At 39.5% G+C, this 126,852-nt stretch overlaps 2 long non-coding RNA genes across 5 annotated transcripts; one reads left to right on the top strand and one right to left on the bottom strand.

The window, feature by feature from the left end:
• Positions 1–11,426: 11,426 nt before the first annotated feature.
• LOC130835799 (uncharacterized) lies at positions 11,427–83,119 on the top strand. 4 transcript variants are annotated; one of them, XR_009049037.1, is made up of 5 exons: positions 11,427–11,715; positions 17,354–18,082; positions 18,554–18,614; positions 65,842–66,022; positions 82,955–83,119. It is a non-coding gene; the product is annotated as an uncharacterized LOC130835799 (long non-coding RNA). The 4 variants fall into 4 exon arrangements; XR_009049035.1 differs by lacking the exon at positions 82,955–83,119 and having other exon boundaries at positions 65,842–67,263; XR_009049036.1 differs by lacking the exon at positions 82,955–83,119 and having other exon boundaries at positions 11,427–11,725; positions 65,842–67,263.
• Positions 15,517–17,405, bottom strand: LOC130835803 (uncharacterized). The gene is made up of 4 exons (XR_009049041.1): positions 17,362–17,405; positions 16,778–16,871; positions 16,132–16,201; positions 15,517–15,812 (listed from the first exon to the last, which is right to left on the bottom strand). It is a non-coding gene; the product is annotated as an uncharacterized LOC130835803 (long non-coding RNA).
• Positions 83,120–126,852: the final 43,733 nt, after the last annotated feature.

Here is a 126,852-nt window from a genome sequence, read left to right as displayed (position 1 = left end):
ACTGGAAGAAATACTTTTTCAAGACTATTTTCCCTGTTGGGACAATTGGAAGAACAGTTGTTCATTTTGTAGTTTCTGCTTGTGAGGTACTTATTTTATCCAAAAAAGAAAGAAAGAAAATTCCTCGCTCCAGGAATCCATCTGTTGTTACATTTCACGAGAACAAAATGCACAGAAAAATATGGCCAAACACACTGCATTCACGTTTTCTCCACCTTTGGACTGTTACCAGTCATAAAACTCCATCTTGTATAGACAATCTGTTAAAATAAGTTACTAAGAAACCCAAACAGGTGTAAAGGTCATTCTTAGTATGAGTGGGCTTTCTTTTTGCTGTGGTTATAGCCAAACCAAAACTCACTTTGAGATGGTGTTTTACAGTTGATATTTTCAACTGTAAACCACATTATACGATTGTAGCACCGCACCCAGCAGAGTCAATTTTCCTGTTTCGGAACTCTTGTGCTCTTCAGCGCATAATTCATGTTCCTTCCTCATGTTCTTACTTTGTTCAGACCTCAGAGTTTATGAGCAGGTTGCTCTACTGCATTTGAAACGTGTTGTCTCTCCCAAGGTGTATTTTAAGAAATATATGGGCAGTGAAAAGGAAGCCAAATGTATTCTTCGCAGGAGAGACAGAAGATGTTTAACAAACTAGAAGGAATTCTATTTCTTGAGATTCCGAGAAAAATTTATCAAATGACGGGAAGGGCGTATAGGTTTGAGGGCAAAGGCAAGTGCATTTGAAGCGAAGAGACTCCTCTTCTCTGCCATGTTCTGAGCACCTCTGAGATACCAGGCATTTTGTTAAGGGCTTTACATACCTGATCTCACTAACTCGATAAGCTTCTGAGCAATATCAAAGATGTAGGTTAAGAGAAGTGAATGACTTGCTCAAGTTCAATTAGCTGGTGTACAATTAGCTGGAAGTATACACTTAGCTGGATGTCTAGGTCCAGCCTTGCATGGTTTAGCTCTCGTTCAGTCTGCTTCCCAAGGCCACCTCTTCAATGGAACCCTCCCTGTGGTGGTCTCTGATACCCCCTCTCCCATGAGTTTTAACCTGGCAAGGGCCAGAAGAATAGAAGTGTCTTTGTGGCTGTGGCCTGGCTTTTCAATGATAAGATAATGAATGGCTGAAAATTTAGATGTTCTTGATTGGCTCCGCCAAACTGAAGAGCTTCTATGTGCATCTGGATGAAGGAAATAAAGTATGACAAACAGACTTATCTTGCTTTTCGCTAAGCGTGAGCAATGGTGAGCCGTTACTTTTAGGGAAGTCAGAGCAGATTTTTCCCCACTCTGTGCAGAAAAATCTATTGTTTCCCACAACCCACTCCTACCTTAAATAAATCTGTTAAAATGTACATTTTAAATAAAACTTTTCAAACTCCTTTACCTACCAGCCTAGAAGCAGGAATGTTTCTTTTCTCCTTCAGTCTAGCCTAAGGAAAAAGGACTCTTTCAGAACCTGATATGTGAAGTTGCTTTGGCTGACCTTGGGGCTTTCTAGATCAATGTTCTTTTTTTCTCCAAAGATAACACATTTATGGCAATAATTTTTTTAAGAGCTTTTATTGAGATATAACTGACATACAATAAACTGCATATATTTCAAGTGTACAATTTAATACATATTTTTCTTATCAGCGATGTATATATGGCCATCCCAATTTCCCAATTCATCCCACCTCAACCTCCCCCACCCCCGCTTTCCCCACTTGGTGTCCATATGTTTGTTCTCTACATCTGTGTCTATATTTCTGGATGGCAACAATTACTTTGAAATGTAGTATCACTTTCCTCCTTTCAGCTATACCATAAGACTGTATAACTTTCAGTCAAATGAGATTTAAAAAACCCTCATATTCTTCCTAATTGGAAATTGGATCTCAAGGAACTTACAATTGAGTTGGGAAGTCACAAAAAACTGTAACGCTGTAACGCTTTGGTTACTATGAGATGGATGGAGTACCACAGGATGGATGGAATGTGCTGTTGTGAGAGTAGGCTGGAGGGGTGGTTGATCACTGCTGCCTGGAGTAGCTGAAAGAAATGAATGAATTAACTAAGGCTTGAGGGAGCAGTTGCATTTGGTTAAGTGAAGAGAGCAGGAAGAAAAAATTGCCATGCAGTAAGTGCAACATGAGAGAAAACTCAAAGACAGGGATGAATACTGAATATGGGGCGGGGGGAGGATGACAGAGAATATTGGGGAAGATGAAAGATATATGTTTGCCATACAATTATTGGACCGGATTCTTTGCTTTCTTTTGCAGGCGTTTTCTAGATCTAGTTAGAGAAGAAAATGAACACTGGCAAGACCTCTAGTTGGCTAAAGCAAGATATGGGAGGAAAATATATCCTTTCTTTTGTCCTATTTTCCACACCTTAATGACAGACACAAAACTTTCTTAGTGCTGTTGTCGCTAAGACAATAAATGGGCGAATAAAGGGAGATATATTATAAAACCCAAATGGCCCAAATGAAGACCATCTATAGTAGGTTTCTCAATCTCAACACTATTGACATTTTGAGCTGGATAATTTTTTGTTTTGGGGAATGGGCACTGTCCTAAGCAACGTAAAATGAACGTTTGGCATCCCTGATTCTACCCACTAGATACCAATAGCACCCCTGACTCATTGCCCCAGTTGGGAAAACCGAAAATGTCTCCCACCATTGCTGAATATCCTTTGGGGGTGGGGAGGGGAATGACAAAATCGTCTCCAATAGCGACTTATGCTTTATGGTAGATAGAATGACCCAGTAACAGGCATAGTTTCTTCACACCTGGAAACTTGCTGAGCCAGGGTGAAGATATACAACCTGAGAAAAGGCAACCACAGCAGGTGTGGAGCTTGAGAAAAGAGTAGTGTCTCTGCCCTGAAAGGAACTCCGGGTCAAGAATATGTCCTGTTCATCTTTGAATGCTCTTCCTAGGGCCTAGCACAGTTCCCTCCATCTAGAAAATGGTCAATAAATGTTGAGTAAATGGATGTTTGCTTAGATACTCAAAGAAGAAATCATAGGGACAAACAGATGTTTAGTTGAAGCTCTATCCACATTTTGCCCTCTTGTGTTCTATTTGAGCGTCTTTTGAATATTGCAGAAATAACCAAGGATACCAATATGATCGTGTGCATCAAAAATATGGGGAAAATGAAGAGACTGACAAATGTCACAAGGCCGGATTATCAGGTCTAGTGCCATAAAGTGTAGGGTTTGGAGAGAGAGTATGTAGAAGAAGCAGGGCGAGAGCCTCCCTTATATTGGAGATTATTTACACTTCTCACCATAGTAAGTCGTTAGTTTGATATCTCTTGCGTTCGAACTTTGCATCTTGTCTTAACCAGGGATTTATGTATCTTCCTCCCAAGAGAGCAGGTAAGAGTGTCTGAGTCCTCAGTTGTGGAACCTCAGCTTCTTCAATGAAAAGACTTGGCTGATAAGAAGTGAAGGGAGATGTGGTGAGAGTCCAGGGATGGGAGATGAGTTCCACGTGGCAAAGATGTGTGTGTCCATCCTCTTTCTGACCAAAGGATGACAACGTAAAGGATGAAAACAGCTGGCTCACTTTTCCTCCTCTCAGGACCATTCTTGCCCCCGTTTCACTCACTTCTTTGATTTCTGAGTCACACGTTATTTTGTATTTGACATATTCCCGATTACTAATGACTAGTCTCAACAATTCTAAGGTTAGGATTCGAGGGACTTTCTCTTTGGAAGTTCAGATTGGCTGGCCTCTATTTGCAAGATCTTTATGTGAAAATTTCAGATTAAGCATCCTCGAACGCAGTCAGCTTTTCATCTCTTCCTGGGTACTCCACCAATAGGGGCATCTTTTGAATTCCACACACATGTCCTCAAGTGTCTAGTTGCTATCTCCACTTGGATAGCTTGCAGACATCTCTGACATGACATGTCTCAGAATGAATGATTCCCTGCCTCCCTTCCCAACCTGCTCCTGCTTCCTTACCCATCTCCTGCGTTCTTTACCCATCATTCAAAGGCAATTCCATCTTTCCAGCAGCTTAGGTCAGAACCCTTGACGTCAGCCTCCACTCCCCACTTTGTCTCACACCCAGTCATCACATGCCAACAAATTTTGTTGGCTTTACCTTCAGAGTATATCTTAGATCTGAACATTTCTCACCACCTGCATTGCTGCCATTCTGATCTGAGCTACCCCAAAACTCAAGACAGTGGCCAGGATGACAGTTTAAAATTGTAAGTTAAATCTCATCACTCTTTTGCTCAAAACCTTTCAATGTCTCCCAATCTCAGAGTAGAAACCAAATTCTTTGTGTGGTCCTACAATCCCCCCCAACACTTTATCCCTCGCAACTCGTCTCCTGCTACTCTCTGCTCACTCACCGGCTCACCTTCCACTTTCTGTTTCTTGAGCGTAGAAGACATGCCCTGTGTGTTTGTTCAACCTGGAACCCCCTTCTCCCAGATATCCACGTGGCTACATTTGGCCCCTTCAAATCTTTGCGTAAGTATCACCTTGCAGTGAGACCTACCCTGACTCTGCTATTCAAAACATGAATTGTTTGGTACTCTCCCCAACACCTGGCCCTCTTATCCTTCAGTCCTTTTTTTCCCCTAGTATTTCTTTAAAAAAATTTTTTTTTATCGAAGTATGGTTGATTTACAATGTTGTACCTTCAGTCTTTTTTTTTTCCTAAAGCATTTATCAACTCCTAATATACTCTATATTTATTCACTATATTTATTTATTTTTTGTCTCCTGTATGAGAACAGAAGCCTCACAAGAGCAAGGATCTTTGTTTCACCCAAGGACCTAAAACAATGTCTCGCACAGAGCGGGTGCTCATAATTATTGGGGGTTGAATAAATATCTCTTTCAAAGCTTAGATTAGCTGTTTCAGTGCCAGGACGATGGATTCTTTTTCTTCTTCTTTTTTTTTTTTTGTATTTTATTTTATTATTATTATTTTTATTGAGATATAGTTGATTTACAGTATTATATATTTTAGGTGTACAACATAGTGATTCACAATTTTTAAAGGTTATACTCCATTTATAGTTATTATAAAATATTAGCTGTATCCTCTGTGCTGTACAGTATGTCCTTGTAACTTATTTATTTTATACATGCCAGTTGGTACCTCTTAATCCCCTACCCTACCCTGTCTCTCCACCCTCACCTCTCCCCACTGGTAACCACTAGTTTGTTTTCTATAGCTATGAGGCTGCTTCTTTTTTGTTATATTCACTAGTTTTACTCTTTAGATTCCACAGATAAGTGATACCATACAATATTTGTCTTTCTCTGTCTGACTTACACCCTACGCATCCTCCAAGTCTATCCATGTTGTTGCAAATGGCAACATTTCATTCTTTTTTGTGGCTGAGTAATATTCCATTGTGTGTGTGTGTGTGTGTGTGTGTGTGTGTGTGTGTGTAGCTTTACCACATCGTCTTTATCCAGTCATCTGTTGATGGACAATTAGGTTGCTCCCAGATCTTGGCTGTTGTAAATAATGTTGCTATGAATATTGGGATGCATGTATCTTTTTTAGTTAGTGTTTGCATTTTCTCCCAATATCAGACTGTGAACTCTTTTAGGGAAAATGATCTTATAGACCACACTAATAGCAGTGGTTGACAATATTCTTCTCCTTAAATTGTGTCCCTCAAATTGTGTAAGCTTCAGGGCCCATAAAACATGGCCTGCTCCTGACCAAGTTCATAGTGTTACTATGAGAATTAAAAAGATCATTCAGGGGGAATTCCTGGTGGTTCAGTGGTTAGGACTCCGCGATTTCACTGTCAAGGGCCTAGGTTCAATCCCTGGTCAGGGAACTAAGATCCCACAAGCTGCATGGTGGGGCCAAAAAAACCAAAACCAACCAAGCAACCAACAAACAAAAAACCAAAATTAAAAAACCAGCCAACGACAACAGCAATGAAAGGATAATACACGTTTGGAACTTAGAGGAGTACCTGGCACATGGAGGTTAAAAACTGTGTTATATTTTGAACCGCCTCCTGCCTGCACTGTGATTAGATCAGTTGATGGAACAGAGTAGGGGGTGAAAACAATAAACAAATCAATTGAATGGATGGATATATTTTGATATGATAGTTCAACCATCATTAGGCTTTTACTTCTAAGTGCTACCCACCTTCCTTTTATTATTTTTTAAGACTTTTTGGGGGGAGCGGTTTTAGGTTGGCAGTAAAGTTGAGAGGAAAGAACAAAGATTTCCCATAAACCTCCTGCCCTCATACATGCATAGACGCCCCCACTGTCAACATCCCCACCAGAGGGAAAATTTGTTACAGTTGATGGACCCACATTGACACATCATAATCACCCAGAGTCCATAGTTTACATTAGGGTTCACTCTTCGTTTTGTACGTGCTATGGATTTGGACGAATGTATAACCACATATACCCACCATCATCGTATCATCTGATGTACATTCACTGCCCTAAAAAACTCTGTGCTCTGTCCATTTATCCCTTCCTCCACTAACCCCTGGTGACCACTGTTCTTTTAATTTTCCCCATAGGCTTTTCCAGAGTGTCTTCCCACGGCTTGATAGATCATCTCTTCTCATTGCTGAATCACATTCCATTTCTGGATGCACCACAGTTTATTTTATCCAGTCCCCCTGTTCGTTTTTAAAGTTAGGCTTCTGTGCTCAGGGATTTGTCAAAAGATTCACATAAAAAGTTCATATGTAGATTTGCTTATATTGTATTATGTGCCTATCAAGACAGTGTCTGAATGACATGATCTTCCGCGATATTTCTGATCTGTGAATAAGGCTGAAGGTCAGAATCGTTTATTTTCTCAGCAGTCCTTAACATAATGTGGTTCTAAATCACATAGTGAGTGTAAACACATGATAAATGGCAATGAGGTGGAAGGAAACTTTTTTTTGAACGTCCCCCTTTTTATTTTACGTGCCTATGTTAATATTATTTCATTTTTTGTCTAAGGTTCCTACACTTAGCCTTGTCTTTTCCATCATGTTGATCTCTTGTACCTGACATATTTTTACCTAACCCACTAGCTAGATAAATATATTTTATTTATTTATTTATTTATTTATTTATTTATTTATTTATGCTTTTAAACTTCTTTTTTCTGGCTATGCTGTGCCGCTTGAGCGATGTTAGTTCCCCGACCAGGGACTGAACCCAAGTGCTGGCAGTGAAAGAGCTGAGTCCTAACCACTAGACTGTCAGGGAATTCCCTAGATAAATATATTTTATTTCAGTTTATTTTGTTTTATTCTTTTTATGAATTTATTTATTTACTTTGTTGTGGTCTTTGTTGCGGGCTTCTTATTGCGCTGGCTTCTCTTGTTGCAGAGCACGGGCTCTAGACGCGAGGGCTTCAGTAGCTGTGGCACACAGGCTCAGTAGTTGTGGCTCACAGGCTTAGTTGCTCCGCGATGTGGGATCTTCCCAGACCAGGGTTTGAAACCGTGTCCCCTGCATTGGCAGGCAGATTCTTAACCACTGTGCCACCAGGGAAGTCCTAAATATATTTTAAACATCAGCCTGTAATGACTTTCTATAGAGTAAGGCAAACTTTCCAACATAAATCTCATAGAAAAAAAACAATAAAAACCCAGCTGAGACAAGGGTTTAGACATGACTATTGAAATTTCTTTCCTCCCATTTACCTCTCAGTGCAGTATTATCTGGCTTTATTATACCACCTACTGAAGCTACTTTATCATCTGCTGAAATCGCTTTTTCAGTGGTCAACAGTGAGCTCCTAACTGCCAAAAAGCCTTCTGCTGAGCACTCCTTCTACCTGGTGTCTGCAGCATCCTGCGGTATTCAATCTCTTCTTGAAACAGCCTCCAACCTTGGATTCTGTGGCAAGTTTTTCTCTCTTCTTCCTTCTCTGGCTGTTCTTAGTATTCTGCCTGGGCTCCTCATGTTCCCCAAAGAGCTGTCTTTGGCCACCTTCTTGCTTAGTCAACTTTTGCCAGAGGTTAAGTTCATACTTAACCTGTATTTGGATGGTTCCAAGGTCTATATGCCCAGATTTATTGTGAACTTCAGACCCAAATTTGCATCAACTTTCTGGAAATGTGTGCAAGAATGTCTTTCAGGTGTCTCAAACCTAACCTGTCCCAAAGTATTGGGTTGGCCAAAAAGTTTGTTCGGGTTTTTTCCATGTCATTGTATGGAAAAACCCGAACGATCTTTTTGGCCAACCCAACATAACACACGGTTTTCTACTTTTAGCACTATTTCCCTCCCACTTTGTTCTCTGTCTCAGCTAATGGCAATACCGTGGACCAGGGTTCTGAAGCTAGAAACACGGGAATCATCTTCAAGTTACTTCTCTCCTGATGTTTCTCCTTTGCAACACCTCCCCTCCGCAGTTTACCTTTCTAAAACATTACCTCTAAAACACCGAAATGATCTCCCGCTAAAAAAAATTTTTTTTCACTCTCTTTCCATTCAAGAGGACATTTTATAAACACCTTGAAAGGGTTTGGCGGTGGGAAAGTTCTGTCAGAAAAATAACTGAATGGGAGGCACCACAGCACGACAAAACATTTCCAAAGGTAGCAAAGTAAGAGCTTCTGAATACGGAGCGATGAGAGAGAGAAAAATATCTCTAGCATCTTGTGTTGATTCTCTGAGAATAAATATAACTCTCTTTAGATTTTGACCTTATAGCTTAGAGTTTTTTTAATGTTCTTCCTCATATTTTCTCAATTATGTGCAGGAAGATTTGAAACAAAGAACGCTTCTTAAAAATGTGGGTGTGTGTGTGTGTGTGTGTGTGTGTGCGTGTGTGTTATTTTTACTTTAGTCCAAAATAGAAACACCTGTTGGTCTTCAATCGGCTATATGTAAATTAGTATTTGCCAAATAAGGTTGGTTTGCAGTTCAGTGACTATTACATTCTCCACGTCAGAGCTCAGGAGAGAGGAAGAGAAGAGGGGTTAGAGAGGGAGGAGCTGGGCAGGCATCGCCGCACTGAGGAAGGGAAAGTGGGAGGACAAGGGGAAGGATGGTATGAGGCAGCTGTGCTGGTCCACACCGTGTGTCAGGACCGCAGAGAAAAAGGTGAGAAATTCAGTCCATTACCGGAGTAATACTGAGTGTCCAGTTTCCTGGTAACTTCTAACATTGCGTGAAGCAAATCTCAGAATTTTCCTATGATACACATGCTGTGTAGAAATGACCTCATTCCTTTTAACACTGTTCTAGGTCACTTCGCATGGAGTGACTTAGCATAGACAGAATGCAATCTCTTCCAAAATTCATGCACCATTGAAGAAAGGATCTTCCACATCAGCCAGTTACTCAATGTGCTGTGGGTTTTCTCACTCACACCTTGACAAGTGCGAAACAAAAAAAAAATTAGGCGCCTGTCTTTTTCCACCTATGGGGTGAGCTTCTAAAGCCTCACTCTGTAGAAAGGCTGTTCTGTCAGTCAGGAATTTATGACTTGTTAATGTCATTCCTGATTCACGTTTTGGCAAATGGCACTAGGTATCCCACTCATTCTGTCCTTAAATATTAAATGTCCCCACCCTCTATTCTCCATAAACCTCAGCCCTATGAAAGAGAAAAACAACTGACACATACAAGTTTTAGATCTCCCTAAGAGGTAGGAAGGACTTCCCTGGGGGTCCAGTGGGTAACACTCTTCACTCCCAGTGCAAGGGGCCCAGGTTTGATCCCTGATTGGGGAATTAGATCCTGCACACGTGCTGCAACTGAGAGTCCTAATGCCACAACTAAAGATTCTGCATGTCTCCAGGAAGAGCTCAGGTGCCTCAACTCAGACTCGGCGCAGCCTAAATAAATAAATAAATAAATATTGGGGAAAAAAAGTAGGAGAATGTCTCTGTATCATTTAAGAGTGTGTATTGGAACTGAAAGTCTAATGCAGTTTGGCTGGCATATGTTTATGAAGTTGCCTGAAATCTTTTCTGGAGCATGGCAGTTATACATACATAAAGAGGCATCAGAGAAGGAAATGTGACACTCCCTGGCAGACAGTCTCGTTCATACATCATCTGTGGTGGATAATGATGTGTTAGGTTATGATCTTGTACCCAAGAGTTAGTGAAATAAATGTTTATAGTGAAAACCGTGTCACTTCTGTGATGTGGAAAGTTGAATATTTTATGTACTTAGGCTGCTAGAACATTATTGTCCAATGTTAAGTACTAGCAACTTTAATAAAGGTCAAATATCCATTAAGTTTCAAAAAACAAATTAAAGCATGCTTATTGTGTACAGAGCAATATTCTCCATGCTGGCTATAGAGCTGTGAACAAAACAGAAAAACTCTGCCTTTGCTGGGGATGGCTAACACGTAGAGTGATTACTATCTGTCAGGCACCGATATGAGCCTTTTACAGACACAAACTTTGAAAAGCTTCAATTAACCCTCTGCAGTACTGTTATCATCTCATTTCATAAATGAGGAATCTGAGGCTCAGAGATGTAAAGACCGTTACCCAGGGTCCACATGGGTAGTTAGTTTCATACCTAAGTGGTCTGTCCCAGAGATAAAGCCATGCAATGAAAATCTAGGTGATGGAAACAAAATCAATGACTCAATAATGACTTGGAGAAATAGTTTCCCTAGAATATCACCTCATGGGTGGTTTACGGCTGTAGCCTATATCCCAAGTTGCCATCGATTTTGAAGAAAACTTAAATCCCAGGAATTACAATAAGCACTGATATTAGTCTATGGCACTTGGTGATGAGCTCTGCTGCAAATATCAAAATAATGAATGGAGTCTATCAGATAGTCTTGATCTTAGAAACACCTCTTATTTGAGATTAGGATAATAGAATAAAGTCTCTAAAAAACATCTTCAGAACTTCCCTGGTGGCACAGTGGTTAAGAATCTGCCTGCTGACGCAGGGGACACCAATTCGAGCCCTCATCCAGGAAGATCCCATACGCCTCGGAACAACTAAGCCCATGTGCCATAACTACTGAGCTCTAGAGCCTGTGAGCCACAACTACTGAGCCTTCATGCTGCAACTACTGAAGCCCATGCGCCTAGAGCCCGTGCTCCACAATAAGAGAAGCCACCACAATGAGAAGCCTACACGCTACAAAATGAAGAGTAGCCCCCACTCGCCACAACTAGAGAAAAGCCCCTGTGCAGCAACAAAGACCCAATGCAGCCAAAAAATAAAATAATAAAAAAATTTATTGAAAAAAAAATCTTCAAGGAGAATGATAGTGTTTGCATCCAGCCTATAACAAAGATGCTATTTTGTCTCTGTATCATGCTTAATGCCCATGCTCTCTGGATAAGTTCTATCAAAGTAAAGCAAAACGTGTCATGGCTTGACTGAACTTGACGGCCCAACATGTAGAAACCTAGCGACCTGACTTACCACTAGGGAATGCTTCAAAAAACAACTCCATAATCGTGTTCGCGCTGATGTGCTTTGAAGGAAATATGTCACCTGTTCTTTACACTGAAAGTGCTTTCAAATGAAAATGAGTTTCACTTGTGACCTTAAGGAGAACCCAGCCTAATCCAGGCCTGAATAAATCAGGCGTTGAAAGCATGGAACAGATGAGGTCACCCGCAGGCCAGTCAGCTCCACGCTATTCCACGACCCGAGATCACACCCCTGAGTGGCCAACCAGGACGGCGCTCGGAGGATCCGTGGAAATCCAGCACACTGCTAGGAAACAGCTCAAATACAAGCCCCAGTGGTAAGTCGTGGTAAGTCACGCTTTATCTTTACACATGGAAGACTGTTCCAGAAAGCTCACAAGTCTTTAATGTTTATGTAGCTTGTAAAAAAAAAGAAAAGAGCCTTCTTGATGCATTTTCAAGTAGCTTCCTTGGCTTACTTAAGGTCAGGCAGGCAGACTTAACGGATTGTAACTATAGGCATAAAGAATTTCTGTAAAATGTCACAGATGCAATTCTTAAAATTCAGATTACTATACTAGCTACATGGTTATTAATATTGATGAACTATGGTTAAAATGTTTCTAAAATTAGCTCTTCCCTCATTCTAAGCCTAAGTGGTCAGTCTTTCAGGCTGAGGCCAAAATGTGTATGTGTGTGTATGTGTTTGTGTGGATGTGGATGTGGATGTATGTATATTGCGTGTACATGTGTGTATGTGTGTTTGTGTATGTTTGTGTATGTATGTGTGTGTATATGTGTGTATGTATATGTGTGTATATGTATGGGTGTATGTGTGTGTATGTGTGTATATGTATGTACGTGTACTGTGTGTGTATGTGTGGTTCCTACAGTATCTCATCAATAGTATTAGTAAACAGAAAATATGTGAATTGTATTCCATAAAGAATGTTAGGGTTTGCTGATGTATTGCACTATTCTTTTTTTGGGCTGCATTGGGTCTTCGTTGCAGTGTGCAGGCTTATCATTGCGGTGGCCTCTCTTGTTGGGGTGTGTGGGCTCTAGGGCGCGTGGGCTTCAGTAGTTGAGGCACATGGGCTCATAGTTGTGGCTCACGGCCTCTAGAGCGCAGGCTCAGTAGTTGTGACGCATGTTATGGCTTATTTGCTCCACGGAATGTGGGATCTTCCCAGACCAGGGATTGAACCCTTGTCCCCTGCATTGGCAGGCGGATTCTTAACTGCTGTGCCACCAGGGAAGTCCCTGTAGTATTCTTATGGGTTGAATTGTGTTTCCACAAAAGATATGTTCAAGTCTTAACCCCTGGTACCTGTGAATATGGTCTTATTTTGAAATAAGGTCTTTGAAGATGTAATCAAGTTAAGGTAAGATCATAATGGACTAGGGTAGGGTCTTAAATTCAATATGACTGGTGTTCTTATAAGAAGAGGGAAAGAGAGACACATAGAGAAGAGAATGCTGTATAAAGACACACACACACACACACACACACACACAAAGAAGGCCATGTGGTGATGGAGGCAGAGACTGGAGTGACGCAGCTCTAAGCCAAGGAACACCGAGGACAGCTGGCCATGATCAGAAGCTAAGAATATGCAAAGAAGACTCCTCCCCTAGAGCTTTCAGAGACAGCATGGCCCTGCAGACACCTTGATTTTGGACTTTCAGCCTGCAGAACAGTGAGAGAATAAATTCATTGTTTTAAGCCACCCAGACACTTTGTTATGGCAGCCCTAAGAAGCAAATGTAAATATTATGTTCCAGGTCAGTGTTATGGGTCAAAATAGGAAAATGAGAAGCTCTCTGGATGAATCCTGAAATGTCAGCTCGTGTTAATATTTTAAGCACTCTGAGATTGCTGGGATAGTATGGGTCTATTAAAGGGGGGCTTTCCAGCCCCTCCCCTATGGGGAACCAGTTTTGAATTTCTCTGTGTTTTCATGATGGGTGTGCCTAACACCCTCGTACACACCTTTTGAAGGGGAAGGCCAATCACACTGACCACCATGCTGGCCCATTGCTCTCCCAGTGGACCAGTTTTGCATACAATGCTATTGATGCTCTTAGGTTGGTGGTGGGGGTGAGAGTACTTGCAGGGCGGGGAATTGTTGCAAAGGTTTTGGCCACATAGGTGGAGTTGGGAGTGATAAAAATGCATATTATGCTGGGAATTGACTGAGGAGAGAAGGCTCACTGGTTGATGATCGCTGTAAGATGAAGAGATCCTTTCACTTTCAGCAGGGATAAGCTGTATGTATTAGAAAGAGAGCCAAATGGTCTCTTCCATTTAGACAAATGCTTTCTTTTTTTTTCCCTGGAGCCTAGACAATTGTCATGCTTGTCATGCATGATGATGTATTTTGATGAGGTGGTGTTGTGTCTTGGGGCTTCTGGAAACAGACTCTGAAGAGAAGGTGACAGCACAAGATGTTTATTAGGAATTAATACATGAGAAAGGGAAGTGGGGAAAGCAGGAATGGGCAGAGGGAGAGGTCAGGCTGTAATAGAGACCCAGTCAAGGCTGGGCAACCCAGCAGAGAGCTCTTGAGTAAATCAGAGTTGTCCCATGGTGGGCACAAATGACTGCATCTTTACATCCCTACCTTTCTTAGTCAGCACATGTGAGCTTCCCTGAGAAGGGCCTGACCTCAGTCAAAGGCATTCTCTGCAGGAGGAGTTTACAGCTGTAGTCTGTCTGCTGATCACGCCCTCTAGAGCCGGGCAGCAAGTCCTTCCTTGAAAGGAGATTGGGTGATGCAGCTCTGTGGCTACCACAGGTGGTAGTAGATCGACTTGATTGACCTGGGCTCCTAAGATCCTGGAAGAATGTTGAGGTGTCTGCGGTGTTAGGAGATGTGGGGAAGTTATAAGAGAGTATTTCAGGTGAAGGATACAGTCAGTTGGTAGGTAGACTGACTGTGCTATATCTAGGACATGTAAATACAGAGTTTTTCTTCTAGACTTCTTTGATGGCACCATCTGGTCATCTTGGAATGCAGAGAGTGGACAGATGGAGAAAGCACTGAACAGCCCCTTCAGCAGTCAGCATATAAATTGGGGCATCCAATTAGTAACCAGGTGACTAAACGTGTAGAGGCAGAAGGTATCTCTGCCAAACAAGGTAATAGAGAGGTGTGGATAGGTAAGACAATCTAGAGGAAGAAATGCCCACTGTGGGATGGTATTATGGTCCAAAGAGAAGAGGATGTCATTCATTCGTTTATTCAAAAGATGAGCCTTGAAGGGTGAGTGATGAATAGCTAGGTAAAGAGGAAAAAGAGGAAAATTCTATACAGAGGGCCCCTTGGCACAGGACTCTGCCTCCTTGTCATGGTCTCCTGTGATCCAGGTCTTCCCTTTTTTTCCCTTTGCTGAAGAGAGCAACAAAAATCTTCCTAGAGGATGAGAAGGCAAAGCTGAGTACAGAGACCACGATGAGATGGAAGGACTGAAAGAAGCTGGTGCACAGAGCCTGAGGGCACATGTGCTGTGAGGGGAGACCTAGGGCCCAGGCAGGGGCTAGGTGGTGGAGGGCCTCATATACCACTTCGAGGGATGTAGATGCCTCCTAAGGGTGAAGGGACATCTTTGAAGGGCTTCGCAGGAGAGTAACATGGGCAAATTCATGCTTTAGAAAGGTCTCTGATAGTAGAGGGAAGAATGAATTGGAAGGAGGCAAGCCTTGAAGTGGAGAGACCAACTAAGGGTATTTTGAAGTGGTTTAGCAGAGAAGCGTTACGTGGGCAGAACTGGGATTGAATAGGCAACAGTGGGTGACAGATTGGATTTAGAGGGTTAAGAACAGACGGGGGTCAAGGATGGACATGATTTCTGCTAGAGGAACCTGGATATAATAAGCTCACTGAGCGTTTGCAGACTTTACACTTGGTTCTTCATCCAGGACTATAGGGTTCTAAAAGGGAGGATGATAATCATAATTGTGGAGAAAAGACTTACATTCTTCTTTCTGAAGAGAAGCAAATGTAAAAGTCCGGATATGAAGTCAGTAGATCTGCATGGCATAAGCAAGTTAATTGCCTCTGAGTCTCAGTTTCCTCTTTGGTAAAATGGGGATAATACTACCTATCTCTCTGTACTGTTGTGAGGGTAAATGGAAATAATTATTAGTGTATTAATGTATACGAAAGCTTTCAGTCAGTGCCTAATATAGAGCCAACACTTAGCTCGCCATCCATTTGTTTAACATAGTGTTTTAAAAGATATTGTTAATATTTATTTATACATTTATTTATTTATTTGACTGCACTGGGTGTTCGTTGCGATGCGCGAGATCTTCTTTGCTGCGCACGGGATCTTCGTTGCGGCAGTCAGAATCTTTTTAGTTGTAGCATGCGGGCTCCTAGTTGTAGCGTGCCGGATCTAGCTCTCTGACCAGCCACCGAACCTGGGCCCCCTGCATTGGGAGCACAGAGTCTTGATCCCTGGACCACCAGGGAAGTCCCCAAAATGTATTGTTAACGTTAACATTAGATCACAAACTGAGATTTATTGAAAACCTACAATCTGCAAGGCACCAAGGAGGATAGATATATCTAACACATCGTTTCTATTCTTACAGATTTTGTAGTCTGTTTAGGAAAACAAAATTTATGTACGTGAGAAACATAAAACCAGTAAAATATTTAAATCTTTTTTAAGGTTCAGGCAACAATGAGGAAAATGAGGCAAGGTAACAATGACAATTGCCAGTTGGATTAATTAGACGTACTTACTTAGACGAAGAAGACGGCCCTTTAATCTGGGGTCCTTAAAGAAGGCTCTGAGGAAGAGGTTGGATTTAAGCTGGATTTTAAAGATAGATTGGAGGGGATAAATTAGGAGTTTGGGATTAACAGATACACACTACTATATATACAATAGATAACCAACAAGGACCTACTGTACAGCACAGGGAGCTATACTCAATATTTCGTAATAAGCTATAAGGGAAAAGAATATATATATATATATATATATATATATGCATGCCTATGTATATAAGTGAATCACTTTGCTGTACACCTGAGACTAACATGACATTGTAAATCAACTATTCTTCAATTAAAAAAAAAAGGCAAGTTGAATTTTGTAGTGTGGCTCAGTGGTTGGCAGTTGACTGCCCTACCCACTGCCTGTTTTAGTATGGACCTGTGACTAAGAAGGGTGTTTAAATGGTTGAAAAAAAAATGGAAAAAGGATAGCATGCTTTGACACATGAAAATTATATGAAATTTAAATTTTAATATTTATAAGTAAAGTTTTATTGCAACGCAGTCACACCCAATCTTTTACATGCTGTCTGCACTGCTTTTCAGATACAGTGGAGTGGAGCGCTACTGTGGCCGAGACCCTATGGCCCGCAAAGTCTAGAATACTTACCATCTGGCCCTTTACAGAAAGTTTGCTGAGCCCTGGTGTAGAGGATGGAGGGAGAGATATTCTGGGTGTGTGGAATGCCGAGAGTGAGAGTGATCTATTGAAAGAAACAGAAAACGAGTCATGAGGGGAGCGGGAATGCACAGGAGCCTCATGGAAGCCCAGGGAGGGAAGAGGGGCTGTCTCGAGAAGTAGCGGGTGTCAACACTGTTAAGTGGTACCAAGAGCAAACAGAAATGCAACCAAGCAGAGCACATGGGCTTTGCATGTTTTACATCACTTGTGAGTTTTGAATCCTGTGAAAGGTGAGGAGCAGAAGGAGAATAGGAGGTGAGGGAGTAGAGGCAGAGCCTAAGAAATTGGGTGGAAGCAGGAAGGTTTAGTAGAGTAATACCTGTGCAGTTTAGCATAGAATAGAGATCTGTGCTCATTTGTATGGGGTTGCGGGGGGAGGTGGGGAGGCTATATGAGAGAGACCTTTTGAAGAGGCTCCGTAGGAAAAGGCTATCTGAAGCAGTCAGATTGGGGAAACACCAAGCCAACATTTTTTAGACAAACTTTTATGTCATTTTGTTACAGAAAATTACCATTGGATAAGCCGCTCCAGAGTCTTTTCAGCTACACGTTCCTGAACTCTGAGTTAAGTGATGCACGAAGGACTGGGAGTCAACAGACTCGAATTTGCATCTGTCTCAACTTATTAGCTGGTGGCCTTGGGAACGTTGCTTAAGCTCTTTGCCCCATTTGCTTATCTGGGAACAGCGAATGATAATACATCCACCAGAGGATTTTTGTGAAAAATAATGAGATGATTCTGTTTGGAAAATATCAAAAGCATGAGGTCTGGCAATTAGTAGGTTCTCAATAACAAGTCAATATTAATACCATCTAAGTTAAACACTTACGGCTAATAAGGAAAGTGTCACTATGTTAGGAGACATTTGCTTTTCATCCCAGCATTTGTGTGTCACCACTCCCTATTCTTGTGACTGTGAGATTGTCAATTGATCACAGCACTCTATCACTGAAACCAGATGTGGCCTCAGAATTTTTTCAACACTGTGTTCTAGAAACATCTAACAATTAGAGTTGGCACAAAGCTTGAAACATTTTATATTCTGACCTAATGCCTATTTAGCTATGTATAACATATGCGTGGAATTCTTCCTGGAATTTTGCCATTGGGATCAATAGATCTGGGCTCGTAGTTTGGAAGTGAAAATGTCAATCTCCTATGAACACGTCTACTGGCCAGTAATATCCTTTATCTTACAAAATAAGGACCATGTTGTCATACTTGCCCTTGAGGTAAGTTGTTGTTTTGTTAGTTTGTTTTTTAATACTCTTTGAAAAGTGTTAGTAACTCTGAAATTTCAGAATGAAATTGGAATAAAAAGTAGCCTAAAATGATACTTTTCTATTTCCTCCAAACCCTAGGGAATGTTTATACACTATTGGTAAAGACTTAAATCTAAACCTCGGTTAGTTATTGAGCAAGTTTTCCTCTCCCTTGAATATATGTAACATTTATTGAAATCAAATAAATGCATATGACTGAGGAGAGACATTTATATTCTCTAAAGCTCTTGATAAAAGATTTACTCACAAAGCAGACTGCAATTCCTTTCTTTTCAAATTTTTGTGTCTGTTATGAAAGAATGTTTCTTGTGCTGTGTATGAGGAAAATATATGCTACGTTGGAGTGCAGTGATAAGATCATGTTTCTATGGTATCATTCTTTTCCTAGTATTTTGGTATTTTAAGATGTTATCTTTGCAGTTTTCACAGCATGCTAGGAAGAAGGAAGGACATGTTGTTCTCACCTCACAGTGAAATTGAGGTAAGCAGTTACTCACTCTCTTGCATAAGTCACTGATTGAGCTGGGGATGTGATAGGAAACAGCCCGTCTTCTATTCACTCGTCCGTGACCCTGCAGGGTTTCTGGTCAAGCCATTAATCCCATTTTCTTTTTCTTAATTAACGACTACGCAGTTGACCTGCTTATCAGCACTGAGGGAAAAGGGAAGAACAGGACATAATCTCAATGGTAGATGATACAAAAGTAATTTGGATTTGGCGATGAGATATGTTTTTGTACTTGCATTGGAACCTGGGCGTGTCTGGTGTTCTGGAAATTTATAGCCTTCCAATCCAAATGGAGAAACTGTGTGAGGAGACCCAGGGTAGGGATAGTCACAGGGCACCTAGTTGGTCTCTCTTGATTCCCAGCCTACCTGCTCTACCCACTTTGCACGGCTGAGGTCAGACAGCCTCACCTCTCTACGGAGGCACTGAATCAGCCTAAGTAAATCTGTCTTCTCTCTAAATCCCATTATAGACATTCGTCTCTTTCCTTTCCTGGACATGGAGAAGCTGGTATCTTGGATTAGAAACTGTCAATCATTTCTTAAATTTTTTTAATGCAAAGGTACTATAATGTACAAAGGAAATTTAAAGTAAGGTTTCTTGACTACGTAATAAGAAGAAGAACGTAAGCAAGAAAGGGAGAGCAGTCTGGGTGCCAGATGATGTGAGTGACAGACCTTATAGGAAAGTGAAAGTATCTTTTTACTCTAAGTTTTGTCAGTGATGAGAATAAGTTCTTTTATAACATTTACTCACATGTTCATTCAAAAAAACAAACATTGCTTAATATCTGCTCTATGCCAGGAATGATTAGTGACTGAATTGGTGATAGGAATTTGCACAGAAACAAATACAAGAAGTTGAAAGTTAAAAGACCTTGGTGGTATTTCTGTAACGTTCTTTTTTGATTCATTATTTATTTATCAATAAATTCAATCAATTTGTTTATTAATTGACTCTTGAATGAATTCTCTTATATTTAATATGAATATTTATCTTTGGTTGATTTATCCATAAAAATATCTAAGTACCTACTTAAATACCTACTGAGTGTTAATTTTTCTCTCAATTTATCCTTTCATTAACTAGCAGTGGTCTAAAATAACATTGCTCAGCCATCGAAAAGATTGAAATAATGCCATTTGCAGCAACATGGAAGGACCTAGAGATTATCATACTAAGTGAACTAAGCCAGACAGAGAAAGACAAATACCATACGATATCATTTATATGTGGAATCTAAGATACAACACAAATCAACATATCTATGAAACAAAAATAGATTCACAGATAGAGAGAAAAGACTTGTGATTGCCAAGGGGGAGAGGAGGTAGGGGAGGGGAAGATTAGGAGTTTGGGATTAACAGAGGCAAGCTATTAAATATAGGATGGATAAACAGCAAGGTCCTACTGTAGAGCACAGGGAACTATATTCAATATCCTGTGATAAACCATAATGGAAAAGAAAAAAAAAAGAACATTGCTCAAAATTATGTTTAATTTAATGTTTATGCTTAACGACATTATAGATGCACATAACTCAAAAGAGTCAAATTGTATTATAAGATTTGTTTGAAAATCTTCATTCTTCTTGTTTCATCCCCTCCCTCTGCACCTCCCCCACCTCCGTCCTCCTCCTCTAATTGTTTTTATTTCCCTTTCTACACAGACAACTACCCTTACCCCTACTACATGCTTTGTAGGGCATGATATTTACCTCCTTATCTCTCAATAACAGGTTTATATTCTTTTTCTTCTCTCTCTCTCTCTTTCTTCCCCCCAATGTTAGGGATCATCATTTGATTTTAACTCTAGAAGATGAGAATTTAGCTTTTCACCCACATTTTCCACCCCCTGCTATATTCACCCATATTTCCCATCTTTCTCTCTTTTAAATAGAGTTAAATCATTATTTTGGTCAGGTTAAAGTTCTTTCTTTACATAATACAATTAGATAATACATAATGTATTGTGTCATAAAATATATTCCATACAAGTTATATGGAATGAGCCGGGTAGTATATTATTAGTACTTTTCCTTTCCTATGTAAGTTTTGTTCCCCTTGCCATCCTTTGGGGATTTCTTATCTTTTTCTGCAGATACCAGTTTTTAATCTTACTTGTTTTTGTTTTTGTTTTTTTAGCAAGACATAGAAAAGTATTCATTTTTTGCTGTCAGTTAATATGGTGAGGGTGATTGATGGTGTGAAATACATAAGGAACAATATAATAATCTCCACCAAATATTTTAAACAGTTTTCTCAGTGCCACTTACGAAATAATCTTATTTTTGCTGCCCCCTTCACCCCCACTTAACCTGCTTGTAGTGGCAACTTTATTAGATTCTACATTATCACCTGTGCTAGGATGGGTTTCTAGATATTTTATTCCATTAATTCCTGTCTTGATGCTGGTGTCAAACCCTTTCAATAATTACAATTTCATAGTTTATTTTAATTTTGCATGTTGCAAGTCTCTCATCGATGGAAGGGGTGAAGTTTTTTTAATTCTTATTTTTTCTATGAAACATCACCTCTCATTAAATGAATCCCTTTTCATATGCTTTGAAGAAAAAGGTAAATGCAGATAACTCAAAGTAGAAGGTAAGGAATGATTACATTACAGTCTTCAGGACCTGGCTTGAATCTTTTTAGATAATCACAGGCTAGGATCTCTCCTATCTTAGTTTGGTAACATGCTAATCAAGCAATAACTGCGGATAATCTCACTCAGCTTGTTTCCCCATTTTGACAAAGCATTTCTTCCATTTGTGTTCTGTACATTGATGCAAGGTAGACAAATAGTCTGACACTTTGAATATCTGAAAATGTCTTTATCCTACCCCCAAATTTAGTTAATGGTTTTCTTGTGAATGGATTTCCATGATGGGAATCATTTTTTTTTTTTCCCTGCAGAACTTTGAATGTATCACTTTATTATTTTCCCCAAAGTTTTTGCTAGAAAGTCCAATGTCATTCTGATCCTTGGTCCTTGGGATCTGTTTTTTCATCTCTAGAAAATTGTAGTATCATCTTTTTTTTCCAGGCCCAGTGTTCTATAATTTCACCATGATATAGCTGCATGTACGGTTATTTTTGTCCATTGGACTGGGTACTCAGAGGGCCATTCAATCAGGAAACTCACGCTTTTTAGTTCTGGACAATTTCTTAAATTATTTTATTGCTGATTTCAACTCATCCATTTTCTTTATTCTTTCATTCTGGAACTTTTATTATTTGGAATGAAGTCTCTATTTTGGACCTAATCTCCCAAGTTTCCATCACTGTCTTTTCGTGTTTCTTTTGGGATATTTTCTCAACATGATCTTTCCATTTCCTATTTTTTTCCTTTCTGTTATATATATATATATTTTTTTTTTAATTTCCAAAGCACCTTTATTATCTGAATTTTTGTTGTTGTTGTTGTTACTTTGACTCTGAGGATGTTAAAGATACTCTTTGGTAAGGTTTCTCTGCGTTGTCTGTTTCCTTTGCACTGTTTTTTTCCCACACCGTCTTTTACATTAGATGCCTTCTTAACTGTCTGGTGATCCTTGGTTGTCTGTTCATACTTAAGAGTGGGGCCCTAAAAATTGTTTGGAGTTTCTTGGCATGAGGTTTGCCTTGCCAGCTGTCTGCTTCCCCGGAAGTTTTATTGGAGAATCCGTAGTGTTAGCAACTTCAATTTTTTTACCTAAGCCTGGTTACAGTCTTCCACAGAAGGTACCGCTGAGCTCTTTCCCAAGAAGCATGATTCTGGCTGTCAGCACCTTGGGAGCTGGGAAAAGAAGTCTCAAGGTCTCAACATTCATTCTGTACACTTTCCCGTAATCCCTTTATCTTCAGAATGGTCCCAATGCCCTTGACTTAGCTTGGTGTCCTTTGATCCATAGATCTTCTCTTTATCCTGTCCAGAGAGGAAGCCTTCGGTTTTCTCCTAGAGTAGGCTGGGATATGGGAATTTTAATTGCTTCTTAATCACACTTCTAACCAATCTTCTTGGTTTTTAGCTCTACTTTCATCCCGGTTTAAGATTACTCAATATTGTCAATTTCCAAGGTTTTGAGAGTTCTGTGGTACGATCTGATTAATTCTTGGCTTTTGCCACTGTTTGCTTTCTGAAATCTGCTAAGTCATTAACCACTAATCTTTCTGCTCTTCAGTTTCTAAAATTTAGTAGCTGTATTCGTATCTCCAGCGTTCTTTGTCTTTTTTTGGGTTTATGCCTTACCAAATCCCTTTACTCTGAAATTCCATTTTGATGGAGTTTGCAAGGTAGTGGAGGTTCCTCTCTACCTCTAAATGGATATTTAAAATTATTAACAGCTTTTATGAATTAAACACCCATCTGTATCATGTGGTCCTTCTTTAGGCACTCCATAATGAAAATTCTACATAGACAGTCCCAAAGGAATATACACTTATCCTAATAGTAAAAGAATCCAGAAAGAAGATGGGGCAGTGAAGTTATTAACTGAAGTTATCCATATTCAGGGTATCTGAGTCAAACTGGTCCCTGTGGGCTAGGTCTAGCAGGTATAGTCTGGCCTACATAACATTGAACATTTTTAAAAAAGAGCCTTATTTTATAAATATATTTTTATATTTATTTATTTTCTAAATCTACACTTCCAGCTTCTTTTCAGAGTCAGGTGATCTGTCAGTATTGGGTCATTTCCATATACAACAATAGGCTGGCACTGCCTTTTATATTTCAACAAGTCCTCTCCACTCCTTCTCTTTCCCCCTCAGCCTGCTTCTTATTTATATTACCTGCTTGGCCCTTGTAGGCAATCTAAACTTAGAGGTTAGGAACACTGGACATCATCTTCCTTGGGGCAGGCAGCCAAAGGAATGGGACAACATTAAAAACCTGCTGCAAAGGCAGCAGCAGAAGGTATCCCAGTCTCGTTAGCCTCCACTTAATCTCTCCTGGAGAAATTGTCTGATGGACCATATCAAGAGGCGCTTTGGTGAATACGGGTGGACTCAGAGCAAGGGAGTGGTTCATGTAAACCAGAAGAACAGAGCACTCCCTGAAAGTAGTTCAGATGTGTCTATCTTCCTAGAGGACTCCATATTTATGTTGTCTTGCCAGGGACCAGCCACAGTATAGCTCTCTGATTAACCCCCTGCTGATAAATATAGGATTTCTTTAGATATATGGATACCTCAGCTTATGTTGAAGTCTTATTATGGCCTGAAAGTAATTTTATTCTGTTAGATCATGACACTAATGATAACAATAATAAGAACTGCAACAGATCTTTACCGGACATTTATTTGTGCCATCAACTGGCACTTGCATTGTAACAAGGAATCCTCACAAAATATGCAAAATAAGTGTTACTTTTCATTTGCAACTTAAGGAAGCTGAGAGTTAAGCAATTTCTCCAAGGTCACATGATAATGAGTAAAAGAGAATTTAAATCCAGTCTGTCTGATTTTTTTTTTAATTTTATTTATTTATTTATTTGTTTTTTCAGATTCTTCTTTTATTTTATTTTTATTTTTTTTATTTTTTATTTATTTTTTATTATTTTTTTGGGGGCACACCAGGTTCAATCATCTGTTTTTATACACATATCCCTGTATTCCCTCCCTTCCTTGACTCCCCCCACCTCGAGTCCCCCCCACCCTCCCCGCCCCAGTCCTCTAAGGCATCTTCCATCCTCGAGTTGGACTCCCTTTGTTATACAACAACTTCCCACTGACTATCTATTTTACAGTTGGTAGTATATATATGTCTGTGCTACTCTCTCGCTTCGTCTCAGCTTCCCCTTCACCCCCCACCCCCTCCCAAACCTCAAGTTCTCCAGTCCATTCTCTGTATCTGCTTCCTTGTTCTTGTCACTGAGTTCATCAGCACCATTTTTAGATTCCATATATGTGAGCAGTCTGTCTGATTTTAAAGCCCTTGATTATTACCGGGATTCTGAATTGGTGTATCCTTGCTTTCATCCTGAATTGCCAAGACTTCTGGCTGCACTGGCAGAAGCCCACTTCAGCTTAAACAACAAAAGGAAATGTATGGAAAAATATAACCAAATGGAAAGGGCAAGGGTCTTACTGGCCTTAAGCAATGAGTAAGACTGGAGACTTGGATGGCCTCAGCGCTCACTAGTTATCTGCTTTGTCTCTCCTTCCCTCCAAAGCCAGCTCCATTCTCTTGCATGGGAGCCTGGCTTACTCTGTGCTGGAGGGACTTGGGGAGAGGTTGACTTGATTATAGGCAATCTTTGATGTAGTGATTTGAGAAACAAGTGATTCTTCAGTTGGCATCCCCAGCAAAGAAATCCTGTGAAGACTCTCAGTAGTCCTGTTTGGCTCATGTGCTCATTCCTTGACGATTGCTGTGTCCAGGAAGACTGCAAATTGAGTTCCATGAAACCCCTTTATAAAGTTGATAGAGTCTGTTCATACAAGGAGGAGGGGGAAAGAGTGATGGATAGACAAAAGCTACTGTGCCTCTATTTGTGTTGATTCTTAAATACAGAATTCAATTTTACAAGAAATGTATACTTTCTTCAGAAAAAAGTAAAAAAAAAAAAAAAGGCAAGACCAAAGTATGTAATATTCACAGGATACTCAATGCTCTTGTTCAAAATTCTTGGAGAGCACGTCACTGCTGCCTCCATGTACCATTTTAAGCCTATAAAGGGGCTAATGGACTGGGTGCACTAGGTCACAAATTACCAACATCAGTTACATGACTTGCACCTGAACAGGAAGTAGTCTTGATTTAGATATTTCCAAGTAAGCCAAATCTCACACAAAGTAAAGGATATGTGGATTTGGTGGATTGATGAGTGAAGAGGGAACTACTATGGAGGAACAATCACTGGGGAATCTCATCTTTTTTCTGGGTGGCAGGAACATTCCCAGCAGCTATAAGATTGATAGCGTTGTTGAAAATTTGAGAGAGAAAGAGTCTGTGAGATAGAACCAAACTCCAAGGAAGTTTGAGATACTTGAAAGAGATTTAAAAATAGAAGAAATGGATGTGCTCTCCATTGGCAAGTTTAAGTCCTTCCCACTCTGTTCTACTACTCTGTGGGATGAGGAACCATGAAGAAAATGAAAGTAAAGAAGCTACATTTTGTTTGCATGTGTGAGTGGGTTAAATTGCAATATTTCTACTATCAGATCAGATTTACTTCTAAAAAGATCATTCAAATTATGGTTTTAAGAATGTTTTGTAGGGGGTAGACTTCCCTGGTAGCACAGTGGTTAAGAATCCATCTGCCAATGCAGGGGACACTTGTTCAAGCCCTGGTCCAGGAAGATCCCACATGCCAGGGAGCAACTAAGCCTGTGTGCCGTAACTACTGAGCCCATGCACCACAATTACTGAAGCCCTTGTGCCTAGAGCCCATGTTCTGCAACAAGAAAAGCCACCGCAGTGAGAAGCCTGAACACTACAACAAAGAGTAGCCCCGCTTGCCGCAACGAGAGAAAGCCCACACGCAGCAACAAAGACCTACACAGTTAAAAATAAATGAATAGATAATAAATAAATCTTTAAAAAAAAGAATGTATTGGGGAGCAGTGTGACAAATGGCAGGAAGAAAGATTAGGAGTCCTGTGATGACCCAGACAAGAGCTGGTGGCCAGGACCAGGGTAAAATAGAAAGTAGGAGAGAAGTGGGTAGATATGAGAAATAATAGAGGAATATTGGGACTTGGTGATTGATTGGTGATGGGAGTGAGGAAAAAAAAGAGTGAAGAATTGGTACCAACCTCCATCTAGATTTCTTGTTTGGGCATCTGGATGGATGAAGATACCATTTACTGAGAAAAACAAAAACAAAAACACAAACACAGAAGGAAGATCAGGTTTGGTTGGTGGGAGATTCCAAGCTCAGTTTTGAACATGTTGGGATAGGAAGTATTCATAGTTATATTTATATATACACCCAAGTGCTGTCTGAAATTAGTCAACAAACAAATCCTGTGGATGTGTTGTTTGATTTTTTTTTCCATATCTGTTCTTTCTTTTTTATCTTTTTCTACTACCACCATAATTTAGATTCCCATCACCTCACATCTGGAAAGTTGAATTATCTTCTATCCTCTGCTTCTCCCAATACTCATTCTGTACAGGGTTGCAGTATTAATCTACTCAAAAGCTGGTTTTGCTGTGTCATCCTCTATCTCACAGCATTTTGATGCTTTCCTATGGCCAACATAATACTTCCAAAATTGCCTACAGATCGACTCCTGACTACTCCAACCTTATCCCACTCTTCCCTAACTGAGAGTTTGCCTCGCTTTGGTCAAACTAGAATTTCAAAATACAATATAGTCCTTTCTGTCTTTGCAACAGGGTTCATGCCATAGCCTTTTACATGGCCTGAGCTTGCTGCTTCTCCCTACCCATCTGACCGTTTAAACTCAGCCCTCAAGGCCCACATCTTCCCTTACTCCATTCCAGCTCCATCTGAGTCCTTCATTCTCCAAAATTCTACCAGTTGCTGTCTGGGCCCCTTCCATTGGCACTTATTCCAATATTGTTGTTTTGCAATCTCATGTTCACTTAATCTCTCTAGGAAGATTGAGACCAGAGATCAGATTTCATACTACTTTGGTGTTCTCCAGAGAAGCTAGCATAGTTCTATGTACAAAATAGGCACTCAATAAGTATTTGTCGACTTAAAATACTAAGGTCCATTTTTTTCCTTCCTGCTAGTCTTATCTCTGCCTGAGTAAATGAGGTTGATATGTGAAAGCAGTTGAGATTAAGTACGTAAAGTGGAAGAATAAACAGGAGACAGAGGAGGTTTTAATGAAACTTCATGATGTTAAAAAAAAAAAGATCATCATTAACTATTAAATCTGCTTTTTAAGCTTTTAAACTATTTAAATTCTCCCTCTCATCCTCATAGCAATTTGGTGTATATCTAAGTAGTGAAAGGCACCTGTGTGCCTTTCACTACTTAAATATATACCAGAACAAGAATTTTTTAAAAAGATTGATAGCAAAAATAAACTTGTTTTAATCAAAAAGTTTTTTGATTTTTTCATATGACTTCATAGCAAAAGTCAATAAATCTTAGTGTGAATTACTTATTTTGACTCCCAATTGGCTTTGAAAAAAAATCTCATTTCTTTAAAAAAAATCAATGAAAAATAAATGAAATATTTAGAGCAAGTTTATTGGTGTAGATAGTAATAGATTTAGTTCTGAATCTAAGTCTTCAATAAATACCTAAGTTTGGAGTTAGAAATTACCAAAATATGCACTAATAAAAAATTAAAAGCAGAAAACACTCAAACTATGGTTCAGTGCAAATAGTTTCTATGAAATAAGCTCTGCTATTTTTATTACAGAACTAGAGAAGTCAACTTAAAGCATATATAAGTCCACAGAAACTGTTCTAGGTAAATGAGTTTAATCTTCACGGTCACTGACACACAATATAATCTTGTTTCTCTCAGGATTTTAGTCTTTAAATAACTAAGTGACTCATAAGCTCAGAAAATATTTTCTGGTACAGGTAAGTCTGAGCTTAGCATGAAATATTCTGAATATTTCTTTTCCTCTTCAGATGAGTATTTCAAAAATAACAGCTCCTTCCTGGAAGGTGTAATTGGCTTTTGGTTAGGAATGTCTAAAAATGATTGTCCTTTTGTGGAATGCATTTTAGGACAAACTAGAATATACTTTTTCCTTTCTCCATCCATCAAAATCCTACCAATACCTTAGGGAGTAGTTCAAATGTCACCTCTTTCCCACAACTTTGCTTTATTTGGGGGCAGAATTAATCACCTGCTGCACCTTTTTTGGGAGGGCGGGGTAACATTTCTTACAGTATTTATTTCAATTTACAAAGAGGTCATTTGGTGTGTATATTTGGTTTCACCCCATGGAAACTATAAATTATTCAATTTTGCACCTCCCTTTATACCTTAACGTAGTAATTTACATGTGGTAAGTGATAGGTGAATATATTTTGTTTTTAAATATGAAAACAATTTAATCAAAATAATACATAATTATGGTTAAAACAATACTATAGAAAGGTTTATAAGCAGAAAATAATAGTTTCTTTTCCTCACTTTTCTCTACTACTACTTGATTACCAGATGGAAGTACATTTAATTTTTAACCTTTTTTGATTTAAGTGCTTCTAATGGTTACCTTCATTTCACTACATAATATACTTAGTTCCCTATTTCTTTTTTATTTTAGATTTTCTATTAATTTTCTGTTATGAGAAATGGCTATCACAGGAGACGAGAACTTTTTAAACTTATATCTTTATCCACCTTTCTCTCATGCTTAAGTAGCTTTTCTTTCTCGGAGATTGTTTCCAGTTCCTGGAATAAGGAGAATGTTCCTGGATGCCTTTTGGGAGTCTCTGTCCCCTCACTGCAATCTGCATGGTTTTTCCTCACGAGTCTGGTTCACAGCTGCCATTTTGGGCCTTCTTTCTTTTCCTTCTATTTGGTTGAATTTTCTGCTTTCTAAATCTCATATTGTCTTTCTTCTTGCTTTTCCATCTACATTTTGTGAGAGTGCATCCTTAGGAAACTCTTTAATGAGGGACCTATGGGAGGGAAATTTTCTTAGTCTCCTTGAGTTTTATTTGATTTATAGTTTGAGTATATAAAGGATCCTGTACTGAAAATCATTTTCCCTCCAAGCACTGAAAGCACTGTCTCCTAGTGTCCAGGGCTGCCACTGAGACGTCCAACACCAGAGTGAGTCTCATTCCTTTGTAGAGGAGAATCTATAAGATTTTAGAATCTTCCCTTCATCCTTGGATTTTGGAAATTTCCCAATAACATATTTAAGTGAGGGTGTTTTTCGGTTCTTCAGCTCAGGGGTATTCTCTTGATTATTTGCTTGATGATTTTATATCTATCTATATCTTTATCTCTATTGAGATAAAATTCACATACTACACTAGTCATCCATTAAAATGTACAATTCAATGGCTTTTAGTACATTCACAGAATGGTGCAACTATCACGACTACGGACTTTTAAAATTTAGAATATTTACATCACCACAAAAAGAAACCCTATACACATTGGCAGTCACTCCCCATTTCCCCATTTCCCCTTTTCCCCAGTTCCTGGCATATACTAATCTGCTTTTTCTCTATGGATTTGCTTATTCTGGGTATTTCATATAAATGGAATCATACAATATGAGGCCTTTTGCGTCTGGCTTCTTTCACTAGCATAATGTTTTCAAGGCTCAGCTCTGTTGTAACATATGTCAGTACTTCATTTCTATTTATGGTTGAATAATATTCTATCGTATGGACATAACACATTTTGTTTATCCATTCATCAGATGATGAACATTTGGGGGTTTTCCACTATTTTTTATAAAAGTAATACTGCTATGAACTTTCAATTGCAAATTTTAGTGTGAACCTATGTTTTCATTTTTCTTGGATATATATCTGTGAGTGGAATTACTGGGTCATATGTTTGATGATTATATTTTAATTGCTTAGATCTTTGTCATATTTTCTTAGTTTTCACTTTCCATAGGATTCTGTTCTTACTTTATGATTTTAATATATTCTTGAACCTTTCTGAGAAAACCAATTGACTTCATCAGTTTTCATTGCTACATCTGATATCTGTCTCCCAGAAATTTGTTTAATCTCCTATTCACTGATGTTCTCCTCATTCTCACCCCTCCCCAATGTCTTTATTATTTTGGGCTAAAATCTATACTTATGTTTAGCAATGTTTCACTGGAGTATTGTCAATCTACCATCTTGAATTCAAATCAATAAGTATTTGTTAAATGGTTATCCAATTGTCCCACTAAATGCCTGTAAAGTGGAAGTAAGTAGATTCTTTACATATTATCTATCTGCCTACCTTTGTGTGAAAACCATGCTGTACTTTACAAAAAGCTGAACTATGGAAAACTGACCTTACAGAGAAAGAACAATATGTTTGACCCTCATGTGTAAAAGATTATGACCATGCTTTGACTTTCTCTTATACTGAAAAGAGTAGAATGGAAAACTTACTCATACTTTATACATTTGCACAGAGTTTGCTATTGATTCACATTATGACCACAGACAAGTCACTTCTTTTTTTGTCCTCATCTACTAAGTAGAACTTATAATCTCTCCAGAGCATTATGGTATGAACTCCCTAACTACTGAGACATATTCAATAAGACAAGTTTCCTATGTTCAAACAAATTATCTAAAATAGTATCTGGTAGGGGCTTCCTAGGTGGCACAGTGGTTAAAATAGTATCTGGTAGACTTCATTTTCACATAGAGTAGGATGCCAGTCTGCCCCCGTTATGCTCCTTACACTTTCCTCTTCTGGAAGAACATGTAACTCTGGGAAACAGTGGTAATTCGTACCAGTCGCCATGAAAGGAAGGAGTTGCATTACTCTCAGGTTTTCGCATTAATTCTTTTACAAGGAGTTTTATGTGGGGCTACCAGTCAAGAGCCTTGATGATCTGTACTCGGTAAATCCCCAACTCTTCCATTGTTTGAGGGAGGTTTCCTTATGAGTGGGTAGGGTCAGGTTACTTAATGGCTGAATAACTAATACTTGGTGGGATGTAATCACTATTTTGCAATGAATGGGAAAATGAATCTGATGAATGCAAGGTGACTTCTTCCTTTCCAAGACGGAGCTCAGTTTCTGCAGGGAAACTACATGTTTCTATGTGTAGTCTTTTTCTGTGTATAGTCTTGAGAAAGCTTTCATTATTCATCTCGATTTCCTCATTGGCAAAGAGGGATACTTATAATAGCTTGATCAAATAGCCACTGTGGCCTGATCAAACAAGGAACCCCAGAAATGAAGGCTCCATATGGCCTCATTTGTCAATACTATTGTATGCATGGGTGGGACAAACACACACCACACCACACACACACACACACACACACACACACACACACACACACACACACAGAGTTACCAGTGTGCGGATTTGTTCCTTTGCCAGTGTTAGCATCTAACATTGCATTCCAGATCCTTTATGATTTAAATTGATAATGAGTTACAGGCTTAAAATGATATGTTCTGGGATGACTCATTATGCACAGGCATACGTCTATCCTCCAAATGTGCTTCTTTTAATTAAGGGACTGGGAAGCTTTTAGAGTGTGGGTCTGTTGGTCTAAATCATGCGAGAATAATCCTTTCCTTGGGGAGCCCTGAGCTGTGTTGCCTATAGTGTCACTTGTGGTTTTCTCCAGTAAATCTCATGTCCTTTTTTCTAGTTTCTAATTGGGATTGGTTTGATGTTTCTGGTATTTAAAACTTAAACAATCCTAAATTTTAAGCTACACTGACTTTCCAGGAGGGCATATCTGAGCCAGGATTTCCACAAGTGCAATTCCATCCAGGAGTTTGGAGAGAAATCAAACTTGGGTGTGCTATCTCAAGCCTCAAGTGTGTCCTAGAGACTGAATTCCTTGGCACTCCTCCTTCTTTGATTTTTTTTCTTCTTCTATTTCTTCCACGGTCCTCTTTCTTCTCTTTCAAACAGCTGCCATGGTGGCTTTTCAATGAATTTAAACTTCAAGAAATAAAGGCACTTTGTAGTTTCTAGGGCTAATGTCCTGTCAGTGAATTGAGACCAGGTCACCTCTGCTTTCAAACCTGTCTAGTTTTCCGTGGTAAAGGTATTCTGTGTTGAATAAAGTTTCCCACTGCAGGATATCTAAGAACCATTGGATCTTAGGAGTCCTGGGCTTGTGAAAAATGAAGCGATTGATCATAGGAACTGGCCAGGAAGAAAGATAGCAAAAGTCTTAAATTATGTATTTGTTCATGAAAAGGCTCAAGGGCTCTCAGCCATGTTCGGCCCTTTAATTCCACACATACGCCTTTCATTGAAGCTAACAGCTACCATGGTATCTTGACTGAAGTCTTTGGAGAACGCACAGAATGTGTTGATAGTTCATATTATATCACACTGTAACTTATGTGCTTGCCAGGGAAGCATACTTCTCTCTTTAGAAAAAAAAATTAATATTTGCTTGATTCCCTGATAAAAGGAATACTACAAAAGAATATTGCAAAACCTTGAAGGTTTGGCAGGGTTTCCCATGTGGGTGGAAAAATGTTGTTCTGAAGCCAAAGTAGAATTGCTCATGAAAATATAACATAAAAAATACGTTTAAAAAAAGAACCTCAATCATGGGAAAAAATACATGTATAAATGTACAAAACAACCAAGCTTATGGACTTTACTAGCACATAGTATATAAACATGATGATATAATCATGATGTTATGAAAATGGCAACTCTGGTATTAGAGATAATTGGAATCTCTTTCTTATGCCGATTTGAACTCTTATCAGATTCCCACTGTGCTTGGATCTATGTCTATTGGGTGTTGATATATATATATATCTTGCTCCTACTCCCAATCCACCTATACCTTTGTTCTAGAGTGTAGCGCTCTTGCATCTCAAAAAGGAAAGCTACTTAAAACTGGAAGACCTGTTTGGCTTGTCTTTATTCTTAGTTGAGCTTATAAAAAATTTAAGCATTGGGATGTCCCAAGTCTAGAGGTAAAATCTCTCCCCTTATTCCAGCTTCACTCTTTGAACTCTCACTGATTTCCTTACGTCCCCCTTTTACCCAACCATAACCTCTGATACAAGTTTCAGCATAGAAATGCTTTTCCCCTATGCCCCATGATAAATATGTGGAACAAGGTTGGGGGGGAACAGGGCTGTAAAAGACTAGTTGGCTGGACAAAAGACTTAGTGTTTTCAATTAATGATTTATTTCATTTTATTATTATTGTTTTTTTGTTGAGGGGAGCATATATTGAAGTATTTTTCCTAGGCATAGATACGATCAATCTTCTTCCCATAGAACACAGCAGAGGTAAGGGATGTGGCTTCAAAAATTCCCTATGAAGGAAAGATGGATAATGTAAATTGCCATTTTTATCCCATCTGATAGATCCTGGGCCTGTGTCTTAATGGTGTTTCTTTGTTAGATGGCAGATAGTCAATTTCCCCTAAATTAGAGAAGCTCTTTCTTGCTATATAAGGAATGGAAAGAGAAGACTTCACAGAGCAGGTTGGGGAAGGTTCCAAACAAAGGGCATACTATAGCTTAGCAGAAGGAGTGGGAGGAACAGGTGATTAACCTTCCTGAGAAGTAGTTAATGAGTAATCAATGAAGCATTTCTTCAGTCCTTCCTAGATTCCCCAAAGTAAAGTAGCCAGCCTGAGAATCAACAACATCTCTGACATGATATTTAGCCTTAAAGGAATTTAGGCTCTCATTAGGCAATATGTGTTTTACCTATGAAATGAACACACTACATTCTTTAGAACTCTGAATGCATAAAGTTCAGAGAAGAGAGATGTGAGTGATGCATAGAGAAGCTAGGATAAGATGAAGGAAGCTTAAAGACAGTTGTTGGAGCATCTAGGTGGACACTGAGACTACTGGCCTGAGAAATGAGTGGCTGCACTGGAGATTTGTTGAGGAGACATGCATGATGTGTAGTGCACATTAGTTTGGGGCCCTGATCATTGAAAGCAGATGAGTTTATCCTTGATGCAAAGGGAAACCATAGTGGATTCCTAATGAAAGTGGTGTTCCAGGAAGATGAAACTGTTAGCAGGGGATCAGAATAGAATGGAATAGGCAGATACTGGAGGCTGATGACTTGCAAGAAGTCCATTTTAAAAAAAATTAACTTATTGAGGTGAAATTCACATCGCATATTAACCATTTTAAAATCAACAATTCAGTGGCATTTAGTGCATTCACAATGTTGTACAACCATCACCTCTATCTAGCTCCAAAACATTTCTTTTTTTTCTGTTTTCTTTTTGGCCACTCCTTGTGGCTTGCGGGAATCTAGTTCCCCAATCAGAGATCAAACCCCCTCCCTCGGCAGTGAAAGCACAGAGTCCTAACCACTGGGCCGCCAGGAAATTCCTAAAATATTTCCCTTATTTGAAAGAGAAACTCCTTACCTATTAAAAGAAATTTCTCCCCCTTTTCCAGCCTCTGGCAACCACCAGTCTGCATTTTGTCTCTACAGATTTATTAATTCTGGGTATTTCATAAAATAGGGCCATGTAATTTGTAAAATTTTGTGCCTGGCTTCTTTCATTTAGCATAACGTTTTCAAGGGGCATCCACCTCGTTTCATGTGTCAGTACTTTATTCCTTTTCATGGCTAAGTAATATTCTGGAAGTGTATTTCTGACTCATGTGGAGGAAAGTGGCTGACAGGACTAATCTAAAATATGTTTTGAAGCAGGGAATGACTGTTAAACTCTATTTAATTCCATTTTGTTTACATTAAAGAAGAATCTAAGATGGTTATTCTGAGTGAATGGAGATATTACCTCACTGATAGAAATAGAATAGTTGAAGGAAGATTAATTTTAGGTAATAAGACCTGAAATTTAGAATGATTGAAATTAGTAAGTAGAGATATCCCACGGAGATCTGAAAATTCAGGAAAGAATCAAGAGTTGAAGTCTAGACTAAAACATTTGATAATTATTCCTTAAGTTTAAACTGATAGTAGTAAGTTAGAAAATAGCCCGGAGTAGGATGGAACACTCCACAGAATGTCAAAGGTAAATTTTACTTCAGCAAAGTGTTTTGCTCTGCCTATTAAGGGACAAAGTTGTAAGCTGCAGAAAGAGGTTTTACGGACACCAGGAGACATGGTGAAGAAGTATTGCCTGGGCTTATACCAGCTGGTGTGACAGTGGACATACCGGATGATGAGCAGCTCAACAGAGCTGCAGTGCTGTTAGCAGCCAAATCCAGAGATCAGAAAAATGGGGAAAGTGGTGGAAATTCCGTACGATCTTGCATCAGATAGACTAGGGTTCAAATTGGCAAATCATTTAACTTTTCTGAGCTGATTAAATGAGATAACATTTGTGAAGGTAAAAGGTACATACTACTCAGGCATGGAATTACATTTATATAATGTATGTAATATGTATATGTGTAATGTATGTATATGCATGTACACATATATGTAATGTATGTACACATGTGTAATGTACGGCCATACATGTACATACATGTAACACACACATATATGTACACATATGTATGTATTTAGAGGGGTGGGGCAGACAGAAAAGGATGCTGAAAACTGTATGTAGGGCTCATGCTTTGGGAAAGGTGAATTTTTTCTTTTTTTCGGTAGTGCCGCATGGCTTTTGGGATTTTAGTTCCCCAACCAGGGATTGAACCCAGACCCTCTGCAATGAAAGCACGGAGTCCTAACCGCTGGACCACTGGGGAATTTCCTGGAAAAGGTGAATTTTTGAAAAGAAAAGTGAACGTGAAGACAGATTTATTTGTTTATTCATTCTTACTCATTTATTTATTTTACTTTGTCTAGTTCCTAACAGAATGTATGAGGATGGTTTGCAAAGATGCATATCATAAAAGAGCACTTTCCAAGGATAGTTTATGAAGGCACCTATAGTATAAGGTCAAAGTAAGTAAAAATTAGGTTTAAGAAAAATGAGATGAAGGGGAAAATAAGACAATAGATCAGAGAAGCAGCCTCAGGTGGGTTTAGAACAGAAATCTATTGCCGTGAATTTTATACTTTTGCTCAAGACAGGCTATAAGTTCAGCTTGAAATTTTAGATATCGTTGTTTCATTTCATATAGAGGCATTTAAGAGGAACTATCCTGCCGGTCAAAGGCTGAGAGAGGGAAGCGGGTGAGGAGGCTGACATGGTAGTTAACTGCAGATATTAAATGGTTTTCTTCTGATGGCTATTCCACTTTATTGCTGCAAGCACATCCTGCTATCCATCTGTTAGCAGCTTGTGTAAAACTTGGCTTAATTTGTTTTTCAGGGGAGAGTTTAAATAGTACTGTAAAGATTTTGTGAACCTTTCATGGCCGTTCCTCTATTACTTTGCACCTCACCAAGTGACTTTTTTTGGAAACCCACATGTTGAAGCCATCTGAAGGGATATGGGGGAAAAGGTAAGCATCCTTGGTGGTGAAAGACAGCAGCAATTGGGTTGTTCGTTCCCAGGATGGACTGGTTTACAGAGAGAAGCTGAGCAGGGGTCAGAAAGAGGAGATTGGACATCTTAACACCTTCTGGATTGGATCTTCGGTTTGGCATCAGTATTTTGTTTGAACTAAATTGCCAGAATATTAGACACATCCATATTTAAACATAAACATGCTTCAATAATACATTTCTAAGCCAAGTGTACATAATGTTTTGATTATCTGATCTTGTCAGTCACCCACATGTTAGTTCTACTCCTGTTAGCAATAAATGAGAGTCGGCGTTAACTGGAAAAATCGAACGCTCTATGTCTGTGCAGCTTTAAACACTTTGAAGTATTTCAGGGTACCTGCTATGGTCTGAATGTGTCTGCCCCAAATTCACGTATTGAAATCTAGCCCCTAAGGTGATGGTACACGGAGGTGGGGCCTTTGGGAAATGATTAGGTCATGAGGACAGAGTCCTTACCAATGGGATTAGTATCCTTATAAAAGAGGCCTGAGAGAGCTCTCTTGCCCCTTCCTTCTCATGGGAGGGATACAACGAGAAGTCTGTGACCTGGAAGAAGGCCCTCACAGGACCGTGCTAGTACCCAGATCCTGGGCTTCCAGTCTCCCAAACTGTGAGAAAGAGATTTCTGTTGTTTTTCAGCCACTCAAGCTGGTATTTTGTTCTAGTAGCTCGAACAGACTAAATACCCATACTCCACATTTGTGATTCTCACAAAAACACTCTGAATAAGGCAGAGCTGATGTTACCATCGTTCTCATTTCATGAATGAAGAAATATCTTCAGAGTGTTTAATTTCATCCTAAGCTCATATTTCTGGGAAGTGGCAAAGGTAGAATGAAATCTTTGCACTCTGCTTTTTCCACGAGAAATAGGGAAAGCTACAGGATCCTGGAACAGGAAAAAAAAAATGATGTTAGTTTAAAAATTGGGGAAATCTGAATAAAGTCTGTAGTTTAGTTAATGGTGATATATCTATCTTGGTTCTTAGTTTTGACAATCTAGAATTGTTAAATGAATCTAGAAATAATGGTCACAAATCTAGAAACAGAGAGGGACAATCTGAACAATGACTATTGTAGGAATACCTGGGTTCTACAAGAGACATAAATGAGAACTTAAGGAAAAGATATCGAATAAGTGGTCCAAGACGTATGGGAAAAAAATAGAAAGACTGTCTTCTAAAAACATAGGGTCAGAAAGAAATGAAGAGAAGACAATAGCGTCAGATAGGACATCCCACTGCCTGCATGTCTACCACTGTAGTCATTCCTTATTCACCAGACCTGCTGTTCCTTTGGAGTTCCCTCGCTCTATGAATGGCATTACCACTACATGTTGCTAGGCCAGAAACTGGAGACTCTCCTCTCTTCCTGAGCCCCCTTTCCAAGCAGTCACCATGGCCTCTGGACTCCATTTACTGAGTATCTCTTCCATCTTTTCACTGCCAAGTTCAAGCCTCCAGCATCTCTCTCATCTAAACTATTTCTTGCAATAGTCTCTCTGTCTTTAAAAATAAATTTATTTATTTATTTATTTATTGGCTGCGTTAGGTCTTCGTTGACGCACGCGGGCTTTCTTTAGTTGCGGTGAGCAGGGGGCTACTCTTTATTGTAGTGCGCAAGCTTCTCATTGCAGCGGCTTCTCTTGTAGAGCACGGGTTCTAGGCACAAGGGCTTCAGTAGTTGTGGCACGTGGGCTCAGTAGTTATGGTGCAAGGGCTTAGTTGCTCTGCGGTATGTGGGATCTTCCTGTCCCAGGGCTCGAACCCGTGTCCCCTGCATTGGCAGGCGGATTCTTAACCACTGCACCACCTGGGAAGTCCCAATAGTCTCTTATCTAGTTCCCTTCTTCCCATCTTCTTCTCCTCCCTCCTATTTTCTAAGATCATTGTTTAAATTTTCCTTTTTTAATTTTGGCATTTTTAAAGATAGAGAAAAATCCAAGAGAAGAGGATGACCACCACCTATATTTGATCACTCAGAATTAATCACTGCTGACATATTATTTATTTGCTGCCAGTTTTTCTTTTGAAAGAAAAATCACTCTTTTGTTTTTCAAAAATAAAAAGACCTGCATGCTGTATAAAGGATTGAAACAAGATGAAAGAATTACAGAGATGAAAGTTCAGAAATCATCTCAAGTCTCATGTTGCAGAAAACATCATCACTAAATTAGAAACCAACATTCTAGTTCTCTCTCAATGCCCAGAATGAGCTTTCTAAATGAAAACGGAATCTGTCTCATTCCCAGTCTTAAAATCTTGTAACGTTCCAGTCTAATCATGAGAACAACTTTGGGCAAACCACATTGAAAGACAGTCTACAAAACATCAGACCAGTACTCCTCAAAACCGTCGAGGTCATGAAACACAAGAAAAGATTGGGAAAGTGCCTCTGCCGAGAGGTGCCTGAGGAGCTGGGATTATGAAGATATAATGTGCTCTCCTGGGTGGGATGGTGGAACAGGAAAAGGACATTAATGCAAAAACAGGTGAAACCTGAATAAAGTCTGCAGTTTAGTGGGTGGTCAAGTGTAAATTTCTTAGTTTTGACAAATGTACCATGATTGTGTAAGATGTTAACATTACGGGAAACTGGGTGAGCAGAATACAAGGACTCTCTATACTATTTTTGTAACTTTTCGGTAAGTCTAAAACTATTCCAAAATTTTTAAACATTGTATAAAAAAGCAAGTTACACAGAAAGGAAACCTTTAGTGGCATCTCTCAGCTTTCAGGAGGAACTTTACACTCTTTCGCTAAACAGATAGGGCTTTCGTGGATTGGAACCTGCTTTCTCTCTGTTCCCATCTCCTGTAATCCCGTTACACACCCTTCATAATCCTGCGTTTACACAGTCCTCTCATTACACAGCCGTCACTGGTGTCATATGGAACCATGTGATTGTGACATGCTGTCCTTAAAAACCTGCTTCTGTTCGTGTGTTTCCTTTTTCAGGGTCACCTCCTAATTTTTTTTGCTTCCTATATGTTGTTTCAAATTAATCTGCTCCCTTCCTATGCCATCATGCTGGTAGAAGCCACCATCTCATCTTATTGGAATTACTAAAATAGCTTTCCAGCTATAGTTGACCCTTGAACAGCATGCATTCGAACTGCATGGATCCATTTATATGCAGATGTTTTTCAAAATGGTAAAGCATTTACTATTTGTAGTAAATACGATAATAGTATTTACTATAGTAAATACTACAGTACTATAGGATCCAAGGTTGGTTAAATCTAAGGAGTCAGAACTGCAGATACAGAGTAACTGCGTTTGTGGAGGGCTGACTATAAGTTATACTCGAATTTTCAACTGTGCAGAGGGTCAGCACCCTTAAGCCCTGTGTTGTTGAAAAGTCACCTGTAGTTTTCTTGTACCCAGGATTGTCTCCATCCAAAGGCAACAGCTGTCTATTCAACAGCTATAATAATCTCTTAAAAGTACAAATTTAATTCTGTTTTTCTTTTTTTTTTTAATTTATTTATTTATTGGCTGCATTGGGTCTTCCTTGCTGTGCACGGGCTTTCTCTAGTTGCAGTGAGCAGGGGCTACTCTTCGTTGGGGTACATGGGCTTCTCACTGAGGTGGCTTCTCTTATGGTGGAGCATGGGCTCTAGGAGCAAGGGCTTCAGTAGTTGTGGCACGTGGGCTTAGCAGTTATGGCTCGTGGGCTCTAAAGTGCAGGCTCAATAGTTGTGGCACATGGGCTTAGTTGCTCCGCGGCATGTGGGATCTTTCTGTACCAGGGACTGAACGCATATCCGCTGCATTGGCAAGCGGACTCTTAACCACTGCACCACCAGGGAAGCCCAGTTCTGTTTCTCTTAAAACTTTTCTTTGGGCTTTCTTTGTTCTTAAGAGTTCAGTGTTGCACTTCTATAATAGACTCGGTGGTGGGCGCAGTGGTCAGAGAAGGAGTTAACCCCTGCAGAGCTGTACTTTCCTTGGCACACATTTGCCCCTTCTCCTTATCTGGCTAAACCCTACTAATTATTTAATAAAAACTTTCCCTGATCTATGCACCCCCTCCCTGTCACCTCGAGCACACACCCCTGGTTACTGTCTGGTATGAGAAGAGAGGCTACTATCTTGTCATGGTTAAGAGCTAGTCAGCCTGAATTGGAAGTGGCTCTATTCTTTGACAGGTATGTGGTCGCAAGCAAGCAACTTGGCCTCTCTGAGCCTGTTTCCTCATCTTTGTTCTGAGAATTAAGTAGTTATAATAAGTAAAGTGCTTAGAACATCACCTGGCACAGAAGGGGTTTCAGAAATAGCTGTTGCTATGCTACAATCTGTTCTTTGCCCTTGCAGTCCTGGACACCAGTATCATTAATGCATTATATTGGCACTACTGGGTTTCTAGCGTCTAACACAAATATTTGTTGAGTAACTGTTGTTTCCTTTGTTTGGAATGCACTCTCACTCTTTCTCCTCCCCCCAAGTCCATGGAGTCAATCAGTGCATGCCCCTCTTCCCACTCCAGCTTGGCTCCAGTGCCCCCCAGAGCCTCCCTGCTCGTGATACCTTTCCCTTAAATAGAGATTCCTCCTCTCTTTCCTAAAGCTCCTGTTGTTCCCACTTTGTTAGAACTGCCAGTCTCTCATGAGACTATCAGCCCTGTGAACACTATAAACTCAGAAGAAAAGTTCCCAAAGCTGTCAAATAGATGAATAAATAAATAATTGGATCAGTGTCCCTAGGATCACTGCACTGTTGTGAGGATTAAATGGCAGGATCTTAGTAATCTTCCTCCCTAAAAAGTCAACCTGAAGTGTCTCAAGAATAGTGAAAGAGTCAAGAGTCTCTGATATAATGCTGGTAGTTAGTAAAGTCTTGGAACTCAGTGATATCCGGGCTTTGGGGCAAAGGAAAACAGAAAGGTGTTTGACAACTTTTAGGTGAAACGTGGAGAGCTGATAAGGTGGGGGAAATTTAAGAGACTTGTACTCACATTGTGTGTATACATGTAAAATTGTCCCCCAAACAGGTAGAGTAAATTTCTCAAAGACCTTCTCTTTTTAAATATCTCAAGACATCTTGTATGTTGTTTGTACACAATAAATGCTTAGCAAAAGCCTAGTGGATGACACAAACTCACATCATAGAACATTAGAGAGAAGTAGAAGAGGCATCTGGTCCACCTTTATGATGAACAAAACAACAGTTCTTAGAAGCTTCAAAATGAAAGACAAAAATTTGCATGTTTTAGGGATATTATTAAAAAACTAATTAGGACTTCTCTAGACCATGAGTCTAGTTCATTTTCTAATCTCAGTCAGAACTTCAATGATAGAGAACAGCTCAGTTTTTGGGTTTTCTTTATAAATGGAGGATGGTATTTTTATATTCCAAGGACCTCATCCTTTGAATTTCTGAATTGCTCTGAAATAACCAGCTAGTCTTAGAGCACAACGGGAATTTCAGCTCACATCTTTCCCAGCTGTGGCAAAATCTCAGCATCCTATGGGGAAGTCTTTAAACACAGGATAGTTTTGGAATATTTGGGATTTCTCCAGAGTGATCCTTCCTGCCTACGAGGCAGTTTTGGGGTGACTTGTGATTTACTTCCACTTTTGTTTTCACTCAAGAGTAGAGAGTAAGATTCAAGGCATATGACCATGTGAGGGCTAACCAGTTTAGAACCTTTTTAATTTGGTGGCTACTTCTAGTGCAGAATTTAGAAAGAAACAAACCAACCAACCACATTTTTGACTCTGGTAGACCAAAGGAAGATGAAAAGAATAACTAGATTATTTATTTATTAGTAATATGAATTTGTGTTTTGTAGCTAAGTTACTTGTAAGTAAAACTTTTTTGAAGAAATTAGAAAAATTAAATATTAAAAAAATATTTAAAAAAGTACAGATATTCAGTACTGAAACTCTTCTTTAGAAAGGAGCAAACAGTTGGGGCTTCCTTGGTGGGCCAGTGGTAAAGAACTTGCCTTCCAATGCAGGGGACAAGGGTTTGATCCCTGGTCAGGGAACTAAGATCCCACATGCTACGGGGTAACTAAGCCCGCATGCCACAACTGCTGAGCTTGTGTGTCTCAACTAGAGAGCTGCATGATGCAAACTACAGAGCCCACGTCCTCTGGAACCTGCTCACCACAACTAGAGAGAAGCCTGAGCACCACAACGAAGATCCTGTGTGTCTCAACTAAGACCCGAGGCAGCCAATAAATAAACAAATAGATAAATAAATAAATAAATAAATAAATAATAATAATAAATATTAAAAAAAAAGGAAAGGAGCAAACAGTTGATTGGCGTTTGGGTTAACTTCAAATTTGCAGTGTGAACAACGTTTCTATCACAAATTCCAGCTCTAAATGGTGTTGCTCCTCCATTTGTGTTCTGAACACATGGTCCAAAGGAAATGCACTAGGGGAAGAAGAGCTAAGGTGGTGTGACTGTTGTTTTGGCCCCAGCAGGCAACCTCAGCCAAGTTATAGAGAACTTTCTTCCAAAGTGAGATCAAGCTAGTCACAAAAAGATTCTATTACTCTGAGATTTAAAAACACTGTTCATGAAAAGAGACGGAGAAACTGAAATCCAAGAGTGCCAGCTCTCCCAGCAGGGCAAGCAGGAGGCCATATTGAAGCTTAATTTTCTTCTGAATACTTTAAATGAGAATCCGGATTGACCTGAGAGGTTTAAACCTGATGGACAAGGCCGTTGAGGTGATCTCCTCAGCCGCAGAAACAAGAAGAGTTAATTGGGCAATATAATGGAGTCCATTTTGTTAATTCTTCAAGCAGTTCAGTTTCTTTTCTTTTTTAGTCAGTTTGGGGGGTAATTACAAAAGCAAGAAAAATCAGATTTACGGCTACAGGTCCTTCCAAGTGTACTGTTAAGTGTTGACTGGGCAGCTTAATGAAGCCTGAGATTTAGAGCTGCAGTAGACTTGAAAAATGCCTAAATTTTCTTACAGATTTCTCGTAAAAAAATGTTTACGAGTTAAGTTTTGCACAGGATTTAATAAGTAGGTGCTATCCCTGAGCATGACCAGAAATCATGTTGAAAATTCTCAATTGTCACTGTGGAATTTTGGACACAAGATAAAATAGAAAGTTGATATATCTTTCATTTTGATAGATGGAGCCCTATTTCATTCATTGTAGGTATTAATAGGAGGTTTTATAAAAAGAAGGTAGTGGGGAAAATTACAAATCTAGAAAAAGCTACAAAAAAGCTCCACATTATTAGACTTCATGTACCAAAGAAAAATGAAAATAACTATATTACTAATCTGGTAGCTATTGAAATTCAAAACCTACATCCCTCTTGACCCTACAGAAATATTTGCACAAATACACAAGGGCATGAGAACCAAGTTGTTTGCTTCTGTGTGGTTTATAATAACACAAAATGGCAACCCCCCCCCCACCCCCTGCCAATCTGTCCATCAGTAGGGAATTAATAAGCTACATTATTTCTATCCATACAATTAAATAGCTAGATCCTTAGCATAGACATAGAAAGTGCCTATCATGTAATCATTGGTTCATTCAAAATATTTTCTTGAGTGTTAATTGAATAGTAGTGAAGATGTTGGGGATAAAGGGGATGTGAGGAATCAGGAGAGTCAAAGCAACAGTTATCGAGCTAATGTGTGGATAGAGAAAAGAGAAAATAAACAAGAAGTCAGATTATTTCAAATAGTTAAGCCACCAAGAAATCCAATCAGGTGATATGATTATAGGGAGTGATTGGAGAGGCTATTTTAATCAAGGAAGGTCCAGAAAGTGGAATGGGACCTGGCCCTGGAGACAGATGGTCTAGGCAAACAGAAGAGCATATGCAAAGGCTCTCAGGTGGAATGACCTTGGTGTCTCTTGAACAGAGAGGGCCCGTGAGGCTGGCACCACCTGCACTCAGAGAGGTCTTTGGGGGATGGATCGCAGAGCGCTTTGCAGGCCACAGTGAGGAGTTTAAATTATTCCTGAATGCACTGAGAAGAAAGCCAGTGAAGGGTTCCAAGCAGGGAAGTGAAATGAACTGATAAATGATATAAAAAGATCACCCTGGGAAGAATGGAGGTGGGGAGAAGCATCTAGTCAGAACCACAAGAGTCTAAGTAAAAGATAATGATTTTGCCATAATTCGGGCCGTGAAGATGGCCAAAAGTGAATGCATTTGAGTTCTCTTTTGGAGGATGGCCTTGTTGAGACCGCAGGCTGTATAAATCATTGCTTCAAGCCTCTTGACTTGGAACTAGATCTGGGTTCTTACAAGGGATGTCCCTAAAGTCTCGTTTTCCTCTTCCAAATATGGGATGAATGAATGAATGAATGGTCCCAGATCTGTGGTATCTCTTTTAGGGAGGCATTGCTAAGATTAAATAAGATAAAAGGGAGATCAACTCGATGATGGGTGATGCCTTAGAGGGCCGGGATGGGGATGGTGGAGGGGAGTCACGGAAGGGAGGGATATGGGGATATGTGTATAAATACAGCTGACTGACTTTGGTGTACCTCAAAAATTGGTACAAGAGTATAAAGCAATTATATTCCAATAAAGAGCTTAAAAAAAAAAAAAAAACAACTCTTAAAAGCATTTGGTAAACTGTCAAAATGTTATATAAGTATCACGTATTAGCATTATTGATTCAGAGAGATTCCAGATGGAAAGCACCATCACAGCTGGACTCCCAGCTGCCTTCTTCCTGGATGTCACGGGGTAACAGTGAGCACTTCAGCAAAATCTTCTAGAATGTATTTTCCCTGCATAGAGTGGATAAACTGCATCTCCTAACCTCAATCTAGGCACAGCAGTGAGATGAAGCGGAGGGAGAACAAATTAATTAGTAATTACAAAATAATTGGCTGCTATATAAGTGATAAAAATAATAAGATATTTTCCAAAGCATTCTGGCATGCTGGAGCAATTTCATTAAGCCAAGTTTCTCCCAGGGCTTAAATTCTTCCTCCTTGTGGAGTAGTCCCTGTGGGGGCTACTCTTTCTGTCAGGTATCAGGGGAGGCCCAGATTTTTAGTAACTTCTAAGTTTCTTAACTGATATACAGAAAATGGCTAGAACCTTCAAGAAATGTCTTTCATTCCCTTCACACTTTAAGAACTGCAACTTCAGGGAAGGAAGGAGAGATTCAGTCTCAGGTAAAATTTCTCGTGATCATAAATCTATGGTATGAAATATGGGCGTGAATGGAGACATTTTGTCAATTCACTTAGTATATTTTTTTGACTACCTTCAGGCAGTAGGTACTGAAGGACATTCAATTCATGTTTTACAACCAGTATAGAGAGTGTTTGAAAGCATTTTCTCCCTGCCTCTTTATTTTGGAGAGGAGAGCAGCTCCAGGTTACCTGCAAAAGGTAACTTTTATATAAAAGGCCAGATAGAGAGAAGGGGAAGGAAGACCTGTAAGATCAATTATGATTTATTAATCACGAAGCCACACACTACAGTCGTTTCTTCTGTGAAAGTCTAATTGACGTCAGTGACTTTGAACATTCACGCTTGCTGCCTTTGAGTTCAATCTTATCTTGGTTTCATCATACCACCCACCACCTCCCTCTACCTTCAAACAATGGCCCCATCAAGCCAGTCCTGAGCATGCCCCAGGCTCACTTTCCTAGGGGAAAATTGAGCATTACCTCACTTCCTGAAAATGTGTCCAACAGCAACAAAACCCTTCTCTCTATGAAAAGCAGACAGCAATATTAATGTTTGCCAATTTGGTTGGTGATTTGTTCACTTCAAGAACCACAGAATGTTTGTAGTAGTTAAATGTGTGCCAGTGTAGCCTTTAGGAGGCTTTTTCTTTTTTTTCTTTTTTCTTTTGCTCTTGAACATACATTTTTTGCAAGTGAGAAACAGCAATCTTTCATTATAAAACAGATATGTGGTTTGCACAAAGTTAACATGATTTCTGTTCATGAGGCAAAATGAAAGTTGTGAGTGATGCAATATTTCAGCTCAAAGGTATTTTAAGGAACATTAATGTATCAAGTTAGAAGAATGTTCTTTGTAATCCAAAATATTGATTCATTTAAAAAAAAAAGGACTTCGTGGAATAGAATTGTTCATAAGTTATTATTGCTGTTCCCATAAAAATATTTTCTGTTTAAATTCATAACATGTTCTGAGGAGGAGAAATGTCTTTTCTATGTCCCATTTAACAATACAATAACTTTGTTTTCAGAATCTCATTTTATTCCAGCTGCAAGATATATGATCTTGTTATACAAAACAACCACTTCATCTCCACAGAAACTTATTATTGGAATTTATGATTATAATGTTCTACAGAGGGTGTAAGGCATAACCTTTACCGAGTTTAAACTACATGCTGTGTAGCTGAAACCTCATCTTCGGGAGGATTAGATAGAAATTACTTCAATAAAGTTCTAAACACAATTTAATGTTATGACATTGACAGCTATTTGATAGAAATGCGATCATTTGTATTATTCTGAATGAGACTATTAAATAATGTTATTAATAATTATGATTCATCCTCATTGCATCTGTTTAATAAATAGGAAAAGATAGAATGTGGGATAAAATTGTGGGTGTGTGGAAAGTGTCACTGAAGTGCAAATGTTGAAGCTTGGATGTGTGACCTTGACAAGGTCATGTGACAGGTGGTTCCTTGGAGACATTCCCTAGACTGCTGATATTATCACACAAAAACATACCTGACCCAAGATCTTCCTGCCTCTAGGTCTTTGAGATATGCTTCTCTCTAAGATTCTTCTTCCTCCCTTTCCTCTGCCTTCCTCTGCCACAAAATTCTAGTCATAGTTCAGGTCTGGCCTTAGACAGACCTTGCTCTGAGGGCTGCTCTGAGTACCCTGTGTCATTGACCCCTGGTGCCCAGGTTGGACTCCCTGCTTTGAACTTGCATTTCACCCTGAGTTTTTCCATTTGTATTACCTCACATGAAATTTATTATTATTTATATTCTCCAGACAAGGACCAGGACCTGGCCATCAAGGCCAACATTCTATATTTAACTCCTAGCACAGAACCTGGAGTATAGTGTGTGCTCACTTTGTTTTAAGAATTGAAGGAACAGATCTTCATTCTGTGTAGAACTAATCATAGTTCCACCGTCACCAGGCCATTAGATATGAACTCAGCACTTACTTGTTCATTTAAAAGATAGATAGTTAGAGGGAGAAAGAAATACCCTTCTGTTTCCTAAATTATAAGCCCCTTAAACTTTTGTTTGGTGGATATACTAAAGACTTTAAGTAAGTTGTAGGTGACAACAAAATCTCTTAAAATGAAGATTTTTTTTTTTTTTTTTGGTCCCACTTAACTGGGAGGTTCAAAGAGTAAGCTTGGTTTTGGGAATGAATGGGTCTAGGAGTTCTTATCATGCAATTACAAAGCCATCTTTCTTCTCTTTTATCACTGCTTTCTCTGCATTGACTTATTCTTAAGCAGGATCTCCCTGCCTGGGGGCCAAGTTGGCCAAGGGCAGCTTACATTGTTTGTATAGGGAAACAACTTCAACAGCCACTAACAGGCCTGAAGGGCACCTTTTGGGTCACACATCCATCCCAAGGTCTGTTGTGAGCCACGGCCCGTGTGCCCGTGTGGAACTTTGGGTGTTTGAGGAGATGCTCACACAGTGTAGAAGAGGAAAGAGTCTCACAATAAAGAAGAGTTTGTTACCAGAAAGATGGGAGGAGCATTTAGTGGGCAGACAAAAACCTGTGCTACCATGGTTCTCTGGCAAATAAATATGGGGTATCTTGGAAACTCATTATCATTGGTTCAGATCAGGCATCTTGATTTTACTCGATTGGAATGGAGGCTGATGGGAGGGCACTTTAAGCATTTGCTTCCTTTCATGTATTGACTCATTACACAAAATATTTGTACCAAGGTCTAGGGATACAAGAATGAATGGGACAGACAATGGTCCTTGCCCTGATGGGACTTACATTCCAAGCAAAGAAGCAAATCTGATAAATAAAAATTGTAACAAAGGAAAGCAAACATGGAGGTCTCCACGGTTTAACTCTCACTTTCTTCATCTTTTCTCAGTGTCATCTAATGAGGTCCTACCCTGACTTTCTTTTAAACTTACAGACTACTCCATGCTGCCCTGTTTACTTCTCACTGCACTTCCTTATAGCTTCTCTGACCTTCCAACATAATCTCTGACCTTCTGACATACTCTATATTCACTTATGATTTACATATTAAGTTAGTATATTTTGTTATCAACTGCTATTCCCCTCCACTGGAGTCCCCCCCAAAGGCAGGGATTTTCTCTTCCCTATTTTGTTCACTGATGTATCTTCCAGTGCTTCATACATAGAAGATGCTTGATGAGTATTTCTTGAATGAGTGAATGAGACAGAGAATAGGGGAGATGATAAAGATGTACTTTAGGTACAGGGGACAGTGATGACTTTGAGAACATGAGATTTAAACTGAGATGTGAATAGTGAGGAACTAGCCTTGAGGACATAGGCGGGAATCAGTGCTTCTGTCAAAGAAAACAGCAGATAAAAAGGAAAGAACTTGGAGAGTTCAAGAAACTAAACACAGACTGTTGGGCTACAGTATGGTGAGCTGAGGGATGAATAGCACTGGTAAATTTGGGGAGATGTAGGGGCCAGACCATCTGAGTTCCTGTAGCCCATGGTAATGGTTTGGGTTTTTATTCTAGTGTGATGGAAAACCATTGAATGGTTTTATTTTTTATTTTATTTAATAAATTTATTTATTTACTTTATTTTTATTGGTTGCATTGGGTCTTCGTTGCTGCATGTGGGTTTTTTCTAGTTACAGAGAGCGGGGGTTACTCTTCATTCTGGTGCGCGGGCTTCTCATTGTGGTGGTTTCTGTTGTTGCAGAGCACGGGCTCTAGGCAGGAGGGCTTCAGTAGCTGCAGCACATGGGCTCAGTAGTTGTGGCACAGGGGCTTAGTTGCTCCACTGCATGCGGGGTCTTCCCGGACCAGGGAATGAACCTGTGTTCCCTGCATTGGCAGGTGGATTCTTAACCACTGTGCCCCCCGGGAAGTCCCCCCAAATGGTTTTAAAGTAAGAGAGCACATGATTTGAATTAGATTTTTATCTAGCATTTCTTGAATCTGTTCAGAATTATTTTCCTTGTCCAAGCAACTTTTACCTCTCCCTGAATTAAATGGGTTTTTCCCCATCTACCTGTGTCCCTCCCAATACTTTCCCCACACAGCAGCTCTAGTGCTCAGATCTGAAGTCATTCTTCTGCTGAACCTGGAATGGCTTCCCATTATCTCCAAGACAAAAACCCAGGTCTTCTTGAATCCTACAAGGCCCTGACCATCTGCCTCTCCTGATCTTCTTGCACCCAGCTTCCTCTCTCTTGCCCACTCCTTCACAGCCACATGGGACTTGATGTAATCTTGAGAACACATCAAGCTGCTCCTTCTTAGACCCTGTCCACAAGTCGCTGCCCTGCCCCCTGCATACCCGGTTACTGCCCCTGCATGCTTCTGGTTTGCCCCTCACTTCCTCAGGGAGCTATTCTTTGCTCACCCCCCAACCCGTTATTCTGGCTGCGTGCTCTCATTGCATCTTGTGCTTTTCTTCTATAATGTTTGATACATACGTGGATGATTATTTTTAAATGTATTTTTCTCTGAAGACTATAAGACCCATGAGGACTGGGTCTGTGTCTATCTTATTCGCTATCACAAAACTTGATTGTAGAGCTTAATACATATTTACTGACTGATGTAATGAATTAAATAGAATAGCTTAATCAAAACACAATTAGACTTGCCTTTAATTCATTATTCATTCATAGACCTTTTATAATCACATCACACCCATTCAATCTCATTCTCTCTGCTCTTTTCCTTTTACAACTTTATTTTCAGTTTATTGTACTTTTTCTTCTTTGGCCTCATCTAGCAGCCTTCCTCCATCCATTTTTCTTCCACAATGATAAAATAATGTCCTATGTTGGGGTTCTCAGGGCCACCTCTATCCACAAGAGGTGACAGGGCTGTCATTTCTGCTTTCTCTCTGCTTTGGGAGCAGGGTCATCCACTAGGTCTGGGCCATCTCTCTACGTACAACTGCATGGTGCTTATTTCAGAATAGACTGATGGCTTTTCAGCGGTAAGGAAAGTAACTTCCTCTGGAATTCTTTGCTGTTTTTTTTGTTTTTGTTACCTCTTATCTTTTTTTTTTCTGGTGAAGTATAATTGATGTACAATATTATATAACTTACAGGTATATAATATATTGACACAATTTTAAAGGTTATATTCCATTTACAGTTATTATAAAATATTGGGTGTATTCCTTGTGTTGCATGATATATCCCTGTAGTATATATATTTTTTTGTTCTTTTCCTGTAGTGTATTTTTAAAAATGTTTTTAATTTATTTGTTTTTAATTTTTTTAATTGAAATATAGTTGATTTACAATGTTTGGGGTGTACAGCAAAGTGATTTAGTTATATATTTACATGTGTGTATATATATGTATATGTATATATTCTTTTCCAGATTCTTTTCCATTATAGGTTATTACAAGACATTGAAAATAGTTCCCTGTACCATACAGTAGGTCCTTGTTGTTTATCTATTTTATATATAGTAGTGTGTATCTGTTAATCCCAAACTCCTAATATATCTCTTTCCCCTTGGAATTCTTGGTTTTTAATCAATATCTCCCCACCCCTGCAGTTAAGGGAGAAACTTGACAGTAGAAAGACACTGTGTGACCATAGGGCCACTCACTGGGATGGCTCAGGCAGAAGTGGGGTCTTTGAGAGGCTGTGAGACCCTCTTCAATAAAAAAACACCAGGCCAGGAAAGAGGTGACTGCAGTGTAGCGTGATAAGGCCAGGATTATATTTCTCAAGGAGAAAAGTTGCAGCCATTTTTAGCAGGAGTCAGTTTTCCTCCTGGAAACAAGCTTGGAAGTGGCTCTAGCTTTAGCGCAAAGCCCCCCACCCCCTGCCCCAGGAAACAGGTGTTGAACTCACCAGCCTCCTTCCCCTTTCGTGGGACCTTGACCTGCACTTTCCCTAAGAAGAGTCGGTAAGAGAAGCCCTCTGGCGCCCGGCTGAGGCGAAGGAATTGGTTAAAGGAAAAGGGACCAGGACTGGAGGAGTGACACGTCCTTCAGCAGGGTCTGGCGGGGGGTGGGCGGTGCTGGTGGAGCGGGCTGCAGGCAACACAGAGGTTGGATGAGGAGTCGGCCTTGTGTGGTTAGTTGACTTAGTTACGTGAGGCTCAGTCATCAGCTGGGAGACCTGGTGTCGCAGCCACCCCACCCAGCATGGGATGGGGCCCTGCAATATAGATGTACATGATTCTGCCTTTACCCACAGAGCGCAGTTAAACTTGAACCCGTGTGGCGCAAAGGGCCAGCCCTGGTTTTCAGTGAAGAGCTTTTTAATAAAGCCATAAATGGGGTGAATCAGAGCCTTCCTCAGCTTCTCTTTTCTTTTCTTTATGTAATTTTAATACCTCTTCTTTTTTTCTGAGCTAATGTCATCATTTGCATCTATTTGTCCGAATTAACCCAAACCTCTTAAAAGTATGGTTAGTTTTTGTTACTGTTAAATATTTCCTGTCAGGTTTCTGCAATGGATGCTTGCAAGTCACAAGCAACAGCAACAACATGGCAGACCGTGTGAGACATGGGAAGGCCTGTGGGTCGGGTTCCCTGGAGATCAGTGTGTCATTCTTCTGGGCTAGAGGCTCCATGCTCACACTGGAATTTTTGAATAGAAACATTGTCTGTGAGAACGTGGTTATAGAAAGAAACTCTTAAAATGATTACGTTTCAACTAAAATATTTTTACTGTATGATCTGAAGAACTAAAGAAAGGACAGCTAACTGAAGTTCACAGTTTAGAAGAAAAAAATAGGATAGAACTATGACCAGTAAAAGGCTCTAATCCACTTACTTATTTAAGTTGTTTTTTTACTTATTTACTTACTTATAGCCGTGTGGGGAGTAAACAATTATTTTAAGACATTTTCAATATAACTGACTTTCATTTACATGAAAATATTGCTTACTTTATTTCTATATTTGAGCACATGTTTGAAACTTGGTTTGTGGTAAAAAGGAGCACTTCCCCCTTGTGTTATTTGACATAGTGGTATTTGGACAAAAAAATGAAATTTTGTATTTTATTCCATTAGAGGACTAACAAAGTTGACTAACTCTCCTTATTTGGAGAACAGGAAGTGGTCTTGGATTGAGATCCAAAAAAATCAAATGTGTTTGATGCTACCAGTAGGGACCTGCCTTGATGTGGCTTCTTCAGATGTAACTGGAATTGAACATTGTGACATCCAAAAAGTGGTGGGAGAGTTTGAGGAACATTAGTCAGAACCTGTTACCTGAAATTGCAGCCTCTGAAGTCACCGTTCCCAGGGTAAATGTCTGACCTTACAGAATCTCTGCAGTTCTGATTATCTGAGGAAAATGGTTGTCTGAGAAGACCAGGCATTAATTAAAGTAGCATTTTGAGGATTCCTTCTCAGCCATTCACATTTCTTTATTTGGTCTCTGTAGCCACCTCAACTCATTTCTAGTCTTTCTACTTCTTCACTGAATAAAAGAAACACAATTTGTGGTTTCTTGATGCCTGAATCAAGATTATCTGATGTTCCTTAAGATATAAGTCCTAAACTTCACACTGACCAGTAGAATCCAAGTTTTGGAAGCTGTATTTTTACCAAGTTCCATTAGTGATTCTTTGGCATCCTAAAATTCAGGAGCCAATTTGGTCTCTAGTATAGGAACCAATAGCCACACACATAAGGAATGCTTTAGTTGATACTGGTGTTATTAGTTGAATTAGTTTTAATGAAAGCTAAAGCTGATTAAGACATTGTTACTGCCTGTTTTTGCTTATTTAAATAATTCATTTTTCCTTTTATTTTTTTAAATTGGAGTGTAATTGACTTATAATGTGTTGGTTTCAGGTGTACAGCAAAATGATTCAGTTATATATAAGTAAATATATTGTGTATATATATATGTATATATATGTGAGTGTATATATATGTGTATATATATTCTTTTTCAGATTCTTTTCCATTATAGGTTATTATAAGATAGTGAATGTGTTCCCTGTACTATACAGTAAGACCCAGTTTATCTATTTTACATATGGTAGTGTGTAACTGCTAATCCCAAGCTCCTGACTTATCCCCCCCTTTCCCCTTTGATAACCATGTTTGTTTTCTATGTCAGTGAGTTTGTTTCTCTTTTGTAAATAACTTCATTGGTATCATTTTTTTTTGATTCCACAAATAAGCGATATCATAGGATCTTTATCTTTCTCTGTCTGGCTTACTTCACTTAGCATGATAATCTCTAGTCCCAAATAATTCTTTATAAAGAACATGATACCTCAGAATAAAAGAGAAAAACATCATTTGTTTTAGCCTCCTCTGTTGTTGAACTTAGAATATTCTAGACCAGTGGTTCCCAAACTTGGCAGTGCATCAAAATCACCCGGAGATTCTGAAACTGTTAAAACCCAGATTGCTGGCCCTTATCCCCAGAGTTTCTGATTCTGTTGGTCTAAGATGGGCCCTAAGAGTTTTCATTTCTTACAAGTTTCCTTATGTGTTAGTCTGCTAGGGTTACTGTAGCAAAATGCCACAGACTGAGTGGCTTAAATAAACAAAAAATTTTTTTCTCATGGTTCTGGAAACTGGAATTCTAAGATCAAGGTGCTGTCAGGTTCGACTTCTCTGAGGCCTCTTGTTGGCTTGCAGACGGCTTCCCTCTTGCTGACTTTTCACATGGTCCTTCCTCTGCCCTCGTGCATCCTTGGTGTCTCTGTATTCAGATTCCCTTTTCCAATAAGGAATTTGTATTCAAATTTCCTTTTCTTATAAGGACACCAGTCAGATTGGATTAAGGCCCATCCTAATGGCCTCATTTTAAATTAATCATCTCTTTAAAGGATCTATCTCCAAAGAAAATCACATCCTGAGATACTGGGAGTTAGGGGTTCATTATACGAATTTTGGGAGACACAGTTCCGCCCACATATAATGCTGAGGCTATAGGTCCAGAGACCACACTTTGAGAACCGCTGTCTGAACTTGACTGGTAAGATAGGAAAATGACTTTCGATAAGACATTTCCCAACCAGGTAAGATAATTCCTGGGTTTCTACTCTTTCTACCAACTAACTTTCTCTCAATGATCTTTTCTTCTTCTCTGTTTTAATTATTACCCTTGGCAGAGAATTTTCCAGTTTGCAGTCTGTCTCTCTCTGTCCTCACTGACTTCAAGTCTGTGTCAGATACTATCACCCAGGCCATGCAGCCCAGCCCCAGGCACAGAAACTGTCTTTAACTGTACAGGCTAGTTGTGCTTTATCAACAGGATGTCGCAAAGGCAAAACTAGACTAAATTGGCTAGATCCAAGTTGGCCCGAAACGTAGGCTGAAGGTTACCACTCTTCTCATTATACACTCATTATGACATATTATCATGCTAAGATCTCCTTCCTTTGGGCACCATGACCCAATGGTGCAGAACATACAAGGACAGAAAGAAGGTGTGGACCTGATTCCTAGAATTTTCCACCTGTTTCTGAGAAATGAGATGTTGTCAGACTCCACCTCTGTCCCTCTCCTTGGGCTTTTCACTACAAAAGCTTTCCCTGATCTTTTCTTGGGGAGAAGATGCTTTTAGAGTATGAGCTCCCCTTTTCCGTTCTCTGCCATTGAATAAAAGCCTGTCTTGCTTGCATCAAACTCAGTTTCCTCACTGAGAGCATGAACCTGAGGCAGGAAAGAACTCCCTGACAGAGCTGGGGGGGTTTCGGTTCAGCTAGGACCCCAAGAGGGGGACCTCACATCTAATTCGGTATCTTGCCAGCAATGCACGTCGATGTACCCAGACCAGAGCTTATCTTCTCTGTTACAGCTCTGTTCTTCCTCCTGCTTTCTGTGTTTCTGTTCCTGGTATGACCACTTGACCACTTCCTTGACACTAAAATGGGACTCTGGCGTCATATCTAACATTTTCCTTTGCTCTGCTACCCGTGCCTCATCACCAAACAGAACAACTAACTTTGCGTTTCTTTGTCCCCAACTCTTCTTTTATTTCCCTTCCATCCAGCTTTATTTAGATTTCATTAATCCTTCCTTGAATACTGCAATAGCCTTCCAGCCTAAATCCCTTCTTTCAGCTTTTCTCTCCTTTAATTAATACTATCCACTGTTGCTAGATAAATCTTCCCACAACATAATTCTAATCAAAAACATTGAGTGTTTTCCCACCACCTGTTCAATAGGCAACATGCCTACCTAAATAAAATTCAGGGTTCTGTTACAAAAAGCAGGGCTGAGTAGGAAATTATCAGTCTCTGCCAATCTGCTTCACTGACTCCCCAAATATGCACACACACCTTTCCTCTCTTCCCCAATGGAGACACCCTAAAATGCAAAGCAGTTATAGCCTCCAGCTCAAGCTTCAAGATCTCTGCCTGTGTAGTCAGCTCTCTCAGATGCCAGAGGAGAGCAGCATGGTCTGGCAAAAAGTTACTGTCCATGCATCACGCCCAATTTTCAACAGTAGAGTAGAAGCAATGACTGCAGTATAACTTCCATGCAGAAAATAGGAAGATCAAAGACCCTGGGCCACAGCAATTTTTTAAAAAATAAATTTATCTATCTGGCTATTTATTTATTTATTTATTTATTTTATTGGCTGTGTTGGGTCTTCATTGCTGCCCACAGGCTTTCTCTAGTTGCAGCGAGTGGGGGCTACTCTTCCTTGTGGTGGCGCGGGCTTCTCATTGAAGCGGCCTCTCTTGTTGCAGAGCATTGGCTCTAGGTGCATGGGCTTCAGAAGTTGCGGCATATGGGCTCAATAGTTGTGGCTCACAGGCTCTAGAGCACAGGCTCAGTAGTTGTGGCGCATGGGCTTAATTGCTCCGCGGCATGTGGTATCTTTCTGTGGCAGGGATCGAACCCATGTTCCCTGTATTGGCAGGTTGATTCTTACCCACTGCGCCACCTAGGAAGTTCCCATAGCAATTTTTTAAAAAAATTTTACTTATTTGTTTAGGCTGTGCCAGGTCTTATTTGCAGCATGCGGGATCTTCACTGCAGTATGTAGGGTCTTTAGTTGTGGCATGCTTGCAGGATCTAGTTCCCTGACTAGAGATCACACCCGGACCCCCTGCATTGGGAGTGTGGAGTCTTACCCACTGGAGCACCTGAAATTTTTAAATCATGTTGGTGAGAGTAGGGAAGACTCTAGCCCAGGCTGTGGAGTGATCTCCATAGTCATTGTCCTCAATGCTCTGGGCTTTCTCTCTGGGATACTCTTCCTGGTCCACTCTTCTCTATGGTCTTTCCAAGGTGGGCATTAGAGAGTAGACTTTTCTTAAGGGCTGCATTCCTATACCACCTCTTTTGGGGGATAAGTTTGAGGACTCAGGGATTGTTTTAGAGACTGGAATTGTGATGCTGCTGGCTAGCCTAGGGTTTCATGGGCAACACAAATCCTACCAACCCAAGGGGGCTTCCAATTTACTTGCTGCTATTCCATTCTATGTGTGGGTAACCAGAATCGGATACCTCGTCTTGGTAAGGTTTTTGAGCCTAAAGACTCTGTTTTATTACATATAGCCCTCTGTGCTTTGCCAACTCCCCTCTCCCCAACTGAGACTACTTGAAAGAATAGGTGTGGGGGGTTTTGCTAATTAACTGCTTCCACATTTGACAGAAGACTCCTAAGGGAAGTACACTGTACCTGCAAAAGGCAAAAGGTCATGGGTTTATCTCCTCTGAAGGCTGCTTTTGCTCCTGCCTCTGGCCATGGCTTACAGTAGCTTCACTTTGAAGTACGAAGTAGTCAGCTTTTTCAGTCTGAAAAGGCTCCAAGCTAGACTTAGTCTACCGGCTATAGGGTCTTAACAAAGCCGTATTCCCTCCCACCCTGCTGGCAGATTGGCTAGCTCTAATCTGGGTTCATATCTTCTGTAGAATATTATTGACAGTGTCAAGAATTAGCCAACACACAATGACACTCTAAGAATTTCCTATTATTTTCATTAACGTCACAGCCCCTCCTTTGTACCTTCTCAGGTTCTGCTAGCTACTGTTTTATCAGGATTGCCAACTTTCCACTCTGCAATAGTTTTGTCATTGCTGATGCCTTCCAATCATGTCCTTTAAACTAATCCTACATTTAGGCTAATGCAGCAGTCCCCTTTCGATGTAAAAATCTATATTAGTGATAATTAAGTTTGCATGCATGTGTCAGTGGCTTAAATGATGCATGTTTATTTCTCTCCCTTGTAAAAGAGTTTTGAGGGAGGCAGTCTAGAGCTGATATAAAGGCTCCACAGTATCATTAATGTTTCAGGATCTTCTAGCTTTTCTCTTCACCTGCCTAGAATGAGACCATTGACCACGTGGTTGAAGATGGCTGCTGGAATTCCAGACATCACATCCACTTTCCATACACAAAGATATAGGAAGAGGGAGAAGAAGGGTGTCCTCTTTCTCTTTGTTTGAGATTTTCTGAGCATTCTATACTGCATTATATATCTTATACTACCTTATAATTGAACCATCAAGAGCTTCAAGAGAGGCTGCGAAATATAGTCTTTTAGTTGGGTAGATATATTCAGCTATTTATCAAGATTCTGTTACTAAGTGAGGGAAGGTGGATATTCGGGTAGGAAACTAATAGATTCTGTCACAGATAAATGTTTAAATAATTATAAATCAAGGTAAATGGTTTTATTTGTCTTAGAAGAGCTTCAGTTAAATTTCGGTGGGAATTCAGGTGGGAAGAGGTAGCCTCTAGCTGGATGGACCAAGGAAGGCTTTTGAAGGGAGGTAGCATGTGAACTCATTTTTTGAGTAAGAGGGAAGTGGGACATTCAAGCTAGAGAGCCTGAGGAATAAGAGAGAAATCTCGTGCCATAGGTGCCTCCCTGATCTAACCCTAGTCCCAGCCCTGGACTAGAATAGAAAGTACATTAAGGAGACAGGCAGCAAGCAAAGGTGGGATGTCGGCTTTACCAAATTCAAGTAGAGACACAGAAGGGCGCTCCCACACTGGTCAAGAAGAAAGCCTAGCATCGCAGGCCAGTTCCACATGACAGTCTAGCAATCCTTCAACCAAAGCAAGAATTTTGCTGTTAACTAGCAGAGTAATTTCCTGTAGACCATCCACCAAAGACAAACAACATTCACTTTGCCATGGATATTCTGAGATTCTGAGTAGTGTTTTACGCATGTTATGGTTAGACCTATATCAGATCTTGAGTGAGGAAACATTCAGGATATCTGCTGAGATGTTAACGTAGCTGACACCCGCCGTAAAGCCGCACACGGGGAGGATGGGCTGTGGAGGGAATGGGACAGCGTTCTCCCTGTGTGCGCGGCAGAGCACATGAGTGCTCACAGGAGTCAGCAGGAGGGAGCACTTCCTGGTTTGCGGTGTAACGTTGGCGGGAGGATGCAGGGGGCGTGTCATGTCCTCAGTTACTCTAGTCTGAGAGTAGCTTGGTCACCTGCACTGAGGATGAAGATAAATGGTTACAAAAGCCTTTAATAAAAAAGGTAAGCTGGGAAATGCAAGAAGTTGGTTATACTGTGTGGTTACAATATCATGAAAGCACTAAATGTCATGTCACCTCTTTCCTAACGTCTGCAATTAAGAAACTGGAGTTCTAGGTTTATAATTTCTATAACCACATGTTTTAGGTTCTGAGTGTCCTTCCAGTCATAGTTAAAGACACTGGAAACTCCATTAATTAGTTGGTCTGCCTGCAGCTCTCTGGTAGACGGGATGGGGAGTTGGTTATAGAAAACAAATGAAAAGTAATGGATGCAATTTATTGAGGTACTTTCTAGATGCCAACCTCTTGCCACTCATTATCTCATAAAACTCTTTGTTCTTACCTCTAATTATAGATAGAAGAAATGGAGGTTTATAGAGATATTAAATTTCATGTTCAGTGGTCATCTTGCTTATGTTGGAGAATGTTCTCAGATGGTAACCCACTTCCTCTTGAGAAGAACATCTTTGGGCAACTTCAAGTATAGGAAAGTTGTTTTTTATGTTTGATCCAAAAGTTAATTCCTTATAACTTCTGCCTACTGATTCTGATTCTATCCCTAAATATGCAAAAATAGCTATCGTGTTTGCATGTTTATCTTGTCTCTTGATGAAAAACTCAAATTCCTCACGTGCTCTAATTTCATACTTCTTCCTTACTGGGCTTGCTGCTCTTTGAATATGTTCCAGTCTGTCTATAAGCTTTAAAGAAGTGAACACAGTAATCCACAGTGGGTTTCTAAATGCATATTCAAAAGGGGACTGTCACCTCTCTCATTCTAGATCTCACGCTTCTATTAATGGAACATAGAATTTCATTATATTTTATAGGGTGTCAGGGAGGGGGCATCAATATTTTATAGTTGATTTCCATTGAAGATACTGATGACAAATCTGTAATTCTTTTTCTTTTTTAACATTTGCTTTGCTACACTTTGTTACATCCATGCTCTATTTCTGTGGTTGGTTTTTTTGGATGCACGCATGGATCTTACACATATTTGTCACAATTAAATAACATTTTATGAAATTCAACATGTTGCTTCAGGCACTGAAAATCTTCTTGAAGATTGATCTTGCCATCCACTGTACTATTACCTCTAGCTTCCTTTCATCAGATAATTTGGGAGGCTGCCCTCTATATCTTCTAAGTAAGTACAACTAGTAAGATGGGGCAGAGATTTGACCAGTATTTGGCACGTCCCTTCCAGGTGACATTGATCCATCACAAGGAGACCAGTCCCTAGTACCTGTCAGTTGGCAGTCTGTCCTTCTTGTGCTCCTTTTGGCATTCAGATCCTTGTTTATAATGTTTTCCCTTCAGCAATGGCCTAAAGTCTTTCATCACTTAATGTTTCAAGGTCTGCACACTTTCAAGGTCTAACTCAAGGCGCACACCTTACATGAAGTTTGCTCTGACCAACTGTGATTCTCCCATCTCAGAATTCCCTTTGCACAGACTCTTTTTATTTTTATTATTTGTTGTTGAAGTATAGCTGATTTACAACATTATACTAGTTTCAGGTGTGCAGTATAGTAATTCAGCACTTTTGCAAATCATACTCTATTAGGTTGTTATAAGATAATGGCTACAATTCCCTGTGCTATACAGTGTATCCTTGCTGCTTATCTATTTCATACATAGTAGTTCGTACCTGTTAATCCCATACCCCTACTTTGTCCCTCCCCCTTCCTTCTTTTGCATAGACTCTCAATTCTCAACCCACAATGATTTTCTGTGAATGTAAACTGCATCTTTACCTCCAGTCTCATGAAGGCAAGAATATTTATTTATTAGCCTGTAGCATCTGGTTACTATGATGCCAGGCCAAGAGTGGTGCTCCATTGTTACTTGCTTTTGATTGATTAGGCTGGCAGTTCTCAATGGTAGATGATTTTTTTAAAAAATTTATTTATTTTTATTTTTGGCTGCATTGGGTCTTTTTTTTAAAATAAATTTATTTATTTATTTATTTATTTTATTGGCTGTGTTGGGTCTTTTTTTTTTTGCTGTGCTTGGGCTTTCTTTAGTTGCAGTGAGTGGGGGCTACACTTTGTTGTGGTGCGCGGGCTCCTCTTTGCCGTGGCTTCTTGTTGCGGAGCACGGGCTCTAGGCACATGGACTTCAGTGGTTGTGGGCTCAACAGTTGTGGCTCATGGGCTCTAAAGCACAGGCTCAATAGTTGTGGCGCATGGGCTTAGTTGCTCTTCAGCATGTGGGATCTTCCTAGAGCAGGGATCGAACCCGTGTCCCCTGCATTGGCAGGTGGATTCTTAACCACTGTGCCACCTAGGAAGCCCTGCATTGGGCCTTTGTTGCTGTGTGTGGGCTTTCTCTACATGTGGCTCATGGGCTCTAGAGCACAGGCTCAGTAGCACTCCGCAGCATGTGGGATCTTCGCAGACGAGGGATTGAACGCATGTTCCCTGCATTGGCAGGTGGGTTCTTAACCACTGCGTCACCTGGGAAGTCCTGGCAGTTGATTTTTGTCTGCCTCCTCTTCCCTCCGCAGAGCATGTTCGGGAATGTCTGGAGACATTTTCGGTTGTCCCAACTGGAGAAGGTGCTACAGCATCTAGCGGGTGGAGCCAGGGGTGCTGCTAAACACCCTAAAATGCACTGGACAGCCCCCCACATCCTAGGGTTATCTAAAATGTCAGTAGTGCTGTTAATTAGACAGTTCAGGTGTGTTTTGATTGACTTTTTAAAGGGCTGCTCCATCTGCCTGTTAATAAGTACATTTTGGAGGCAGTTAACATGTTTGGTGACCCTTCCTAGAAAGGATGCCGTGTCTATGCAGTCGTGTCTGGAGTTCAGGCAGTTAGTCCTGGATAAATTACTGAAAACGTGATTGTGGGGGAGTTAGCAGGTATCACTACAGACGTAATGAAGCTGATTCCACAGCTACACCTAAAAATTAGTTTTATTAGTTTCTGGCCATGCTCTGTTTAAATATCTAGGTTTTTGCCTCCTCAGTTTGTGTGTTAGAATGAGATAATAATAGCCTTCCTCCAGCTGTTTTATGAGGATATTTTGGAGAAAAATGAGATAATGTAGATGAAGAGTTGTGAATTCTCTGCTGGAGAAATTACTGTTTTTTTTAAAATAAATTTATTTATTTATTTTATTTAATTGGCTGTGTTGGGTCTTTGTTGTTGTACACAGGCTTTCTCTAGTTGCGGCGAGCGGGGGCTACTCATCATTGTGATGCATAGGCTTCTCACTGCAGTGGCCTTTCTTGTTGGCCTTTCTTGTTGCAGAGCACGGGCTCTAGGCACGTGAGCTTCAGTAGTAGCGGCACATGGGCTCCATAGTTGTGGCTCATGGGCTCTAGAGCACAGGCTCAGTAGTTGTGGCACACAGGCTTAGTTGCTCCATGGCATGTGGCATCTTCCTGGGCCAGGGCTCGAACCCATGTCCCCTGCATTGGCAGGCAGATTCTTACCCACTGTGCCACCTAGGAAGTCTGAGAAATTACTATTAAAACATTATAATGATAATTAGTGGTGGCAATCTGGGGTAAGGAAGAACAAAGTAGTTTATATACAGTGTGTTATCCTCCAAAGAAAAGAGATAATTAAGGCAAAAGTTGTTCTGGTTCTACCTCTTATATCTGTGGCCAGGGCTGATGCCCTAAACTAGAAATATGCCTTCCAATTGTGAGCTGGGGAGACCTTACTGGGTACTCTCTCTCCAACCCTCGGAATGTGGCCAGGGCAGAAATAGCGGGTGAGGAACAGTAAAATGTCTGCCAGTCTTCATGTGCAGAGTGCTTTTATTATTTCTAAAAACTGAAACATTGCTGGATGAAGAAAGTCATCTCTTGATGAAATCGGCTCATTTCCATGTTCTCTTACGTAGCTCAGGGGATCTTTCTTTTTTGCTTTTTTTGTTTATTGATTGGAGTATACTTGATTTACACTGCTGTGTCAGTTTCAGGTGTACAGCAAAGTACACCTGAAATATATATATATATATATATATATATATATATATATATATATAGTGGAATCATATATATTCAAGAATATACATATATATTCTTTTCCATTTTCAGATATTTTCCCATTATAGATTGTTACAAGATAGTGAATATAGTTCCCTGTGCTATACAGTAGATCCTTGTTGCTTATCTCTTTTATATATAGTAGTGTGTATCTGTTAATTCCAAACTCCTAATTTATCCCTTCTCCACTCTTCCCCTTTTGGTAACCATAACTTTGTTCTCTGTGTCTGTGTCTGTTTCTTTTTTTTTTAAGACGTAAGTGACATCATAGAATATTTGTCTTTCTCTGTCTGACTTACTTCACTTAGTTTGATAATCTCTAGGTCCATCCATGTTGCTGCAAAAGCCCGGGGGATCTCTCAGCACTTGTAAGGAGTTAAAGGACTTCTGAGTGCTGACAGTATGGCTGCGCCCAAGCATGTGTCCCTTAGACACGCAGTCTCTAGCCTCCACGACGCCTGCCTGCCTCACCTAGTGTTTGTCTGTGCCTCAGCGACTGCTGTGTGGTTGGCATCCACCCCCATGCTGGCGTGCCAAAGGGGTGAATGAACAATGGCATACTCTGGCACCGCCGAGTGTTTTAATAACTGTGGAAGATGAGGAATTTACAGATGCATGAGTCAAGCTCCCACTTCAAAGGTCCTCACCCGAAATCCTCTTGAAATTAGCAGCAATACGACGGAACACAATGCAACCTTTTGCATGGCTGCCCAACGTTACTATAAATCTGTGTGTGCAGCGTTTGGGAAAGTTACATTACTGGGAAACTGGGGCACTGCTTTCATCTGGGATTTATGTGTCGTGTTCAGGAGGTAGGTCCTGCCTGGGAAATAGGAGGTATGTCATGGGAAGCAATTTGCCATTCACGGGCAGCCGAGACTTAAAACGGGCCCGGGTTATCTGACCAGTTACAACCCTGCATAGTTAGGTCTTCCAGGGTCTGAACTGCCTGTACTCTGAATGAAGCACATCCTCTCGGCCCTGGGACTGGTCTGAGACTCCACCCAAAACGATGGAGAATTAAGTCCTCTGCATCCCACTCTGTCCGTGCGCCCTGCTTCCTCGCCACTTCTCAGCAGAGACCCGAACACTTATGATGTGTTCGGTGGACGCCATCTCTCCTGCAGTGGCTGCCTACTCAGGTCTGTCCTCCTCAGCCAGGCCTGGGCTCCAGACCTACTTTGTCCTCTCATGAATAATTGCTACCACTCGTCCAATGCTCAAGTGCTCAGGAAACCTCATCTCACCCTGTGAGGCAGATATTTTTCAACTCTACTTTATACATAAGGGAACAGCCTCAAATAAGCATGAATAACTTGCCTAAAGTCACACACCTAGAAGCAGACATTCTAACCCAGGTCTGAAGCCCGGGCTTGTACACTGGAGGGTGTTCTTCTTGCTCTTCACTTTGGAACTTAACTGTGAAATTCCCCATTCCTTCAGATTAGCAGCAACACAGCTATTTACCTCTAACACGTTTTCATGGTGTTTATATCTCAGCAGGGTCTTCTTGGATACAAGGCCCTATTGTTACGGTTAGATTTTCCCACACCTTGACAAGCGTTGAGGGGAGGGCGGAGCCTTTCAACTGTCTACCAGAGGGGCAGGCCTGCGGTTGGTGGGCTGGATTCGTCCAGTCCATGCTAGGCTCATGTAGCTGTTATTAGTGGACAAAAATCCTGGATAGTGCTCTTCTGGGCACTGTTGATGTTGGCCTTCCTGACTCCCATGTGTTCCCTTTAATTTCAAGGCTGACCATCCCTTCATCCCATTTTTCCTTCTGATATGCTGAGACCTTCAATTCAGGTTGATGTCAAGCGTCTTCTAGATATTTCCTTGGTTAGGTGTCTCCCAGAGGCAGACGAAAACTGTGAAATAATAACTACTGGCATTAGCCACGAGACCCTGTGCTGTATTATTTTTATCATCTCATCCACCGGAAAACATTTGAGGAATGGATTATAGTTTTGGTTTTTTTTGACAGCCCAATATTTATTACGAGCATGAATGTTAATATCTTAATCAATCAAGTTATTAGCCAATTGAATTCACAATATATAAACAGATCATATATTATGATCAAGTGGGGTATATATCCAGTATACAAGTTTGGCTTAAAGCTTTATATTTTTCAGTTATATGTACATATATATAAATATATATTCTTTTTTATGTTCTCGTCCATTATAGGTTATTACAAGATATTGAATATAATTCCCTGTGATATACAGTAGGTCCTTGTTGGTTATCTATTTTATTTATAGTAGCGTGTATATTTTAAGAGAAATGTGTCATAGTTTTAATCTTGAGAAAATTAATGAGGAAAATGTGATAATTTAAGTGATTTTTCCAAAGACACACTTCTTAGCATATCCAAACTTTAAATGTACAAAGCAACAGAGGTGATGGTAGGAGTTTATTTGAGGCTGATGTGACATACAATTCATTACATTTTTTTTTTTTTTACTAGCTCCAAAATTATAAACTGAATGGTTATGCGTGGTTGACTGTGGTGGAGATTGATGATACTTAGGGATCAAAGAAAAGTCATTCTCCCAGTTCTTGACCTATTCACATTGTTTAAAAAAAAAATCCTTCCTAATTTTCCTTCTTTTTTCTTCTTTCCCAGAGTAAGTGCAGGCCAGGAAACCTTTGGAGTGTGACTTCAGGGCCAGGTTGTGTTTCACTGCCATGTGACACCGTAAGTCTTCAGTTGCTATTGCTGAGTCTCTTCCGGTGACAGAAGGCTCTTCCTGGAAGTCCGGTTCGGGAGAAGGGAGTCCAGATGCAGCTGGCAGTATTCTATCAAGGTGGTGCAACACTTCTTAAAGTTCACTTATTTTTTTGCCTTCCTTTCTGCATATTGAAAGTATTTTAAGGCTATGTATTTCTCCTTCAGTTTTTGCTTTGATAATGATATCTTTGTTCTTCATTCTAAGTATTTGAAAAATTTCCAGTATAATTTCTTTTCCATTCCATGAATTATTTGGGAGTGTGGTTCTGAATTTCAAGTTGCATGGATTTTTAACTTGTTTATTTGTTTTCCTTATTTTTTTAATTGAACAATTCTTTAAATTCTATAGTGCTTTACAACTTTCAAAAGTTTCACACACATGATTTTGTATAATCCCATAATAACCGTTTTTAAGAAAATCCCTTTACCCCATCTCGCCCCTCTCCTCTTCCCTCTCCCCTCTAGTAACCACTAGTTTGTTCTCTATATCTGTGAGTCTGCTTCTTTTTTGTTTTATTCACTAGTTTGTTGCATTTTTTAAATTCCACATATAAGTGACATCATACATTATTTGGCTTTCTTTGTCTGACTTAGCATAATACCCTCCAAGTCCATCCATGTTGCTGCAAATGGCAAAATTTCATTCTTTTTTAATGGCTGAGTAGTATTCCATTGTGTATGTATATATATATGCACATATACATACACATACATATGTGTGTGTGTATATATATATATATATATATATATATATATATATATATACATCACAGCTTCTTTATCCATTCACTTTAACTTGTTTATTTTTGTGTGAGAACCTGGCTTGTATACATCCATTCCCTGAAATATGTCAAAACTGGTTTTATGACATCGTTTTGGTCAATTTTTATAAACGTCTCACGTATGTTTCACAAAAATATTTATTCTCTAATGGTTTGTTGATTTTGTTGTTGAAATCTATCTCTTTAAATTTTTTTCTGCTTGATCTGTCAATAAGTGAGATAGGAATATTGAAAGGTTTTACTATGATATGGATAGATCAGTTTTTGCAGTCTATTAATATTTGTTTTATAAATTTCCAAGTTATTAGATACACACAAATATAGAATTATTATGTGATACTGATTAATATTTTGAAAAATCATTATGTAACAAAGACCTTCTTTATCTTCCATAATGCTTTCTGCTTTAAAGTCTCTTTTGTCTTATGTTAATTTCATGGCCGCCATCGTTGTTGCTGTTGCTATTTGGCTAGTATTTGCCTATATACTTTTTCTTCTTTTTTCCTTTTACCTTTCTATGTGTGTATATCTTATTAACGTGCCTCCTGTGAAGAATACATATCTTTAAAAGAAACAAGCAAACAGTTTGGCAATCTTTGTGTTCTGACTGGATAATTCATTTCATTTATATTTATTGTGATTTTGGATATATTTTGACTTGTTTCTACCATCTTACTTTAACTTACAGTTTGTCTTGTTTGTCACACTCTATTTCTATTCTTTCGTGATAAAGATAACCCTTGAAATTTTTCTTCCTTTTCAGAAGATATGATCTTTACATTTTACTGAGGTGTAATGCACTACTCTGTTCATGAAGTCAAAACATGGTTGTGATTTAACAACAAAAAAATACAGAGAAGCTAATGGCCTGATTCCCAACACTGCCAAAATATGTCAATCATTTGTTTATAACAGTTGTCTAATAATTGAAAGAAATCTTGAACTTTAGCTTTTTTATGGTTTTTGTCTTGCAATATACCTGTTAAGCTGTGAAAACACTGTAACTTTTTCTCACAAACTGATTTAATAAGGATTTCCCTCTCTTTTTATTTTTTTCACCTTTAGCTCTTTCTCCACCATGTCTGGCTATGTCTCTGGCTGCCTGGTTTCTAGAGATTTTGGGCCTCACGCACAAGCCTGCAGCCCTCTCGCTCTTACTTAACCATTATCTGTCCTCTGCCAGCAGCCACACAGTAGCCCACAGCCACTCACAACCCACAGGCTCTAGCGACTAACACAAAGAAGCAATTATACTTTTACATTAGAGATATTTAATAAATAAAGAAAAATAAAGCTCAGAAGTTTGGATGGAGGTGGAGAGTGAGAGAGACAGAAAAAATTTTCAAGTTCATGGATCTTTTCTTAAACAATCCAAGAAACCAACATCACTACTGTTTGTTTTTTTTTGCTACATCTCTCTGTGCTTCTTTATTCCCTGTTTATTGATCTGGTTTTCACATCCCATCCCTTAACCCTAGCCAAAAGAATTGTATGCTGCAGCTTATTCAAGAGGTTATTCTGTTCAGTGATGTTATAAAATAGCTCCAACTTCAATTTTCCAATGCTTAATGAGAAACACTTTTTTTAAAGTCACTGCAAGAACTGAAAATTGAAGTTGTGGATGGGTAGCAGTCATGGGAAAAGAGACTTCTTTTTAGATATTCTTTATAGTATTTAGAGATTAAAAAGATCAGCACCCAAGTTAAAAATGATATCAAATGTCCTTTTAAAATCGATGATCCCATAGTATGATATTGTCCTCAACTGGTAAACTCTAATGCCAGCATTGCACATGATCTGTTCACACTTTTCAACCTGTACTTGGCTCTTCTCAGATGTCAGCTGGTGTGTGCTCAAGAAATGTAAACTGACATTTTATATGCATCTAACTATTATAAGGCAAGAAAATCTGCTGGGGGAAAACCCAATGGGGATGACTACTGGTCTCCCTTATGGTGAATAGTACATGGACTTTGGAATCGTCTCCAATTACTCCATCGGTTTTGCTGGCTTTGGAACTCAAGGCCATAGAAGAGCTTTTATTTATTTATTTTTTTAAATAGTTTTAGGAGATAAGCATCAAAATTAAATATCCAGAGCAGGTGCTTGTCTGCAGATGGGTATACGCATTGGCACAGAGCTCATGAATTTGCAATGTGAGCCAGCTTGGTAACTGTAGGTGGAATTTGGGCATTAGTTCTAGAAAATGTAACCTGCAGTATTTTTTTTTTTTTTTTTGGTTTGTTTTGTTTTGTTTTCCCTCATCCAAACAAAAGCATCCAGGACTGTGTATTTTCTATGTGAATAGTAATAATCCAGAAATGAGCACTGAGAAATGAATTGTTCCACGCGAGGTAAAAGTGTTTACCCCCAAACTGCCTGTTTCAAATGCAGATCTTTGTAAACTATATCACCCAAATTTGCAGCCTTCCTTTGTGGAATGTACTAGATGGAATTTAACCTTATCTAGATGGGTAAGGTGAATGTTAGACATCTCTGTTATTTTTCAGTGTAGGAATACAGGATGCCTGTGGGCTTACTGAGCTACCTGGAGATGTAGGCCCTGAGTTAGTTGCCCTGCAGGCTGTAGTTAATGAGTTTTTCTTATCTGCTGTCCATACTTTTTTTATTTCTGTCTTACACAAAAACTGACATTCCTAACTTTCATTCTTGCCTTATTAGCCATCCTTGACATGTTTTGTTTGAATTGACAGATCGTTGGTCATCATTGAAGCTGGGCAATGTTTACACAATGCTTCCTCTATTTTCTCTACTTGGGCTATGTTTAGCTATTCCCAGGGTGGATTTGGATAGGACAGAGGAGCAATTAACCTTTAGGTGAGGGCTTGTGGCATATTGCACTTCCCAAAGACGGTTGCCAACACTCCCTTCTGCACTGTGATCTTGACCCCCATTGAAAGATGGGGTCTACCTTCTATCCCCTTCCATCTGGCCAGGTTTGTGATGAGCATGGCAGACGTGGCACTTTGTGTCTTCTAAGACCAAGTCATAAAAGGCAATGCAGTTTCCTCCTTGTCACTCGCTTTTGGAGTCATCATGTAAGAGATCTGACTTCCATGCCAAGAGGAAGCCTAAGCCACTTAAAAATGCCACGTGAAGGTGGCGCGGTTGTCAGCTCCAACTGAGGTCCCAGCTGACAAGCCTCAACCTCCAGGCACATAAGTGAAGACATCTCCAGAGGAGTCTAGCCTTCAGCTGCTGAATCCTTCTCCTGAATCCCACCCCTCCTTGAGTCTTCCCAGCTGCGGCCTCAAACATCACGGAGCAGAGTCAAACAGTTTCTGTTGCGTTCCCTCCAAATTCTCAAACTGCAGAATCTGGAGTGGTTTGTTACGTAACAGTAGTAACTGAAACAAAGCCCCAGGAATTCTTCTGTAAGTGAAGACCAAGAGCTTTAGTGCCTAGTCTTTGTGAAGTGCTGTGTGGGTTAGTGGTTAAGAAATTGAGCTCTGGGGTTGGACAGGTCTGGATTCAAATTCTGGCTCTATCAGCTGTTACACCCTAGGCAGGTATAATTATTTCCCTCTTTATATAAAATGGGGACAATACTAGTATCCTGTCATGGGGTTTTATGATGATGAAATATTTAAAATACAGTATTTAGCAAAGTGAATAGCACAGAATAAATACTCTGTAACTTTTCCTCTTTTTTTTTTTCTAATTGGTGTATTGTTGTTTTACAATGTTGTGCTAGTTTCTACTGTACAGCAAAGTGGAGTTCCCTGTGCTATACAGCAGGTTCTCGTTAGTTATCTATTTTATACCTATGAGCGTATATATGTCAGTCCCAAACTCCCAATTCATCCCACCCCACTCCCCTTCCCCCACTTGGTGTCCTACTTTTGTTCTTTACATCTGTGTCTCTATTTCTGCCTTGCAGACTGGTTCATCGGTATCATTTTTCTAGATTCCACATATATGTGTTAATATGTGATATTTGTTTTTCTCTTTCTGACTCACTTCACTCTTTTGGTGTGTGAAATGTTTGACTTCTCAACGACTCCTATCAGCACCTTCCTGATTCTCAGCTGTGTTCCGGATAATTGAACTTTCCCAGATAAATTAGGTTCTATTACATTACTGTTAAGATTAGGCAATGTTATTTTCACAACTTGAAACTTGGAGAGAAAATAGCAGTATTTATCTTCTGAAGCAGAGGTTGCTAGATTATAATTTGGAGGAGAGCAGGGACCACATCTCTCTTTTTCATCATTGGATCTCTAGAGCAAACGCAACTGAACAGGCAGAAAATGCTCAATAAGTACTATTGTATGAATTACCATGAAATCCTATTTGTGTAGTCTTTGGATGATGCAAAAGATGGAATCACCTCATCATCTGCTTATTTTCAGAATTATCGAAGATGAGGAATTTTCTGAAAAAAATTTACCCAGAAGCCTGAAATTTTAATATTGATTAAACTCTTTTCAGACATCTTAATTTTATTTCGGACCGCAGAAACACACAAAATGTTAAGATAGCCCATTTTTTATATTTGTAGATGCAAACTATTTTCTCCAGACTCTGGGAACATTGTGATAAATCTGAAACAATTTGTTAAGTAATTAGCCCAATGCAGTTTTGCACAAATTCTTACAGTTTTGGTTTTTATGATTCAGAGGCCAAATTGGTAATGTCGAGGAAGCACTGTGATTTGAATTAATTGTAACCTTAAACTTGCTTCATAATTGCAATCACACTAGGCAACGGCTTGATTTTCTTGTCGCAACACATAAAGCATTAATTAGAGTGAAAATTGCAAAATACAGCAGGGGATCTTGCTGTATTCTAGCAACCTAATTTTAATGGAAACACTAGATTCTGATTTTTATTGAATGAAACAGGATATAAGCTCTTCTTTGGGAGAAAGCTTTGGCATTTCATTGATGACTAGTACAGAAGCTATAAAGGCAAATTCTGCCCAAGGTACAGTTACTGTGTTATCCACATAGGTTAGGTTATGCTATTGTGACAAACAATACAAAATGTCTTTGTCACACTGAGTCCACTTTAGGTTCAGGTAACTCTCCAGGTGGTATCCCAACCTTCCAGGCCCTTTGATCTTGGGGCACCTGCATCTCATAATGTTTATTTATTTATTTATTTTTATTTTTTTGACTGTGTTAGGTCCTAGTTGCTGCAAGGGCTTTCTCTAGTTGTGGTGAGTTGGAGCTACTCTTCATTGTGGTATGCGGACTGAGAACAGTGCAGTGGATTCTCTTGTTGTGGAGCACGGGCTCTAGGCTCGCAGGCTTCAGTAGCTGTTGTGAGTGGGCTCAGTAGTTGTGGCATATGGGCTCGGTAGTTGTGGCTCATGGGCTCAATGGTTGTGGCACATGGGCTCAGTAGTTGTGGCTCATGGGCTCAGTGGTTGTGGCTCATGGGCTCAGTAGTTGTGGCTCATGGGCTCAGTGGTTGTGGCTCATGGGCTCAGTAGTTGTGGCTCATGTGCTCTAGAGCACAGGCTCAGTAGTTGTGGTGCACAGGCTTAGTTGCTCTGCAGCATGTGGGATCTTCCTGGACCAGGGCTTGAACCCATGTCCCCTGCATTGGCTGGCGGATTCTTAACTACTGCGTCACCAGGGAAGTCCTGGAGGCACCTGCATCTCAGCATTTGTGTGATCAATGCCTGTGGCCAGGGAGGTGAGCAGAGAATCTCGTCTTGACTCTGGAGGCTTCTGCTCAGAAGTGATACTCCTCACTTCTGCTTGACACTTCATTGGCCAAAACAAGCCAAATAGTCATGTTCAATTTCACCAGGTAGCAAAGAGTTGTTCTCGTATATGTTCAGGGATGGGAAGAGAATGGGGAACATTGGTGAGCCCTAGTAATGTTCCAGAATCTGATTTAATATCTTTTAAAAGGGAAAACCTTTTTTCTTCCTCTACTGGCTGAGCATTGCATTGATCATAAATGGACTCTTGAGTCTATAATGTAATCAGTACAACTTGAACTACAATAAAGTACAGTATAATTTACTGCAAAATGGGATTTGGTGGGAGGTGGCTCTGTCTTGGATTCTTTCCAAGGGGTGGGGATACTTAGTAGTGAAAATGCCAGAGGGACTGGGTTACAGCACTGCTTTGCTGAGAATGCAGTTCTGAGGCATGGGCCTGGAGGACGGTACCATAGGGAGGCTGTCATTTAGTCATCTTCCCTGGGACCCTGAGAATAAGACACACAGTTTGAAAAGTAATCCTAGGAAACAGAATACTATTATGTTTCACATAGTTTGCTGTCCCCTACCAGTTCTTAATTAGAAGAATATATACACATAGGGAAGGTCTGATAAGACCCAGTTGACAAGATGTGTTAGTTATCCTCCCCCCTCTAAACCAAACACGGTATATTATGCATTTTCCTCTTTTTAAAGGCTGAATATGATTCCCTGTCGTGAGTTTTCTATTGCTGCATCTGGGTTCTTGACTTGTGCAAGGAAAGTATCAATAATTTGAAGCCTCTTGGCTCTTTCTGTAATGATCTTTGGCCAATATGTGCTAAGCAAGCCTTTGATGATGAAACTATGGTCCAGCATGTTGGTGTTAAACTCCTGAATTAACCTTTTAACTGAAATGCATCATGGTAAAATCTGGGTAGAAAGGGGTCAAACAGGGAATTCCCTGGCGGTCCAGTGGTTAGGACTCGTCGCTTTCACTGCCGGGCCCGAGTTCAATCCATGGTCAGGGAACTAAGATCCCACAAGCCAAGTGGTGTGGCCAAAAAAACAAAAACAACAACAACAACAAAATACTCCACCTCCCCCAAAAGAAGAGAAAGGGGTCAAAAAATTATTGCCTTTTGTGTTTCTTCCACATGACAAAAGAACCCCTACGTGTAATTAACAAATGAACTTTCCTGGTACATTGTTTTTGTCACATTAACACAGGATTTGACTGGTGAGCATATCTGGGGGTCAGGGTGTGGTTGGCCTTTCGCTGAAAGTCTGTAAAAGTGCTTCTGCAATGCGCCTTTCACAGTAAGTGCCAGTCATTTAAGAAGCAATCTGAATCAGAGAATGCACTTGAGGTTTGATGTTTGTCCACATTTTCCATTGTTTTATTATTACCACATATGCAGTTTTTATCCCTAACAGCATTTTGATAGTTTGTCACCTTTTTAATAAAAACAGGGCAGTGCATTAAAGGATATTGTCTTGCCGCAGGAATAAGAACAATATCCATTTATCAGGTGCCCATACAGAGTACTGGTGCCAATCTTTGAAAAAGAAGCATCACTACCCTGGCCTGAGAGCATTAGAACACGCATTCTTTACCAGAGCGATGGGCCTTTCTAGGAAAGGGAAACGAGAAAAGAGGCATATTTCAAGAAAAAGAGCTGATTTTTGCAGCTAATGAGAAAGATTTCATTGGATTTTTTCTCTATGTTATTCTCTCTCTTGATTTTTTCCCCCAATATATTTTTCATAATATATCGTCATATACAATGGTACGTACATTGTTACATTCATTCCTTCATTCATTTAATGATTATATATCGATTATCTACTATGTGCAAGGAAAAGGCTAAGTGTTAGAGATAAAGAAACATAATCTTAAAAAATATTCACTGTCGAAAAAAACCCCCAAACATTCACTGTCAACTAGGGGAGATAAGTAAATTAAGCATGAGAGAAATAGAGTAGAAATAGAAAGATGATAGGCGACCACATAAAGGGCATATATAAGCACCTAGGGAGAACGGGAGACAGGAGAAAGATCATCACAGCTTTCTGGGTCTCAAATGATGAGGATAAGTAGATCAAAGGGGAAAGACTGTTGCAGGCAGAGGGAAGACCGCAGAGACAGTTAAGCAGTGGGAGGGTTCAGGGAGTGGCACGTGAGCTGTAAAGATAGAGAGGGAGGGATTGTGGCAGAAGGGGAGGCTGATCAGGTCTAGAAGCCGGCCTCACAGCTCAGGACTGCAAGGAGTTCGGACTTTATCTCGTAGGGGTGGGGAGCCACTGAAAAATCAGAGAGGGCTCTGATCGGATTTCCGTGTTAGAAAGATAACTGTGGAGACAAAGCAGTGTTTTGCTTGGAGGCTGCCATGTTCTAGGCCCAAGATAATGGCATGGCAAGAAGAGGGAGGGTGGGGGATATTTACACCGGAGAATTAAGAGAACTTTTTAAGAGATTGGATGCAGAGGGTTAAGGAGAAGAAAAAATCAGTGATGACTTCCGTATTTCTAACTTGCATTACTGGCATTAAACAAGAGGAATGTAGGGGAGTAAGCATGTTTGAAGGGAATGTGAGTTTGTGATGCCTGAAAATTGAAAAGAACATATCCATTAATGCGATGGTGCTGGCTGGCGTTTATCGAAAGCTTGTGATGTGCCAAATATTGTCGTAAATTGTATGTTTTAACCGGTTTAATTCTCACAACCATCCTAACAGGTATTGCTAGTTTACGTCATCAAATCTAAGGTGCCATCAATTGTAAGACACATCCTAACATCAAAGATGTTAAAATGACCTTTCTAGAACTGATAAAATATGGTATCATCCCCATTTTATGGATGAAGAAACTGAAGCAGAGAGATTAAGCAACTTATGCAAAGTCATATTGTTAGTTAATAGAGGAGCTGAGATTCAACTCTAAGCAGTCTGGCTCTAGAAGCTGTCTATTTAATCACTGTGCTATGTCACCTCTTGGTACATCTGAATCTCAGGAAAGACTGATCTGGGAGGGAATTTGAGATCTGAGTGTCATCAATACCAATTTTTCTGTTATATGGCAAAGGTGGAGATGGAGTGTATGATATTTGATTCATCAATTGCTGATAAAGTCATATAAGCTAAAAAGCAAATAGCATTGATAGATAAAACCCATGCCTCTTTGGATACATGAACACTTGTCAAAACATTAGAGTACACCTATTTTAGACAAATATTCTATAAGAGAGACTAAAAATGCATTATCAACAGAGTTGTGCATCAGAATCGTCCAAGAAAAATTGGAAGTTTTCAGAGAGGAGACAGTGGCACAATTGAGCTTCCTGGCCCTTCAGCCAGGATTTCCTCACACATTTTGTGAAATGATTGCCAAGAGGGGAAGCAGGATGGAAATCTCCTGGAAATCATTGCCATGCAAGTCAAGGCTGTGAGTTTGCATGGGAAGTTCATGATATCTACAGTCCTGAGAATGATTAAATTCCTTACCTGTGGGCAGGTGTGTATTTGGCCACTTGCCTTTGCTTATTAGGAAGACAGTAAGTATCATTCGGTGCCGAGTCACAGCTTTTTGGAGGCAATCCTTTTGACTCAATAGCAACAAATTTGTTTTTTAGGCACAGTTTTTTCCCTTGCTTTCTCCCACTGCCCCTTCTCTCCTCCAGTTCCCAATGGGGGAGCAGAAGGGTGAATGTACAGGTTGTTAAAGACAGAAACCCAGATTACAGAGTTGCCAGGGAAATAGAAAAGAAGCATTGGAGCCCAGTCCTCCAGTTGGTTTAAGCTTTAATCAGGCCAAGAGGGTAAGCAGAGAATAGCTCTGTAGAAGAAGGTTGCAGAAAAGTAGTGTCTGTTTCCTTCTCAGCAGAATCAGGTGCAGAAGACAGGTATAAATTGTCTTTGAAAAGAAGACAATTCTGGTGGAAGAGTCCCAGAAAGAGGGCTGCTTCAGTAGCTAGCCTTTCAGATGGGGTCAGTGTGAACAGCCCTGAGCAGCCTAGGCTTAACCCAAACAACTTACACGCTTAGAAGTGGCTTTCATCCAACTCGCTGACAGTATAATGACAATAAACAGAGCAAATGAAGAAGCCACTTCAGCAGGGAACGGGTTTTCCAAAGAAGAAAGCCATGTTTTGGAGAAAAAGGACTCTAAACTTCTTTTATTTCGCCATGTTTTGGCCCTTGAAGAAATCGATGGTTTTAAAAACTTGCTGTGCTTATTTAATCCCACTCTAGTTAAATCATCCTCACCAAATGTTTTTTGAAAACTCTAAAAAATTCCTGATTTGTTTATATAAGGATACTTGGATAGGAAAGAATTCTATTTATATCTCTTTAGCGATCATTGGCAGAAGACAACATCCTCGATATTTTTCCTTTTTATTTATTTTCTACCATGACTTCTATGAGCCAAACAACCCATATTAAGTAATCAGATTAGCTAGGTGATAAACTGCTTTGTGTAAATCTTTTGAAAAGGAGGTGGCTTATAAATACATTCCAAGATAAATACAAAATAGTGAAAGCACCAAAGTCATCTCCGAAATGATGAAAACAATTTCTTTTGCTTTACTAGAGAAGAGTTTGGCAGAGACTAAGATACAGAGAGATACAGAGAGAAAATATAATAATTTCCTGAAAGAAGAAGCGGGTGATAGACTGTTGGTGGGTGACAGGCTGGGTGGGACCCAGGCAGGCCTCAGGGCAGAAATTTCTCAAAAAGCATATCAAAAAGAAATTACATTCTGCAGCTGCTAACAGGTACTGTGATGTGTTGCCCTCCACAAGATGAGGGTTTATATTTATCTCACTTAGTGACAAGTCCAGAGGTAGGCAGGCTGGTCTGTTGCACGGCAGCTCCCTGATGTCATCAGAGACCAGGCCTGTGATCGCATCTTCAGGTTTACAAAACGGTTGTTGGGGCTCCAGCAATCACATCCATGACTCAGGTAGGAGAAAAGAGGAGAAAGGGAATGAGCAAAGGGGCTCTGCTTGTTGAGACAGTCCTTTTTAAAGAGCTTTCCCCAAAGCTGTACTTCATAACATACCTACCTGCAAAAAGCTTGAGAAAGATTTTCTGAACTGGGCAGCTCCTCCTTTCCCCAGCAGTTCTGCTAATAAGGAATAGGGGAGAATGGTCATTGAGTGAGATCTAGTAGGCTTTGCCTTTGGAGTGGGAGGGAGTGCACTAGATTAACAACACTGAAGGCAAACCATGTTCGTTTAATTATTTTAGCCAGGGTCAAATTTTTCAGAAGCCAAAATGGAAATGTTGCTTTTTTTGTTGATACAGTTTAGCCCTGGACACTATATAATTGATACTATAACATTTCACTGCATCCAGGTATGGCTGAATTATTGGGGTCGATAATTACAGACAATTCTATCACTGAAGAATTCATATTGATACTTGACTGATTATAGAATTTTATAGGGTTCTACTTCCTGCAACAAGGTTGTTATTTTGTTATTATTATTACTATTATTATTTTGAAATGTGTTCAGGAATTAGGAGGTGAATATGCACCTGGCTCATTTTGTTTAAAGCTATTTTTTGGAGAGCTTCTAAGTAGCTGCATCTGCATCCTTGGATCCCAAATGATAGTGACAAAATGGCCCCAAGGGTTCCAGGATAGAACTCTGTAGACGCTCGAGGTTTTCTAATTGATCTCAACGGTGTAATAAACAATGTTGTGCCGTTGGTTGTGGTTTTCATGCTCTGAGGAAATGCAAACCTCTGATATATATCTTGCAACCCTCTGTCCACCAACAACCATCTCTCTCTTCTCACAAAATTCCCAGTGGGTCCACCTGTGTCCCTCACCCCCCACCCAGCTTATACTAATGGGATCTAAGTAGCAAGTTCATGCCTTAAAAAACGTTAAAACAACAAAAATCTTTTAACTCTAATGACAATAATATAATTACATCAAAAGAAAGTAAGAAGAAGTTGCTGATAATGTAGTTCTACCATGTTTGAAATGTTTATTTTGTCTTCTAACTGGAGTAACCTTATGGGAACAGAGAGTGGGTTTCATGATGGCAATTTGCATGGCCATAGGAATCTAGAATATAACGCAGAGGAACTGGCTGGACTGTGGATCGCCAGCTAAGTCCAGAAAGCCTCTGTGCTCGGATTAGCTTCACTGGGCATGAAACTAGGCACCAAATTGAGTTATTTTCTTTTTCTAGAGAACTTTATACGTTGCTACACCCCTGTGTGAAAAATAGAAATGATTTTTGGTTTTAAATCTGAACCAACTCAAAAAAAAATGTGGAAGGAATAAATTCAAGTGTGTGAAAGCATAAGGAGGCAAAAGGAAATAATTCTATTATATTTATTTTTCAACAAGGGCTTACATCTGTTTCTAATCTCCTCAGATTATTGACACATCTGGATGTTTGGCCTTAAGAATTGTAAGTTGCTGTGGTGGCATTTATTTTTTGAATCAACTCTTCAGACCACCCTGGAACTCATGCAACTAGTTTGGAGAGAAGGTTGTGATATTTTCAATAAAGTTACCTTTTGGCATTTCAAAACCAGTGCAAATGGGATTCTGTCATCTTGTGTTTTATAAATTGTGGTTTTGCATTTTTGACACCTGAAAGAAAAATAAGGCCAAAGCCAAAGGCCTAATGGCTTGACAATGACAAATTATAATAGCTAGATAAAGCTATCAAGGGGACATTGGAGATGGGTGTAAGGTTAGCCATTCACATTAACCACTGGGGACCCTAGATTTTAGCAGAAACCAAACAGTAAAGAAGCAAGTGACTTATGGAAACGCTGTTTTAAGTTGGCCTGATGGAAGTATGCATTCTAATGAGGAAAATGGGGTTGTTAAGAAGTAACATTGATTAATACTTTACCTCTTGGCCTGATTCCTTTTGTAATCAGGAGCTAACTTTTCTCCCTATGTGGTCTGATAGGAGTAATTTATTCCAAGGGTATGAATAATGGGAATCATGGAGTAGACCTTTAAGATTTTAGAAAACAAAAACATGATGAAACACTTCTTTCATGGCAAATATTTCTTAAATGGAATACATGATTTTATAGAAAGGAACAGAAGACCATACATCAAAATCCTAATGCAAATTGGCAAAACAAAACAAAACTCTCTTACAGTTCTTTAAAGGTACAATAGAAATAATTAAGCACACAATATGGTTTGATTAGTTTTAAAAGAAGACTCTTTGGGGTTCTCAGACTAGTTCTGGTTCTCTGTTTTGCTATCATAGCCGACTTCAAAATTTTCTCCTGTTGGAGATAAAGTCTTACTAGATGGGGTGATACCGCATAGCAGATTGACACTGAAAAAAATGATATTCTTTAGAGGCAAGTATTGTGTTTCATTTCGAAAGGAAATGATCATACTTATAGAACATCTGATATATCCGAGAGACAAACTTATCTGTTGTGCTGACATCCTTGTGTCTCTAGATATTATTTTATTAGATGTTCACAAAGCAAAAACACCAAACATATATCCATGCCTGAGATAAATAATAAAAGGTTCCCAAGTATCAACCCAAAGGCAATTTATAATGTGTAATGGAGGTTTACTTCTTACAGCTTTTCAGTAGAGATGGCAGAAAAGGGGTTAGAATCAGTAGGCCAAGATCCAAAGACCTCACCTTGCATAAAATAGCTTTGTAATTTGCAATGTTCCTATTTCCATTTCAGCAGAGTTTTCTGTTTTAAGAAGCTAATAGGTGTCCATTGGGACCAACTCATGGCCTCTAGGAATGGCTTCATTGCAATTCAGTAGGGTGGTAGCTTAGTATTGTATAGCCTTCACTCTGATGACTTAAAAAACGGTATCACTTCTGGTATCACCTGCAGTCCTGTCATTTTCAAGCCTCAGATCTCATGAATGCGTGAGTCACAAAGCTAACTAGGAGTATCTCTAGTTAATCCTTAGTGTCTAACTCTTGATTAAGCACCAGTGGGCCTTTAGCAGATGCTTTGATGGTGGAAGATGGGCGTGAAGGTGAAAACTGAGTGCACAGACAACACAAACATTTCATTTAAGTGAAGCTTTACCTTTCTTCTAACCAGAGACTGAGTCACAGCTGGGCTACCAGAGATAATAATAGTAGGCTGGCTTGAGTTTTAATCCACCTCCCCCTTTTCCCCTGTCCACAGGCAGTCTGCTCAAAGCACGGGTGGTGGTGGGGGGGGGTGGGGGATGGTTTTGGGGAAGTTTCTGGTGTCTTTAATGACAGACCTTTGGAAATGCTCATGGACACTGACAGCTAAATAGGGACTGAGCAGGACCGTCTCCTTAAGACACTCTGGAAGGGCGTCTGGTCAAGCTTGGAGGTGTTTCTTTTCCAAGTGGATCCTTTGCCTGGCCTGGAGTGCCCAGATGACAGCCATTCTTTCTTGAACATCTAAGAGAATCCGTTTCTCTTTCAGTAAACCTTTCCATGGCCTGTTTTTGGCCACTACTGGAGCTATAAATCAAAGGATAGGAAGGAGCAGGACTGGGAGAGAACCAGATGTAGAAAAGTGCCGGTTCAGAGAGAAGAGCAAAGCGGGAGGAAAGAACTGGGGAAGCAGAGATGCAGAACTGGGCTAGAGGCAGTCCCAGAACACTTGGAAGTGGAAGGTAATTTTTTTTTTTAATGAGAAATAATCTCATTTTTTTATTCCAAAGGATCATGTCCTTCATGTCAGTTTGGCTCAGAAAGAACTCAGGTCTTAAAAGTAAGGCTGTCACGACATTTATTTTGACATATGTAACAGTTTTAGGTTGAAAAAAGGTTTAACATAAAAGATTACCTTTAAAACCCACTGGGACATTCTCTGAGGAATTCCTTGGCGGTCCAGTGGTTAGGGTTCTGTGCTTCCACTGCAGGGTGAACTGGCTCAGTCCCTTATTGGGGAACTGAGATCCCGCATACCACAAAACAAACAAACAAACAATAAAACAAAAATGCACCAAAAAGCAAAAACCCACCAAAAAACAAAAACCCACTGGGACATTCTCACATAAACTGGAATATTTTGTAAATGATAAAGTTCTTTCTTCAATATTCAACTTTTCAGTTTCACCCATGTCTTCAGTATGGAGTTCTTAACATTGTTTTTTTAAATTAAATTAACTAATTAATTTAATTAATAAATCTTTTTGGCTGCATTGGGTCTTCATTGCTGCCCACGGGCTTTCTCTAGTTGTGGTGAGCGGGAACTACTCTTTGTTGCGGTGTGCAGGCTTCTCATTGCAGTGGCTTCTCTTGGTGTGGCGGCTTCTCTTGTAGAGCACTGGCTTTAGGTGCACGGGCTTCAGTAGTTGTGGCGCATGGGCTTAGTTGCTCCAAGGCATATGGGACCAGGGATCGAATCCATGTCTCCTGCATTGTCAGGCAGATTCTTAACCACTGCGCCACCAGGGAAGTCCCAACATTGCTGTTAAAGTGGTCCTGGATCTTCAAAAACAGAGGCAACTTATCCACTTGAATTTATGTTGAAGGCAAGGCCTTTTTCTCAAAGTGTCCTATCTGCCCGATACAATAAAGATCAAACCTCCTTATTTTATATGTATGAGAAAAGTAAAGGGGATGAGTGGAAAGCTCTAAGTAGGACCCAGAGCAGACAAATGTTTTTTTCTCACTTACGCATATTATTTTATTGTCTGTCTCCTTTCACTGGAATGTAAGCTACAGGAGGCCAGGATTTTTTGTTTTGTTTTCATTTTTTTAATTGAGATATAATTGACAAAAAATGTCTTTGGTTTTCAGATCTTAAGTAGGAGGAATAATTGTGAAAAATATTTTGAACATTTAAGATAGTAAATGATAAAAAGAAAATCTCTTGAAAGTTTGCCCATGTTTCCATCAGTAAAATATAACTAGACTTAAAAAACATATTTTGGGACTTCCTATGTGGTGCAATGGTTAAGAATCCGCCTGCCAATGCAGGGAACACGGGTTCGAGCCCTGCTCTGGGAAGATTCCATATGCCATGGAGCAACTAAGCCCATGTGCCACAACTATTGAGCCTGTGCTCTAGAGCCCGTGAGCCACAACTATTGAGCCCATGTGCCGCAACTATTGAAGCCCACGTGCCTAGAGCCCGTGCGCCACAATAAGAGAAGCCACTACAATGAAGAGCCCGTGCACCACAATGAAGAGTATCCCCGGTTGCAGCAACTAGAGAAAGCCCGTGTGTAGCAACGAAGACCCAACACAGCCAATAAATAAATAAAATAAATAAATTAAAAAAAATATATATTTTTTGAACATTTAAGAAGTTCTCTCTTAGTATTTACTGGGCATATACAGTATATGGCATCCTGAACCTAAAGCAATGGTGAAGAGAAAAGGATGACATCTTCCACTGAACTGACCATGAACTGACATTGAACTGAACATTGGACTGAACACCTTCCATTGACAGGCAAATTTGACACATACAAAGTTGACATTTAATGGTGCTGTAAGTAAAGGTGAACACAGATGGACACACCATAGAGGTGAGAGTTCACCATTCAGTGAAAGGAAAAGAACGTTTCTCTCCATCCTTCTAGGGCTGACAGGTTGGATGGAATTCACAGAGGAAGCGTGTCAAGTCTTTGCCCAAGATGAGAGTTGCGCTGCCACATACCCAATGGAAATCCTATGGATTTGTTGCTTTGTGCATGTGGGAGAATTTTTTCCCTTCAGCCATTCCAGAGGGCTCCGTAGGATTTGGAATCTTGAGGTATGTGCTAATCATTACTTGAATCATCAGGAAGAACTCTGCTTGTTCTCTCTTCCTTCTTCCTTTTTTGTTTTCTCTTCATCATATTGTGGCTTAAGGCTTTCTCGAAGGCCTGCTCTGATTTCAGAATCTATTGTATGTGATCTTTCTCAATGTTTTCTTTTCTGTTTTTACTGGTTGGATCACATTCAGCTCTGATCTCTCACCAACCAGAAATTCTTATTCTTTTGACTTATTCATTTCCTTTACCAGGAAATATCAAGATAAACCACTACATTATCAGGTCTAATGCTTATATGATTTTCTGTTTTCTTTTCATCTGATCTTTAAGGTGCTCTCAGCCATGTCTTAGATTTACAGGGCTTGTTTTTGATCTGTTTCCAACAGAAGATGATATTTTATCTATTTATTAGTAAAACTTTTTAATTCATGTCATAACTCAGTATTTTTGAGGACTCAGTATTTTATAGTTATCTAGAAATGTGTACCTCTCTACTTTTCTTTACCAACTTATTTTGTTATGTAAAGTCATATAAATATTTCTTATAATTTCTTCTTTTTCATTGAAAAAGCGTTTTGGACTGTTATGCTTTATTTGGTATCCTTAATTTTGCTATTGTTAGAGAAAATGTCCAAATTTTGAACCTCTGAGTTTTGACCTCCAGTTTTCCTGATGAGAGGATATACATTCTATATCCAAAATGTCACTCCAGGTCAACCTGCCTGTGGAGATTTGACTCAAATCTTTTGTCCATGCACAATGAGAGACTTAGTCCTTCTAAATGTCTTAGAGACCCTTTCTGGCCTTGGGTGCCTGCTTCTGCTGATGAGTTCAGCTCATACCTTACCCACCTCTGTGTGTTGCCCCTTTTCTACACTGTACCCTGCACAGGACACTGCCCAGATCCTTCTCCTCCTCCACATGCCAAGTCTGTGTATAGCAGATGTTCCCTGAAGTTCAGGGGAATGCCGTTGCTTCATGAAAAGAAGTTAGAATTATAGCATCCTTAAAAGTAAATACATAATATCCCAGTTCTCAAAAAGCTTTGGTCCTTGGGAACGGCATACGCTACCCTTTTCAGCAGGCTGCCTGGTTTGTAATCTTCTTCTCTTCGTTTTCCATCTTCCCTCTGGTCTTGACTCCATCCTTTCAAGTCTTGTTATTTCTTATACTGAGAGTTTAAATCTTGTTAAGTCCTGCCATTTACTGGGGCATCTTTTCAGGATCTCAACTTACACCTAATGTTTCATCTTGGCATCTTCCCAACCAAGACTTTTTTTTTCCTATGAGGAATTTTGGCACCTGTTGTCAATCCCTCCTGGCAGCCATCCCTCCTCCCTGCTTCCCAATTACATGAATTTAAACCAGAGGACGCCATTCCCTCTCTGGAGTAAACCTTTTGGTATTCTCATTATTTTAAATGTCTTGTCTCATTTCATTAAAAAATATACATTTTTTTAGCTTCAGCAGCTTTATTTAACCTATATGCCTATTACACTCCCCCCCGGATCAAATCACAGACATTGTATAATTGTATCCATAAGTATTTTAGTTGCAACACCAAAATATAAAAACGTGAATAAATACCATTATCACACTTAACAATTTACAATAAGTTCAGTATCATCAAAAATTCAGCATTCAAATATATTTATCTCTCTTTTTTTTAACAATTTGTTCACATCTAAATCCAATTGTAATCATTTCAATCTCTTAACTAATTCATTAAAAAATATTTTTAATATTATAATTTATCTTACATCAAAAGACCTCATGAAAACATTACGAAAGCTCTATAAGTGTCAAATATAATACAAGTGAAGATAAGTGAAAGTGAAAATACCAGATCAGCTTTTACAAAAATTGTTTAACATGCATTATTTCAAAACATTTTACCCCACTGTGGCATTAAACTTTGTTCCTTTTTTTCCCTTTAGTGATTCAAAGTCATACATTCTATTTCTACTTTTATGGTTGGGATCAACTTAAAGGAAAATATATACATATACATTCATATATGTATATATATGAAGCTAGTTCTCTATCAACGTCAAGAATGAAAAAGTATAAATTCTCTCTGGGCTAAATGTGAAATTTAACACATTTTCAAATTCCCAGAAATTGTTGGAATAACCTGAAGTTTTAGTTCTGGATTATTATTTTTTCATATTACACAATTCCATCCTTTAAAATAAACGTGTCAAATTTCAGCATTGCAGTATCAACGGTTGCTTAGACTTAGCTGTGTTTTACCAACTCTATTGGTCACTACTCTTTCTTTTATGGAATACTTTTTCCTTCTCATAAATTCTTTTGTAGGGAAAAAACCCCTCCATTTTATATCTTCTTTGGGCACCTAAAGCACATCAGGGCAGTCAGCTTTCCCTGCCTTGGCCAGCCCTGTTCTCTAGACCCAGAAATTACAAATGATGCCCAATCTTACCTACTCTTCATGAACTTTGACACTGGGTCCTATTCACTGATTTCTGTGACTCGTCCTTGTGTGCAGGCCTGTTCTGATCTGGAGGGTCTAGGCCAGGCTCTTGGTGGGTGGCGGACCCAGTGGGCTTCTCTGGGTGTTTGGTGACACTCCTGTCACCTGTGCTGGTTCTTGCTGAAACAGTGAAACTCTCTAGATCTCTACTGTATTATTTAAGAAGGAGTAGCAATATTCACGTGTTTAGTGAATGATAGTAAGTAGTTCTGAGTTTATACCTGTAGCAGTATTTGCACTGAATTCGCCTTTCCGTTTTTCTCCCCACCACGTCCACCTCCCATACCTGTTTGATTTTGCTCTCCACACAGGTTAAAGCACACACGTGTGCACACATGCACCTGTGTGTACCCACACAGTCTCATACTCAACCAGAGGGGGGAGGACATGGTGGAGTCAATAAAATGATATGAAGACTAGACTCCCGAAATCTACATCAGAGCAGTCCAATCAACTGCTTAACAAGAATTACATTGATTTTTGGCGGGAAATCCATCATGGTCTCTGCCCTCAGGAGCACACTGTGTTGCGGGGGCAATCGGATGAGCCCACAGGAAATACCCCCCAGAGGAAAGAAGAGGGGATGTAGAAAGGCTGAGTGCAAATCCCCATCCCATCACTAGTGGCTGCGCGAACTGCAATAAGTCACTTAATTTCTCAGAGCCTTATTTCTGATTTCTTCTGACAAAAACAGCTTTAAAAATGTTTCTTATTTTTTTTATCAAGAGCCACATAGTGTGGCAGCAAGAAAGACAGAAAAGGATAAGAAATAATTAAGTCTGCTCTCAAAGTCTGTAACCCACTAGGGAGGCCAGACAAGTACGCCAGATAGTATGAGAACATTGGTGTCCAATATGACAGATGACCCTCTGTGGTGCCCCTATGAGGTGAGAGATGGTAGGAGAGGAGAGAGATGTTACTTAACATCAAATGAGCTCGAAACCACACCGTTTAATACTTGTTTTGATCTCTGATCTCAGTTTGAATATAGCAGGTGAGACTCAAAATTGGCAAGAGAGAGAAAGCAAAGTTCTGGGACAGGTGGGGTGGACGCCTGGGCAGCTGGCCAGTGTCTAGGAGCCACGCTTACCCCCAAACAGATCATTCCACTATCAGATCGGACGGGTTCCCACCTCACACAGTGTCTTCCATCTGTCTCAAAATATTGACAGCCTGAAGAAATGATGTAAAAGAGCAAATAAGAAGTGAGGAAGAGAGAGATTACCCAGGGCAAACAAGAAGGATGGAGGCCAGCTGTTCTCCATTCTTCCCAGGGACAAAGAGTTCTGTCCTCTGATGGGTCACAGCACCTTATCTTATTGCACTTAGCACTTTCTACCTTGGATTGCGGTTATTTATGTAGGAGGCTTATTGGCCCTGTGGAACTGCAAAGCGTGTGCAGCCTGGAGCCTGCCTCTTTCATCTTCGGGTCCCCTCCACATGGGCCTTGCACTTTACAGGAACCCAGTGACCGTGGGTTAAAAGCACAGAAAGGCTGGATACAGCAGTGGTTGGGATTTAAATCACATGGAGTTAAGGACCGTCTTCTTGAGGGTTGTTGAATCAGGGAATAATTTACTGTGGAATGTTATGTCCTTCTCTAGAGGTCTTAAACAACAACAACAACAACAATACACATTCTCATCAATTTGCAACGATTTAAATATGGTCTTGTGTGTGGCCAGAGGGAGAGAGCAGCTGAACGCTCAGGACTCCTTCCAGAGCTCGGAGCTCTGATTTTGTGATGGGAAACGTTACCTTCAGCTTCTCTCCCCTCTCTTCTCTCCTGGTCAACCAGGTTTAACTCCACTTGAGAGTGATACATTCACAGGAAGATTTCTGCATCTTGTCCCTTCATGAACGTCTCCTCTTACCTGGAAGAGAGATCTGGGTTTGGGCTTATTCATCAGAACAAGGTCCAGCCCTTATCTGAGGCCCTGGCAGGACTCGCTTTCTACCTGCTCTGATGGTGGTGTACTTCGGAGGAAATCAGATGGCAGGGCTGCCTCCCTCTTTGCATCTGGAAAAAACTGAGGCCATTAATGATGGGGATGCTTTTTGGATACACGTTTTTCTGGAAGTCTTCCAAGTGGGGACTCTAATCTTGGCCTGAAGATTTTTTTAAAGGCATCTCAAATTTCTCTGTCACTGGCTTTGGGCCCCCAAATACCAGCCATAGAGGCCAGGAAAATTTTCTCCCTCTCCTTTATTTGAACCTGTGGCACTATGTGAGAATAAAGGGATTTCTGACAAGGGAACCACATTCTTCCACTTGACAGTGAAATCACGTTTCTCCACTTGAAAGGAATGTTGCCTCCTAAGTCTAGTTTTCAAACAGTTTTGGAATGAGACAGTCAAGGACCACTAGTTTTTTTTTTTTAATTGAAGTATAGTTGATTTATGTTTTGTTAATTTCTGCTGTACGGCAAAGTAATTTAGTTATATACATATATACAAAGTAGTTTAGTTATATATACACACACGTTCTTTTTTTTTAAAATATTCTTTTCCATTTTGGTATATCACAGGATATTGATTATAGTTCCGTGTGCTATACAGTAGGAACTTGTTGTTGAGTCTTTCTAGTTTTGATTTCTCATTTCCCGTGGGCTCCAGAAATTCCTCGTTTGCTTACATTTCTTTAAATTTCCTCTTGAAATATGATAGTAAAGGGTGAAGGGGCTTCCCTGGTGGCACAGTGGTTAAGACTCTGAGCTCCCAATGCAGGGGGGCCAGGTTCGATCCCTGATCAGGGAACTAGATCCCACATGCATGCTGAAACTAAGAGTTTGCATGCCACAACTAAGGAGCCTGCCTGGTGCAACCAAATAAATCAATAAAAATTAAAAAAATTAAAAATAAAGAAAAATAATAGTAAAGAGTGGAGACCTCTTGGTGGTTGGATAAGACCAGGTTTTTTGGGAAAGAAAAGAGAATAATGGTGCAACATTGAGCTGAAGTGTCCTGAGCCCTCACTTTGGGCTCCTGGAAACTGGGGACAGCAGCTTCATCTCGTCACTTTACTGTAACTCCAGATGTCTGCCTGAGAGAGCCAGCAAGCATGCTGGATGCCATGCAACACTGAGAATGCCACCAGACACTCAGGGGCAGTCAGAAGGACAGGTGACTCCACTACGCGTATTCTGGGAGTCTGCATTGTCTAGACGTGTGCTCTCCAGCCCCAGATGGCTACCGAGCACTTGAAATGGAGGTAGTCTGACCTGGGATGCTCCGTGATCGTAAAATACACTCCATGATGTCGAAGACTTAGTACACATGAAGAACGTAAAGTAGCTCAATGATATTTTTCGTGGATTGAATGTTGAAATGATGGTATTTTGGATATACTGAGTTAAATGAAATATACTACTAAGTGTAATTTCACCTGTTTCCTTTTACTTTTTTTAACATGGCTACTAGAACATTTAAAAATACATGGGTGCCTCAAATTATATTTCCATTGGATGGGGCTGGTTTGACAACATTGGAAAGGTCTAGGGGCAAGTCTCCTCACTAGATTTTCTCCTTCACTCTATCTCTTCTAAAGTTGTCAATTTGGGCAAAGATGCTATGTTGTTTTGAAAGCTGCACAGGCCCTTCTCCACATGCTTCTTGTTTTTCCCATGAAATTATAAATGTCTTGAGTGGCTTTAGGTTGTAGAGTCAACAAACCCATAATAGGTGATAACTGTTGTGTTTGGTATGGTGCTGGGTTCAGAGATTGCAATATTTGTCTGCGGCCCCTGGAATCTGCTGCCTAGAGATAAGGCAGGTAAGTACCCAGCCACTGGAATCAAACCGCGGAAGTGTGGATTCAGGAGGATGGATATTCCATTTGCTTGTTTCTATATTCTCCCTGGTTCTACTCATTTTTGTATATAATTTGTTTTTATCACACAAATAAAAGATGGTCATAAAAAAGAGGAAAAAAGAAAGAAAAGAAAGGAAAGGAAAGGAAAGGAAAGGAGAAGAAAGAAAAACAAAAGAGAAGAAAAGGAAAGAAAAGAAAAGACAAGACAAGGAAGGGAGGAAACACCAATGAAGCAGAAAACACAAACCTCACCATTGCCACCGTTAGCATTTGGATATGATCCTTTCCAGGAATATATCTGATACTTTCAAGTATCAGAACGCAAACTCAGATTAGGCATTGCAACAAAGGAATTTGTGACTTCTCAAAGGCTGGATCCAGAGACTCAAGCAATTATTAACTGTCTACCTATCTGTCCCTTCCTCTCTGACTTTCGTTTGTGCTGTCATCTGTGCTGGCTTCATTCCCAGGCTGACTTTCTGCTTATTCTGGAAAGAAGGACCCTGGCAGCTCAGACTTCTATGATCCTTTGTGCATGAAATGTCAGTTGCGGGGTGGGTGGTGAGGAGGAGAGGGGAGGGGAGGGGGAGTGTAAGGAGGGGGTAGGGAGTGAAGCAAAGAGGGAAGGAAAGGGAAGGGAAGGGGAGGGAGAAAGAAGGCACTGGATGGGACTTCCCTGGTGGTCCAGAGGTTGGGAGTCTGGCTTCCAGTGCAGGGGATAGGGGTTTGATCCCTGGTCGGAGAACTAAGATCCCATATGCTGTGGGGCTACTGAGCTAGCACACCTCAACTAGAGAAGCCTGTGTGCTGCAACAAAGATCCTGCATGCCACAACTAAGACCCAATACAGCCAAAAATGAATAAATAAAAACAGAAAAATGAAAGAAGGCACTGGGTCAATCACTGTGTTAAGAAATATGAATCCAACTGGTCTACCCAACAAAATCCACTGATGGAGAACAGAGAAAGAATAGTTTCCCAGAAAGGCAGAAAGAAAGGATCCATCTGCCTGTCTGCCTGTCTACTACCGGCCTACCTACTTATCAGCCTGCTTACGTATCTGGCATAATAAACTATTTGGGGGGATGAAGGAGATAGGAAAGTGCCTAAGTACTTCTTAACAATGCAGGCTCATTTTACTGAAAAGGGCAAGACCAAAGCCAGATTAATAGGAGAGATAGCCTTACCTCAATGTGACATTAGACTGTGATTTTTTCCAAGAAAAATATTATCATTCCCCTGGGTGAGGTGTGCTGACCTCTTCTGAGTTGACATTTCTGGTAAGGAAATCAGTTGCCGCTCTCTCTGGTACAAAGACTGAATGGGACATAAAGACTCCACATTCACTTCTGCTCACAATAGGAAAGTCCGTGTCTCCCCCCACCTCACCCCATCTAACCAAAGAGACCTCACTGATGTTTCAGCCAGGGCTGGAGGTGCTGCTCAATCGTGCTGGATGCATAAGGACTGAGGAGCAGAGCCCCCTCTTTCTGATGGAGGGAGAAGTGTTGCATTTCCCAAGGTGGGGGGGGGGTTGGGGTGGGGTTGGGTGGGGGCGCAGGAATGAGTTACAACAGGGGTGGGGAGATCTAGAGCGATTGTCCAGAGAGAAGAGAGTATTTTCAGGGGATGCTCTTGTTGCAAAGACCGAAGTCTAGCAGGGCCTTCTGCTGTGGTTCAAGGGAGCAATGACATTAGATTGCATTCTTACTATTATCCCTCCTGCGATTTACTGTGTTTTCAAGATAGACCCAACCTTGTAGCAGCTAGATTCTTACCAGGCTAGGCAAGGTCTGCAAGAGGGGAAGGCTGGACCTGCCTTTACTCTCTTTTGAGGGAACTGATGGAGAATGGATGTCAGTCCTAAGAGAAAGTTCAGAGACCCATGTGGCAGAAATGGCTGAGAAGACTGTCTAGGTATAAGAGACAGTAAGAATGAATTCATTGATCTTGCACCCCTTTCCTGCAGAAAGAATTAGTGAGCTATACCTTTGGACCAAAAAGGAAGAAGTTCTGACATTTCCATATGTATAATATATGTCACCTGAAAATGTCAGTATCTCCACTGTGGATGCTTGTCCAACAGAGAACACATCTACAGTCACTGGGGCTCAGTTTATGCTCTTATAAAGACGGACACGTTTCTAACAGAGAGGAGCAAGGGTGGTAAATATTGAAACTTGAGTGCCCTAAATGCCTATAGATCACGGACCCTACAAGGGTTCTTCATGCGCTGTCTGCGTGACACCCAGGATACCTCTCTCGGTCTACGCTAGGATTCTTCTGGCACCTGATAAAATAAAATAAAGACAACACATAGTTCAGGCTGCACAAAGGTCAAAAGGACACACATAAATAACGGGTATACATAAATAAAGAGCAACCTTTGCCTCTAAAACTGATATACCACCTGTTAATCTGATCATGTAGAACATGGTTCTTAGACTAACATTGAACATGATAAAACTTGATTTACAGAACAATGTACTTTGTAAAATAAATGATTGCAAAATCCTTTGAACGTATAAAGTCTTATATGGACATTTAATGATCCTGGCAATTATTTTACAACTTAATTGGGGGAAAATGAAGAATAGAGTGGCTTAACGAATTCAAAAATTTATCAGACTTTGTGTTACGAGGGAGATAAAAAGGAGAGTTTGTAGTTTAATGTCACATTCTGTGAACGTGAAACCCACAATCAGAGTTCTCAGCATTTTTTAGACTGGACAGAGTATCCTTGGACAAAAAGATTTTGATTATCCAATTAGCGTTAAGTGAATTATATTTTACATTCTGTAAGAATAATCTTTTAAAGAAACAACAAATGTTATGGGCTGGCATGGCAGAGAGGTGGGAGAGCTGATGAAATATTTAGATAGGGAAGACTTGCGACTCTTTCCATGTGAGTGGTATCTTGAAAGCTGCTCCAGCCATGAGCACAGCCGAAATTAGGTGGGTTTCCTTTCTTTAAAAAAATCTATATATTGCAGTAATAAGATGATATTAACATAGGCTTCGGCGTGGACTTACAAAAGGCAATAATGCATGCTGTATATTTTGTTGGGGATTACAAAACACTAAACATTTGTCCCATCCATAGAATTTTCCCTGATGGTCCTGAGAGCCACATGGTGTAGGCTAAATGCAAATGGATATTGGAGTTTTATTGTATTTGGCTACCAAGTCTATTAAAGAAATAGCTAACCATGGCTGTTCACTAGATGTGCTCTTGGCCTTGGGATTTTTATGCCTTTGGTCCTTGGCTACAATAGTTCATATATAATAAACATAGATTACAGTTGTTTCCTATCATGAGATGAATAATATTTAACACAGCTATTCAACGTATCTGACTAGTAACCTTTGACCAAATCACTGGAATAATTTGACTTTTAAAATCAGATTTCATCCTGCTTTGACGTGAATTGATTCACTGCTTCCAACTCAAGGTTTGAAATGGGCATTTAGGCACATGTGGCTTCCTAGCCTGTAAGAAAGGTCAATGCCCAAACAATCTTTCATATTTGCAGTTCAGATTTACTCTCTCACAATCATTTTGCAACCCATCTGCATAGGGTTTACACCTTTGAGGTATAATCCCAAGTCATTTATCACTTTTCTGTACACTAAAATTAAATGGCTTAATTCTCAGGGGATTAGTTGAGAAAACATTTGCTGTTTCGGCCAAGCCTCTATAATCTATATTTCTCACAGTTGTTAAAATGTCAGACTGAAAGAGGGGCAAGCAAAGCAACAATAAAGTTCAAAGAGAGTAAACTATATTCTCTCCAGTTATGGCAATTTTTTATCGGTCTCATTGATCCTGGATAATAAATGCATGTTGCTATAAATTTTAGAAACTTAAGAAGATTTGCAGAGAATCAGTGTTACAAATAAATGTGTCAAGAAAAAGAGGATTTTGCTGGCAAGGTCAAGAGCTGGCTCTTTCTGGGGGAAAAATGCTGGCCTTGTGTTTTCCCACAGATCTTTGAGGATTTCCAAACGTTTAAAATCGAGTCTCTCTTAGAAGTATGTCTGTCGTTGAGCCACACAATTAACAAATTAATGAACTCACTTTCCATTTATCCTTGAATTGTAATTGTCAATTGTTGTTGGTTAATCTAAGTAAAGCCTTGGGCCTTTATTGGAACTGTTAGCATCTGAAAGCGTTGGCTGCCTGAATTTCCTCAATGAACACTCAAGACTTGTGACATTTAAACATACTTGTAAAATCTAGGCATCTGTTAAGGTCCATCAATAACCTGCAATCAAGGTGCGGACCTATTAGCAAAACAAAAGAGCAGCCTTGGAATTAAAAGATAAATATAAGAATTCAGGGATGTACTAATTGCTCTTTCATGTTACAGCTGTTCAAATTTGGCCCCCAGCAAAATTTCTTTCCTTCAAGAGCAACTGTGTGTGTGTGTGTGCGCATGTGTGAGCGCGCGTGCACACGTACACATGTAGATAATCACCTCTATGGGGAAATTCAGCCTTTTCAGGAGTTGTGAAAAAGAATTATGTGTTAACAGCTTTCCTTTTACCTGTAATATTTGCATAGACAGAGTCCCATTCCCACCCTTATTTGAAAAGCCTTCTTCCTTCTTCCTTCTTAGTCATTTCCTCTTCTCTCTGACATGACCTTGAACACCCAGGCTTTTCCCCACGTGGTCTGTCTGCCGGCACGGGTGCTGGTCTCCTCCTAGCTTGGCCCTGCATGTCCCGACAGGGGCCGCGTCTGGGCGACAGCCAAAGGCAGAACAGCTGTGGCCTGATGAGCAATGGCGGGGTCATCCCCAGCCGGGAGGACAGAACTGCTTTAGGGATATCCTGTTGGTGACGGAGAAATAATCACCCGGGATGGCCAGCCAGCAGGAGGCCCTGTGTTTCCCTTTGACCAGATACCAGTCTTGAGCCAGCTGTACCTGGAAAAGACTGAATTGCAAAATGTAGCTGATTTCAAAGAGCAGCTATGAAGTTGCAGGACACCACAGATAGCAAGATTTGATTGCCTACAAGTACACATGCAGTTATGGTTTTCTATGTCTACAAGATGCACAAAGTAGATATACCAAACTGTGGCCAGAGCTCGGGGACAGCCACCGTGGTAGGTACTGAAGACAAGATTGCTTTCGCGTCCTTCCAGGACTCTACAGACTAGAGGCGAAGGAAGTGATGTGGCCCTGCAATAAGGCCAGCATAGCGGGGTGTGCCGACGCCAACAGCGCATCCCCTGCTCCTAGTCTAGAGCTGTTTCTCTTTGTTTGTGGGTGTGTAGTGTGTCCACAGTAGGAACTGGGATTGTGTGGTGATGGACTAGATGTGAGGGAGTGGAGACTGTGGTCAGGAAGAGCAGCCAGAGGCTACCACAAGCGTCTGAAAGTTGATGAGGACCTGCTTTGGGTGAGCTTGGTGGAAAAAGAAAGATTAGATACATCAATTTTACACACACACACACACACACACACAGAGGATTTTTTCTTTGGAAACACAAACTAGAGAGCCCACAATGATTTTGTGGGGTCTAAAGCTGATCTAATACTGGCTTCTTCATTAAGAAAAGAAAAATTGAAAATATAAAATTGTTTATGAGGGTGAATATTTACTGTGAATGAGAAAAAAGTTTTTAATTTGACAAGTATCACAAACACAGAATTTATTTATATTTACTAACTGCTTGACACATTTCTGTAATACTTTTGTCTACTTTTTGGCTTTATAGTTTTTGATCACCTTGTCACAGTATAATATTTTTGTAATATTATTTTCTGGACAGAGACTGGAAAGATAATCCAGTCTTTCTTCTAGCATGCTAGATGCAAGTGTGTCTTTTGTTGTTATTGATGAAATGTATAAAATCCATAACTTTACTGCTACAGAACTGTACCCTACCAACACAGGAATTCTGATAAGTTCTTTTCTGCAATTCTCATCAAAAAAAAGGAAAAAGTGAGGGAATTCCCTGGCAGTCCAGTGGTTAATACTCTGTACTCTCACTGCTGAGGGCCTGGGTTCAATCCCTGTTAGGGGAACTAAGATCCCACAAGCTGAATGATGTGGCCAAAAAAAAAGTTAGTTTAAAAAAAGGAAAAAATATATGGTGAGTGCAATTGAACTTGCTCCTTCTTTGAGTATATTCTGACAGGAGTTGTCTCTTTTTAACTCAATGTTGATGAGAATCCAATCCTCTGTTTATAATTTTACATGTCTGATGACTAGAAGAATTTCACAGAATAGCTTTGGCTCCTTCTAAACCCTCTACTACCTATAAACTTAGAACATCTTAGGACACATTCCCACTTTTGTAGCAAAACAACCTTTGGTCTTGCTCCTTTGTATCACAATGCAGGGTGAGTAGGTGCAGTGGATCTAAGGGGCATTATTTCTACATAGAGGGAAAGGACTGCAAACTGAATAAAGATACCCACCAAATCCAACTAGGTATAACCTCTATTCAGTTCCCCTTTAGCTCAGAGTTTCTCAACTGTGGCACTATTGCATTTTGGACTGGGTAATTCTTTGTTGTGGGGGCCTGTCCTGTGCATCGTGGGATGTTTATCAGCATCCCTGGCCTTTATTCCCTAGATGCCAATAACATGCACCCAGTGATGACCAAAAAAGGTCTCTGAGCATTTCCAAATGTCCCTTTAAGAGCAAAAATCACTCCCACCTGTCTCATCATTGAGAACCAAATGCCTATGGCGATTCCAACACTAACAAGAAAGGACTGTGACAAAGCGGAAGTGAAGTTGCTAGGGAAAGGTGACAGCAGCCTTTCCCAATTGTAGTTAAGGTATTTTACTTGCAAATTTCATAAAAACATGGAAAGGCATCTCTGGGTATTCCCCAGGGCTGGGGGGAGAGACCTGGAAAAGAGTTAGTATGCCTCTGGGGGAAAAAAGCATCAACACAATGATAATGGTTCGACACTTGTAGTTATTTCTGTGATCCAGGACTGGGTGATTCTTGCCTTGAAAGAGACAAATTTTCATGCAAACCCATTATTTTTTCTAATGGACCTAATCTCTCATGGACCAATCCATTGCAAAAAACACCGAAATGGGGACTTCTAGGTGGTGCAGTGGTTAAGAATCTGCCTGCCAAGGCAGTGGGACACAGGTTCTACCCCCGCTCCAGGAAGATCCCAGATGCCAAGGAGCAACAAAGCCCATGCACCACAATTATTGAGCGCATGTGCTGCAACTACTGAAGCCCACACACCTAGAGCCCATGCTCCGCAACAAGAGAAGCCATGGCAATGAGAAGCCTGTGCACTGCAATGAAGAGTAGCCCCCAATCGCTGCAACTAGACAAAGCTCATGTGCAGCAACGAAGACCCAACACAGCCAATAAATAAATAAATAAATAAATAAATAAATAAATAAATAAATTTAAAAAACCCAAAAAACAAAAGCAAAAAACACTGAAATGGCCTCGAAATTGACATAACCTTCTTGGCCTGACAGGAAAGTATAAAATCCCCAAACTTCCTGAGATTAGCTAGCAATGCAAATTGCTTCTTAGGATTAAGTGTAGTAGACATTGTATACCTCAGCTTTTACCCCTCAACATGGGTTCTTCTTTTAATGAGATTTCATTTATTAAATTCTTCCAAGCAATAGAAATTCTATCACTCTGTTAGCCTATCAATTTCATTTTTTTCACTCGTTCCCTGTAAATGTTTTCTTTAGAATATCACTTTTCTACCATGATAAAAATGCCTTATGATTCTATTTAATGAAGCATCCTATTTGGATGGAATTGGGTGTTCAGAGAAGTGGTGAATAAACAACCAGTATTTTCTGTGTATTTTAAGTCTCTGCTTTTTCTTTTCTCCTGGTTTCTGGGGGGCATAGTGCTTATGTTTTTTCTCTTCCAATGCTCAAGAGACGTTTGGTTCACCTGTGATAAATTTGAGGGTTTCAAAATGAGTATTTATTTAGAAGAAAATAATGCACCCAATGCACCCAAAGTATAACAAAGTCAAGTTGAATCAAGTATCTATACGGAGGTTTACGAGAGTAACAATTAAGATGTAGCCGTGGATTGACTGAATTCCTTTCTATTGCCTCAAATCTATCTAGTGAAATTCATCCCAAATTATCCCCTTTTAGTTTTTAGTTATTTCTGACTCTTTCCTATTCCTTTGATCACTTTCTTATGAGTAACAGTCAAATTCTTATTGAATTCTGAGCCTAATTAGAAAAGGAAAAGAAATGTAGTTTTTTGCATACTCTAATCACGTTGCTTTTACTTCCTTTGATCACTCTGCTTCTTCCTCTGTTCCTTCCCACGTGTTGTTTTGATCATGGTACTTTTCATGATTCCTCTTTCCCATAAGCCCATCTCAGTGGGGATGAATGCTTAACCCAGCATAGGAGTTTCTTTCCTGTGAGCCTTCTCTCTCATCAAGCTCAACAGAAGAAGTGTATTCTGAGTCACATAATAATTTTTGTTTGGGGGCATACACTTTTCCCTACATAGCTTATGAATTCAGGAGGCATGGAGTCTGTCTCAAGCGAGTCTAGAAAATTACTTTCTTCCCTATTTTAGCCAGCCTCCATCTGAGACAATTATCCTTTTTTTCCATGAGATGAAGCCCATCTTTGCTCAAGAAGTCGTCATCCTCAAAGATCATACCATCACTAAGGAATTTTAAGTGTTCTGCTGGAGACTACTTGAAGAGACACATGCTTGTTTCCACAGTGCACCTGTTCTTGTGGTGGCTTTCCTCTCCATTCAGCTCAGTGAAGAGTACCACCTAAGCACTGGCCCTCTAACCTGCTTCTTCAGGGTAGCAAAAATAGCTTATATGTACTGACGGTTTATCAAGAGCCCAAACTGTCCTGACCATTTTTATGTGCGTTACCTCATTTCATTCATATAGCAGCCTTGTGAAGTAGGCAGAAGACCAGATTGAGGCTTAGAAAGATGAAGGCACTTACCCAAGTCTACACTGTTAGGAAACAGTTGAGCTGAAATTCAAGCCCAGGCCATCTAACTTCAGGGTCTGAAGGCTTAACTTTCATTATGAGCTCTGTGACTTGCAATGATTTCTGCGTGAGATCGGTCCATATGGAGGTAAACAGATTATGGCAATTAGACTAGAAAGACCTTGATAAATCCCCTATTACCTTATGACAGGCGACAGCACCTCACTGGGACGTCTTCAATATAAATTAGTGACAGTTCCACGATGAAATACAGTAGAGTGTAAGGTACCATAAAATTTTTAAACTGGGAGGAATTGATTAGGTCATCTATATGACATACACACACAAATATGTATTTCTACGTGACATATAGACATACGTAATTATGTATTCTGGAGCATCAAAGATTCTTGACACAAGAATACACTTGATTAGACGTAAATAGCATTCTTTAGAGGTGACTTTTTCCTGATAAGACACTTAAAGGATGCTCTCGATTTTGCATACTAGGAATCCTTTGGAGATCTGTGTATGTACGTGTGAGTGTGTGCACACTTCCATAAGGCTAATTCTTTTTCTTGCTTCTGTGGTACCGTCCTCACAAACCTATGATTCACAACAGGAATGCAGCTTGGAACTTCTGCTATGTAAGCAGCTGCAGATACTTCAAATACCATTGTACATGTGATCCAGGACTTGCTATAAATTTGCCCCTAAAAATAAAGTAACAAGTGACTGAGCAGCAATAGGAATTAATCACTGCAGTGCGTGAATGGAATGTGCTAGGCTCTACCTCAAAATCCTTTTATAAAAAGATTGATATAATTAAAACCCCAAAGAAACACCCAAGGACGTTATATTGGAGCAAATGTGCTGCAAAATTTTGTAAAGGGGTTCTTTTTTTTTAAAGGGGAGGCACGGTTAAAAAAAAAAAAAGTGTTTCCACACCTTCTACATCAGTGGAAATGAGATGATATTATTACATCACTGAAGAATTTATCCTATGAAGGAATTTAAATTGGACTCAATCTCTTGGTACACTGGGATTTTTTGAAGGCCGAGGGGATAATCGAGCTTCTCAATTAAGTTGTTTGCCATGACGGGAAATAACTTCACAGTTAAAATTTCGACGACAATTCGTAGCAAAGATTACCTTGGTGATTCAGAAATGTGAATAACTGTTTGAAAAACCCAAGTATCTCAAGCTTTCAAAATTAGATGTGAATGAATTCTTTAAAAAGCAATAAACTAACCAAACAAAGAAAAAACAAAGAATATGACTTAAGGAGATCTACCTTTTTCCAATGACTATAATATATTCAGTTTCTATCCAGCAACACCTGCCTCTCCTACTTCTAATACTCCCTCAAACAGAAGGAGAAGGAGAAGAAGGCAGAAAGAGAGGAAGAGAGAGGGAGGGAGAGAGGGAGGGAGAAAGGGAGAGAGAGAGGGAGGGAGGACTGAAGGAAGGAAGGAAGGAAGGAAGGAAGGAAGGAAGGAAAGAAGGAAGGAAACACTGACCAGAGAAGAAGAAGAAAGAAAAAAACAACACTAACCTGTACATTTTGAAAGGTCACTAAACAGGCAGTTCAGAAAGGCCTCTCTGATTCTGAGTACACCACAGGTAAGAAAGTGTTTGGGCTGTTTGAAGGAAAATTTGGTTGAAGATCAATTTCTGGACATGAGGAAAGTGAAAGAGATTTCTTAAAGTCACTTGAATTACAGAAGATGAAAGGTTAAAAGCTTTAAAGACCAAAAACTACATTAGCAACTGAACAGTAAATACCATCAACAGAGACACGGAAGAATTAGCAAAACAAATATTAAATGAAGAGGGAAAAAAAGAATTCATTTAGAAAGCCAAAAAAATTTCCTTCTCTTTGTATTACAAAATTGATTTTGCAGTTTTAGACGGAAGTACTTATGGCTAATTTCTATTTAATGCTTTCTAAACAAGTATATAAAATCAAGCTTAGCTCCAAAGGGAAAGGGATCAAAACAGGCAGGTTTTCTTGGACAGCTTTGCCACTGCTCTACACTGTGTTAGGAGCTGTGAATGTTTCTACAATGAAAGGTGATATAGTCTGTAGCTTTCTTAATCTTACATGAATTAGACTTAAAACCACACACTATAAGTTTAGTTTCTGTGGCATTCTTTGATTTCTAGAATAGTTATGGTATAGGGGAGAACTACTATGGTGTTGAAAAGCACAGATACCTGTCTTATTATTATTATTTTTAACTCAGCAAACATTTATCGAGCACCTACTATACATAAGATTCATAAAGGGATATGTAGAGAGACAGGAAGAAAGATCAGCTCACATTCACCTATATCTTATCAATCTGACATTAAAAAGACCTTTTTGGTCACTGACAAATATCCCTTAAATAATGAACCTTAAAAAAGTTAACCATTATTGTTAGAGGCAATGATACACTTTCCTGACTTCTTAAAGAGGCAAGTGAACATAGTTTAACTTCTTTTTGATAATTCAGGGTCATCATTATAAACTTTATTACTCTTACAATAACTTGATACTATCATGGACTGAAGTATGCTTTCTTTTACATTAAAAATCACTTGACTGATCCAAAGATACTGTAAGAAAAAAACAGAAACAAAAGCAAAACAAAACAACAAAAAAACAAAACCCTGCAAACTAATACAATGATGCAAAAATTCTCTCAAAATACTAGAAACCAAATTCAACAGCACATTAAAATTATTATCACCATGACCAAGTGGATTTATCCCTAGGATGCAAGGATGGTTCAATGTGAAAAACCAATCAATGTGATACACTACATTAAGAGAATGAAGGACAAAATCACATGATTATCTCAATTGCTGCAGAAAAAACATTTGATAAAATTTGCAATCTTTCATGATAAAACACTCAACCATGTAGGAATAGAAGGATATTGCCTCAATGGAATAAGGTCACTTATGATCCTAACATTATACTCAGTGGTGAACAACTGAAAGCTTTTTCTCTAATGTCAGGAACAAGGCAAAGATGCCTACTTTTACCACTTACCAATGGCATTTTTTGCAGAAATAGGAAAACTCCAAAATTCAAAATCTCAAAGCACTGGGAATAGCCAAGGCAATCTCAAGAGAGAAGAACAAAGCTGGAGGCCTCACAGTTCTTGATTTCAAAACATGTAACAAAGCTGCAGTAATCAAAACAGTATGGTACTGGCATAAAGATAGACATAGAGACCAGTGGTACAGGATCAAAACCCAGAAATAAACACTAGTGTGTATGGTTAAATCATCTTTCAAAGGGTGCCAGGACTACACAGTGGTGAATGGTGTTGGGAAAACTTGATATCCACATGCAAATGGATACAAATGGACTCTTATCTTACACCATACAAAAAAAACTGAAAATGATTAAAGAAAGACCTAAAAGTAAGACCTGAAACTATAAAACTCCTAGAAAAAAAATAGGAGAAAATCTTTATGATGTTGGAATGGGCAATGATTTCTTGGTGACACCAAATGCACAATCAACAAAAATAGGGACTTCCCTGGTGGTGTAGTGGTTAAGAATCTACCTGCCAATGTAGGGGACACAGGTTTGATCCCTGTGCCTGGAAGATCCCACATGCCATGGAGCAACTAAGCCCATGTGCCACAACTACTGAGCCCATATGCCAAAACTCCTGAAGCCTACATGTCTAGAGCCTGTGCTCCGCAACAAGAGATGCCACCACAATGAGAAGCCCATGCACCACAACAAAGAGTAGCTCTCACTTACTGCAACTAGAGAAAGCCTGTGCACAGCAACGAAGACCCAATGCAACCAAAAATAAATAAATAAAAATAAAATAAAATAAATCTTAAAAAAACCTTATTATCAAATAAATAAATAAAATAAAAATAGAAAAATGAGACTATATCAAACTTACAAACTTCTGCTCAGCAAAGGAAACAATCAACAGAATGAAAAGGCAACCTATAAAATGGGAGAAACTATTTGTATATCTTATATTGGATAAGGGGTTAATACCCAGAATGTGTAAAGAACTACTGCAATCAATAATAAAAACAAATAACTCAATTAAAAAATGGGCAAAAGACTTAAATAGACATTTATCCAAAGAAGATACACAAATGGGCAATGAACATATGAAAAAATATTCAACATCACTATCAGGGAACTCCAAATTAAACCAGAATGAGCTATTACCTCACACCTGTTAGGATGGCCACTCTCAAAAAACCCCAGAAAATGCCAAGTGTTGATGAGGATGTGGAGAAATTGGAACCCTTGCACATTGTTGGTGGGATTGTAAAACGGTGCAGCCTTTATGGAAAATGTTTATAGGTTACTAAAAAAATTAAAAATAGAATTACCATATGATCTAGCAATCCTATGTCTGGATATATATCCAAAAGAATTGAAAACAGGATCTCAAAGCGATATTTGCACACCCATATTCATTGCAGCATTATTTACAATAAGTAAGGCGTGGAAGCAACCTAAATGTCCATCAATGCATCAATGGATGAATGGATAAAGAAATTGCAATATATATGTATACACACATACACACCCAATAGTATATTTTTCTATCTTGAAAAAGAAGGAAATTCTGGTGCATGCTACAACATGGATGAAACTTGAAGACATTATGCTAAGTGAAATTAGCTAATCACAGAAAGGCAAATATTGCACAATTTCATTTATATGAAGTATCAGAAGTAAACAAACTCTTAGAAACAGAAAACAGAATGGTGATTGTCAGGGGCTGGGAGAAGGGGAAATGGTGCAGTGCTGTTCAGTGAGTTGGAATTCAGTTATGCAAGATGAAAAAGTTCTAGAGATCTGTTATACAACAATGTGCATAGAGTTAACAATCCCGTACTGATATATTTTTATAGTTCTCTCTTTTAAAGTATAATTTCTGTTTCTTCTTAGTGTTGTCAGTTCTTATTTCTGGATGTTATAGATGCATATAGTTTCTAATCCTCCATCCTAAGTAATAATGCCTGGAGTGAACATCTGAATATAACATCTCTCTTACAAGTTCACGGGCTTTGTGTACAGCTGTTTGCTTCTCAGAGGCCTATTTCTCCACTTATTATTCATAAATATGTTTTAAAAAAATTGTACATAGTGAGTTTTTTTTAAATTACAGATATATAGAGGAAAAAACACACAAAAGAAAGTCTCTCTTCCATTTCTATTTCCTAGCCCCCATCTTCCTCATCAGAGCCAACAACTGTTTTGACAATCTTATATAAGCTTCCAATCATATATAAGCTTTTAAGTTATATATATATGTGTATACATATATGTGTCTGTATTTCTACATATATATATATGACAAAAAAACACAAATGGAAGAATACTATAAAACAGCTCTGCACTTCATCACTAAACAATAGATGCTAGAGATGTATTTATTGTCTCCTGTTTGGACTGATCGTATTATTTTTTAATGTCACATAATAAAAAATTTAGTGGATAAATTAAATTAATTTAATTGGTTCTCTACTGATGGATTTAAGGTTGTTTTCATAGTTTTACTATCACAAACTCTAAGAACGCTATTTAAAAAAATGAAATCTCATAGGCAGCTCAAATTCATAAAGCAAATAATAGAAGCAGTGTATAAACCTATCATAAATCTAAGGCAGATGAATTAAAACAATTCAAACTTACCATAGGAGCTAAAACCTTTTGTGCTAAAGTGTTTACCTGACGTGGTGCACCACAGAACATGATGCCAAGATGAGCGCAGAGGATGATGGATGACACCCCTGACACCTGTCCAGCAGGATTGATCCAGGAACATAACAGCTATAGAACCATGTTTGTACATGAATGGGTATGTAAAAGTATGAATTATAAAAGAGAACAGTAAAATGAGTGATACATACCTGTCCAAGTTCAAATACACGCACAAAAATGCCAGGGAAATCTTCATCTGTAGGTTTGTGCAGGATAAATGAACGTGTCAGAGATGTCAAATGTGTTGAAATTTAGCATTTAGCATTTTTTAGTGTGCATTCATTTTTATTATAGTTTTAAAATATCTAAAAGAAATGTAATTTAAAAAATAAAATCTCACTTCTCAGATTGGCAAATACGATCTCAGTTGATAACTCAAGGTTTGGCAAGGACATGGGGAAATCAGCACTGACTTGTATTGTTTACGAGAACATATACTTGTAGAAATTCTTGAGAGAAATTTGGCAGTTTTAATACATTTCTTGGGACTTTTCCCAAATATGTACAAAAATATATATGTAAAATGGTTTTAAGTATAACACTGTATGTACTCACAAAAATTAGAAGCTCTCTAAGTGTCCCAAACTGTGGGGATTTAAAAATAATTTACAATATGCACATATTTTAGATTAATATGTAGCTGATTACAAGAATGAATATATTTGTATGTATTGATTGGAAATGTTTCCAAGATATTTCATTAAGCGATCAGGGCAAGGTAGAGAATAGTACTGTGTACAATCCTCCTTTTGTGTGTGAGAGATAAAAGTGATAGTGTATCTGTGCGCACTCATCTGTGTGAAAAATTTCACAGCAAACTACTGATACAATATATTTCTGGGACGTGGATTGGGGACCTGAAGTGAAAGACAGGCTTACATTTCAAATTTTTCTTGTACTATTTCATGAGTTGTCTTCATAATCATAAATATGCATTTCCAAATAGAAATTAAAATAAAAATATGGAAGCACTATGATGCAAAATAAAATTTCTAAAACACTTTTCAAAGAATTCGCTTTTAGAATATAGTGGTAGAAATTCAGGAGATGCAATATCGCTTTCAGGTTTCTTGCTTTTCACATCAGAAAGTTTTGAAATACATGAATTTCAAAAAATGAGCTTCCAAAGATTTTTTGTGATAAGTTATCATCAAGAGGGATGACGATAAGAAGATTTAACTCCAGAAGAACCTAGAATGGCTGAGAATTAGGTGGATGAAGCAGCATTAGAGCTTCAGTGGGTAGGGGAAGAAATTTTGTAGGTGCTTTTGTGATCCCCAGATCACCCCCCAACCCAAATGCCACAGAATCGCTTGAAGCCCCATAGTGTTAGGCAGTAAAATGCTAGCATGTGATGGAGCTCTTTCTCCCAGACTTGTAGCACTAATGTACAAATTGTGTACCTCTTTGTAGTTGAGATATAAAGAAAATCTCTATGATGTTAATTACTATTATTTTCTTAGCTTAAAAAGACTTTTTAATCTTTTTTGCACTGTGAGAAAGCATGAGCAAAAACCATAGCTCAAGAAAAATAAAGAAGTTAAAAAAAAATTCCACTGCCCCATGATAACTGTCCTTAATATTCTGATCAATTTCTCTTCCATGGTTTTTTGTTTGTTCATTCAATTAATTTGACCTTTTGTATGGATGTGATCATCCTGTCTATACAATTTAATTTCCTGTTCAGACAGGCCCAGGGAGTGCTCTTCAGGACCATGCACTATAATAAAGATGGAAGAGGACCGGGATTATTGTTATCATTAAACAGCTATAAACAATCAAAACAGTCATAAAACTTCTCAGGAAACTATGGTCACAGATCATGGAAGGTAGGTTTGGAGAGTCAGACTGACAGGGGAATATGGAGATGAAAATTATATTCAGCAGCCAGAAGGATTCTTGGTTTACGATATGTGACAACTTCCCAATTTGCAAGAAGGGAGGCTGATCATTTGTTTCCTTGCTTCACACGTTTGCAGCCACAGCTCTTCCTGATCTGGCAGAATCATCCCAATGGGGACAAGAACATCTGCTAAACCAGCCTTGGTAGAATCAATCTAGGGACACTTTGACTTTAAATCCCAGAGAACCCGACTAATAGCGGATAAGACAAGTAACAGTTTAGTTTCCTCACATGATAAGACTCCTGTAGGTAAGCTGCCACTGGCTTTGAGTCAATGGATAGATGATATGTGGGCTGGCACTTTGTGATTCTTCATGATTGCTTCTGAGGTGGGAAAACAGTGAAGGGCAGCGCCAGCCAAAAATGCTTCCTTTTATCAGGACATCAAAAGCGATCTCAGACTCCCCATGCCTGCTTATTTCTCATTGGCCAAAGTTATGTCAAATGGCACCCTGAGCTGCCAGAAAGGCTGGGAAGAAAGGTATTTCGTTCACTATATAGCTACATCACACAAAATTGGGGATCTTTTATGGAAGAAGTGGGAAATAGGCATCATGTAGACAATGCTCTTTGTCTGCCCCAGGGGATAAAGGTTATCCACTTCAAATTCCTTATTTCCAAGATATACGTAGAATGACTCTTTCCTTTGCTCACTGCCCCAGACGTAAGTGCTGTAGTAGGTTGATGAGAATGGGATTCCAGGTTGCTCTGAGCAAGAAGGCATGCCAGGTGGGGACTGTGAATACTCTTGCCAACCGAGCATCATCTAAAAATGTAACTCAATCTCAAGAGACACCATCATCCTCTTAGGGGAATGGCCACCTCATGTCCATGTGGGGATCCTGTGGAAAAAGCCCATTCATAGGCTTGATCATTTAAGACCATCATGGTGTCATATGCAGTTACATGGGAGGTCAGTGGACATATCCTTTCCCTTCATTTTAACCCAACTCCAGAGGGGTAAACTCTGGGAAAAGCAGAGGGTGTGAGAGAAAGCAGAGTATACTCTTCACCCCTAGACTGTGGAAGCTGCAGAAGAGACTAAAACCAGGAGGGAGAAGTGAGCTGTGGATTGCATCTGATGACATGAACTGGACTGAATCTTATAAATGTAACCCTGTTGATAGATATGAGTATCTGATAACCACGGAATCAGGCTGAGATATTCTACGGGAACTACTACTCTGTAGTAGAGGAGAATTTGACAAATTACAGCAATACCAGCTGTTATGGGTTGAATTGTGTCCCCCCCACCAAGAAAATTATGTTAAATCTTAACCCTCAGTACTTGTGAATGTCACGTTATTTGTTATCTATCTATCATCTGTCTATCATCTACCTATCTATCTATATCTATATCTGTCATCTATCTCTCTGTCTTTGGCTGCGTCAGGTCTTAGTTGCAGCGCACAAGCTCTTTGTTGTGGCTTCTCTCTAGTTGTGGCGCAAGGGCTCCAGAGAGCGTGGGCTTACTAGTTGTGACATGTGAACTTAGTTGCCCCAAGACATGTGGGATCTTAGTTCCCTGACCAGGGATCAAACCCACATCCCTAGCATCAGAAGGTGAATTCTTAAGTGGACAATGAGGGAAGTCCCTGAATGTCACCGTATTGGGAAATGGGGTCTTTGCAGATGCAATTAAGTTTAAAGTCATATTGAATTAAGGTGGACCCTGACCCAATATGGTTGGCATCCTTATAAGTAGAGGGAAAATTGGACCCAGAGACACACAAGGAGAATGCCATGTTAACACAGAGGAAGAGACTGGAATGATTTAGGTGCAAGCAAAAAAAAAAAAGTCAAGGATTGACAACCACCATTACAAGCTAGTAAGAGACAAGGAAAGTTTCTATCCAGAGTCTCAGAGGGAACCTAGCTTTGCTGACACCTTGATTTTGGACTTCTAGCCTCCAGAACTGGGAGAGAATAAATTTCGTGGTGTGAAGCCAACCTAGTTTGTGGTACTTTGTGATAGCAGCCCTAGGAAGCTAATACAGTAGCCAACAGAGTAGAGAAAATAATGCTTTACGTGTATACCCCTAATGATGTGAGACTGTTTATGAAACCAATAAGACATAACCAACCTCAATATGGATGGACACCTTTGTCACTATACTATTTTCAATAACTGTTTAATGCCTTCTTCCTTACCTGGGCTAAATAGAAAACATCCTTCAATTGCCTTGAATTTTTTCCTAAAGCAGAAACTTATTAAACTGTTCTTGCTTAGAGATTGTATAATGTTTTTGCTTTGGTTGTTAAGCATTTTTAATTAGGAGCACAGAGCTTATTAGAGAGAAGGCATTCATTGCTTCTCTAACTTTAATATTATCTGAGTAAGGGTATCTTTAACTCTGTCTTTTGTGTCTCCTCCCTTCTCCTTTTTTTCTGTGTATCTCCTTAAAAATTTTTTTTATTGATTTATTGGCTGTGTTGGGTCTTCATTGCTGCGCATGGGCTTTCTCTATTCTTTGCTGCAGTGCACAGGCTTCTCATTGTGGTGGCTTCTCTCATTGCAGAGCACAGGCTCTAGGCGCATAGGCTTCAGTAGTTGTGGCTCATGGCTCTAGAGCGCAGGCTCAGTAGTCGTGGTACACGGACTTAGTTGCTCTGCGCCATGTGGGATCTTCCCGGGCTGAGATTGAGCTCGTGTTCCCTGCATTGGCAGGCAGATTTTTTTTTTTTTAAATTAATGTTTATTCAGTAAATTTACGCATAAATGTTAGAGCTATTCCTTTCCATTCCTCTTCTCATACATGGACTCTTGAGTCCTCTCTCCATTTGTGGTACTTTTCTGGCAAAACCAAAATTCTGGTTACATCTGGCTCTGGCTCTCTGTGGCAGGTGGATTCATAACCATTGTGTCACCAGGGAAGTCCTTGTATCTCTTTTTGCAAAAAGAGGAAAGTTTTCTTTTCAAGGGCTTGAAACCCTTGTGTCTTTTTACTCTATTGCAAAACGGTACTTGAGGAAAAGTTAAGGAGAAGCTCAGTTGCCCATGGTGGTCATATTCCAAGACGCTTGGCTCTTGTGGGCGTGGTCACAGGCCATTCGCCTATCTCATTAACCAGTCAACATATTTGCATATCTAGATGGGTAGGGAAGATAGGCAAGAAGCTAACATTTATGGAGGATTCAGGGTACTCACAGAGGATCTGTGCTGCATCCTTTATTTTATTTGAAGTTTCCTGCCTTATCTCTTTCAGCATTTTGCAACTTGCCTCCCGCTTATTACACAACTTTAAAATCTTTTCCTAAACATTTAAAATCATATTTGAACACAATAGAACTTGTCAGTTTTAAGTTTACTATGAGTTCCTCACATCCTTTTTTGTTTTTTACTTTAGAAAGTACTAAATCAAATTTTAGCAAATCACATTGAGGGTTCTCTGACAAATGCTATTTTTAAAAAATAGAAACGATATCACAAATTCTTATATAATGACACTACAAATTTTTGGCTTAAAAAAATTTTTAAGTGTGGACATACGACTTGTTTAAAAGTAGAATACTTATATAATTATGGCACATTAATTATATTAGGATATTTCTTCATGCTCTAAAGTCTATGCCATGCAAACACATTTGTCTTTTGGAGGATGTTTGAGATATTTATTACTGTAGACACATTTTTAATTGGCAAGTATAAAAACTGCTTGTTAAAACTTCAAATTCTTACAAAATTCAAGTTAATATTTAACACATGAAACAAAGTAAGAAATAAAGAAACCCTTAATGCTGAAGTTCCACAATTAAAAAGTGCTTTAACGTTTTCTGAACTTAATTTGAACCTTTATTTTCATTTAGGTGCCATTAAGGAATCTGAAAGGGGAGTGACAGAAACATTGTTTGAAATTTTCCTCTAAAACAGCTTTAACCCTTTGAATGCACGTCCCAGGCAGCATTAGGAAGCAATAAACCCAAAAGAGAGTTGGGGGAGAGAATTATTTCTGGAGCCTCTGTTCCATTTGTCATTTCTTTGCTTCCCATCTCACAAGAGTGATTTGAGGTGCAAATGTATCTTGCAGACAGGATGAGTGGTGAGGCTGGTGAGGAAGAGAAGGAATATGTGAGCTTTCTGCCCTCTGGCTTTGTCCTTCTTCCCTTTTCCTCTCTTGGTTACTCACTCTGCCACCCAAGTCATGACCCTGGGGATGACTTCCATGACACTTCCTTCCCCCTAGTTCCCCTCTTATCCGTATCCAAGTCTCACGTTACCCCTTTTCATGTAACTTTGCCCCTTCCTCTTCATCCTTTGGAATTGTTCACAAGGACAATGACAACAAGCTCTCTGTCCAGATCTTCTCTCCAATCTACATTTCATGCTGATGTTAGAGAAATCTCCCCAAACCACAAATATGACTATATTACTTACCTGCTTAAAAAAATGTTAGAGGGCTCTCAATGCCTTTAGGATAAATCGGAATTCCTTGTCCTTAACTTCTGACCAAACTTTGCTTTCCATTTTGGGCCCCTTAAACCTCTGCTCATATCCAGGGTCACTGAGTTTGGAGTGGTCACTGGTACAACTCTAGGGGGTGCTGTTCACAGGCCATCTCTATGACCAATGTTCCCTCTGCCTGAAATGCCTTTCCTTCCCCTATTCTTTTAATACACAATCTTGTTTGAGTTTCTCCGAGTACTTCCCTTCCTTGAAAATGGAGCTCTTCTTCCTCTGTGTCCCCTCTCTCCTGTGTGGATTTCTTTCATATAGTCTACAACAATTCAATAGTAAATATTTGTCTACGTGCTTCTACTTCCTTCTCTTCTCTGCCCCCTAGTAAAGAGTAAGCCCCTTGAAAACGGAGGCTATTTTATTTGTTTTTATATCCTGAGTACTTAGAACACTGCCTGGTACAGAGGCAATTAATATTTGGTATGAGTACAAGTGAAAGAATGAATGCAATACAGTTAACTTTGCATTGGTGTGGGAACTCTTAGTTATCTCTTTAAGTTTTCTCTATGTATATTTGGAGTGTGTTTCGTTCTATACTAGCTTTCGTCCCATCCTAACATCTTAACCTGTCCCTCCCAGTTGTTTTCTAATTGCTTTATCTGGTAGCTGCTGCCTCTAGCAGGACTTGGCTTTCTTCTGGAGCAAATATTATCTGCCACCCTACACTATTTGCTCTCTTGGATCTTGTGTCCCTTCCTTTGCAGAGATGACCAAAAGTTTACCATGGCTGTAATGCAATTGGCAGTTGTCAGAATCGAAACTCATTAATAAAAAAATGATAATGCTTCAAAGTACATGACATTACTCCTTCAAAGTCCTCTGTGAACATTATCTTACTAATCATCACAATAGCTCAGGGGAAGATAAACATTGTTGGTTATCTTACCTAGAGCATATTTGGAAGGAACTTTTTTTTCCCTTGTTATTGTTTGATTATGCTATGAAATATGGAGAATAATTTTCATATTTGCTATTTGGATATAATTTGATATGCTGATGTAAAAATTTCCCTGGATCGGTAAGGTGGTTTTTATTTTTATTTTAGATGTCTCACCCAGACTCTTGTCAAATTCTTTCCAGAGAGCTAAACAAAGAACAACAAGCAAAAGACTTGGATATTTCTGCTCCAGGATTGTTGGATAACTTGAGGCTTATTAAATTATTGATTCATGATCTAGAAATCAAAAGAAGAGATACCTGCACACATGTAGGTGCTCAAGTAATTGTTGAATGACTAAATGATGTACTAATTAATAATTTAGAAGGAACTGAGGGGGCTTATGTAAGAAATTAGAATCCAAGTCAGGAATTCCATTAGTAACTGATATCAAATAGCTAAAAGAGAATTCTTTTCGGAAAGGAATTTTACTTAGAAAACTGGTTTAGAAAATTCACTCAGCCCTTCTGTCCCCACCTCACCTCTAACATCCTAGCTTTATTTTTTTCATAACACTTCTCACACATTTCAGTGTATTTACTGACAACTTTAGTTTCGCTTCTGGAGCAGGGACCATATTCCCTATGTGCTGACACATCGTGGGGGCTCAGTAAATGACTGTTGAATTGAAAAACATTAACTAGAGAAGTTTTTCCCATAAAAAAGTTGAAAGGAGGATGGGTTCAATGTTAAAATTATAAGAAAGGATTGTCTGATATTAGGGCACTATATTCAAATGGGGCGGCAGGTATTCTCAGCAGGAATTGTGTGAAGAATTTGAAATCTTTTGATAGTTCAGCAACAAAGTGTACAGCCTCTAGAGCATCAGTCCCCAACCTTTTTGGGCCCAGCGACCAGTTTTGTGGAAGACACTTTTTCCACGGCCCTGGGGTGCGGGGATAGTTTTGGGATGATTCCAGCACATTACATTTATTGTGCACTTTATTTCATGATTATATTGTAATATATAATGAAATAATTATACAACTCACCATAATGCAGAATCAGTGGGAGCCCTGAGCTTGTTTTCCTGCAACTAGATGGTCCCATCTGGGGGCAATGGGAGACAGCGACACCCGAACAGGTCTGTGGCCTGGGGGTGGGGGACACCTGCTCTAGAAGATTTTCTTTTTTCCAGCCATGTTGCAGATGACATTGGTACTTTCTACATTCTGAAATGACATCCCCCTTTATGGGAGTGTCCAGGATGGAGTGGTCATCAGTGCAACTTTACCTCTGTTATCTTTGGTGCTGGTCAAGGGTACTGGGGGGAGACGTCACGAGTTTTACCTCAATTTTCTTTCCAGTTCAGGCAAACATTTCTGACCTTAGAGATTCTGTCAACTCTCTATGTCCACCTCATACGCGTAGACTTAAAGGACCAAGCAGAAGTCAGGCTGCCTTTTCTCAACAAGATGGTTTTGTGGCAATGGGAGGTGGAGCTGAGTGGGAGGGTGGATGTTTCTCTTGTCTTGCATTTTCCCTTTCTGAGTGAACACAGATCGTGCACCTTTCCATGGGCACCTTTTCTTCCCACTCTTCTTACTGTGCCTCCAGGCAGTGCTGGTGCCCAGGACAAAGACGGAAGCTTTCTGAACATCTCCTCGGTTTGAACACATTCTTGAAAACTTTTTATTGAAATATAGTTGATTTACAATGTTGTGTTAGTTTCGGGTGTACAGCAAAGTGATTCAATTTTATATACACATACATATATATATGTATACACACACACACATATATATACACACAATATATATATTCGTTTTTTACTTTCTCTTCCATTATAGGGTATTACAAGATATTGAGTATAGTTCCCTGTGCTATACAGTAGGCCCTTGTTGGTTATCTATTGTATATATAGTAGTGCGTATTTTTATCTCAAACTCCTAATTTATCCCTCTCCTCCCCTCCCCTTTGGTAACCATAAGTTTGTTTTCTACGCCTGTGGATCTCTCTCTGTTTTGTAAATAAGTGCATTTGTATCCTTTTTTTTAGATTCCACATATGAGCGGTATCATATGATATTTGTCCTTCTCTGTCTGGCTTACTTCACTTAGTATGATCATCTCTCGGTCCATCCATGTTGCTGCAAATGGCATTATGTCATTCTTTTTTTATGGGTAATATTCCATTGTGTATATATACCCCATCTTTACCCGTTCATCTGTCTATGGACACTTAGGTTGCTTCCATGTCTTGGCTATTGTAAATAGGCACAGCAGTTTTAGATTGGGTATTCACAGCCATGATGACTGTGATTGTGTCCTGAGCAGTTCACTAAACAGAAACATCCCCAATGCTGAACCTTCTCTTAGGGAGATTTCTGTAGCTTTGCGGGGGCAGGGCGCAGGAGTGCTACAGAACTCTCTGCGTAACTTGATATTCAACAGACTTTTTTCTAAAGCAATGGAACCCTACTTACAAGAAAAATTGAGAGTTGGGTTGTTGTTTGGGTGGAGGAGCCCAGGAAACTGATGATAAGCAGGTAGGTCAATGAGCTCCCAAGTCTTTTTCCATCATGTTAGCTTCCCTGGTGCTTGAGCCTCTCTGCCCTGAGGTGGATAATCTGGTAATCAGCAAATCATGTGTTTTCTAGAAATCTTGAAGCAATTCCCTGGAAACTCAGCCAATCACAGTTTGAAAGCTGCTAAAGCAAAAATCAAGCTTGCTGACTAGAACTTTGTAATTAGGAGACTGAACGGCATTTCCAAAACTGTTCTCTTTCCTTCTAAAAGTTACAAATCTTCCCTAATCTAGAGGAATCATTGGATCCATGAAGCTTGGATTTTAGAGCTGGTGGGTTTGGGGTTGAAATATCCATGACCCTTTTCTGAGAAAGAAAACTTGTACCTGCCTTGTGATTCTGTTCCACATCTTTGAGATAGACTTAATTAGATTTATTGGGTCAATTCTTATCCTTTTGAGTTGCCAAATTAATTGCAAAGTGTGGGTGGAGAGAGTTGATGAATATTTTTCAAGCATCAACTGTGGGGCTCAGTTGGAAGTCCAGCAAATGTGTCTCTTTCATGCCTTGGTTTCCTCTCCTTCCCCCTGCACCTACCCCCCATTACCCCACCCCCCACCACTTTTGCTAGGTCTCCAGCTCTAGCTCTGATATTAATATGGTAGCTTCTTAACGCTTAGGGTTCAGTTTTCTCTTCGGTAAAATAAAGAGATGCTGGATGGAGATAATCAATAAGGCCTCCTGAGTTGCTGACAATGGACAGTTACATGGGGTCTGGTCCCCTAAGGCCACACAGCCACTTCAGCTGTGCCCTGTGCATTTGCAGGTCACCATTCTCTTAGATCCCCATGTACCTGACCCCGGAGTTGTACAACTTGGTGGCCCCTGTGGGGAAGTTTCAAAGGTGTGACCAAGTTTCGCCTCAGCCTTAAAACATCCTTCCTTTCCAGATGCTTTGAAATATTGCCACTGGAGACCCACATTTAAATATTATTCCCTCCAGTGTGATTCTTGGACAGATAACACCTTAAATCATTAACAAGTTATGCGAATTGCTTTTATTTCCTCCATGACAGGAAAATCCTAGAGAAAGAAGTATGAGAGCACTGGGTAGATGGTGTAGGGAAGGAAAAACTTCCTTCTACCCTCTTATGTTCTATGGCTGGCCTTGAGAATTAAGCTAAGAATAAGGAAAAAAAAAACATACAAATTTTATTTAATATTTTTTAATTGGAGAATAACTGCTTTATAATGTTGTGTTAGTTACTGCTGTACAATGAAGTGAATGAGCTATACGTGTACATACATACCCTTCCTCTTGGACTTACCTCCCCCACCCCCATACCAACCATCTAGGTCATCACAGAGCACCGAGCTGAGCTCCCTGTGCTATATAGCAAGTTCCCACTAGCCACCTATTTCACACATGGTAGTGTATTTATGTCAAACCTAATCTCCCTGTTCACCCCTTCCCTCCTTCTCCCCCCATAGAGACTTCTATTCTCTATGTCTGCATTTCTATTCCTGCCCTGCAAATAAGTTCATCTGTACCATTTTTCTAGAATCCACATATATGCATTAATATACGATATTTGTTTTTCTCTTTCTGGCTTACTTCACTATGTATGACAGACTCTAGGTCCATCTGTATTTCTACAAATGACCCAATTTCATTCCTTTTTATGGCTGAGTGTACCACATCTTCTGTATCCATTCATCTGTCGATGGACACTTAGGTTGATTCTATGTCCTGGCTGTAGTAAATAGTGTTGCAATGAACATTGGGGTACACGTGACTTTTTGAATTATGGTTTTCTCAGAGTATATGCCCAGTAGTGGGTCATATGGTAGATCTATTTTTAGTTCTTTAAGGAATCTGCATACTGTTCTCTACAGTTGGGTGTATCAATTTACATTCCCACCAAAAGTGCAAGAGGGTTCCCTTTTCTCCACACCCTCTCCAGCATTTATTGTTCGTAGATTTTTTGATGATGGCCATTCTGATCAGTGTGAGGTGATACCTCATTGTAGTTTTGATTTGTATTCCTAATAATTAGTGATGTTGAACATCTTTTCGTGTGCCTTTTGGCCATCTGTATGTCTTCTTTGGAGAAATGCCTACTTAGGTCTTCCACCCATTTATTTCTATGTTCACACAGGAGTCTTCAAAAGCAAATGAAGACTCAAAGAAGCCCTTAGGCCCCAAAGCTTATATACCTTTTTAAACAAAGAGGGACAAATTGCGTGGATGTGACAAGATGAAGGGGATTGGGCTAGGGGCTGTAAATTGTGGGACAGTGACTAAGAAATATATAGGGGAAACTAAGAGAAGAGAAGGGTTATTTTATTTTATTTTATTTAAAAAAAATTGGGGGGGGGGTGGGGGCGAGTCATGCAGCTTTGTGGGATCTTAGTTCCCTGACCAGGGATTGAACACGGGCCCTTGACAGTGAAAGGGCAGAGTCCTAACCACTGGACCACCAGAGAATTCCCGATAAGGGTTATTTCAGTAGGTTGGTTTGTACAAGGCCATTTTGGTACCGACTCCCAGTCTCCATGCTAAGAATGTTCTTCTTTCTGGCACAACAAGGACACTTTTCTCGTAGGAAATCTTATCACCTGCTTTTAGGTAGAGACGGGGAGGTCAGAGAACCCTTCCTCACCTGCTGTTTCTCAAATGCCTTTAACTCGAAATAATCAAAATGCCGAAGTGGCACAATTCGGGGTTGTGGAGAGGTGATGGTGGTGAGGAAGGGGAGGTTGAATGAAGGCCTTTAAGCCAAAAATAACTGAATTCAAATCTTTCACCCATTTATAAATTGTGTGATCACAGGTTAATTGCTTAGCCTCCATTTCTACTAACACTGGAGTGTATAGTGTGCAAAGTGCCTGGTATTTAGTAGGCACTCGCTACATAGAACTATGACCTATTACTTCACCACTTCACATACAGCGAAATCTGCAATGAGATGTTCTGATCATCTAGTTGAAAACAAAACTCAAATAGAAGTCTTGGTATTCAAGGGACAAACAGACACATCTTCCCACCTGAGGAACAACTTTTTATTTCATAACCTTCTGTGCCTGTGGCTCGGTTCCCTGGGATGCCAAGAAGCGCTTGTTCTCTGATCTTCCTCACGCATCCTCCCATACCTCTGAGTTGTTTGGCACATGTTTTGAAATGTGCAAATGGGGATGGTACACTAAACAGTAAAATCATTATGTTAAAAGCTCATTTTACTTTCTTCCATTTGAATACAAACCATAAGGCTGGAGATTTTCTTTGTTTTTGTTACAGAGTGGGTTCTCTCTCTCTCTTTTTCTCTTTTATCTGTCTTCCATTAGGGAAATATTTTTTTAATTGCTTACACCATTTGTTTTGTGGAAATAGGAGTCTATTGTTCTATCAGGGGGAAAAAAACCCACTGTAATAACCATTTAGAACAAGAAGAAGGAAGGAAAGTATTTTGGAGAAAAATAATTCCTTTCCCATATTTCTCTTAAGTTGTATATCTTGGAAATAGTTTTCCATTATAGAGGCCTTCTCTTTTGTTTATGGAAAAAAAAATCGCTAAGAACACAAACCCCATAGGAATTATCCATTTTCCTAACTAATTTTCAGGCACGATGCGAAACTGCCATTAAGAATCGCTATGCCTTGTCCAGTCCAATTAAAAAATATTTCTTTAGAGGTTACAAAAGATTTCCAAAACATGTTAAAGGACTCTTCTTAAAAAGTTGACTCCCCACGGGAAGTTGGAAATCAGATTCTTAAAACGGTCTTCTGAGCTGCCTCTGAAATTTAATCTTGAATAGCATTATACTATCTTCTTATCAAGGGTAGCTTGACCTAGCTTTCAAGCAGTGTGATCTTGGAGGTGAGAGCTGGTCAGTGCACTCGATTTGGAGGTTTTATTTGCATCTTTTATCTCAGTTCACCTTATAGCTTGCAGAGGTGGATTCTCTTTCTGGAGATTATTTCCTTTCCTCCATCTAGAAATGTTCTTATTTGTGTCGAAAATTATATATATAACAATTTTTCTTTGTAGAGCTTAGGTGTGTCAGTGTTTTCCCTCAGCAAATAAAGTATAAATTCTGTGAGGATGGGGCACCCTTGTATGTTATTCTTTGGAATTCCCTATGGTGCTTATTTGAATTCTGGTCCCTTTGTCGCTGCTCCTTAAATACTGTACTTGTCCATTTCTCGCTTGACCCTCTGTGAGCCCAATCTAATCCAGTAGAAAATTCAAAAGAGGCTTGAGGCTCTCTACTCTCGATTCAGCTAACAGGAAAGAATTTCCTAAGCCAAAGAGTTGCTTATTTCTCTCCCCACTTTCCTCCTGATTAGGTATGAGCTATAAAAAGCAAATGGCAGAGCCCAGACTAATGTTTTGACTGATGGAAAGATTGAGCAGGTTCTCAGATCTTTCTGTATTGGATCCGTCAATTGTAGTTTCATTAACCCTCATTAAACTGGAAGGCAGATAGACATAGCTTTGGATGGTTTGAAGAAATACTGCCTTCTCTTAGAAGAGATACTCAAGTAGAGGGAAGGACTGGGAGTTTGGGGTTAGTAGATGTGAACTATTACATACAGGATGGATAAAAAACAAGGTCCTACTGTATAGCACAGGGAACTGTATTCAATATCCTGGAATAAAACATAACGGAAAAGAACATTGAAAAATTATATATGTGTGTAACTGAATCACTTTGCTGTACAGCAGAAATTAACACAACATGGTAAATCAAATATACTTCAACTAAAAATAAGGAAGAATTGGCTGAATTTCTATTTCTCTGCGTATTGTTGAATGTCCTTTAAGGGGATGATTCAATCACACAAACATATCCAGGTTAGTTTGTTAGTATTCATCTGATCCAATTGCCATTTCACACAAGAGGGAGGCTCAGAGTACCAGTGGTTTTTGAGTCCAACAGCCAGCCTGAGGCATAATCAGGACTTAATCCTTTGCCTTGCTCTCCTTCTACCTTGTTTCATCACTTGTCTTTAATAAATAAAGGTACAGATACAGAGACAAGCTTAATCTCTTCCTTTTCCGATTCACCTTGGTTACTTATAAAATGAAGATGTCATGCTAATGAAAATATTTCCAGTTTCCACCTGAAACTCTTATGGAATTTAATGTTGAGAGTTAGATCAAAATATGAGGCACTTTAAGCTACTTAGCAGAAATTTGCCATCTTAGGTATATTTTTCAGGTTAAAAAAAAAAAAGGCAATCATAAAGAAAGGCCAAAGAATAAGTATCTACCACTGCTTTTCCCACTCACATCAGGTAATAAATTTAAATTTGTATGACAATGAATGTGATTTTAGGAGATATATTAAAAAACAGCTCTGATGGAACCAAATAACACAGGCTTGTTATTGTTCCCATCACCACAGTTTGAAAGGTGTGGCAGAAGAAAGTGAACAGAGAAGCTCAGATGAAACACAATATTGATATTTGGCATGCTTAAATGATTTTCCACCCAAAGATATGAAATCCCTTTACCCATACTAATTACACCTCCCCACCAAGGCCAGCCTTCGGCACAGCTGGGAAGCGCGCGGAGGTTGACTTTGGCATCTCTGGCCTTCTCTTGCTGTACCCCTTTTCCTTTTTCGATGTTACTCTCATCATTCCTCAAAGGTGGCTTAAGGACCTCTTGTAGCAGTACACAAGCCATTGATTGTTAAGGAAGCAGATTCCTTGGGGCCAGTCTGGTCCAACTGAATCAGAGTATCTGTGAATACAGCCCAGGAATCTGCATTTTTAACTTCTCCCCCCCACCCCTGCACCCCCCTGCCCCCCAGTCTTCTACATGCTGGGCTTTGAAAACCTCTGAGCTAATAACCACTCCAGCCTCCCAGAAGTTAGGTTCTTCTTCTGCCTGACAGATCCGCTCTTCTGATGTGTAGATGACAGATGCTACTTAGTAGGAATGTTCATCAGTGATACTGGAAAAACTTCTCCTTGTTTTAAGGCAGAGGAAGGATGGTCTCTTTGTGGAAAATTGAGCACTTGGAATTGAGGGAGGGAGGTGATTTTAAAAATATTACATCGTTAACATATTAACTTAATTTTTAATTTTTATTTTCACAGGAGTTTTTAGTGCTAAGAGAGGCTTGGGAACAGGCTTGGCACGGTCGATCAGAGAGTCTTGGGCTTAAATCCTGATTCCATCACTTAACTTGGTGATCTCACCAATTTACTTAACTGTTCTTAGCTTCACTTTCCTCACTTGGAGACAATAACATACAAATTGAGGTACTATTCTGAGAGGTAAATGAGATAGCTGTGTTTAGAGAGTTGTATATAACGATGCCTAAGACACATCAGATGTCCCAAACATATTTACTGCATATGTGCTGAGGGCCTTATATTAATTGCCTGCTGTGGGTGGATGAAGCAGTGAATACAACAGACATGGTTTTCATTTAACAAAGAGCTTAAGTCACATCAAGGAGAGACTTGTAAATTGTTTCAAGAGGAGGTAAGGGCTGAAACAGCATTCATTCATTTGACAAGTATTTACTGAGTTTTTACTGCATGTAGATACAGTTTTGAGTTAGGTATGGATACCCAGTGATAAATACAACAGAGAAGCTTCCTCATGGAACCTACATGTGGGGGTGGGGAACAGAAAATAAACTAGTATAATAATAGTCAAACGGATGACACCAAATATTGAGAAGTGCTGCAAAGAGGGTAAAACAGGTTTATATTAGGGAGGTGTATTAGTTTTCAAAGGCTGCTGTAATAAAATACACAAACCAGGAGGCTTAAAAACAACAAAAATGTATTCTCTCACAGTTTTAGAGGACAGAAATCTAAAATCAAAATGTTGACAGGGTTGGTTCCTTCTGGAGGCTCTGAGGGAATACGGATTTCATGCTTCTCTTTTAACTTCTGATGGTTGTTGGCAATCCTTGGTATTCCTTGGTTTCTAGGAAGATTACTACAATTTCTGCCCCCATCTTCCCATTATCTTCTCTCTGTGTCACTGTGTTTTCTCTTCTTACAGGGAAAAACACCCTCCATTGGACTTAGCACCAACCTTGAATCCACGATGATCTCATCTTGAGATCCTTAATTATATCTGCAAAGAACTTTTTCAATTAAGATCATCTTCACAGTTTGCAGAGGTTAGGGCTTGGACATATTTTTGGGGGAGGGGATGGTTCTGGATTCATCCCTCTGTAAGAGGGATTGTGGCTGGCTGGGAAGCAGATAGGCTACTTTACATGGTTGGAGAAGGCCTTTCTGAGGAGGAGAACTGAGCTGAGACTTGGATCATGAGAAAGAGCCACCCATTGAAAGAGATCCAGTAAGAGGGAGCAGCATACATAAAGGCCCTGTAGTAGAAATGAACTTGGTAGGCTCCAAGGAAAGAAGAGGCCAGGATGGATGGAGTAATCAGAGTGAGAGGGAGAAAGGTAAAGATCAAAGATGAGGTCAGAGAGGTAGAAGGGGGGACATATCATGCAGGGTCTTGTAGTCAATAATTCTGTGCTTGTGTTTTATTATTATTGCAATAAGAAGGCTCTGTTGGAGAGGTAGAGAATTAGTAGAGAATTAACAGTAGGGAGCTAGATGTGCAAATCTGGAGCTCAGGGGGAAATCTGGACCAGGTATAAATTTGTTTGTCATCAACATATAGCCGGTATTTTAAGCCACAGGCCAGGATGTAGTCATCTAGGGAAAGAATGTCAGTAGAGGACAGAGTCTGGAGTCTTTCCAATATTTAGAGTCCAGGAAGAGGAGCCAACAAAAGATAGTAGAAAGGAATGGGTAGTGGATGAGAAGAAAACCAGAATCATGTGTTGTCATGGAAGCCAACAGAAGACAGTATTTGAAGGTGGAATTGGTCAACTGTGTTGAATGCTGGAGTGAGTTTGAGTAAAGTGACAATAGAACACTAACTTGGCAAAATGCACATGAATGATGTCTTGAAAAAAATGCCTTCAGTGGAGTGACCGAGTTGAAAAATCCAACTGAAATGAATTGAAGAGTGAATGGGACATGGGGAGGTTGGGGCAGGAAGTTTAGGCAACTCTTCTAAGATTTTTGTTATGAACAGATGAACAGATAATTTACTATCCGAGCTAGGACACTTTTTGAGAGTGAATTTTAAATTGTATAATTTAAAAAGATCAGAGGGTTGAAGCATAATTTATAGACTATAAAATCCATGCTTTAAGTTGAATGGGTATAATAATTTGATGGGTAACATTATATAATTTTGAAATAATTGTTTGTTAACAAATTAATTTTAGCAAATCTGGTGGATCTATAAAAGTTTTTTTTACAATAGCCATCAAAAATCAAAAATAAAATTTTCTCTAGAAATAAAATATTAATTATATATATAGAAATGAAAAAAATTTAAACCTCACTATGTTGACCTTTTTTGAACAATAAAAACAATATAAGCAAAATAATTATTCTTGGCATATGTTCACAAATTTGAAAGGGGTCCTTTCTTGTATCTTCCCCATTATTTTTCTAAAGAATGTATTTTTTCTAATGCTGTTTTATAATCTGGAATTTTTTCCACAGAAATTCCTGCAGTCTTCTTCAGTGTTGCATTTTATGACTTAAAATTCAAAGTGTGACACTGTATTTACTCTTCCTTGTAAAACACAATATTTTAAATGAAGAAGATCCTCTCTATACTGGTGCTGGGATACACGGTAAGCTCAGAGCAAATTCTTTTAATTGAGGATGTTCTCAATTCTTTCTCTCTCTTTCCTTTTTTTTTTTTGACAGGGTTGAGAGGTAATATACTGTTTAAATATTTGAGCTAATTTTTTTATAGCTATTATCTTTTCCCCTTCATTCAAATCATCTTTGTTTAAAAATATTTTTGTAAGACAAAACTCTAATATGCTCATCTCCATTTATAGTTCTTTTGGTTATTGTACAAATTTTGATGCTATAAAATTATAAGCCTTCTCGATTTCCTTTCACTTCTATATAAAATATGAATTTTTTCAGTAACAAAAGGAGCTCTATCAAAATATGCTCCCCACAAATTAAGATATTCTAAAACACAATGGTAGAATTTCACAATCAAATCTTGCATAAAGAGTGAGCTCTCATCACCTAATTATATTCAGTTCCTTTTTGCTTTTGTAGGGATCAGTTTCAGTGCCTTCATATTTGTGAGCTTTATTCCCAATCATTTCAATTCGCGAAAAGCCTTGAAATTTGAAGGCTTTTTTGGTGCACTATGTATTGACTGCTTTGATTAAAGATGTCAAGCTGATTCTAAACAAAATACAACCAAAATTTAGAGAACTTGTTTACAGAATGCATGTTACCATTATAGGATGCTTTGATTCCATCACAAAGAAATATTTCAAAAAGACACTTCTAACCTCCAACTGATTTCAGGCGGTAAAGAGAGAAAGAATTTACTGTTATGCTGAAATGATTTTTATATTCAATTATTTAGTAATCCAGTTACTTTGTGTAAATATAAAAATATTTCCATTATGATCAGTGCATTATCACAACCTTTCGTATGCTGTTATGAACTCTGGGAGCACAAGAACCAATTCCTAGAACATATGTGCTCCAGGGTTTGTTCATTTAGTAGGAATACTGTGTTTAATCATGATGCTGTGCTCTCCTAACATTTGTGGGGTTTTTTGTTTGCCTTTTTTTTAAAATAAATTTATTTATTTATTGGCTGTGTTGAGTCTTCATTTGCTGCTCATAGGCTTTCTCTAGCTGCGGAGACCCCAGGCTACTCTTCACTGCGCGGTGCGTGTGCTTCTCATCGCAATGGCTTCTCTTGTGCAGCATGGGCTCTAGGCACACAGGCTTCAGCAGTTGTGGCATGGGCTCAATAGTTGTGGCTCATGGGCTCTAGAGCACAGGCTCAGTAGTTGTGGCGCACGGGCTTCGTTGCTCCGTGGCATGTGGGATCTTCCCGGCCCAGGGCTCTGACCTGTGTCCCCTGCATTGGCAGGACGATTCTTAACCACTGCACCACCAGGAAAGCCCCCAACGTTTATTTTTATATTATCACCACACACACATACAGATTACTTTCAGCTTTGAACATAAAGTGGATTTATGATAATATTTACAGTAATGTCAAATGTTTCAACATTTACAGGATGAACTTCTAAAAACTTTATTATAGTCCATGAAATGAGTTAAATAAATGAACTATTATTGGAATTAACTTAGTTGATATTTTATTTGGAGCATCTAATGTTACTAAAACAAAATAGGTATAATTTTAATGTTTGCAAAGGACTTCTGCTAATGAAATTAACATATTAATAGCCATCACTTCCTTTTTGCACATGTAAAAGAAAACTTGGAGTAATGCCGGGGAAAATTAATTTACAAGAACAGTCACTGGATCTAAATGAAAAGTCATGCCTCATAGAATGGTATGCACATGCGTCTTCTGTAGCTTCATGTGTGAAATGATCATCTTTGGGCATAGTTCTTTTAAATGTACTACTAAGTTTTGCAATAGATGTTGATGTTTTTTTCCAACATGTGTATTTTCTGATTTTGGCCACCATGGTGGATATTAACATCAACAAACATTCTGTGCAATTAACATTCTGTTAATGTCAACAAACGTTCTTCACCAACTATTTCCTGAGAAATGGAAATTCAGGACTTAATTTTGAACATTCATTTTCATTTTTTGAGTTCATTGCTACCAAGAAAGTTTATTGAAAAATAGAAATGCTTTATCAAACAAACAATAAATCAGTAATTTAAAAGCACATAAATAGTTTCTATGCTTAAAGATAGGACTACTGAGCCTCCATTCTTTTGTGTGTGTCTCATATCTAACCTATGAGTCCTCACATTCCTCACTGACACTGTCATTTGTACCTTGTGCTTCTCTTAGTTCATGGCATGAGCCACAGTTCAGCAGGCTGGTGTGCCCCACCAGGGTCCAGAAGGAATTAGTAGTCCCCAGCTGCTTGTGTCTGAGCATCTTTGTTTTACCAGGTAGCAAATGGCATGTCTTTCCTGAAAGCAAGGATGTAGTTATGTTGTATCACAAAAGGGTCAGGAAAGAAGTGATGGGTTACCAGTGCTGCCTTTCAGATTTAACCAAGCGTTAAAGTGAGAACTCCTCTTACTGGGTATGTGACTCACATAACTCTGAACTGGGACCAAGACAGATGCTGGGAGTACATAGAAAGAGGTCTATCACACTCATTCCAATGTATTTGGAATCAACTATTAGTAATGTTACCTCATTTTTAAATAAGAAAAATTCTGGGGCAAATATTAAACCAGGTGATATAGGAGGACTACAGTAAGTAAGCCCCATGTCTCTAGTAAGAAGCAGAGACATGGGGCTAGAGCTGGAGGGAGGTATAAGGTCAAAGAGTGTGTTTGTTGCTGGTTTTTAAGGTGGAGGAGACTAGGATAGGCCAAAAATGTTACAGTATTTGGGGTAAAGGACATCTAATGCAGACTTACAACTTTTCTGGAAGAGACCACCCTTGAACTGGTTTTGACTAGCATAGTGGTTATCTAGGAAGTTGTGAGTATGTGTCACCATAGTGGAGGGACCAGCACAATAAAGACATGTTAAAGGAATTGAAACTACGAATAGATGCAGACTTCTAGGGAGGATGTATATAGAGGAGCAGAGAAATGGATCAAGGAAAGACTCCTGAGGAATGAGGAGACAGGGAGAAAAAAGAGAATCATCTAGGCAGGATGAGAAAGGTCAATGTTAGAAGAGCACAGGATCATCAAAGTCAAAAGAAGAATCTGAATGTGAGAGAATGGTCCACAGAGTCAAGTGCAGTAGAAGGCCAGGAATGGTTCATTTGGTCATGCCGAGGTCACTTGGTGAATTGGAGCGCTGTGGGGTGTGGGTGGGAGCAGTGGTGGTGGAGGTCTCTGTGTGGCTGGTGACACCCTTAACCTCAAAGAGTAGCAGGCTGCCTAAGATGTGAAGAAGTAGGAACAGGCTGCAGAGCTTGGCTGCAAAAGATAAGGAGAAAAGAATGCATCCATCAGAAAGAGGCACATGATCCTGGGGAAATGTCATTGGTTTTAAGGACAAGAAAGACTTGTGTCTGCTTTTAAGTTGAGGGAAAAGAGTAGCTAGAAAGACAATTTCAAGAAAAAGAGGAGATATTGTTAGAGGAAGCCCCCCGAAAAGACCAGAAGGGATGTCAAGGGCAGATGAAGAGGGGCTGTTTTTGAACTTGATGACCACATTACATTTTATAATTATAACTTTGTTTACTTATTTATTGTCCTTGTCACCAATTAGCGAGTCAGCCCATGAGGACAAGTACTATTTCTGTTCTATTTAATCCTGTGTACCTAGTGGCTAGTCCACATGGTAACGGCTCAGTTAATTTTTGCTGATGAACCAAATGAATGGAAAGACTGGTCATTTTCTGAGGCTGTAGGAGACTTCAAAATATTGGATTAGATATTCTAAGAAAAATTATAATAAAAAGTAAATCATACTACAACTTCAAGTGATTATTTTAATTCAGAGTAGGAGCACAGACTGAAATTCAACCTTGGGGGGGGGGTTCATATTGAGCCCCTCCCCAAATATACCTATGTTGTTTTGTCTAATACTTTCAAGAACTGTGCTAAAGATATTGCTATATTGCATTTTCACTGGTGAGAAAACTAGCAGCTGCTCTGCAGCAATCACACAGCAGGTAGATGTTTGATTTGAACCTAGCTTGGTCAGCTTCCAAAGCCCATGTTTACTTTCTTCCACAGATGCTCTGAGGATTCATCATTTTCAGCTGTGTCTGGACATATTGATGTTTCTTGTGATTGTACTTTGAAGTGTTTTTCAGGTGACTGACAATTGGCTGCAAAGCTCACTAGAATATAAACTCCATGAGGACAGGCAGGATTGTTTTGGGGGTTTTTTGTTTTGTTTTTCTTTTTGTTTTGTTTTTTTTGGGGTCAGTTTTTTCCCTGCGATGTATTCCC

The sequence above is a fragment of the Hippopotamus amphibius genome, chromosome 14 (assembly GCF_030028045.1).
Source record: "Hippopotamus amphibius kiboko isolate mHipAmp2 chromosome 14, mHipAmp2.hap2, whole genome shotgun sequence".
Lineage (NCBI taxonomy): Eukaryota > Metazoa > Chordata > Mammalia > Artiodactyla > Hippopotamidae > Hippopotamus > Hippopotamus amphibius.
The sequence above is the reverse complement of the archived record's forward strand: the minus strand, read 5'-3'. Positions and strand labels throughout refer to the sequence as shown.